At 38.1% G+C, this 102,271-nt stretch overlaps 22 non-coding genes and 1 pseudogene across 22 annotated transcripts; 13 read left to right on the top strand and 10 right to left on the bottom strand.

Annotated features, from left to right (window-relative positions):
* The first annotated feature begins 29,010 nt into the window (after nucleotides 1-29,010).
* Nucleotides 29,011-29,151, top strand: LOC146311376 (U4 spliceosomal RNA). The gene has a single exon (XR_014772356.1). It is a non-coding gene; the product is annotated as a U4 spliceosomal RNA (small nuclear RNA).
* Nucleotides 29,152-29,769: 618 nt separating this feature from the next.
* LOC146311375 (U4 spliceosomal RNA) lies at nucleotides 29,770-29,910 on the top strand. The gene has a single exon (XR_014772353.1). It is a non-coding gene; the product is annotated as a U4 spliceosomal RNA (small nuclear RNA).
* A 623-nt stretch (nucleotides 29,911-30,533) lies between these two features.
* LOC146311374 (U4 spliceosomal RNA) lies at nucleotides 30,534-30,674 on the top strand. The gene has a single exon (XR_014772352.1). It is a non-coding gene; the product is annotated as a U4 spliceosomal RNA (small nuclear RNA).
* A 707-nt stretch (nucleotides 30,675-31,381) lies between these two features.
* LOC146311373 (U4 spliceosomal RNA) lies at nucleotides 31,382-31,522 on the top strand. The gene has a single exon (XR_014772362.1). It is a non-coding gene; the product is annotated as a U4 spliceosomal RNA (small nuclear RNA).
* Nucleotides 31,523-32,140: 618 nt separating this feature from the next.
* Nucleotides 32,141-32,281, top strand: LOC146311372 (U4 spliceosomal RNA). Its single transcript, XR_014772357.1, has one exon. It is a non-coding gene; the product is annotated as a U4 spliceosomal RNA (small nuclear RNA).
* Nucleotides 32,282-32,904: 623 nt separating this feature from the next.
* On the top strand, nucleotides 32,905-33,045 carry LOC146311371 (U4 spliceosomal RNA). Its single transcript, XR_014772366.1, has one exon. It is a non-coding gene; the product is annotated as a U4 spliceosomal RNA (small nuclear RNA).
* Nucleotides 33,046-33,996: 951 nt separating this feature from the next.
* LOC146311370 (U4 spliceosomal RNA) lies at nucleotides 33,997-34,104 on the top strand (annotated as a pseudogene).
* A 709-nt stretch (nucleotides 34,105-34,813) lies between these two features.
* On the top strand, nucleotides 34,814-34,949 carry LOC146311369 (U4 spliceosomal RNA). Its single transcript, XR_014772367.1, has one exon. It is a non-coding gene; the product is annotated as a U4 spliceosomal RNA (small nuclear RNA).
* Nucleotides 34,950-38,362: 3,413 nt separating this feature from the next.
* Nucleotides 38,363-38,503, top strand: LOC146311368 (U4 spliceosomal RNA). Its single transcript, XR_014772363.1, has one exon. It is a non-coding gene; the product is annotated as a U4 spliceosomal RNA (small nuclear RNA).
* A 622-nt stretch (nucleotides 38,504-39,125) lies between these two features.
* On the top strand, nucleotides 39,126-39,266 carry LOC146311367 (U4 spliceosomal RNA). Its single transcript, XR_014772346.1, has one exon. It is a non-coding gene; the product is annotated as a U4 spliceosomal RNA (small nuclear RNA).
* A 612-nt stretch (nucleotides 39,267-39,878) lies between these two features.
* LOC146311366 (U4 spliceosomal RNA) lies at nucleotides 39,879-40,019 on the top strand. Its single transcript, XR_014772351.1, has one exon. It is a non-coding gene; the product is annotated as a U4 spliceosomal RNA (small nuclear RNA).
* A 320-nt stretch (nucleotides 40,020-40,339) lies between these two features.
* LOC146311365 (U4 spliceosomal RNA) lies at nucleotides 40,340-40,480 on the top strand. Its single transcript, XR_014772354.1, has one exon. It is a non-coding gene; the product is annotated as a U4 spliceosomal RNA (small nuclear RNA).
* Nucleotides 40,481-41,368: 888 nt separating this feature from the next.
* On the top strand, nucleotides 41,369-41,509 carry LOC146311364 (U4 spliceosomal RNA). Its single transcript, XR_014772365.1, has one exon. It is a non-coding gene; the product is annotated as a U4 spliceosomal RNA (small nuclear RNA).
* Nucleotides 41,510-45,257: 3,748 nt separating this feature from the next.
* Nucleotides 45,258-45,398, bottom strand: LOC146311363 (U4 spliceosomal RNA). The gene has a single exon (XR_014772349.1). It is a non-coding gene; the product is annotated as a U4 spliceosomal RNA (small nuclear RNA).
* Nucleotides 45,399-46,014: 616 nt separating this feature from the next.
* LOC146311362 (U4 spliceosomal RNA) lies at nucleotides 46,015-46,155 on the bottom strand. The gene has a single exon (XR_014772359.1). It is a non-coding gene; the product is annotated as a U4 spliceosomal RNA (small nuclear RNA).
* A 635-nt stretch (nucleotides 46,156-46,790) lies between these two features.
* Nucleotides 46,791-46,931, bottom strand: LOC146311361 (U4 spliceosomal RNA). Its single transcript, XR_014772348.1, has one exon. It is a non-coding gene; the product is annotated as a U4 spliceosomal RNA (small nuclear RNA).
* Nucleotides 46,932-47,639: 708 nt separating this feature from the next.
* On the bottom strand, nucleotides 47,640-47,780 carry LOC146311360 (U4 spliceosomal RNA). The gene has a single exon (XR_014772347.1). It is a non-coding gene; the product is annotated as a U4 spliceosomal RNA (small nuclear RNA).
* An 849-nt stretch (nucleotides 47,781-48,629) lies between these two features.
* Nucleotides 48,630-48,770, bottom strand: LOC146311359 (U4 spliceosomal RNA). Its single transcript, XR_014772361.1, has one exon. It is a non-coding gene; the product is annotated as a U4 spliceosomal RNA (small nuclear RNA).
* A 2,767-nt stretch (nucleotides 48,771-51,537) lies between these two features.
* Nucleotides 51,538-51,678, bottom strand: LOC146311358 (U4 spliceosomal RNA). The gene has a single exon (XR_014772355.1). It is a non-coding gene; the product is annotated as a U4 spliceosomal RNA (small nuclear RNA).
* Nucleotides 51,679-53,234: 1,556 nt separating this feature from the next.
* Nucleotides 53,235-53,375, bottom strand: LOC146311357 (U4 spliceosomal RNA). The gene has a single exon (XR_014772358.1). It is a non-coding gene; the product is annotated as a U4 spliceosomal RNA (small nuclear RNA).
* A 621-nt stretch (nucleotides 53,376-53,996) lies between these two features.
* Nucleotides 53,997-54,137, bottom strand: LOC146311356 (U4 spliceosomal RNA). Its single transcript, XR_014772364.1, has one exon. It is a non-coding gene; the product is annotated as a U4 spliceosomal RNA (small nuclear RNA).
* Nucleotides 54,138-55,026: 889 nt separating this feature from the next.
* On the bottom strand, nucleotides 55,027-55,167 carry LOC146311355 (U4 spliceosomal RNA). Its single transcript, XR_014772345.1, has one exon. It is a non-coding gene; the product is annotated as a U4 spliceosomal RNA (small nuclear RNA).
* Nucleotides 55,168-55,877: 710 nt separating this feature from the next.
* On the bottom strand, nucleotides 55,878-56,018 carry LOC146311354 (U4 spliceosomal RNA). Its single transcript, XR_014772360.1, has one exon. It is a non-coding gene; the product is annotated as a U4 spliceosomal RNA (small nuclear RNA).
* Nucleotides 56,019-102,271: the final 46,253 nt, after the last annotated feature.

Genomic DNA, 102,271 nt, shown 5'->3' with positions numbered 1-102,271 from the left:
ATAAAGAGGCATTAAAATGGCACTTGTCATTTCTCATAACAGCTCTACTGTTAGATATTGATCCCACGTAGCAAAAGGAAGCGTATAGACTAGTTATCTTAAATAACAGGTCTACATTGTATGTTGTCTGTATCTACTGTAGGTAATGCTTTTATGGAAGAGTATCAGACATGAGGGGGATTTCTTTTATTTTTTTTATTTTGCATTTTGAGAAAAAGATCTAAATGCAAAACCATGCAATTTTATTCTCAATATTTTGGCTTTTTTGTCAACATCTAGACTTTTTTCTCAAAAAAGCAAAATAAACTAATAAAAAAAAAACTTGCTGCTCTGATTTATTTTCCATTTATGCTTTCCTGTGTTAGGTACAAATACTAGAAGTTTGACTATATTCTCAACATTTCAACTTTATTCTCAAAATGCAAAAAGGAGAAAAGTTTTGAGTTTTGTTTTCTTATACCAAGTTTGACTTAAATCCTAACATTTTGACTTGATTCTCAATATTTCTACTTAATTCTTTCTGAAAAACGAAAAAAACAACAACTTCTGTCTCTATTTCTTTTTTCCTTATACCTGGCCCCAGTGTACAAAGAGGTAACATATAACTTTATTAATCCTAAAGGAAATTCTTGTGCCTGATTTCTCTAAAATTACAGTAACATGAATCACAACAATAGAGCATCAAATATAAGTGAAATCTAAAATATAGTATATAGGGAGTAAATCCATACAAACAGTGTCCAATAGAATGACAATAAAAGCAAGAGAAGTTAAACTAAGTACAAAAAAGAGCTAAAATAGAAAAAGATGGTCAGTGGGTGCAGTTTCAGTCTGACAGCAGCAGAGACTGAAGACTTCCAGGTGGAGCAGCCTGACAGTGAAAGAGCTGCACACAGAGACCCATGGAAGGACGGAGGTGTTGATCAGGACGAGGTTGGACGTCATCCTTTTAAGCAGTTGTGGAGCAAAATTTACAGCAAATTTTCTTCACAAGATATGATTACCAAAATTTTCTAGACACTGAAGTAACATGTTTTATTATTTATATTCAGTCAAACATTGTTGAGATTTGGGACAAATCATCATCTACCACATAAAACTAAAAAATGTCAATACCAACACACCAGTTCCACTCTTTTGGTGAAAATGTATTCTTTTATGATTTTTATATATGAAATATATGTAATTTATAAAAATGCTTTGGTTTGCATTAATTTATAAACTTGTTGTCTGATGAAAACTTTCTTTTTCCCAGATAAGAATTCATAACTTCAAACAATTTAAAAATGTGTTAAAAGTCTTCAGACTCTAAAACCAAAATACCTATTGATAATATAGGTGTAAAAATGTGCTGTTATAATCATCTTTGCTTAAAAATGTTATTTTTTCAAGTTGTGTCCCAGATTTCCGTCAACTCATCAGATTTTCACAAAAGCACAAATGAATCAGACATAAAAAGGGTCAGCTAGACCTTAAGGACGTCTGTCTCACTTCCTGGTTCAAAAAAGGCAGGAATATTCCTCAAGCACTGGTAAACTTTCTATTTTTAGACAAATTCATGAAATAATATTGCTATCGGATGTGTCTCAATCATAATATGTCGACTCTGTAGTCCTTCTAAATCAAAGCTAAATAAGAATTATGGTTTAAAAATGTGTATTTTGATTCACATTAAGAGAACTCTGAGACACTTTAAAAAATAAAATGGCTGCTCATTATGACTATGTTGTGAAATGAAAAAATGGAACATATTGTCAACTCAGTGAGACGTCAATGCTGTCAGAGTTTCTATCTGAAGGAGTTTACGTCTACGTTTAATAAAAATCTAATCACTAGGAGGTTTTGACCCGTTACAAGGTTTAAGAGGTTTAATAGTCAAGATCATTTAAGAATATATATATAGAGAGTGTAAAAATCAAAACACCCTCAAAGTACACGTGTCCCAGTTCTCAAGAACGAGTGCAGTAATATACTGTGTATAGCTGACTTTATCTGTGACCAATTAATGTACTATTGGTTGATTCACATCACTGAAATAAGAGTCTTTACATCTCTGGATCATTAGCACCGAGGGCATCACGCATGCCGCTGATGATTCACCTTTCATGGCGCAATCTGCTCAACATCAGTAGTATTATGAGGTTTTATTTACTGATACCTTTGAGCCTGCACACAGCATGAAACAGCTCCACTGCAGCTCCTCCAGAGGCATCACATGGGTACACAGGTTCTATTTAAAGGCTGTGTAATCCAGCAGCATACAGCAGGTACATGCAAGACACAGTGTGCACCACATGACGACCTCGCCTCGCCTCTCACACACACACACACACACACACACCGCCCTGCTGCTCTAAAGAAGAAGGTCATCCAAATTGTTGAACTGGTCCTTAAACCTTTAGAAGTCTTGGCTTATTTTGCCTTTATAGATCATATTAGAAAATGTTTACCCTGCCTAAAGATACCACTGTTTGGTATCTTTTTTTTCAGCACATCACCTTTATGATCTTGGAAAACTGTGTTTTTATTTATTTATTTTTTTTTTGTATGCTTTTTTAACTCTAAAATACACAATCATGCTCAATCAAGCATTTTAAGTGTTGAAAATGAAAACATATTAAAGTAAAATCAAGATAAAATTTAGTTCTATGGAACTATTTACAACAAAAAGCAGGTATTTTAATCTTTTTAGCTGTGCCACTCCACAAAACAATGTCAACAACCATACAGGGGGCGACATTTCCATGTGTGAGCTTCCTTGGTGCCACTTGGTGGCAGCATTGGCAGGGCCTGCAGCCTTGTGTGGCTTTCTCTCTTGCATCTGTCGCCACTGTCGTTGATGGGAACTCCTGTCCTGTCCGCTCCACACAGCTGGGACACCAGTTCGTGTGCTGCAACTGTTGTGTGTTGCTGATCTCTCAGTGTGGGATGTGGCCATTTGTTGTTGCAGTTTCCTACAAAGTGCAGGAAAAGGGTGTGATATCAGCAGAGACTTCTGCGATGGGTGGAGTAATACTGGATGACCCCGGTGTAGCTGCTAAGTCCAACTTTGTTTTCTTTGTTTTTGATGGATTTTTTTTTCTCACCGTTACCAGTCTTGTGTTCCTTAATTGATCAGTGTCCAAAAAACTATTTGTGCTCCTCCCTCCAGCAACACCTCTTCCCTTATTGAAAGTTCCTGCCTAAGTAGTGAGTGACCCAAAGCATGGACGTGACACCCACTGGATAATTTGATGTCATATTTGATGTGACATACATTTAATTCCAGAAATTACCCCCACTCATGTTCTTATCATAGGCAACGATGGGGGTGGAGGAGGCGGGGAATATTTTTCACTGCCCATGTCCACTTTCGCTGTCCTCTGGACCTCCTCACCAGCAATCGCTGGATCGATTGCGTGTCCATCCATTTCAAAAGACTAGGGGGTCCTCTATGATCCATCTCATGGTTTCTGCTCCACTGGGACACCCTGATGTCCCTCTAGATATCACAGGCTCCAAACTTCATTCTTGCCAAGTCTAGGAACAATTTGGGACAGCTGTAGAGACTGTCTGGCCTGGGACCAGACGATTCTCATGTTTTCATTTGCTCTGGCAGATACATCTGGGACTCCTTCCATTAAGACAGTATTCCACCAGCATTGGATCTGGTTGGGCCAGTCGCAACTGGTCATTTAATATGATGATTACCTGAGGTTTGTCACTTGTCCAGATTTGAAAAGTCACACATTTCACTGCTCTAGGACCATCCAACTGTGTCCAGTCAGCAGGTCAGTCCAGCACAGCACCTCAGGGTCACAAAACCAAGATCAAACCGTCAAACTCAAATCGAATCAGATCAAATATGAATCAAGATCCGGTCACTGCATCACCTATTTCTCACCTCAAATGTTTCAGAAGCACATTTTAGTGTACGGTTTAGCTGTCATACAAGAAAGGTCGTGACCAGGCAGCCACCATTTCATGCTCTGCTTCAAAATGAATGAAGCACCACTACGTCACACTTTTCATCACTCTGATTGGTTGTAGGTCTGTCTGATTGCATCCAGAGGCATTTTGACCTGTGCATATTGATAATGCTTGGAAATCATAAATCTACTCAGAGGTTCCAAACCATGCCAGGTGAGAAATTGCCCACACTGATTGAGTCTTGGGACACGATGGCTGAATGAGTTCCATGACAGCATCAAAGGACAGTCTATGCTATTACCATGCACATGATGAAGCTGATGGTGTAGCCATTACTTGACTCAGCCAACATGAAAAGCTTCATCAGTCATTTCGTTGGTTTGTCTTTCATGGATTGAGTCACACCAGTTTTCACATTAGTTGTTACCATTCTCTCAGCAACTTCAATTTCCTTTCTTGGGTAGGAAAAAGCTTGATTCTAAACATCTTATATTTTTCGTGTTTGCTCTCTCTCATTTTTGACATCCTCCTCTGGATCTCTGGGGTGGATGAGCCATAAACAGAACAGAGTTTCCTGTAATCTCAGAGATTTGGCAGCAACACTAACGCTGTGAATATCAAGAGACCAGGGAATTTGTAGAGCTCCTCATCTTCAGCGTCAGTCCATTTGTACTTCTTGAACATTTCCTGATTTTTTTGCTGCACGTGTGTTGAGGTTTGTGCAGAAGCATGTATGTAGAGGTATGAATCCCTGGAGAAATACAGCTGGAACAAACCCACCGGTGAGTGCGCTGAATGTGTGTCCACCAAGGCTCCAAGTGTTCTATTGGGCATGAACCGGCAGGTTTGTGGGGCAGTGTCAGGTTTGTTCTCTGTTTTCCAGGCCTCAGAGCTGTGCTCTGGAGATCATGACCTGCTCTGATTCTCTCTCCCACACCCACTCTGCACAGGCCGCCATGTGCTCATTGTTGGGGCTGTAGATGTTCCAGGCTGCTCATCATCTCTGCACATCACACAAGTAAAATGAGAAAAGCAACTACAGAACTATAGAAATAAAACGTAATATATATAAGACATAATAAAAGAAAATAGTCTGTAAATTCACCTGAAAGTTCCTGGAAAGAACCATGTAATATGGTACCAGTTCTAAGGAAAATGGAAACATTAGGCCTCATGTAAGACTATTTTTTGGTACATAGGGGTCACGTCAGATTAAACAAATGCCTGTAACTTCAGATAACTGTGTAAATTATCCACCTGTGCATATTTGACTTACGAGTTTGGAGACCTACGTCCTGCTTTCAGAGATCCATAAAGGAAAAATTAAGTGGATTTAAAAGACCTGCTAAAGCAAAGACAAGGGAAAAGCGAGTGCTGTTAATGCCATGTTACCTGACGGTTGGACTGTCACTGAAATAAAGAGGAAATGTCTCGATATGAAAATGACTTAAGAGAGGAAAAAAAAAAAACGACTCGCCACAGGAAGGGCTGACTGTGAAGAAGAGAGGGTCAGGGAAAAGTTTTCATCACAGAGACAGAGGACAGAATAAGTGAGGACGTTTGCCCGGACAGAGGCTTCATGAACCTGCATGTGAAGATAAATGACCAATACACCTGACAGCAGGTCATAATAGATCATTAATGATTTATTTGTAATTGTATTACAGATTTTTCATTTAAAATAGCACCGTAGATGCTCTACTTCTTACAACTGTTTTAATACAGTATGTGTTGGGGTAAATCTGCACACACACATCACAGGGAGGTTTCATTTACTGTTCTGTTTACCTCACACATCTGTTGCAAAATACCCAGCAGATGGTATCAATACAATATCACACCACAGTGTATTTTAATTGTATGTGACTATATTAGGTTATAGATGTAATGGAAACGAATTATCACGAGTTCCATGTCAAAGCTGTTTTAGATCAAATGAAATGGTATGATGACTTATTGTGGACTAAATATTATAATGATGTTATCAGTGTGTGGAGTTATAAACACTTCACTTGAGCTCTGAGTGTGTTTTCAGTGGACACACTGCTTCCTGCACTCAAACAGCACTTTGTTGTGCTGCCTGGATGAATCAGGTTCATGAGTTCAGTGTGGCTCACAGTAGCCGTCTGACACAGTAAACAGTGCTGCATTTGCATTTCAGCACCTCTAAAATTCATCCCGCTGATTAAATATGACATATATAAATACTGAGTAATTACTTTATTATGATGCAGTGAGGCCTGATTAAACAGGCAGCGGGATGAGAGCAGCCCTCCCTCCTCTCTGTTTTATTTTCTCCCCTGATGGAACAATCAGATCTGTCGCTTTGTCGTTCTCTCATTTGAATGTGTGACAAAGCAAATAGAATACAGGTCGTTCTGCTGGTGATCTGCGTGGAAATACAAGTTCTGCTGTAAAACAATGGCCTCATTAATTGTCTCATTATTGTCTTTCTTTTCATGATATACTGTAGAAGGAGCTGAACTGAGGAGGTGAAAGGCAGTGTCAAAACATGAAATATCCCCCCACAAAAACTTCATAACACAGGATTAAAATCTGTGACCCTCACAGACTGACAAACAAATGAAAACTTAATTACTGTCTCAAAAGTTCATGCCATTAATTTGATGTTGCACTCTTTTAGCTAGGAGAGAAAATCTAGTAAAATATAAGACATCTCAATAAATGTGTTTATTAGAACCTTTATGCCTGGTATATGGCCATGTCTTCTCAAAAAAATTGTATGTCATCATCTCCAGGACACTGGTGTAGCTTTTTGTCTCAGACTTGGCAAAGCTCTTCTTCAGAAAAACATTATACAACCATGGCTGGTTCAAGGCATAGGTCATAAAGGTGGTCGCCTGCCAAGGATGACAACGTCTTCCTCTTCATGTATACACTGGGTATGCACGTGTCAGTGTAAACAGGAAGTAGTTAGATACCAGGATAAAATGATGACATCACAAAAAAAAAAAAAAAAAAATGTTTTTGTGTTTTTGTGTCTAAAGATGGTGGCTGAACACACTGACACTAGGCTAGCCAAAGCTAGTGGCTACCATGTAGTGGCCACACTAACAGCAGGCTAACCAAAGCTAGCAGGTAGCATGTAGTAGTCACCCTAAGAGCTGGCTAACCAACGCTATGGCTAACATGTAGTAGCTACGCTAACAGCAGGCTAACCAAAGCTAGCAGCTAACATACAATGGCCACACAAACAGCTGGCTAACCAAAGCTAGCAGCTAACATACAGTGGCCACACTAACAATGGGTTAACCAAAGCTAGCAGCCAGCATGTAGTGGTCACATTAACAGAAGGTTAACCAAAGCTAGCAGCTAATATACAGTAGCCACACTAAGAGCAGGCAAACCAAAGCTAGCAGCTAACATGTAGTAGCCACAGTAACCACAAGCTAACAAAAGCTAGCAGCTAACATGTTGAAGCCACACTAACAGCAGGCTAACCAAATTAGTAGCTAACATATAGTAGCCACACTAAAAGTATATGTGTGATTAAAAAGGGAATGACACGTCATGACTGATAATACCCATTCAGGAAGGCATGTTGGTGTCTGCGTCATTGTTTCCAAAAGTCTGTGTCTTCCCGTCCACACGCAACTCTAGAGTTGAAAAACGAACTAAAATGGGTAAAAGGGTAGTGTAGATACTGGGTGGAAACGTAGTGAACTTCTGCCTTTTGAAATGATAACTTAGCAGTATGAATAAAGCCAAAGGTTCTGTTGGTGGAAGCAGGTTCTGCTTGTTTGATCATGGACAGAAGACGTGCTGTAGCGACTATCCAGCCCTCAATTTTGGCCATCAACATCTCAGTCAGTTGTTTTCGGGTTGGGCAGTAAAATAAATGTATAAGCCGATCTGAGTCAATAAAAATAAGTATGTGTACCACAGAACATTGTACTTCTAATAACATAATTTGTTCCCCATCAGGGGCTACACTTAGTGATAGTGTGAGGCTGCACATTGTCCTCCACAGCATGACACAGCTCTCCTGCAGCTCCCTGCTGTTCTCCAGAGACATCACATGGATGTACTGTATGTTCTATTTAAAGGCTGTGTAATCCAGCAGTATACAGTAGGTCTGACACAAAGTGGGCAACACATTCTCACCTGTATCCACCCACAGCTGAAGACTGTCTCACTGAATTGATTATGAATACCCTGATAATAATGATAATAACAGCATTTTTTTTTTTGGGATAAAGATCTTTTTGTGATTAGAAGAATGAAGTAATGCTGTTCTAATTCACTAGCAAAATGGTGGTTATAAAGAAGTTATAGGACAGGATTTTAATTGACTGATACAGTAAATGCTTCATTAGATAAAATCCTTTGTCTGAAACACAATTGTGTTTCAGTGGCTTTCATGGATAATAGGTTTTGACAAGCTTCAAATACTAGGCTGGGGGATCTAGAATAAAGATTAGATCGTGAAATAAAACTGAAGATTAGTAATAATGAATTAACGGACTTTGTAATGTATAAAATCTTGCGCCTTAATTGTCAGTGTTCTTAAAAATTAAATTATGAAATCTCCACACAAACTAAGAGTGCCTTCATCTCTCATTAAGTACCCCCCTCATAAAGTTAGTCACCTCTTGGCTCGGCTCTCAAAGTTTGAAGATGCTGTCGTTTGTCCTTTTCATTTATGCTATGTGCTTGGCTCATTACTATTGAAAAGAAAACTGCATTCTGAAAACGGTTAAAAGATGTTGCCTGGGTGCCCGTAAAAGCCATGTAGTCTCATCTTAAGTTAGCTAATGTTAGCAAAACACTAGCTAAGTAGTTCTCTAATCTACAACAATAGTTAGGACAATTAGGGCCTCTAACTGAGCTAACAGCAGCCAGAAGGCCACAGCCAAAGACAGAGAGTACAGTGAGCAGCAGTCAGAGGTTACTCTGACACATTGCCCCCTGTTTGTTTGGAGCTAACTTTGATAGGTGGCCATATTTTACATGTTGCTCTTTCAACCTTGGGGGTTTATATAGCAACCTTATCATGCAGAAAGCTACAACATGTCACATGGAAATTTTTTTTTTGGAATGGCTCAGAAAGATAGCATTTTGACCCCAAAACCTACGTATTTCGACCAAAAATTTTAATGTTCAAATTTGTATACATGAGGAACATTTCTGGGAAGCTACAGAATGACATAAAAAAACCCAAACCCCCAAAATGAATAGAGTTGCCCTTTAAGATGTAAGCAGGTTTCCATTACATCTCAAGCACAAAAAGGGCCTTGCTCAGCTCAACCTTTTGTCAGGTTGAACTGGTATTTTTGGGAAAGGAGTTAGCATTTAGCCCGTTCTCATTCCCAGGTCGTCAAATATAGACTCTTTGTCACACCCCTTGGTGTCTCATATGGATACAAGGCCTCCCCTTTAGCATCTGTATGACACACTGGGCTTACAGTGACTTTAACATAAACACATCTGCATTGATGGTGAAATAATGAAATTGATGGTGATGTCCAGCTCATAGGAGAAGCCGGATGTAGCTAGTTATCATGATTTGCGAGTGAAACAGAGATGCCTGGTGCAGCTAGTTAGTGGTAGGGGTGGAGGTTGGAGGGGTGTGTGCAGAGGGCGGAGACTATTTGTATATTCATGAATTCTTGAATTCTAAATGAAGGCAAGGTGTAGAGCTCTATGTAAACCATGTTAACAAAGTATTTGAACTTATTTTGTTAAACAAACATCAGATACTATATTAGTTCTTGCAGAGCATTTTATATTGTTTAAAACATGACTGGAAGTGCACTTTAATATAATTTTTAATGGGCGAGTTATATAAAAATTCACTCCTGGTACAGTTGTCATCAGGGTTTGAATTACACAGTGATTTTTCAGTGCGCACCGCTTCTAAAATACACCACGTGCACACGCTTACATGGACGTGTGCATCTGTGAAAAGCATTTTACTGTTACTACTACAGATATTTAATGCTGTCAATTATATTTCATAGAGGCTTAATAACAAGAATGTAGGGGTTCTGTGTCAAAATCAAAGAATGCATGCAATTAATCAGAGCAAAAACCAAGAAACAAAGTCACAAAATCAGCAGCATACACATACCTTCATGTACCTTATCAACATCATCTGATCTTTGTGACTGTAAACTAATGTGAAAAGTTCTTCAATCAAAATTAACTCACATTTGTTTTAACATGAGAGGACTTCATAAAGTATCAAAGGCACATAGAAACAGCTGTTGTGCTGCGTGAGTCTGTCTCTCACACTCTCTCTTCTGATTGACTGTCCCTGCAGTTCCCTGTTGTTTCCCTTCTGTCTGTGGATTTTTATGAAGAGAACGTGGAATTAGAGCCAAAAGTTCAAAATGCAGCAACGAAAAAGCAAACAGGAAACGATGTACGTGACACGTTCTGTCTGTCTGTCTATCAATCACCGTCGCTCCGTGTCAGAACCACGGACAACACAGCGGTCAGGGTGGCACACACAAGTACATGTTCATAAATTATAATATAATATGTGAAACACACAACTCTGACACATTTCCACTGTGATTATTTATTTAGCTCCCCATAATCTGAACCATGGTAGTTATGATGGGGAAATTAGCTATTTTAATACCACGCTGTTAACATGTTTATTTCTGCAACTGTTTCACAGTGTTAACCACATGTTAAAGCTTTCTGTTGGCCTCTTATACTGATGCTAAAGGGTACCTTGTGCACCTTGTCCATATTTTTTCTTTAATTAGTGGCCAAGAAACTGGCTAATGATCTGACTAGCAAGAAGAAGGTTGATTTTTTTTCAAGGGTTTGTAAAGTTTCTGTTAATTTTACCTCTGGATGTCAGAAAAAGTCAGATTTTCAGCTGCTGTTTTGTGAGTCTTTCATCCTTGCCTGAGGTTACACCTGCAACTTAGTGACAAGTATGAACAATAAGAGAAAGAGTAAGAATGGTGGAGTGTAACAGCTGCTGCAGCCTGTAGAGGCCTCTCGGGGGCCTTCCTGAGTTTCCTTGTATTGACATGAAACAGTCATAGATGAGGACTCGGAGACCGAGCCTCAGTTCATTTCCAGCAGACTGCTCACTCGACTGAACCTGGAAAAGTGAATATTTACTCAGCGTGTGGCCGGGGACTCTCAGAGCTCTGTCTTGCTGCAGAAATTGATCCGCGGCAGCAGCGGGGAGGCTGCAGGTGAAGAGCGGCGGTCAGATGAGTTTTATTGGCGTGTCAGATACTGTCAGCGTCCTCTCTGATCACTGGTGCAAGAGGAGACCGCTCCATCCCATTCCGCTTTTATTCACGCTGCAGAAAACATGTGTTCGTTTAACGTGTGCGCACAAATGGCTTCTAGCAAACACACAAGAGGATATAAATCAGATTCCATAGAGAGGAATACTGCAGCAACATACCAGAAAACCTCATGCAGGAGGAAAACCAGGCTCTTAAAGAACAAGGACAATAAATAATGAGTGTATCCAGGAAGATATGGCCTGTTGGATGATAAATGAAACAACTTGTTGGGGTAGTCCAAATGGATTAGAGGTTTTCCAGAGTCTTGCTTTGTCACTCAGGCACCTTTAACACAAGGTGCATCCATGACTGCAATCATTTGTCAGTTTTGTTGTTGCTCCTTCCACCACTGCACAACAGCTGCTACCATAGAGCAGTGTTTCCCAAACTGTTTTTATCCTGGAGACCTACTTTTTAAAAATGAACAAAAGCAGCCTAATTCACAATAGACCTTATTAATGAATCTGCGTAAGACTTAATTTGTGCATAAATTGATGTTCCTGACCACTTTTCTGCCATTACCACATCACCTTATATTATCTCGACAAGAGCCACAACAAACGATCAGTTATTAAATTAATCACCAACTATTTTGGTAATCAGTTTTAGTAGTTTGCAGCTTCTTAAATGTGAATATTTCCTGGTTTCTTTACTCATCTCTGACAGTAAACTGAATATCTTAAGTTGCGGGCGAATCAAGACGTTTGAGGACGTCAACTTGAACTTTGATCAATATCCTCCAGCATTTTCTGACATTTCATGGAACAACTAATTGATTAACTGAGAAAATAATCAACAGATTAATGGCTAATAAAAATACTCCACTGATTAATCGGTGATGAAAATAATCATTAGTTGCAGCCCTAAAAACACTGTATTTGGCTAAACAGTTTCACCATATTTTATACTGAAGTAATCAAAAAGTAACATAAAATAATCAAGATATTTGACTTTAATATTGTGATGTGTGGATTATGTTACTGACTACATTTTTTAACATGTATTAGTAACTGTATTAGTTAAGTTAGTTAGAGTAATCCTCCCAACCCTGTTGATTATCCTTGTTGAATTAACCGATGGTAGTAAAGGCATGAGTCCAGGCTGATGCTATGAGGGGCTGTACAGCCAGAATTCACACTGGCCCTCTCACATTCAAACGTTCTCCTTTCACATACGTTCATTTTAACTCACATTAATTTATTTTTGTTCATTTCTATCATTTATTTTTTCTTCTTACACCCACATATTTTTGTACTCATACATTTCATTCTTATATTCATATATTTTAACTTAATATTCATACATCATATACTCATTTTAGACATTTTCATTCACACATTTTACTCTCATATTAGTGTGACTCATGGGAAACACACTGCTGGTAGAAGCCCTGCCATTGGCTGAGGTATTGCAGTGTTCACTATCTGCAGTCCCTGCGAAACAAGAACAACCTCTGAGCCTGGGATGCTAATGGTACGAACGTAAACAAGCTAACATCTGTTAGCTTTTCTTTTGCAGTGATGTAGTCATTTTAATGTCAGACTTGCCATTCTGCTCTCTACAGCAGAATGTTTATGTCCGCATCCGTGTATGTATAGCATTGCAGAGAGAGGTCTGACTATGTGAGACAACTCTCATATTTATTTATTATCTCCTTTTTTTTTCTTTTTTTTTTTAAAGATTATTCTTTTGGCTTTTCCCTTTATTTTGATAGTGACAGCTGAAGATAAGACAGGGAAGGGGGGAGAGAGAGAGAGAGAAAGAGGATGACACACAGCAAATGGGCAGCAGGCAGGAGTCAAATCAGCGGCCTCTGCAGAAGACTAAGACCCTCAGTACACGGGGCGCACACTAAACTAACTGAACTATTGGGGTACCCAATATTTATATATTTTCACTCACACATTTATTCATTTTATTCTCATAATCTTATATTTTACTCACATTCATTTACTTTGCTATTATACACATGAACTGAATGGACACATTGAATTATAAATATGTGTAACTGAGAAGGACATGTATCTCTGAAAAAGATATGTATATATAAGAAAAGAATGTATGCATGTGTGAGAAAGTGTAGTAGAAACGGAGGGCATGTCATTTATCATGCTGTGATTGGCTGAGGAACTTGAGCAGGATCACGTTCAGGTCACAATCGGCATGGAAGGGAGAGATGAGTTGCAAGTTCTGCAGCAAGCTACTAGGGGTATGAGAAATACTTCATCCTCTTAAACCATCGCATCTTTGTCCTCGTCCCTTGAGTGGCCGAGAATAGGCTCATCAGCACCTATTGTTGCTTGCAGCACGGCGGAAACTCCCACGCTGCTTCAGCAGGCCAAGCAGCTCCACAGGGCCAAAATGGAGGACATTGGCAGTCTTTGAGATTTCAAACCCAGCAGCACTTTGGCAATTGGGGTTCTCAGTCAAGAAAAAGATGAGAATAATGTGCATGGCAAATGAACTGGCAGCTCGCAATTTATTGTGCTGTGGTGTGGGGTTTGTTTATCTGGGGTTAGTGTTTTGCTCCGTAGGGAGGGGCAGTTAGGTATAATTGAATAAGAGTGTTGTCTGGGACCTGGAGAAACTGACAACAGAGAGAGAGACAAGGACCTGTTCAGTCTGTCTGTGGAGCAGGACTTGGTGGACACCACAGGACACGCTGCCCAGCCAAGACGATCGGCTGTACACTCACTTTCTGGGGGGTGGGGGCCATTTGCGACTTTTAGTGTCAGTGAAAAGTAAGGTAGGGGAGCTGTCCAGTGTGAGGAGGGGAGGCTTGTTGTTTGTTTAGGTGGGGAGTTAGTCGGAAGTGAGCCAGCTGCTAACTCTTTTCCAGCCACGGACAGCGTTCAGCTGCTAGAAGGCTCTGTCCCTCAGCTGCTTCCCAGGGGCACTGGATGGTGCCTCCAGCTTAGACCCTGGGGGGGGGGGTGTCATTGGCTCCTCCAGTTGAGTCTCATTTTTCATTTTCTTGCTAAGTGTTAATCTTTATATTGTGTTGGGTTGGGTTTTAATAGTCCAATAGGAGGTGACAGAGCTGCAGGGTGGAAAGAGCTGTGGTGGAACTCCACCTGTTTGTACTGAGGGTGAATTGTAGTGGACAGCTTTTGTTGTGATATCATGCTTTACAAGTGAGTCTGCAGCTAGCCATGCTTCCCATAGATTCATTTTTTTCCCCCATAAGATCATCGGCTGCCAAGAATTGATTTTGTATTTTTGAATCTGCGTGCGCCTCTCTCTCAGTCATGTCAAGGAGGGAACCCTTGATTTTCAAAACAGGGATGTGTTCCTGTTGGTTCTGTTAAATATCCCCTCTCATGCGATCTTGCACAGGTCTGGGGTTCCCCTCTGGACACATCTCTCTTTCAGCTTCATAAACATGACAGCGGACCTGTCTGTGATCGTACTCTGTCACCAGTTTTAGTGCAATCTTAAAGGGCATGCATGTTAAAATGAACGACTGCTTCTTTTTGAAAAGAACTGCTCCATCCATCCATCCATCCATCCATCCAACCATCCATCCATTCATTCATCCATCCATCCATCCATCCATCCATCCATTGTTTGTAACCACTTTTCTATACGGGTCGCAGGGGGGCTGGAACCAGGGGTCTGTCATCTTTATGATCAACAGAGCCATTTTGGCCCCCCCCCCAAAAAAAAGAAAAAAAATGTCTGAAGCCAAAACAATTACATTCTCTACTTTCCCTGAAGACTTTAGTATCCATAGCTAGCCTATGGAGACTCAAGAAGACTGGCCACTGTCAAAATTTAGAGGAAAAGGTACCGAGCCACAGACGCACAAAATATTAAAACTTTTTAAAAATGTTTGATAAAACTCAAAAATTCTAAGCTGTATTTGATTTTGTGACACCTCGGCTGTTGGTATGGATGGAGATCGATGGCGTGAGAGTGGCAGCAGCTCTGACCAATGCAATCCTTTTTTACAAAGCAATATCATTTATATCTATTCTACACACCATGTATATTATCTAGTATAACATTTGTGCAGTTATCGTACAATTACACACATACATCCATTTTTTTCTATAAGTGAAAGGTGTATGAAATAAGACCAGTGACTCCCGAAGTGTGGGCCGGGACCTACTGAAGGGCCTTGAGAGTTAATGAAAAATAAATAAAATTTAATAATAAGTTTTACAAGTACACTGTATCTGATGACCCGTCACATTAACACTAAAATGTATCCTGTATCTCATCACTGGTCCAGTTAGTGTCATGTGCTGATCAGAACTGTGATTAAAGTTTTGATGGGCTGCAGAAAACTTTTAGATTTTAAATTGGACCGTGGCATTAAGTCTGGGTACGGCTGGTGTATACAGTTTGCATGTATTGTCTTTTAATTCATATTTTATATTTTTATTGTCCTTTTTATATTTTATGATATTTGTATTCTAATTACAACTACAAATCCCTTTTCACCCTGTGCTTTTGACCTTTGAGCTGCTGTAACATGAATTTCCACAGTTTCCTTGGCCCTACCACTTGGCCTTAACCCTCAGTTTTGCATGTGGTCGTGACGATTTGGCCAAGATTCTGTCTCTGAGTTGTGTGATCAAGTCCACTTACCAGTTAGTTCACCCGCTGTTACAAAGTCAAGCAAAAGTCCAGCAGAAGTACATTTTTATGATACATGTTTTGTGAGGATGAGCTGTTCATACAGGGAGCTGCTGTTAATTCATTCTGCAGGAGAACTTTGCAATCACAAAGAACCACAGGAGTTTATAAAAATTATAGCTACGAGCAGCAATAAGACGACTGGGCTTCACTCCAGAAATTAACTGATGGGCTAAAAAAAGGAACAATATTTCTGCTTCTGCTGAGAAAGATTTTAAACTTATTAACAAACTGTATCATAATGTATGTTGGTTAAAATTACATGACTTTGGCTCAACTAGTCTTGAAAATGATTACTTTAGACTCAACTTACTTGACATCACCTCACCTCAGTCCTGGCTTAAAAATGGTCAATAAAAATGAGTTTTAAGAAATGATTCACAAGATGTTGGTGATTCTGCGGCTGGGTGGGCTCCTTCTGACGGTTCTAAAGTTGAGGCTTTAATCTTTTTTTCATTTATTCATTTTATTTGTGTTTATACTGACATTAAGTGATGTTTTATTATTTGTTCTATCTTTATTTATATTGACTAGATGATGATAGACATTTTTATTTTTATTTATTCAGTATGACTGATGTGCAGTGCACAAAGGCACACTCTATATAATCCTCCATATTTATTTTTCTTATTATTTTTCTTCTGCTGGATCTTCGGCATGTAACTAGTCCCACACTGTTGGGTGGATGTACACAAAAAGCACATCAAAATGTCTGGAAAATTCATGTGCTATGACTTTTGTTAATGATTCACTAAACCGTTTCTGCAAAAATCTCAAAAAAATGCGAAAAATTTCCCATTCAAAGTGAATTAAAGGTGACTGCACTGAGAACATGCAGATGAAGGTTATGAACTGTAACAGTCCAGCGAAGAGCAGGAGGAAAAAACGCAGCTCTCCGACAGAAAGGAGGGAGAGCGGAGCCCACAACCAATTCACCTGATGTCACAAAACACTTAGAACAGACTGAGTCATAGAAAAATGGAGACATCCCGCAGATAAAAGCTAATGAAAGAGCAAGAAGGCGTCGTCATTCCTCTGGGCAAAAATTCTTCTACGGTCACGGCAAAGCAGCGCTCTCTGCGCACATATGCATATTTGTCAACTTTGCAAAATATCAAGCTAATGTGATACAGCTGATTGATTGGTGATAAGCTGGTGTGTCGTCAAGTGTCTGATAAAGTATTACGAGGTTGATCAGCGTCTGTTATCCCCGCAGACGTTACATTCGGTGATTCTTTTGTTTCGGCCTTGTGTGATGTTATTACAGCTAAAAGTTGTGACATATAACACGACAGCTGCAGCAGTCATCTGTGGCCACCTCAGCCAGATCCATATGGTTCTGCATGATAATAAAGGTCTGATGATAATAAACCTTAATCCTCTGAAAGCCTTTTACACCTTGGTAACTGTAATGGTGTTTCTATAAAAAGTAGTGGCAATACATTGACGTGTTACTTAGAAACGTGTTATTCCCACCACTGTTTGTGAGTGGTAAGCTTTGGTTGGTTGAAGCTTTACAGCTTTGTGGAGTGATGGTCAGTTTGATCTGCTGTTGGTTGTTTTAGGAGCAATTGTTATATATACGTTTGCAGTTACCACTTTCTGTGACTCAAATGAGTTTGGGAAACCAGAAATGGAAGTTGGAGGTGGAATGAGCAGGGAGGCAGAGGGCAGAGGGCGGTGAGCACAGGTGGGAGAGGCTGGATCAGGGTACACGAGCGAGGGGAAATGGTGTGGCTCGCTGGATTTGGCTGGTGGAAAGCTGGTTGAGGGCTGGTTGTTATGCAGGCTGATGAAATCTGGTCCCGGAGTGCAAAAGTGCACAATTAGGCAAGAAAACACAGAAAGAACTGGGGCAGATACACTGCAGCATGATGAGCCTGATGGAAGACAGGTGTGGATGATGAGTTTGAAATAGCAGGTGTGCAGGATCACCACACACACACACACACACACACACACACACACACACACACACACATACAGGAGACGGGAAAAACACAAGGAAACATAAAGGGAAAACTACATTCACAGCTGTGACATCATGTACAAGGCAGCACTGCCCAGTCCTGGTCCTCAGAACCCACTGCCCTGCATGCTTCAGATGTCTCCCTGCTCCAACACGCCTGTTTAAAATGATCAGCTCGTCGTCAAGACTCTGCAGAAGCCTGATAACAACCTGATCATTTGAATCAGGCAGGAAAACATCTAAAACATGCAGGCCAGTGGGCCCTGAGGACCAGGGTTGGGAAATGCTGCATACGAGGTGTTTCGTTGGCAGGGATTGGTGTTTTTGCCCTTCGATGCTTTCATTCTTCTTTGTTTGAAGAGATTTTGGTTGTAACTTCAATCTTTGGTCTGTGAGAGAACATCATTGACACAATACAGCCACTTTTTTTTGTGTAAATATAAATGTTCCTATTTTGTTTCGCAGTAGTTTCCTGCATTAGTCAAATGAAACTAGTATATTCAAGGTTACCAGGATGCCAATAAAGAATATGGAATGAAGATCATAAAATATGGCTTGAAAGTCTGACAATATGCAATGAGTCTGAAAAGATACAATGAATATCTGATAGTATAAAATAAAATTCTGAGAAAATTGCATTAAAATCTTAGAATACGACATTAAAGTTTGAGAGTATGGAAAATAACTGTGTTTGCAATAACACAGCTGTTTCTGGTTGAACGAGACGTCTTTCAGCGTTGTGATCCTTTCCATAATGTTGTCAGACATGTAGAATAACAATCTGAGCCTGTCGGGTGCGAAAAAACAAGCATAAACAACAAGCAACCGTCACCTGCTTTGTACGTTCCACCGGTGCGCGGTGGTGAAGTGGCAGCTGCAGCGTGTCTCTCTGCGCTCCATTTCCATCACCCCTCTGCTTCCATCACAGTCAGTTCTGTGGTTTGTGGTGATTTAGAGCCACAGTTTGTTGCTCTGTGTACAATGATGCAGATAATAACCAGAACTAAAACTAAAAGCCTTGCTCACCATTTAACCACCAAAACATGTTGCACAAGGTTTTTTTTAAAAAGTGCATCAACTAATGTAAAAATATATTTACGAATCCCTTCAATTCCTCACTGAAATGTTCTCCCTGTGGATTTTTGTTATCTTCTATCTGTTTTATCTTATAACTGTGATGCACGCTGACTGACAAAGAAAAAAAATGAATGCTTGACTGGAAGAAACTCAGTCGACCACAGGAGCTCCGACTGATGTTTCGAATCATCGACTCTCAGGGGTCAGCCCTATCAAAGTGTGTTTTTTCTGCTCATAGTTCATGTACAAAATCCTTGTGCAGTGCTGAGCCTCTGGTTTCTATCACTCCTCTCTGTTTCCATCACAGTTAGAAATGTTCTGTCTGTTTTATCTTGTTGTTGTAATGCACACTGACGTTCAGGGAGCAGCCCGAGACATTTCAACTGGCATTTTTTTTTTTTTTGCCTGGAAGTCCAGGAAGTTGATGAGTGGAACTGAGACTTCACAGATGCAACACACCTGAAGGGTGTAAGAAGTGAGATTAATGGGTTAGTGAGGTATGTTGAGCCTGAAGCCAGGACTTTCAGTCTCACAGAGATGGCTTTTTTTTAACCCCGCAACTTACACTGCACAAGTAACTTGCTTTGGACGAGGTTGTGTTCCGAATTTCGGATGTACAGAAATTCTTTCACTGATGATACTCTGTACGAGTGATATATGTTCTCCTCGTCTCGTAGACAAAGCTGTGCTGTTATAGTTGCACAAACTGTGTGCATCGCATCCACAGAAACCTACATGCATTCGGCGAGTCCATTTTCTACTGCTGCACCGTAAACCTGGATAAGTTGTCAGTCCTCAAAAATTCGGGGCAATCAGTTGCTACAATTTCCTTGAGTTCATAAACTCAAAAGTTATCAGAACTTAAATAGTTCAAGTTACATGCACTCTTTGATTACAGTTAAATTAAAATGATTCATCAAGCCAACTCAAATATTGTAAGTAAATGCTCAAAATTTTTACTCTCCCCTCAGTAAACTCAATATAGTAAAATATGAAATATATCTTTTTAAATCTCTTAAAATATTTGTTTCCCCCATCAATCAAAAATTTTATAAAGACAAAAGAGAAAAATCAACAGGCACTCAACATTTTTAAGTTAGTAGAACCTCTAAACAAATTAAAGTTTTCACTGCTTACTACAAATCTTTAATCTCAGCATTTGGTTTACAGTGTGGTATTACAGCTAATATACACATTAGGTTAGATTAGAATTTTGATTATTCTATTCGTATTTATCACAGAGAATATTCAGTTAATAAATTATTTTCGCTTTGATTTTGGTCGAAAGTGATTTCCACATAATCTTTTATTATTTAGTTGTTTCTACATTATATTCTCTTTAGCTTCTGATTGGACTTGAATGTACTAATTTGCTTTTGAAGAGTCCTGTCCCCAAATTCCTCAGCGCTTTGAATAATTGCATGTCAGTGTCATCTCAAGTTTTGAGGAAAGTCTTGAGGGCACCGTCTCTTCGATCAGTCGCTTCATTAACTGACTGTCACCAGTTGCACCAGAGGCTTCACCCTCCTTGTAATGGGAACCAGACCGAGCAGGTCGCGGGTCTAACAGAACATCAAAACGTGATCAGACACATGTGCGATGCAAACCAGACCAGAGAACGGAGTCTTCTCACCTCCCCCTGCCTCGTGACGGAGTCTGTCGCTCCGATCCTCCTCCCTCACTCCTCTCTCTGCATCTCACTCGGTGATTGTGGATGATTAGGATTCCCTTTGGATGGGGGTTTGGACATCCCCTTGGCAGAGTGTGGGCGCTGTCGCCATGGCAACTGCCAGGCTTAGTGATTGGGTAAGCCTCTGCCAGCCGGTGCAGTGGTTTCACACACCCTGGGGTCTGCGGAACCCCCTCTGTGCTGCAGCACAACATCTCATATCAGCTGGAGAATTACCAACACACATCCGTGAGTGAATATAAACAACAAAGCATCATGTTAGTGTGTGCACTGTATGAAAATAGTGGTTTTGGACATGTGCAAAGATATCTACTATATCTCTAGACCTGACAATGAAAAGTCTTTTGCCTTTCTTAATGATTTACCAAGGTGATTTCTCTTAACATCGTCCAAACATGTAGACTTATAGGTCTGCATGCTGAATTCAGTTTGCTTGGCCAGAGTATCCACCTGCTCATTTCCCTGCACTCCAACATGAGCAGGAACCCTGATGACCGGACCACGCTGGCTGCTTCAGCAGTGTGTGGTGGAATCTGCACTCTGTTGACCAGCAAACCAAATCCAGCCCAGTGCTCAGTTTTATGTGGCTCACGAGAGCTTGCAAAAAACATAATTTATGCAATACAAATCTAAACTGTAACAAGGAAAAATTGTGTTTCTCACGATCGTCCTTTCTTTGTCTTATGAGAAATAAATGAAATTCTTATTTTGAGCTTCCTGAAGTCTCATCTGTTTCTCTTAACCCCCTCTTCAGAGGAAAAAGGAGCAAAACAAAAGAAAAGCAGGAGATCTTTTGCTGAGCTCATGGGTGTCTCAGAGGTTTCTCCCTGATCACCGTCTGGAGACAAATTTAAGATCCTATTTAAGACAGCTGAGTTTTCTTTTAGACCTCAAGAGTGGAGTCAAATTTAAGATCAGCGCAGTGAGACAAAAGAACATTTACAATCTTCAAGACGAAGGCTGTTTCCTCTGAGCCGAATTTAAGAAGTGTGAGAAACTAGTCAAAGTCTCATATTGGTCTCAAATTGAACTTGTTTATGTCAGGCCAGACAAAGATGAGATCTTATTTTGAACTTTTTCTTTACTTTTGGGTGTTACGGAAGTACAGTGATCATACATTAAGTTACTGGCAGAGAATCTGACCCAATTTTGTTATCAGGGCACCAAAGGTGTCTCGTGTCAGTATATGCTAGATCAGTCATTCCCAAAGACTGGGTCGGGACCCACAGGTGCGTCACAGGAGATTTTTTTCCCCGAATAAATAAAAGACTACGGAGGAAATTCTGCAAATTCAAGATTCATATAAGATGAAATAAGATAAACCCTAGCAGTAGGCTAAAATGTCATGTGTTGTTTTGATATATAATGAGACGGCCTGTTAACTCGGCTTAAATGAATTTATTTCTAATTTCTAACGTTTTAACATGTGAATATGTTTTCAATAAAGCATCAAGATAATAAAAGGTGCAAAAATGGCAGTAAAAATGGATGAATGTTCATTTATGTATGTATGAATGAACTCTTCCCAAAACGTATTATTCTGGGAAGCCTTCATTTTGCGATGGTTTGTCATTTTTAAAAATTGGGTCCCCAGGAAAATAGGTCAGGAATCACTGTGTTCAATATCATCTCAATATCAGATAGTCATTTCCAGAGTAGTAGTTAGTTTCTGCCTTCCTGCCGTTCATTTATTTAGACCTAGTTTTACATTTTCACTTGGCCCTTTGAGGGAAACCATAATGCTGATGTGGTCCTGGATAAACTGAGTTTGACGTGATGCATCAAAAATACACAGTGAAAATGATCTGTTGATAATCATTAAACATAATCAAACCAGCAACACGACACCTCTCACTACAGTTCATGTCACTGGTTCGGGGGGTTCGTAAAGTAGTTTCAGACGGTCACCAGATGGTTGCATGCAACATTAGCTTTTTTTTTTTTCTTTAAATAAAATAGCAAACTTAACAAACAACTCAGTCCAACAAGCATGATGGGAAACAAGGGCTCTATTTTAGACTGGGGAACCTTTTTTTAAATGAGGCTTGTTTACAAGGGATTATTGTCATTATCAATGAATCTGTTCATTATTTTCTCAATTAATCTTTTTTTTTTTTTTTTTTTGTGTGTGTGTGTGTGTGTGTGTGTGTGTGATAGTGAAACACGTCAATCAGTTTTTTCCAAAGGCCAAGATGACGTGTTAAAATGTCTTGTTTTGTCCACAACCCAAAGATATTCAGTTTACTGTCAGAGAGGAAAAGAGAAACTTTAAAATATTCACAGATGAAAAGCTGAAATCAGAGAATTTGGATATCTCTTATCAAAAATGATAACTGGTCAATCAATTAATTTTTAAAATGGTTTCTGATTAATGTGATATTCAATTAATAAAACAATTAATTGATAAGTTGTTGCAGCTCCAGTGTTTATATTACATCGTCTGTCTCAGTGATATAATGTGCCTTAGAATAGATTTGTGACAGTCTCAGTGATGGTCTTCCTGTGTGAACTTGGGTGTGTTGTGAGTTGAAAAGGTTGAAAACTAATAGATGATATCTGTAGATATCACAGACATGAAGAAATCAGGTGAAGGGCAGTATTTTTCCAGTGAGCTCTCTCTTTTTGTTTTTCTCTCCCTCTCTCTCTCTCTGTGTCTCTGACCAAGAGGAACAAATCACATTACTTTCTGCAGCTCCTTTCTTTTCTTCAAACCTCTTCTGCACTTATTTCAGAAAGTTAGGGCTGGTAGCAGCAACCCTGCAACAGAAACAATATTTGTGTGGACGCACAAGTCTGTGAATTCCCAAAATGCTGCTTGCAAGCACATACAAAGGGGGAGGCTTGTGTCAGGACGGGTGAAAAACCTATGCCAAATCAAGTATGTCTATAAGGTCAACAGCAAGACAAATACTATTTATACTGGTGCTTTTTTCAGTGATCCAGGTGGGCAGATTCCAGTGGATAATTTCATATATTGTGTTTTGTGTTCCATTAATTTTTACTGGCATTCACTTTGTTTTATCTCCTTGTTTAAATGTATGGAGTGGATTGTTTCTATAAGGACGTGGTCACTGCTGGAGGGTTCAGATGCACAGCCGAGGTGCAGTGGAGGCGCAGGGCTCACAGCTGCAGGACCTCTGACCCGCTGGAACAAACAATGAATAAAAGAAACAGAAATTGTTTTGTGAAAAAAAAAGCCCTGATTATTTTTGTACATAAATGTGTTTGTGCGTTTTACTCTCATCTCAAACAAGGGGATACGTGTCACGCAGGCCACCGAATCATCAGGTGCGTCTGGCTCACTCTGTGTCCCCCTCTGTCACCAACACTCCACCGCTCAGGTGGGACTCCCTGATAATCAGTTTGTCATCAACCTGTGGATCTGCGCTTTCTGGTTTATACTTTTCTGACTCCTCCTTTTTTAATTAGTCTCGGCGATTGTCAAATTTGTGAGGCAGCAGTATTCTCTGCATCCGCCGCACGCTGCCACTCTGATGTTTTTTTGGCATCAGTAATGTCCACAGTTTGTCCACCAAATAACATTTCTCTTGTCTCAACCTGTGCAACAAATGCGTTGATTTCATTGTATGTGACATTGCTTTTTTAGCCTTTCTCTCAGTGTTCGCCACGGTCGTCCTCATGCAGTCAGTGTGAATGAATATTAATTTGGGGCGTTTCATTGACCATTTTTAGGCAATTATGGGTGTTACATGACCTAAAGGTGGGCCACATTTCAAGATGATTATGATTTATAAAGGAAAACTGGACGTGCCTACACCTTGTTTTATAAATATGAATGTTTTTGTGCATACGCACTTTCTGTGTTTCATCCGTACACCATCTTTTAAGGTGAATCCTACGCACAGTTTTATAAATGAGGCCCCTGGTCTGCTATCGAGCAGATGATCCACTGTAGCAATGCCTAATGGGAGCAGCTAAAACACAAAAAAAGATCATTATAAGGAATATTTGATTGATCGTATCTATTCTAAATGATAATCTGCCAGATGTTATGCTTGTTAGCACTGAAAGGCTGTCACATCCAATAATGGTGTTATTTATTTCCTTCAGGCCAATAATATTGCCAATATCTCTGTGGTTTGAACTGACAAATGGTCTGACACTGTTTTCTTAATATGTGAGTCACTCAGTGGGATGTACTGCTGTCTGCACACCATGTATCAGGATCTACAGATCAATCTGTGAATATGAACACTGAGTCTGGAAAACACTGTTCACAGCGGTTCTGGATAGGGCGCCGTACTGTAAGTTGTTCTGATTTATCCTTTAATTCCCGCTGTATATTGAGGTCTATACTTGGCAAGAGGGAATAACCAGGCAGGAATGGAGGAAATTGAAACCATGGGGTTATACTGCTTTGCATCACCGATCATCCCAAAAACTCCTGAAACTGGTCTCATTTTATTCTCAGCCATTTGTTAAAGCACTCCTGGCTGGATGAATATCATGTTGCCCCTGAAGATTACCTCAGTATGCCAGCAATAACTTCACTCTTCTGATCCTTAAAGCCATTTCTCTTATTTCCAGCTGCGTCACTGATACTGGAGATGTTTTGAATGATCCGCTACAGATTCTCAGGGCCTGAACTCGTAATACATCCAACTTTTTGAGATTTGATTTTTGCCACACACACTCACAGTCAAAAACCAATCTCATGAGCAGCCAGTGTATATTTTGTAGAGATGCTCCACTTGCTCCCCACTCCTGTACTGACGAACAACAAAGTATGTTGATGCCCTTTTCAAATGAACTTTCCATTTCAGTTTTTTGTCAAACCAAACCCCAAGAACCCTAACAGCTTTTACTTGCTCAAGAGGTTTTTCATTCAATTCTAAGGGACTGAGTGTGATTTTATGCCATCTTGAGAAACTAATACGTTGTGTTTTTATTACAGATAGTTTGAATCTCTATTTACTGGACATTTTCTCACTTCTTCTCACTTTGCAACTTTCATTTTCTTGCTGTAAGATGCATTGCAGCCTTTTATCTACAGAGCAGTCTCATCTGCATACAAACATGCATTCAGCCTGAAAGAAGATGTCACTGATCATTGTTGAAGAACAACGGACTACATCCACCACCTTGTGGAGCTCCATTCTTTTTCATTTATACACTCTGGAGTGCCCTGAACCTACTCTTGTACTTTCCTGTCAGATAAAAAGCCCATAACCCAATTATATGCTCTACTGCCGAGTCCCAGTGACTTCAACTTAATAAGTAACCTTTCTGTCTATAGTATGCCATATGCATTTTCAACATCAAAGAGGACAGATATCACTACTTTCTTGTTGATCTGTGCAACAACACAGAATCCATTGTATTCTGACTCCTATGGAACCCACTTTAAGAGGAGGACAAAAGAGCTTTACTTTGTAGAAAATATATCAATCTCTCTGTGAACATTTGTTCCATTATTTTACACAAATGGGACATTAATGCAACAGATCTGTAGCTAGAAGGATGTGAGGGTTGTTTTCCTGGTTTCAGAAGAGGCACTGTTACTCTTTGTTTCCACAGTGAAGGAAGCTGACTAACATTTTTAACATACAACATCTTTTCCAGGAATGGTCTAAGTAGTAATTAACTCTTTTCAACTCATACATATTGATTTGTCAAGTCAATGAAGTCATATATAAAGTCATGTAAGATAGGGCTCTATCTTACATGACAGAGCAACACAACTGTCACTGCCAGTTTCCGACCATCGCACCTGTGATTTTCACATACACAAAATGAAGTGTGGTCAGGCGCATTGCTGTGTAGAGGCAACACAAAGCGATTGCGCCGTTGACCAACAAAAACCTGGTGTAAAATCAATGGTGCAGTTTTTTCTGCTATTTTAATGGTTGGTGCATTTGTTTCTATGCAGTCAAATGGAGCTGTTGATGGGACAGAGGACTGGGAGATGCCGTGGCACACCGGCCAAGGGTCACACACCTGTCCCTCAGCGAAGACGAATGCCGCTGTAAACTTCATTTATCCCACCAGGCTGTAACACAAATCTGTGATCTCCTGTCAGATCTCCTGGAGACTGATGCCAGCTGTTGCTGTCAAACTTGCTGCTCCGCTGCATTTCTTAAATGTGGGTCATTCCAGCATCCCCTGAGTTTGTGCACAAGCTGATCCATTTGCTCAGCAGAAAACCGTTCTGTTTTCCAATCTGCCAAATGCACCAGTTATATAGCAATGCACCAGGTGCTCCTGACTTTTTTGGTTTAATTTATGATATACCCAAAAAAAACACTTATGATTAATTAATAGACTGAATACAGCCCCGTTGCACCTTACTTTGCGCCCAGATTGTGCACCGTTTAACTTGCAGCATTCACTTTAAACCCTGCTCTATAGATTGTTTGAACGGGGCCCTTTGTTTCGACACTGTCTGAACTATGAAGTTTTCTAAATGTTTGTACCAGAAGTTCTGTCTTTTCTAAGTTGTTGATAGGCAGTTTTTCCTCCGTGTTCATCGCCCCCCACTGCCCCAGACATCTGACAGCTGTACGTCTCTTCCAATACTGCCACAGTATTGCCCTCAGAATTCATGTTTTGTGTTCTTTTTGTTGTCCTTATTATTCCTTGGCCCTTTCATAACGGATCAAAGCATCCTGAGAATGATTTTTTGAGTTTCCTAGACGCTTTATTTGTTTCTTTTATGGCTTTGATAAAGTTGCTATTCCACCAGGGTACATTCTTGGTATGTCTGACTCCTGTACTCCGAGGGATTGTTTCGTCAGCTAACTAAATTATTTCATTAACACATTCACCATTAAATAGGTTTCCATCTCAGTTCAGAGCTCGTCTTTGACAGAGCTGATGAGCAGTTTGCGCTGGTAGAAACACTCATTAAAAATGGATCAATGATCAATAATTATTTATTACCCACATCAGAATCACAACATTACATCCTTTGTTGGAGCTCAGTTCTTACGCTGCTCACTCTCTTGTGCGTCGGCCTGACGCCAAAGCCAAACTGTTTTTTTTTGTTTTTTTTCATGTTGAATTTTTCCATTACTCAAATGTAAGTCTTAGATTTCACTGCACGTTTGCAGCTGCAGACACATTCCAGTGCCTCAGGTGGATTGCTCCACTGGCCAAACCTATTTTGCGGTGAGTGCGATGCATTAATCCCAGCAAATATTCCCTCACCTCGTGTCACCCTGGTCATGATTCATCACTACCACCGCTATGAGTCATTAGAGCTCCTCTCATAGTGCATGTGTGCAGGCTCTGACCCGATGCTTGGCACACTAGTATGCTATTCATGGTCATTGTGGCTGTCTCGTCTGCTTCCATGGAAACTGGGCTGCTGTGATGTGGAATGGAGAATGAAGGTGACAAGAAGTAATCCAGCACATCTGACAGGACGGCAGCTTTACTGGAGGACACACAAGCATGGCTCCACACCCGGCTGTTCAACACACTGAGGGGTTCGCTGAGAGCTATATTAGATTATTTCACACTCATTAGCATAATCCTTGAATGTATCACTACCCATCAACAACAAGCTAACATGGTGCCAGAGTCTATTGCATTTCATCACAGATCTGTGATGACACGCTGTGCCTCCTTTCAATCAGCTTCCAGTATTGTTGTTACAGCTGAAATAAGGATTATAGAAAGGTTCCTCCTGAAGGGCTTAAGTTTTACCCAGAACAATTTCTTTCTAAAGAACCCTTTAGTTCCCATGAGGAGCCCTTTTCATCCAAAAAACACAAAGAGTTCTTCAATGACTGTTGAAATCATTCAACTTTTTTGTCAAGGGTTGGTCATGGGTTCTCTGTCTCATAATATAAAAAAGTCTTGGTAGAACCCCCTGGGTAGGTTCTAGATAACACCTTTGGAGTATAAAAATGTTTTCCGTAGTAGCCAATGAACATAAAAAATTTAATCCTGGCTAACCATAAAAGTCTCCCAAGAGAGGTTAAGTAAAATTTGCCCATCCAGCCTTAGGGAATGGAATCATGTATGGAATTAATAACGGTTAACAGGAACATAAATGAACAATGGAAACTTCATTAATTAACTCAAAGCAAACACATATACATATTAAAATACAATTTCAGGTCTGTAATAATTACCTGTATATGTAGATATGCTGTGCACCCTGATATTGCCATGCCACGGATCTGCCACGCCAGGCTGCAGCCCCCTCCATGAGGAGAACTCAAAACAGAAGTGAAGAGAATGAGGCAAGGCTGCCCACCTGTATATAGATGCGCCAGGTACTGCCCTGCAGCCATATGCCAAATATTCTACAATATCTCTACCTAAGCAGGCGGGGATTTTCATTCATTGGCCAATCACATGCCTCATCTACATTTCATTGCCATGAAAGTCATGTACATCATGTGAGGTTGAGAAATGCACCACATGTAATGTGAGCGTTGGTTGAGGTCCAGATTCAATTTGTAGATAACATCAGTATCCTTTTGCAGAGGCAATTTCATAGTCTATGAAGTTCTGCTGAGACGTGATTATTGCTGGTTGAAAACTTCACCCAATACCCCGCCTGGATGACTTGAAATACAGTCAGCTGTGGCAATTTTTGTTAGTCTCTCAAGAGACTTTACATGTTGTATTAATGGTAAATCCTGAGTTTAACCACTTATGTTTCTTTAGTTCCAGTTTGTGACATAAAAATCAAGATCTCTTAAAATGAGTTTAAGTTTTACTTAACTGCATTTTTAGAGCTCTAGCAACCTAGCAAGTTTAATTGATCTTAACAAAATATAATCGGGCTCTCAGGAAACTTTACATGCTGTAATAATAGCAAATCCTGAGACAATCAATACAGTGTAGTTGGTTCTTGATTTTCTGACATTAACTTTCCTGCTTTAATTTTGTTAAACTAAACAACTTAAACTGGATTTAAGATGCTAAGTTCAGCCCAATCTTACTTATAGAATCAGGAAGTCTAGTTTAAATGATTTTAACAAAACATAATCTAGGCTTAAAATAAAAGTCTCACCAAAAGAGGTTATGCAAATGTCCTGGAATTTCCCCACCTAGTTATGAATAGCAGTACGTGTAGAAGGCGGGGTTGTCAATCTCTCAACCAATCACATGCCTCATCATCATTTCACTGTCCTGACAGTAGTTTACATCATGTGAGGTTGAGAAATGCACCACATGTAATGTGAGCGTTGGTTGAGGTCCAGATTCAATTTGTAGATAACATCAGTATCCTTTTGCAGAGGCAATTTCATAGTCTATGAAGTTCTACTGAGACGTGATTATTGCTGGTTGAAAACTTCACCCAATACCCCGCCTGGATGACTTGAAATACAGTCAGCTGTGGCAATTTTTGTTAGTCTCTCAGGAGACTTTACATGCTGTGTTAATGGTAAATGTAATTTTAACAAATAGTGTGAAGCTAGTTGTGGTTAATCTGACAAGTAAAAAACAGTTTAATTTACACTGAGTTTGAAATCTTGGGTTTAACTAAATTATTTTTCTAGAGCCTTCTAGTCTAGTTTAAATGATTTTAACAGAATATAATTCTGGCTAACACAAGTAACATCTATGTCACTGTTATGACAGTGGTGTACATGTAGTATTAATGGTAAATCCTGAGGTAGGCACTTGTTTTTCATCAGTTCTTGGTCTTCTAACACATAAGAATCAAGGTTTGTCAAGATGTTTAAGCTTTTTAGCTCAAGTGACTCATTTTTTTTAGAGCTTGGCAGCCCAGTTTAAATGAGTATAACAAAATACCATTTATCATTAGTCTCATAAAAGGGGTTATGTAAATGTCCTAACATTTCCCCATCCAGCATTGAATGAAAGTAAGGGTAGAGGGTGGGGTTTGTAGTCATTCAGCCAATCACATGCCTCATCTACATTTCACTGTCCTGACAGTAGTGTACATCATGTGAGGTTGAGAAATGCACCATGTGTAATGTGAGCGTTGGTTGAGGTCCAGATTCAATTTGTAGATAACATCAGTATCCTTTTGCAGAGGCAATTTCATAGTCTATGAAGTTCTACTGAGACGTGATTATTGCTGGTTGAAAACTTCACCCAATACCCCGCCTGGATGACTTGAAATACAGTCAGCTGTGGCAATTTTTGTTAGTCTCTCAGGAGACTTTACATGTTGTATTAATGGAAAATTCATATTTAACTAGCAGTAAAAGATCTTAACAAAATGTAATCCTGGCTGACACAAGTAACAGCCATGTCACTGTTAGGACAGTAGTGTATATATAGTAATAATAGCAAATCCTGAGTTAACCAGCAGCAAATATCTAGTTTTCATGTTCCTCACATCTAAAATTCAGGCTTTACAAAATTAAATTTAAAGTGTTTGCCTGAATTAAATAGTTTTTAGAGCCTGTCAGCCTGGTTTAAATTAGATGATATTTTTGGTTTCTGAGGAGACTGTACAGTATGTGCTCTACTAAATGTTAATCCTGAGTTAAACACTAGAGTCTGACTAGTTCTCACTCTGACACATAAGAAACAGAGATTCTTAAACTGAGTTCAAGTTTATCAGTTCAAGTGAACCATGTTTTTAGAGCCTCTAAGCCAAGTTTGAATGAACTCAACAAAACATGATTCTTGATTTACTGTAACAGTCTCACAAAATAAGTTGCAAATGTCCTATAGTTTTCTCATCAACCAATGAATACAAGTAAATGCAAAAGGCGGGGTTTGTAGTCAATCAGCCAATCACATGCCTCATCTACATTTCACTGTCCTGACAGTAGTGTACATCATGTGAAGTTGAGAAATGCACCATGTGTAATGTGAGCGTTGGTTGAGGTCCAGATTCAATTTGTAGATAACATCAGTATCCTTTTGCAGAGGCAACTTCATAGTCTATGAAGTTCTACTGAGACGTGATTATTGCTGGTTGAAAACTTCACCCAATACCCCGCCTGGATGACTTGAAATACAGTCAGCTGTGGCAATTTTTGTTCGTCTCTCAAGAGACTTTACATGTTGTGTTAATGGTAAATCCTGAGTTTAACCACTTATGTTTGTGTAGTTCTAGTTTGTGACATAAAAATCAAGGTCTCTTAAAATGAGTTGAAGTTTTACTTAACTGCATTTTTAGAGCTCTAGCAACCTAGCAAGTTTAATTGATCTTAACAAAATATAATCAGGCTCTCAGGAAACTTTACATGCTGTAATAATAGCAAATCCTGAGACAATCAATACAGTGTAGTTGGTTCTTGATTTTCTGACATCAACTTTCCTGCTTTAATTTTGTTAAACTAAACAACTTAAACTGGATTTAAGATGCTAAGTTCAGCCCAATCTTACTTATAGAATCAGGAAGTCTAGTTTAAATGATCTTAACAAAACATAATCTAGGCTTAAAATAAAAGTCTCACCAAAAGAGGTTATGCAAATGTCCTGGAATTTCCCCACCTAGTTATGAATAGCAGTACGTGTAGAAGGCGGGGTTGTCAATCTCTCAACCAATCACATGACTCATTAACATTTCACTGTCCTGACAGTAGTGCACATCATGTGAGGTTGAGAAATGCACCACATGTAATGTGAGCGTTGGTTGAGGTCCAGATTCAATTTGTAGATAACATCAGTATCCTTTTGCAGAGGCAATTTCATAGTCTATGAAGTTCTACTGAGACGTGATTATTGCTGGTTGAAAACTTCACCCAATACCCCGCCTGGATGACTTGAAATACAGTCAGCTGTGGCAATTTTTGTTTGTCTCTCAGGAGACTTTACATGCTGTGTTAATGGTAAATGTAATTTTAACAAATAGTGTGAAGCTAGTTGTGGTTATTCTGACAAGTAAGAACCAGTTTAATTTACACTGAGTTTGAAATCTTGGGTTTAACTAAATTATTTTTCTAGAGCCTTCTAGTCTAGTTTAAATGATTTTAACAGAATATAATTCTGGCTAACACAAGTAACATCTATGTCACTGTTATGACAGTGGTGTACATGTAGTATTAATGGTAAATCCTGAGGTAGGCACTTGTGTTTCATCAGTTCTTGGTCTTCTAACACATAAGAATCAAGGTTTGTCAAGATGTTTAAGCTTTTTAGCTCAAGTGACTCATTTTTTTTAGAGCTTGGCAGCCCAGTTTAAATGAGTATAACAAAATACCATTTATCATTAGTCTCATAAAAGGGGTTATGTAAATGTACTAACATTTCCCCATCCAGCATTGAATGAAAGTAAGGGTAGAGGGTGGGGTTTGTAGTCATTCAGCCAATCACATGCCTCATCTACATTTCACTGTCCTGACAGTAGTGTACATCATGTGAGGTTGAGAAATGCACCATGTGTAATGTGAGCGTTGGTTGAGGTCCAGATTCAATTTGTAGATAACATCAGTATTCTTTTGCAGAGGCAATTTCATAGTCTATGAAGTTCTACTGAGACGTGATTATTGCTGGTTGAAAACTTCACCCAATACTCCGCCTGGATGACTTGAAATACAGTCAGCTGTGGCAATTTTTCTTAGTCTCTCAAGAGACTTTATATGTTGTATTAATGGTAAATCACCTGGCAACCACTTGTACTTGCTAAGTACTTGTGAATTTCAAATTTAAGTCTTGTGTTTTTCTAAGCTGTTTGATTCTACTGGACCATATTTTTTTAGAGCCTGGAAGCTTAGTTTAAATGATCTCAACAAAATGTCATCTTGGCTTAAATTAACAGTTTCATAAATGAGTTTATGCAAATGTCATATAATTTTCCCATCTAACCATGAATACAAGTAAATGCATAAGGTAGGTTTGTAGTCAATTAGTAAATCAGATGTTTGTGAAGATGCTCAGTCATCCACATCCATGAATTTGTAGAAAGGTTATCACAGGAAAGTGGACTTGCTTGAATTCTTGAAGATGTTTTGCCTGTCATACAAGAGGCTTCTTCAGTTCTAACTGACTAGTGTGGAGTTCCAGGTATTCAGCCTCTGTGGGGTCATTTACACCCTGAGAGGCATGTGACACATGTACCCACCCCCACAACAAGTGAACCACTAGAGTCACCTGAGTAAAGGTGTGAATGAGAGTCATTAAGATCACTTTTGAGTCGTTGGCTCACCCTGCCACTAGGGGTGAGTCACTAGGGTCAGATGTGTGTAGATGAGTGTCTGTCTGGAGAGTGATCCTAGAACTGCATTGTATGTGGCTGACAGGTTGTGTCATAGACCTCCTCCTCTGGCTTCTCTGACTCCTCTCTCAAACCGTCCGTCTTCTCCGGCCAAAATATGTGTGTTCTGTCCTTATGTTTGCTTCTTTCTTTATATGCATTTCTGTAATGTTTTAAACTATTTATTGTCCTGCTTTTAGCTTTTGTTTTTAATTATCTCAAATGCAATTTTAATGTTCTGTTATTGTTTCTAATTCAATGCATTTTCAAGTTCTGTAAAGCACCTTGAATTTCCTTGTGTATGAATGGTGCTATATAAATAAAATTGCCTTGCCTTGCAGAAAGGTAATTATTGCTGGTTGAAAACTTCACCCAATACCCCGCCTGGATGACTTGACATGCAGTCAGCTGTGGCAATTTTTGGTAGCCTTTCAGGAGACTTAACATACTGTATCAATGGTAAATCCTGAGTTAACTCCCATTCTGAAACTAGCATCTGTAAGAACCAAGTGTAAGTTGTTAGTTTCAACTGAAACAGATTTCTAGAACCTGGTAGCAGTACATACCAAAGGTGGAGTTTTTAATCTGTCAGCCACTTAATAAAATCTTTATTTGCATTTTCAAGTTTTACAATCACAATATTATCCGGTACATGATGCATTGATAATAAATACCATCACAGAATAAGCCAAAGGACAATGAAGAAGGTGCTAAAAAACAAACTGTAGAGTTCACTAATGACTCAAGTCAGCTGGTCCATAAGAAAAAGATCATACAAGTCAAAAATCTAAAACCTGCCAAAGCAGACTCTGATTTTTTTTTTTTTCTGTTTTACTGTTGCAATACTGTTGATTAATTGAAAGAGTTGTTTTTGTTTCAGTGGCATGTTTTCCTCTAAGACCATACATGATTGAACAATAATTAAGATCAAAAACCAGTGTGAGACCTTCCAGAATAGACCGAAACTCCTTCTAGTCATGAATAGCAGTCCATGCAAAAGGCGGGGTTTTCAGTCAATCGACCAATCACATGCCTCATCTACATTTCACTGTCCTGACAGTAGTGTACATCATGTGAGGTTGAGAAATGCACCACATGTAATGTGAGCGTTGGTTGAGGTCCAGATTCAATTTGTAGATAACATCAGTATCCTTTTGCAGAGGCAATTTCATAGTCTATGAAGTTCTACTGAGACGTGATTATTGCTGGTTGAAAACTTCACCCAATACCCCGCCTGGATGACTTGAAATACAGTCAGCTGTGGCAATTTTTGTTCTCAGGAGACTTTACATGTTGTACTAATGGAAAATCCAAATTTAACCAGTGGTAAATGATCTTAACAAAATACAATCCTGGCTAACACAAGTAACATCCATGTCACTGTTAGGACAATAGTGTATATGTACTATTAATGGCAAATCCTGAGTTAACCCGCAGTGAACAGCTAGGTTTTGTGTTCCTCACATCTAAATTTCAGGCTTTGCAAAATTAAATTTAAAGTGTTTGCCTGAATTAAATAGTTTTTAGAGCCTGTCAGCCTGGTTTAAATTAGATGATATTTTTGTCTCTGAGGAGACTGTACAGTATGTGCTCAACTAAATGTTAATCCTGAGTTAACCACTAGAGTCTAACTAGTTCTCACTCTGACACATAAGAAACAGAGATTCTTAAACTGAGTTCAAGTTTATCAGTTCAAGTGAACCATGTTTTTAGAGCCTCTAAGCCAAGTTTGAAAGAACTCAACAAAATATGATTCTTGATTTACTGTAACAGTCTCACAAAATAAGTTATGCAAATGTCCTATAGTTTTCCCGTCAACCAATGAATAGAAGTCCCTGCAAAAGGCACCCAATACCCCGCCTGGATGACTTGAAATACAGTCAGCTGTGGCAATTTTTGTCAGTCTCTCAGGAGACATATCATGATGCATTAATGACAAACCCTCTGTTTACCACTAGTGTGTAGTTAGTCTTTGTCTTGACTGACAACAGCTGGGCTTTATTAAAGAGAGTTTAAACTTTTGTCTGAAGTAAACCTGAATTTAGAGCCATTAATCTAGGAATGCAGTGATAACGAAAGCAGCATCAGGTATTGGTCCGATACTATCCTCATGTACTCATACTCACAAAACTACTCCGATACCCAACACCTGATACCATATCACGAAAAGTAGCCATTCAACAAGCAAACTGATAAAACCCCCTGAAGAATCAACACAATGCAGAGTTCAAGGAGTTTCCTGATTCCTACCCTCTTTTCTTGGTCATGCTGTCATTATCAGCAAGAGACTCATTGTCCTCAACATCATCCACTAATGACTACACCACCAATATTCCATGTTAGTCCATGTAAAACTGAAACAATATCACAGAGTCCACCTGTAGACTGCAGCCAGCTGCTGTCCAGTAAATCAAGTAAAGTTGCTGTAAACTAGTTGAATGCCTCGACTAATTAATCTGAAGACAAAGAAAAAAAACACCAAAGCCACCAATCTGTAACCCTCTTTTCTTGGTAATAAGCTGCTACAATTTCTCTTTGTGTACTTATTCTTCACCAAAATGTCCTGACAGCACAGGACACACAACTTCACTCTTTGAGGTTCACAGCAGGTAAACAAAACTGTTGCACACATGGAATCACACTCATACCTGTCCCCCTTAAACAATGACAGGAAGGAACTAATTAGCTCTTGGACAAGAGAGACATGAAGAAGAACTTAAATATACATGTAATGTTAAATTAAAATACTTGTAAAAGTGCTGTCAATGATGAAATGATTATCATATATAACACCATTTGTAACAGTAAACTTAATTCTGCAAGCCCATAATAATGCTGTATAATTATTGTACTGAAATATATCATGTACACAGTAAACTGTACAGCTTAATAAGAAACACAAACTACAAGTAGTGTGACTATGGTGACACTGGCAGCAGGAAACAGTAACATTACATTACATTACATATTTGTAAATATGGCTCGGTGTAACATTTTCTCATAGTTCGGTACTGGTTATGGGCTATTGTTGGTGTGTCTGAACTGTAAGTGAAGTTAATATCAACCTCACGTAGGTGTGTCTGAGTTTAGTGCAGCGTCTCTGGAAAACACAACAGACTCCAGTTGTTTCTGTCATGTCCCCCCAGTCACCCCCCCGCCTCTCCTGTAGAGTTGGCCGGAGTTCAGCAGCTATCTGCGGTCAAGCCGGGGCTGTCAGACTGCACCGCAAAATAATACGCACAAACTTTTTGTGGTTCATATTTTCAAGTCATGCTTTCTGCTGGTGCTTCATACAGTGTTGCCTGTGACACTGTATGAAGCATGGGTTATTTGGAGGTCTTATTGTGGTGCTTTTTAACACGTTTAATAGCTAAAGAGCATAGGGCTAATACTATTAGCTACAGGTCTCTTATCAACTATGGTGGCTCTGTAAGGTCAGACAGCGGCCGGGAAAAAAGGCACAGCTACGTTTTCCTTCCTTGGTGTGTTTATTTGTGAAGTATGGGTATAATATTGTATAGTATAAGTTAATTGAACAACATGGGCTCATGTGTTTTGTCTTTTTCTCCCCTTTGCAGGCTCATAAGTCTGCCAGCAGTCCAGACCGTGCTGTCCGTGTGCGTCTCCCGACCGGCCACCTTTATGTTTTTATCTGTTCTGTCTTGGTTATCTTTTCTGTGCTGGAGTTGTTTTGACTATGCAGTCCGAAATAAATGTATGATCATTAACTTGAATCGTTCATGTCTCTTTATTTTATTCACACACAAAATTGGGAAGCTATTTTGATGGTCAAGCATATTGTTTTTTTATTGTCATATTTCCATATTCCTATCACATTATAAGTAAGATAGTGAGATATTTGCAAATTGAGTGATTCGACCTGAATAAATAAAGGTCATAGAAGCTGTAGAGAAGCTATGCTGTGGAGCTTTGATACATCGGCCAAACATTGTCTGGAGAGCAGTTTCGAACAAATGCCGACGTCTCAGCGACGTCTTCCCAATGAGCAAACGCTCTCCATACAACGTCGCAGCGATGCAACTTTATTCATTGTGCTGACGTCGGCAAGATGTATGCGTGCTGTCTGGGGAGTTAACCTAGTGGCTAGCCACTTTTTCTTCTCTCAAGTGGTAAGAACCAGGCTTTACTGAACTGTTTGCCTACAACAGACATACAACAGCGCCTAAGACTAGTTGAAATGAGTTTAACAAAATATAATACTGGTTTATCATTTAAGTCACCCAAAAGAGGTAATGCAAACGTTATACAATTTCGTTCAGATTTAGAGTAAATTAACCAATCACAAGTAACATCATTATGTCACTGCCATGACAGTGGTCTACATGTAGTATTCATGGTAAATCCTGAGTTTACCACTGGTGTTGAGTCAGTTGTAAGCCAAGCCAAGCTAACATTAAGCTTTTGGGCTCATGTGAACCACTTTTAGAGCCTGGAAACATAGTTGAAGTGAGTATAACAAAATGTAATGCTGACTAACCTTAAAAGTTTCACAAAAGACCATATGTAAATTTTTATCTCATTGCTCCATCAGCCATGAATAACAATATATGTAAAAGGCGGGGTTTTTAATTCGTCATTGCCATGAAACTCATGTACATCATGTGAGGTTGAGAAATGCACCACGTGTAATGTGAGTGTTAGTTGAGGTCCAGATTCAATTTGTAGATAACATCAGTATCCTTTTGCAGAGGCAATTTCATAGTCTATGAAGTTCTACTGAGACGTGATTATTGCTGGTTGAAAACTTCACCCAATACCCCGCCTGGATGACTTGAAATACAGTCAGCTGTGGCAATTTTTGTTAGTCTCTCAGCAGACTTTACATGCTGTGTTAATGGTAAATCCAAATTGAACTAGCAGTGTGAAGCTAGTTTTGGTTGTGGTGACAAGTAAGAAGCAATTTAATTTAAACTGAGTTTAAAGTGTTAAGCTTAAGTGAACTATATTTTTAGAGCCTTCTAGTCTAGTTTAAATGATTTTAACGGAATGTAATCCTGGCTAACACAAGTAACATCTACGTCACTGTTATGACAGTGGTGTACATGTAGTATTAATGGTAAATCCTGAGTTAGGCACTTGTGTTTCATCAGTTCTTGGTCTTCTGACACGTAAGAATCAAGGTTTGTCAAGAAGTTTAAGCTTTTTAGCTCAAGTGACTCATTTTTTTAGAGCTTGGCAGCCCAGTTTAAATGAGTATAACAAAATACCATTTATCATTAGTCTCACAAAAGGAATTATGTAAATGTCCTAAAATTTTCCCATCCATCATTGAATGAAAATAAGGGTATAGGGTGGGGTTTGTAGTCAATCAGCCAATCACATGCCTCATCAACATTTCACTGTCCTGACAGTAGTGTACATCATGTGAGGTTGAGAAATGCACCACATGTAATGTGAGCGTTGGTTGAGGTCCAGATTCAATTTCTAGATAACATCAGTATCCTTTTGCAGAGGCAATTTCATAGTCTATGAAGTTCTACTGAGACGTGATTATTGCTGGTTGAAAACTTCACCCAATACCCCGCCTGGATGACTTGAAATACAGTCAGCTGTGGCAATTTTTGTTAGTCTCTCAAGAGACTTTACATGTTGTGTTAATGGTAAATCCTGAGTTTAACTACTTATGTTTGTTTAGTTCTAGTTTGTGACATAACAATCAAGATCTCTTAAAATGAGTTTAAGTTTTACTTAACTGCATTTTTAGAGCTCTAGCAATTTCATAATTGATCTTAACAAAATATAATCAGGCTCTCAGGAAACTTTACATGCTGTAATAATAGCAAATCTTGAGACAATCAATACAGTGTAGTTGGTTCTTGATTTTTTGACATTAACTTTCCTGCTTTAATTTTGTTAAACTCAACAACTTAAACTGGATTTAAGCTGCTAAATTCAGCCCAATCTTACTTACAGAATCAGGAAGTCTAGTTTAAATGATCTTAACAAAACATAATCTAGGCTTAAAATAAAAGTCTCACCAAAACAGGTTATGCAAATATCCTGGAATTTCCCCACCTAGTTATGAATAGCAGTACGTGTAGAAGGCGGGGTTGTCAATCTCTCAACCAATCACATGCCTCATCTACATTTCACTGTCCTGACAGTAGTGTACATCATGTGAGGTTGAGAAAGGCACCACATGTAATGTGAGCGTTGGTTGAGGTCCAGATTCAATTTGTAGATAACATCAGTATCCTTTTGCAGAGGCAATTTCATAGTCTATGAAGTTCTACTGAGACGTGATTATTGCTGGTTGAAAACTTCACCCAATACCCCGCCTGGATGACTTGAAATACAGTCAGCTGTGGCAATTTTTGTTAGTCTCTCAGGAGACTTTATATGCTGTGTTAATGGTAAATATAATTTTAACAAGTAGTGTCAAGCTAGCTCTACTTGTTCTGACAGCTAGGAACCGGTTTAATTTAAACAGAGTTTAAAGTCTTAGGCTTAAATAAACTATATTTTTGGAACCTTGAAGTCTAGTTTAAATGATTTTAACAGAATATAATTCTGTAGGCACTTGTGTTTCATCAGTTCGCGGTCGGCGATCGACCAGCCGGCTTAGAACTGTCGCGGACCAGGGGAATCCGACTGTGTTTTCTGACACATAAGAATCAAGGTTTGTCAAGATTCAATTTGTAGATAACATCAGTATCCTTTTGCAGAGGCAATTTCATAGTCTATGAAGTTCTACTGAGACGTGATTATTGCTGGTTGAAAACTTCACCCAATACCCCGCCTGGATGACTTAAAATACAGTCAGCTGTGGCAATTTCTGTTAGTCTCTCAAGAGACTTTGTACTGTGTTAATGGTAAGTCTAGATTTGATTACTGATGTGAAGCTAGTATTTGTAACTGAGAGATAAAAACCAGATTATCTTAAACCAATCATAAACTGTTAGTTTTAAGTGCATCAGATTTCTAGAGCCTGGTAGCCTGCTTTATCTTTTTTCTTAAATTAAACACAAGTTTAGAGCCATTGAGTCTAGTTTAAATGATCTGAACAAAATGTAATCCTGGCTAACCACAAAGCTGTCACAAAAGAGGGTGTGCAATTTTACTATAATTTCTATCTTTTTTAAAATCATTATTTGCATTTTCAAGTTTTACAATCACAATATTATACAGTACATGATGCGTGGTTAATAAATACAAGGACAGAGCAATAAGAAGGACAATGAAGAAGGTGCTAAAAAACAGACAAACTGTAGAGTTCACTAATGACTCAAGTCAGCTGGTCCATAAGAAAAAGTTCCAAGGGAGGCTCTGATTTTTTTTTTTTTATTGTATTTTATTTTTTTAACATCCTCCTTCATGATCATGTCACTGTTGATAACAGTCTGATGGATGATTATGGCACATCCAGTTTTACCAAAGTTTTACTGTCACAATACTGTTGTTGTTTTTGTTTCAGTGGCATGTTTTCCTCTGAGACCATACATGATTGAACAATAATTAATATGAAAAACCAGTGTGAGACTTTCCAGAATGAGCTGAACCTCATTCTAGTCATGAACAGCAGTCCATGCAAAAGGCAGGGTTTTTAGTCAATCAACCAATCACATGCCTCGTCTACATTTCACTGTCCTGACAGTAGTGTACATCATGTGAGGTTGAGAAATGCACCATGTGTAATGTGAGCGTTGGTTGAGGTCCAGATTCAATTTGTAGATAACATCAGTATCCTTTTGCAGAGGCAATTTCATAGTCTATGAAGTTCTACTGAGATGTGATTATTGCTGGTTGAAAACTTCACCCAATACCCCGCCTGGATGACTTGAAATACAGTCAGCTGTGGCAGTTTTTGTTAGTCTCTCAGGAGACTTTACATGTTGTCTTAATGGTAAATCATGTGTTAACCTACTGTCTAGCTAGTCCTTTCTCATCTTGCATGTTGTTCAAGCTTCCTTAAAATGAGTTTAAGCTGTTCAGACAAAGTGAAGTAGTTCTTGGAGTTGCAAAAGTTAAAAACATTGAAAGTCTGTCCACTCGGATGTTATGATAAACTAATTATATTGCTTGTACAGAACCTATATCTTTTCACTTATACTTGAATAAAGAAGTTGAATCAGTTCTACTATTTTTTACCAGTCTTTTCTGTGTTAAACATCCACTAATGATAATGTGTTGTATTAATGGAAAAACCTGAGTTAACCAGCAGTGAAAAGCTAGTTTTTTGCTCCTGACAGCTAAAATACAGGCTTTAAAAAAATTGAGATGGTTGCCTGGATTAACTGTTTTTAGAGCCTGTCAGCCTGGTTTAAATTAGGTGCTTTCTGTTGGTATCTGAGACTATAATGTATGTGGTCTACTAAATGTTAATCCTGAGTTAACCACCAGAATCTAGCTAGTTCTCACTCTGACACATAAGAAATAAGGATTCTTAAACTGAGTTTAAGCTTTTCAGTTCAAGTGAACCATGTTTTCAGCACTTCTAAGTCAAGTTTGAATGAACTCAACAAAACATCATCCCGGTTAACCCTAACAGTCCCTCAAAATCTCTCAGGAGACTTTACATGCTGTATTATGTTTATCCAACAGGCAAGAACTAGGGTCTGTTGAACTGAGTTTAAGATGTTCAGTTTAACTGAATCATATTTCTAAAGCCTGGTATACTAGTCTCTTAGGAGACTTTATGTGCTGCATTAATGGTAATGGAATTAATCACTAATATGTCCACCAATGTATATTTAGTTTTTGTTCTTCTGATATGTCAGAATCAAGACACTATAAACAATATTTTTGGATGTTCACATTTTGGATGGTAAAACCAGTATGAAATAGATCACATCTGACCAAAAGATCACATCTGACCATGGTAAAAGTGGTGGGACAGGCAGGGAAGAAAGACACAAACTAAGATCATCATACTGCATGCTAGGATATATTTTAATTTTTGATTGAATGTTTTCAGATTTGCTTGATTACTTGCTTAATCAGGTGAAAGCTTTAGCAACATCTCCACTCACCAAACTGTGAACATAATGACACAAGCAAATAAGCACAAATGTTATCTTTATGTTAAGTAAACAGTAACTACTTACTCAGAAATCCTGGAGTTGTCATCTGAAACTTTGATGAAGAATGAGGCACTGGGTGATGCAGGACGAGGAGGGGGATGATGAGTGGATTACTGGCAGGCTGGAGGCAGCAGTTCCAGATGAAGAGAGACCTCTTTGCCTAACACAGGACAGTTTTCTCTGACACTTTACTCATCTCAAAGCTCCTTTACTTCTCATGCCGAGTTCATTTGTGTTTTAAACTAGCTGATAACATTAACACACATCAATACTAACAGCACATTCTGGGAAACGGGGCCCTGTCCTGTTAAATTGCCTGCAGCTTTTGTCAGATCACCTTTAGGTCAAGCCCTCTTTCCTATTGGATGACAAGGTTGAAACAAGCAATGAAATTGACAATGTCAAGATGGACATCTGATGCTCTCTGGGGTTAGGCTGTGAGCCAGGGGTCGCGTTAACCAAATGTTTTCCGCCGTTGACCGGTTTTTTAAAACGGTGACGGAAAAATCTGAAGGTCATCTGTCATTTTGACAGGTTGCAATTCACACCCCTGACCACTTGGTGGCGAGTGAGCATATTAATTAGCTATTAGGTTCGTTCGAGATGAACTGCGCCTCGCCTGGAGAGTAGACGAGATCAGGCAGCCGCAGCAGGAGGTGGAGACAAAAAGCTGCAGTCAAGTCGGACAGTTTTCAGTAGACTTACAAGAGACTAGAGGAAGAGACATGAACATCCTGTTAGATCACCTGTAGGTTACCTGTAGTCTGCAGATCATGATCATAGCTGAAGAAATAAAGTGCGTTCTTGATTGTTGATTGAAGTTAAAATAGAAGAGATCCTCCTTTTGACGCTTGTAACATCTGTTCTTTTATCTGCCTTGTAAAGCACTAAACTGTTCTTTTGATAAATCATATATATATAACCTTTATTATTATCAGACACAAAATATCTGCTTGCTGACAGAATAAAACTTCATTGCACAACAGAAGACTGATATGTCCAGCATTAAATATTACAATTACACAGAAAATTAGTATTTTATACAACACGTGGTGTTTGTTGTCAAAATTAGGAGCCAATCAGAGCCTGTCAGCTTGTCAATCAGGTGACAGCCAGGCGTTTGCAGTCAGTGGAGAGCAGCTGCAGCATCTGGCTCTACAAACTGCGGCCGCCTCGATCTCGTGAGGTTAACGTTGCCCACATGTGCAAGTCAGGATCAAGTCGGGACACAAATCTAACCAGCATGCACTATGCGGCGATCACCGCTGATCAATTCTGCGCAGGCCTGGATCATCTCAAACGCACCTAGTGTCACGGCAGCTGAGTGTCAGCAGCTGAAGTTTCTTCAAAAAGCCCAATAACGATGATGGTGTTGATAAAAGAGGTACGGTGTGGATTCTCTGTTCAGCTTGTTTGGACTGAATATTAATTAAAAATGAATCAAAATTAAAAGCTATTGAATATGTAATAATTATTACATATTACATATTAATTATTATCATTTTAAAAATTAAAGTGACAGGTAAAAATAGATTATGACAGGATTTTTATGATCCTGTCAGTCAAAATGACAGACAATGAAAAAGTCTGCTGTGAGCTGACCAGCTGACCAAGCTGTCTGGTTTTTGTTTTTTGTTTTCAACTTTATTGATAACAACAGTAACATACAAACATTTTTAAGAAGCACAAATAGCAAACAGAGTATCAGAGAATAATTTGGACATAAGAAAAGTACGTTTTAATGAATACAATTCTGTAGAGGGATTGACATTCAGAAAAATAATAGGAGGAGGGGAAAAGAATACAATAAATATTGTTTGGGTCTTTTCTGTTTTTTTAAGAATATGAAATAACATTCATTAGAGGGAAGGTAAATTCTAGTTTTGAATTGGTCCATTTACATTTTTGTTTATGGAATTTGCTTTTTATTAAAACCACAGAAATCACAATAATGATTAGTATTCATCCTTTCCAGAACACGTTTTACACAATATATTGTATTTAAAAAATGAAAAAAATATTCATTTTATTCAGCTTTGTACTCTTAAAAAAAAGGGGAAAAAAGAAAAGAAAATTAATTTTGCATGAATAAAACTGTATCAGAATTACAGAGTTTGAATGTACACACTTAAATGTTAAATTAATAAGATTTACCTCAAAGAAAAACATTAAATTGTCAGTATGGACATAAATCTTTTAAGTAATGAGCCACATATTAAAATACAGATAATTGCTGATATCTTCCATTCTTTGCTCTTAGATATTTGGCTGAGCTTTACACAGATAGTAATGTTATACTGCAGTGGGGAAAGTGCAAATATTTTTTACTCAAATAAAAGTACAGATACTTGTTTTAAAAAGGATATATATAATTAGTTTACCATAACATCTGAGTGGACAGACTTTAAATGTTTTTAACTAATCTTCGCAGCTTCAAGAACTGCTTCACTTTGTCTGAACAGCTCAAACTCATTTTAAAGAAGCTTGAACAATATGCAAAATGAGCTAGACAGTAGATTAACACGGTTGACCATTAACACAGCATGTAAAGTCTCCTGAGAGACTAACAAAAATTGCCACAGCTGACTGTATTTCAAGTCATCCAGGCGGGGTATTGGGTGAAGTTTTCAACCAGCAATAATCACGTCTCAGTAGAACTTCATAGACTATGAAATTGCCTCTGCAAAAGGATACTGATGTTATCTACAAATTGAATCTGGACCTCAACCAACGCTCACATTACACATGGTGCATTTCTCAACCTCACATGATGTACAGTACTGTCAGGACAGTGAAATGATGATGAGGCATGTGATTGGTTGAGAGATTGACAACCCCGCCTTCTACACGTACTGCTATTCATAACTAGGTGGGGAAATTCCAGGACATTTGCATAACCTCTTTTGGTGAGACTTTTATTTTAAGCCTAGATTATGTTTTGTTAAGATCATTTAAACTAGACTTCCTGATTCTTTAAGTAAGATTGGGCTGAATTTAGCAGCTTAAATCCAGTTTAAGTTGTTTAGTTTAACAAAATTAAAGCAGGAAAGTTGATGTCAGAAAATCAAGAACCAACTACACTGTATTGATTGTCTCGGGATTTGCTATTATTTCAGCATGTAAAGTTTCCTGAGAGTCTGATTATAATTTGTTAAGATCAATTAAACTTGGTTTTTAGAGTTCCTAAAATGCAGTTAAGTAAAGCTTAAACTCATTTTAAGAGATCTTGATTCTTATGTCAGAGAAACTAGAACTAAACAAACATAAGTGGTTAAACTCAGGATTTACCATTAACACAGCATGTTAAGTCTCCTGAGAGACGAACAAAAATTGCCACAGCTGACTGTATTTCAAGTCATCCAGGCGGGGTATTGGGTGAAGTTTTCAACCAGCAATAATCACGTCTCAGTAGAACTTCATAGACTATGAAATTGCCTCTGCAAAAGGATACTGATGTTATCTACAAATTGAATCTGGACCTCAACCAACGCTCACATTACACGTGGTGCCTTTCTCAACCTCACATGATGTACACTACTGTCAGGACAGTGAAATGTAGATGAGGCATGTGATTGGCTGAATGACTACAAACCCCACCCTCTACCCTTACTTTCATTCAATGCTGGATGGGGAAATGTTAGGACATTTACATAACCCCTTTTGTGAGACTAATGATAAATGGTATTTTGTTATACTCATTTAAACTGGGCTGCCAAGCTCTAAAAAATGAGTCACTTGAGCTAAAAAGCTTAAACATCTTGACAAACCTTGATTCTTATGTGTTAGAAGACCAAGAACTGATGAAACACAAGTGCCTACCTCAGGATTTACCATTAATACTACATGTACACCACTGTCATAACAGTGACGTAGATGTTACTTGTGTTAGCCAGAATTACATTCTGTTAAAATCATTTAAACTAGACTACAAGGCTCTAGAAAAATAATTTAGTTTAAGAACAAATAATTTAGTTGAGAGTTTAAACTCAGTTTGACATAAACTGGTTCTTCCTCGTCAAAACAACCAGCACTAGCTTCAAACTGCTAGTTAAATCCAGATTTACCATTAACACAGCATGTAAAGTCTCCTGAGAGACTAACAAAAATTGCCACAGCTGACTGTATTTCAAGTCATCCAGGCGGGGTATTGGGTGAAGTTTTCAACCAGCAATAATCACGTCTCAGTAGAACTTCATAGACTATGAAATTGCCTCTGCAAAAGGATACTGATGTTATCTACAAATTGAATCTGGACCTCAACCAACGCTCACATTACATGTGGTGCATTTCTCAACCTCACATGATGTACACTACTGTCAGGACAGTGAAATGTAGATGAGGCATGTGATTGGCTGATTTACTACAAACCCCGCCTTTTGCATTTACTTGTATTCACTGGTTGATGAGAAAACTATAGGACATTTGCATAACTTATTTTGTGAGACTGTTACAGTAAATCAAGAATCATGTTTTGTTGAGTTCATTCAAACTTGGCTTAGAGGCTCTAAAAACATGGTTCACTTGAACTGATAAACTTGAACTCAGTTTAAGAATCTCTGTTTCTTATGTGTCAGAGTGAGAACTAGTTAGACTCTAGTGGTTAACTCAGGATTAACATTTAGTAGAGCACATACTGTACAGTCTCCTCAGAGACAAAAATATCATCTAATTTAAACCAGGCTGACAGGCTCTAAAATCTATTTAATTCAGGCAAACACTTTAAATTTAATTTTGTAAAGCCTGAAATTTAGATGTGAGGAACACAAAAACTAGCTATTTGCTGCTGGTTAACTTAGGATTTGCCATTAATACTACATGTACACTACTGTCCTAACAGTGACATGGATGTTACTTGTGTTAGCCAGGATTACATTTTGGTAAGATCTTTTACTGCTAATTAAATGTGGATTTTTTATTAGTACATCATTTTAAGTCTCCTGAGAGACTAACAAAAATTGCCACAGCTGACTGTATTTCAAGTCATCCAGGCGGGGTATTGGGTGAAGTTTTCAACCAGCAATAATCACGTCTCAGTAGAACTTCATAGACTATGAAATTGCCTCTGCAAAAGGATACTGATGTTATCTACAAATTGAATCTGGACCTCAACCAACGCTCACATTACACATGGTGCATTTCTCAACCTCACATGATGTACACTACTGTCAGGACAGTGAAATGTAGATGAGGCATGTGATTGGCTGATTGACTGAAAACCCCGCCTTTTGCATGGACTGCTGTTCATGACTAGAATGAGGTTCGGCTCATTCTGGAAAGTCTCACACTGGTTTTTCATATTAATTATTGTTCAATCATGTATGGTCTCAGAGGAAAACATGCCACTGAAACAAAAACAACAACAATATTGTGACAGTAAAACTTTGGTAAAACTGGATGTGCCATAATCATCCATCAGACTGTTATCAACAGTGACATGATCATGAAGGAGGATGTTAAAAAAAATAAAATACAATAAAAAAAATAATAAAATCAGAGCTTCCCTTGGAACTTTTTCTTATGGACCAGCTGACTTGAGTCATTAGTGAACTCTACAGTTTGTCTGTTTTTTAGCACCTTCTTCATTGTCCTTCTTATTGCTCTGTCCTTGTATTTATTATCAATGCATCATTTACTGTATAACATTGTGATTGTAAAACTTGAAAATGCAAATTATTATTTTAAAAAAGATAGAAATTATAGTCCATTTGCACATGTCCATTTTAAACTAGACTCAATGGCTCTAAACTTGTGTTTAATTTAAGAAAAAAGATAAAGCAGGCTACCAGGCTCTAGAAATCTGATGCACTTAAAACTAACAGCTTATGATTTGGTTTAAAATAACCTGGTTTTTATCTCTCAGTTACAAATACTAGCTTCATATCAGTAGTCAAATCTAGACTTACCATTAACACAGTATGTTAAGTCTCCTGAGAGACTAACAAAAATTGCCACAGCTGACTGTATTTCAAGTCATCCAGGCAGGGTATTGGGTGAAGTTTTCAACCAGCAATAATCACGTCTCAGTAGAACTTCATAGACTATGAAATTGCCTCTGCAAAAGGATACTGATGTTATCTACAAATTGAATCTGGACCTCAACCAACGCTCACATTACATGTGGTGCATTTCTCAATCTCACATGATGTACACTACTGTCAGGACAGTGAAATGTTAATGAGTCATGTGATTGGTTGAGAGATTGACAGCCCCGCCTTTCACATGTATTGCTATTCATGACTGGGGACATTCCAGGACATTTGCATAACCTCTTTCTGTGAGATTTTTGTGATTATCTGGGATTATATTTGTTTATGCTCATTTAAAGTAGACTCCTAAGCACCAAAATTGTGGCTCACATAAACAGTTTAATCTACTTTTAAGAAAGATTGATCTTTACAAAAGATTCACCTGCACTCAGCTAAAGCCTGCTAAAATGTGATTGTTCAATAAGTCTGGGATTTCAAATGGAAATACCATAGTCTTGTCCCTGTTTTACAGATTCAGCATATTTTTATGCAGGTGTCTGTTAATAGAGTTTAGTATGAACATTCCTCATCTGGTAGGGGAAAGTGTGGGAAAATCTGTGATGGCCAAAATTCTGTTAATTTGTTCAGATGTCCCACTTTATAACACATTAATTCATAGAAGAGTTCTTACATGAGGCTCAGTGTTTCTATTTTTAAGCTTTGTTTCCCCACATACCATTAATAAACAGAGTACACTGTCTAAGTAAGACAGCGGCCAAGACACGCCCTGTGTCTGCGCTGACCACAAACCAAATTGATATTGATTTTCTGATCTGTGATGGCAAACGAGCCATCTCACAAAACAAGTATTCTGTACGATGCCAGTTCCCTCCAGACAGTTCCTTTGAGGTAAAGCGACTACCAGAAGACAAACATGCAGTCATGCTGAGTCACCGTGACGACAAAAAGACGGGAACCCATGATATTCATACAACTTTGAAGAGAATCAATAGAATCTGCAGTTATATTTATGAGTTTTCTAACAGTGATAGTTCCAGTGGTGGGTTTGTAGAAGGAGTTCCACGCATATTTAAAGTGACATCTGTCCTCGCATGATCTTTACTGGCACTGACACTTTGAGTGGAGCGCATGCAGAGACATCAGTGAGAGGAGTCTGACACATCAGGGGTGAGAGCGCCACTAAGGAGACAAACCATCAGGGACTACATAATCACGCGTTCAAAGGAGTGAGGCAGGAAAGCACAGCTGAGGTCCTTCTGCAACGCACAAACCAGAACACAATGTGCCTGACCCACTGAGACCTGTTTACCTCCCCTGACATCTGGACAGCACACTGAGACCAACACTGGGTGATTTAACACAGGCCAACGCAGGTGAAGAGGAACAGCACTCGATCAGAAGGACACTTGTATAATGAACATGGACTTTGTTTTCTTCACTTTTATATATTTGAATGAGCTTTACACAAACACTAATGTCATACTGAAGCGGGGAAAGTAGTACAGATGTAAGAAACACTCTGGTGAAAGTAACAGTACTGATTCAACTTCTTTACTCAAGTGAAAGTGAAAACTGATTGTTTCTGTGCAAAATTAACTGAACCTCACCTTTTCTCCAGTCCAGACTCCTTTCCTGTCTTTCATTTTGTTACATCTTTTTCATCTTGGTACATGGTTTTCATCTTGTTACATCTTTTACATCACAGCAAGATGTCACTGCAGCTGGCGGGTCGGGCTCACTTTTGCCCCACTCAGGAGTAGGTCCATCTCTTTCGCGTCTCTTGCAGCTTGACACAATAAAAGGGGTAATGGAAATGCAAATCAGTGCGGCACAGTTTGACCAAAAGTGCCAGTGTTTGGTGGGGGGGGGGGGGCACCAAAGATGGCCAATAGGGCAGTAACAACCACACCATAAGCCCAGTTTATTTCCAGAATGTTTGACAAAAAAAGACCATGAAAAACATACATGCTGGGTCAATTCTCCTGATCAAGGTTCTGGTTTAGAACTGGAATTGGTCCCAGGGTGCTGTAGAGTAGCTGCTCACTGCTCCTAGAATCTGGGTTGCAGAGATTAAACCTGAGTGTATAATTGTACTCTGTATGACTGTATGATCACAATAAAGTTTCAAACTCAAGTTAAAGTTCAAGTTGTTTATATGGAGTATATGGGAAGGAAATGGCATTTGTCACAGCCTGAGGTGCTAACAAGACATAAAAGAATATAAAAAACATTAAAAAAAAAGAACACATATAAAAGATAACTAGACAATTATTAACAGAACTGATAAAAGATAAAATAATAACAAACAGAAAGTTTGCCGTTGTCTTGCCTTTACCTTTAATATTCTTGATTATACAGATATTTTTATTGTGCTGTAATGTTATTTTCAGATTCAGATTTCAGTTTCAGATTTAACTGTAGTACATGTCACACTTTCATCATCTGTTTAATCCAAACGAACCATTACGTGCATATGCAGGTGTGTATCCATGCCAGCCTGCCCGACTGAAAGTACGATCCTGCACGCATGTTCATCACAGGAAGTTTGGTTTGCGATGATTTAGAGACTTGATTTGTAAAGTTTAGAGCCAGCCATGCTGGTGTGTTGCTCAGTGTACAATGACACAGAAAAAAACCTGAGATGTTGATAAACAAGAATGAAGTTGAAGGCTACTCTCTACAAAGAAATATGTGCGTATTAATGAAGATACATTTTTCTAAACTTCAAGCTTTCAAAAAAATTCAAATTCAGTTAAAGAACTACATCTTTAAGCATCACAAGGACAGGAACCAGCTATTCACTATTGGTTAACTCAGGCTTTTTCTTTAATACAGCACATAAAGTCTCCTGAGAGACCAACAAAAATTGCCACAGCTGACTGTATTTCAAGTCATCCAGGCGGGGTATTGGGTGAAGTTTTCAACCAGCAATAATCACGTCTCAGTAGAACTTCATAGACTATGAAATTGCCTCTGCAAAAGGATACTGATGTTATCTACAAATTTGATGTGGACCTCAACCAACGCTCACATTACACATGGTGCATTTCTCAACCTCACATGATGTACACTACTGTCAGGACAATGAAATGTAGATGAGGCATGTGATTGGCTGATTGACTAAAAACACTCCCTATCACATGTACTGCTGTTCATGGCTCCAGGACATTTGCATAACCTCTTTTGTGAGACTGTTATATCTAGCCAGGATTATATTTTATATCATTTTTCATGTTGCTATGCCTTTTTTTTCTTATTACATAATGTTTGTCTTGTTACATAATGTTTCTTATCTTATTGTGTCTTTTACATTGTTTTTAATCTTGTTACATCTTTGTCATCTTGTTGCATCTGTCCAGCATGACATTCGCTGGCAGACACACAAAGGAACTTTTTTTCCCTATGTTTTTATTGTCCTATCCATTAAGCCAGAAGTTGGTCTTAATGTTGGGAAGGTGGCGCTTAGTGATACTAAATGGAAATAATCATAATAATTCCCTCAAATACATTAAAAGTAAAGTAATATGCCTGATTTGAGAATGTAAGGAGTAGAAAGTACAGATATTTGTGTTCAAATGTAGGGAGTAAAGTACAATGAAATGTTGATGAGGCATGTGATTGGATAATTGACCTAAACCCCGCCTTTTGCAGGGACTTCTATTCATGGGTTGAAACTGTAGTACATTTGCATAACCTATTTTGTGAGACTGTTGCAGTAAACCTGGATTAGTTCATTCAAACTTGGTTTAGAGGCTCTGAAAACATGGTTCACTTGAACTGAACTTGAACTCAACCTCACTTGATGTACATGACTTTCAGGTCAATGAAATGTTGACATTGCAGGTTAGTCAGCATTACATTTTGTTATATTCATGTTTCCAGGCTCTAAACTAAACATGGTTCACATGAGCCCGAAAGCTTGAACTTTGCTTGATAAAGTTTGATTCTTACATGTCAGAAGAACCAGAACTGACTAACACCAGCAGCAAACTCAGGATTTACCATGAATACTACATGTAGATCACTGTCATGGCAGTGACATATTGATGTTACTTGTGATTGGTTAATTTACTCTAAATCTGAACTTTTACATGTACTGCCATTCATTACTGGAAGGGGAAATTATACAACATTTGCATAACCTGTTTTGTGAATTGTTTGTGGTTAACCGAGATTATATTTCATTAAACTCATTTAAACTAGACTACCAGAATTTAGAAATATATATAATATTTTAGTTTACCTTAACAGCTTAGACTAACTATAAGGGAACCTGACCTGTTATGTCTGAGATAAACAAGTGTCAGCTGCATGCTGCTGCTCAGCTCAGAATTTGCTATTATTACAGCATGTAAAGTTTCCTGAGAGCCAGAATTAGATTTTGTTAAGATCAATTAAAGTTGGTTTCTAGAGCTCTAAAAATGCAGTTAAGTAAAGCTTGAACTTATTTTAACAGATCTTGATTCTTATGTTAGAGAAACTCGAACTAGACAAACATTAGTGGCTAAACTCAAGACTTATCTTTAATACAGCACATGAAGTCTCCTGAGAGACCAACAAAAATTGCCACAGCTGACTGTATTTCAAGTCATCCAGGCGGGGTATTGGGTTAAGTTTTCAACCAGCAATAATCACGTCTCAGTAGAACTTCATAGACTATGAAATTGCCTCTGCAAAAGGATACTGATGTTATCTACAAATTTGATGTGGACCTCAACCAACGCTCACATTACACATGGTGTGTTTCTCAACCTCACATGATGTACATGACTTTCATGGCAATGAAATGTAGATGAGGCATGTGATTGGCTAATTGACTATAAACCCCGCCCTTTGCTCTTACATGCATTCAATGCTGGATGGGGAAATGTTAGGACATTTACATAACCCCTTTTGTGAGACTAATGATAAATGGTATTTTGTTATACTCATTTCAACTGGGCTGCCAAGCTCTAAAAAATGAGTCACTTGAGCTAAAAAGCTTAAACTTCTTGACAAACCTTGATTCTTACGTGTCAGAAGACCAAGAACTGATGAAACACAAGTGCCTAACTCAGGATTTACCATTAATACTACATGTACACCACTGTCATAACAGTGACGTAGATGTTACTTGTGTTAGCCAGGATTATATTCTATTAAAATCATTTAAACTAGACTTCAAGGTTCCAAAAATATAGTTTATTTAAGCCTAAGACTTTAAACTCTGTTTAAATTAAACCGGTTCCTAGCTGTCAGAACAAGTAGAGCTAACTTGACACTACTTGTGAAAATTATATTTACCATTAACACAGCATGTAAAGTCTCCTGAGAGACTAACAAAAATTGCCACAGCTGACTGTATTTCAAGTCATCCAGGCGGGGTATTGGGTGAAGTTTTCAACCAGCAACAATCACGTCTCAGTAGAACTTCATAGACTATGAAATTGCCTCTGCAAAAGAATACTGATATAATCTACAAATTGAATCTGGACCTCAACCAACGCTCACATTACATGTGGTGCATTTCTCAACCTCACATGATGTACAGTACTGTCAGGACAATGAAATGTAGATGAGGCATGTGATTGGCTGATTGACTACAAACCCCGCCTTTTGCATGGACTGCTGTTCATGACTAGAATGAGGTTCGGCTCATTCTGGAAAGTCTCACACTGGTTTTTCATATTAATTATTGTTCAATCATGTATGGTCTCAGAGGAAAACATGCCACTGAAACAAAAACAACAACAGTATTGTGACAATAAAACTTTTGTAAAACTGGATGTGCCATAATCATCCACTAGACTGTTATCAACAGTGACATGATCATGAAGGAGGATGTTAAAAAAATAAAATAAAAATAAGATAATAAAATCAGAGCCTCCCTTGGAACTTTTTCTTATGGACCAGCTGACTTGAGTCATTAGTGAACTCTACAGTTTGTCTGTTTTTTAGCACCTTCTTCATTGTCCTTCTTATTGCTCTGTCCTTGTATGTATTATCAATGCATCATGTACCGTATAATATTGTGATTGTAAAACTTGAAAATGCAAATAATTATTTTAAAAAAGATAGAAATTATAGTAAAATTGCACACCCTCTTTTGTGACAGCTTTGTGGTTAGCCAGGATTACATTTTGTTCAGATCATTTAAACTAGACTCAATGAGTCTAAACTTGTGTTTAATTTAAGAAAAAAGATAAAGCAGGCTACCAGGCTCTAGAAATCTGATGCACTTAAAACTAACAGCTTATGATTTGGTTTAAGATAATCTGGTTTTTATCTCTCAGTTACAAATACTAGCTTCACATCAGTAACCAATTCTAGAGTTACCATTAACACAGTACAAAGTCTCTTGAGAGACTAACAAAAATTGCCACAGCTGACTGTATTTCAAGTCATCCAGGCGGGGTATTGGGTGAAGTTTTCAACCAGCAATAATCACGTCTCAGTAGAACTTCATAGACTATGAAATTGCCTCTGCAAAAGGATACTGATGTTATCTACAAATTGAATCTGGACCTCAACCAACGCTCACATTACACGTGGTGCATTTCTCAACCTCACATGATGTACACTACTGTCAGGACAGTGAAATGTAGATGAGGCATGTGATTGGCTGATTGACTACAAACCCCGCCTTTTGCATTTACTTGTATTCACTGGTTGATGGGAAAACTATAGGACATTTGCATAACTTATTTTGTGAGACTGTTACAGTAAATCAAGAATCATGTTTTGTTGAGTTCATTCAAACTTGGCTTAGAGGCTCTAAAAACATGGTTCACTTGAACTGATAAACTTGAACTCAGTTTAAGAATCTCTGTTTCTTATGTGTCAGAGTGAGAACTAGTTAGACTCTAGTGGTTAACTCAGGATTAACATTTAGTAGAGCACATACTGTAAAGTCTCCTCAGAGACCAAAAATATAATCTTAATTTAAACCAGGCTGACAGGCTCTAAAATCTATTTAATTCAGGCAAACACTTTAAATTTAATTTTGTAAAGCCTGAATTTTAGATGTGAGAAACACGAAAACTAGCTATTTGCTGCTGGTTAACTCAGGATTTGCCATTAATACTACATATACACTACTGTCCTAACAGTGACATGGATGTTACTTGTGTTAGCCAGGATTACATTTTGTTAAGATCTTTTACCACTAGTTAAATCCAGATTTTCCATTAGTACAACATGTAAAGTCTCCTGAGAGACTAACAAAAATTGCCACAGCTGACTGTATTTCAAGTCATCCAGGCGGGGTATTGGGTGAAGTTTTCAACCAGCAATAATCACGTCTCAGCAGAACTTCATAGACTATGAAATTGCCTCTGCAAAAGGATACTGATGTTATCTACAAATTGAATCTGGACCTCAACCAACGCTCACATTACACATGGTGCATTTCTCAACCTCACATGATGTACACTACTGTCAGGACAGTGAAATGTAGATGAGGCATGTGATTGGCTGATTGACTAAAAACACCCCCTATCACATGTACTGCTGTTCATGGCTACATAGGGAAATTCCAGGACATTTGCATAACCTCTTTTGTGAGACTGTTATATCTAGCCAGAATTATAATTTATATAATTTTTCACCTTGCTATCCCTTTTTCGTCTTGTTACATAATGTTTGTCTTGTTATGTCATGTTTGTCTTGTTATGTCATGTTTATCTTGTTACGTCTTTTACATTGTTTTTAATCTTGTTACATCTTTGTCGTCTTGTTGCATCTGTCCAGCATGATATTTACGGGCAGAAACACAAAGGAACTTTTTTTTCTATGTTTTATTGTCCCATCCAATAAGCCAGAAGTTGGTCTTAATGTTGGGAAGGTGGCGCTTAGTGATTCTAAATGGAAATAGTCAATAATTCCCCTCAAATACATTAAAACTAAAGTAATACACCTAATTTGAAAATGTAAGGAGTAGAAAGTACAGATATTTGTGTTCAAATGTAGGGATGAAAAGTAAAAAGTTCAGAAAAATAAATATTCAAGTAAAATACAAATTCCTGAAAATTCTACCTGATCTACATGAAGTATTTGTACTTAGTTACATCCAGCAATTTAATAGATCTACTAGTAAGACATTATACCATACTTATGGTATACAGATAGTTCCTCTCCCCCTTACAGTCTGGGGTCTTCAGTCCCTCCAGCACAGTAAAAAACATAAATTTCATCAGGGTTTAAAAAATCTTAGACTTCTCTACGGAAACCTGCAATGGTCTACTTTAAAATGTATGTATTGAATTTATTTTGTAGATCTATGTGAGTGGAATAAAAAGACCAGCATGCACACAACATGCAGTCTCTGAGTCAGAAAGCAGCTCTTGATGGCCAACCCATTTACACATACCAGAATGGTAATTCAGCAGTCGTTATTGGTCTTAAGGCAAGAAAACGTGTGAAAACACCCAATTTGATCCCTGTAAACAAGGGATAGTGGGGGACTGACAGTGGGGAGGGGCACTGTTAACAGTGTACTGATGCCTACTTCATCAATATTTGTTGTGTAGACCACTGGCTTTGAAAAAATCACACCAATCTGAGGCTTTGCAAGGTTCAGTGCTTAAAAGTCTTGGCTAGAAATGTTTATAATGTGTTACATTTCTTTTACAATATCTCACCTCCTTAGAAAATATTTTTTTAAACCACACATCCTCATACCTGAATGACAGAATAAGTTGTTGTTACTCCCAAAACGACAAGTATTACAGTATTTGCAGTGACATGCTTAGATGACCTTAACTACATAACATAAGTCATGTGACATAACCCATGTGACATTATACACATGGTTAATGGTCCCAGTTTGTTTAGGTTTAGGTCAGGGTTCTGCAACCTGAGGCTCCAGAGTCACATGTGGCTCTTCAGCTCCTCTCCAGTGGCTCCCTGTGACTTTGGCAAAAAATGATATGGAAATGAATAATATTATATTTTTAGAATAAGTTTCATGTTTCATTGTTGTAGGTCTATGAAAAAGTTGAGAAAGCTCAAAATTTCAAGCCAACATACTACATAGATAGTATATCAGTTCTGAGCCCAAGACAAATTCTTCAGTTTTGAAAAAGTTTTATCAACTACTGATCTTTTGTTGAGATAATTTACTTTTCTTCTTTAGATAAATTTAAATATTTGAATTTTAGAAAACCCAAAATGTTGTATTTAAAAATTATAGCGTAAACCATTTAATTTTAAGGCAACAAAACAGTAACAAATCAGGTTCACAGTTAACTGTGACCAAACTTTAACTTTTACTATAAATTTATGTAAAGAACAATAGTAAATGATCTCAGCAGCAGAAAGTTTGTAAAAGTTTGAGTTGGGCACAAAACTCAAATCTATTGCAGTATGTTGTACACCAAATTTCAAAAAAATGTGTTAATATTTCATCAACTAAAATATGCATCAAAGACTGTCTGTGGCTCAGTGTCTTTTCTTTGTGATGGTGGCTCGTCTTCTTGAGTCTCCATAAGTTATGGCTGCCAAAAAAAAGTCTTCAGGGAAAAGAGAGCATTTAATAGTTGTGGCTCCAGACAGATTTTTTCCCCCTTTTTTGGCCAAAAATGACTCTTTTGATTGTAAAGGTTGCAGACCCCTGGTTTAGGCAATAAAACTACTAGGGTAGGCTTAGAAAAAGATCTTGATTGGCGTTATAATGAGTATGTTAGGTATCTCACATGACAGAAGTGACCTCACTTGTGTGATAGAAGTCACAAAATTAAACTTAAGTAACCTAAAACTTTAAATAACTCCACACTGACATTTTGTGTCATAAAGGACTTGCGCCCCACTTGTTTGAGCCATCAATCCACCCACCATCTCCAAATGTGGATGTTCTTGTTTACTTTGTGCTTCTCTTGTCATATCTAATTAATGGAAAAGTAAGTTAATAGTTAATAATTATAAGTTGTTGGTATATTCGACATAAACACACTTGTTTTTCTGATGTCTTTCTGTTTTTCAGGTTACCTGTGATACAAGTTCTAGGTGTGGAGTTGGAGAAAGATGTAGGTATTGACTAGGCAGGGAAGGTCTAATGTAACATGCTATGGAGTTGCATTATGGGAAATGTAGAATGTGTTTGTGGTTTATAACATTAAGCACTCAGCAACAATCAACACATTTATGCCTGGTCATATAGTACATTTATCAAATCACTTTTAAATATTGAGTGTTTTTAAGTAAATAGGCAATGTTTTAAATTGTCCCATTTTATTATCTGTTATACTAATATCTTAGGTACCATATTATTTTTATTATTCTTTTTTTTTTATTATAGGTCGCTCCATCCTTTGGTTGGTCCACAAAATTTCCCCATCCTACGGCGGCCACAGTTTTCACCACAAGGAGGCTGACACTCAAGTTGTTTGGAGGTATGTGATTGTGTTCATGCCAGTTGGTTAAAGGGGGTGTGGCAGTGGGCGTGGCCTAGAACAAAAAAAGCGCATAACTTCCAAGAACTCAAGTAACATGACCAACATGACAGGAACCATTTACCACTGACTTTTGTAGGAGGCATCAATGCAGCTCAGCAGAGTTCTGTCGTAATTAGTAGTTTATGCTCCGCCCCCTACACTTTAGCCACAGTGGTCTTATGCTGCGTTCCGTTAACCTCAGAAGTCAGAGGGCTGAGCTGGTAATGACTTCTCACCTGAGTTGGCGGCTTTCCAGTAAATAAATTGGAATGTCAATAAAGAAAAAAGCAAACAAATTGGAAAACCAATATATGTATATATAATATGGACGCCACCAGGAAAGCTGTTGTTGCACTAGCCAGGTTAGCCATTTTTAGCAATACCTGTTGAAAACATTTTGTACATACAAACACTGCTGCAACATGTCCACAGATGGAACTTTGACTGTACTGTGTGTATTACTGATTTAATGAGACAAATAAATACAGAAGTGCTAATAAACAGTATATACTACAGCCTTCATTTACTGTTGCTGCACGGGTCGGCCATCTTGGATTTTGAAGTCAGGGTTGGTGAGGTTCGTTCGACTTACCGAGTCATAAATCTGACTTCAGGGGGTGTGTCAGTTGAAATTTCCGACTGGGAACTTGTAAATTCAGACTTTCTAGTACAAATGGAACACGCCATGAGCAGAGAATACCTATTTCAGTTGTGTGGGTTAACCCCCTATATGTTAATCACTCTCCTTTAATCACTCATGACCTGTTTGTTTAAGGAGCCTGTGAGTCACCATTGGAGTAAACAGAGTTCCTTTTTCATCGGTGATGGTTTGCCTCATCCCTTTACTTTAGCCACACCCTGTTCATAACTCATCAGACTTGTAGGAGGTGTGCTCAGCAGAGTTCCTTTGTCATAAGTGAAGATTAGCCTGTACTGTGGCCTAACCCCCTGTCATAACTCATGAACTGTGTGTCATAAAGCCTTGTGGCAGGCATCACTAGACTTGGCACAATTCCCTTTTCTATTGGTGTGACTTAGTCCCACTCCTTATACTTTATCCACGCAGGTCAAGTGGTTGTGTGTGTATTCATGCATGCACACGTGGACGCATAGTAGCTGGTTGCAGCTATTGGGAATGTCTGCCAGGACTGTGTAATACATGTGTAACTGTTACAATTTACAGCATATTTACTGCCATTGCTATTCCCATCCCATAATGCCATTTATGTGTAGCAGAGTACAACATATTTATTCCTCTTGTTATATACTTCTTATTCTTAACTCATATTGTACTTTACTATTCTTATTTGTATAGTCATTTTGTATAGTGTTCTTATTTTTGCATAATTCTTGTATTTAACTTAAACTTTTAACCTTTTCAGTCAGTTTCTTTCAACTTTTAATCTTTTCTTGTCCCACTGCCGAGTCAAACCCCTGTGTGTGTACTCTGTACTTTTGGCGAATAAAGCGATTCTGATGTTGATGAAATACTACTACTACTACCACTCCTGTACAGATCAGTTTTGACCTAGATCCTCTTACCTGTCTTCTGTCCTGCAATGCAAATGGAACTTTCCCTCTTAAGGAATTCAGAAAGTCTTATCATGTCGTGTTCACAGCAAAAGGCAGCACTGAGTGAGGATAGTCACTGGATGCCAGTTAAACTGTCAGCCTTTCAGAATGTCTAATGGAACTGGACAAAATGGGAGGCACTGACTGCAGGTTCAGGACTCATTACAAATTTTCACTGTCATGAATCGATACTTACTGGGGAGAAATCCTGCCAATATCTGTGTCTGTCTCCCTGAAGACACATCAGTCCCACATCTCTCCCATGATTCACTGCGACATCATTCCTAAAGGTTATTTATGATGCCAAACCCCAAGTGCCTCAGCTTCCATTATATCAGGAGTGAGGAGGCGGTGCTACACATTGTGTTCTTTAAATAATGAACCCATATGCCTTGTTGCATTAATAAGTCATGCACCAGCTGCCTGTGAAAGTGGGGGAGTGGGGATTGATACGCCATTTGTGCAGCTGCAGGACAATGTATTAATTGATCAATGTAACCATATATCAGCTGTTCTTTCAGCTAAAAACGAGATCTAAGAGGCTCTCTGGAGCCACCGTATTCTTATGAGAGTAATTCGGGACAGTGAAGCCATGTCCTCATTAACCCGTACATGCACAAGCACTCATGCAGACCATAAACTACAATCTTTAGGATAGGCATACAAATAATCAATTAACATTTGCTCCAGCAGACTGAAACGTTTGCATTGATTACAGGCATCACAGCCTGAGGGGTCAAAAGGAAGCAGAGCTTGCAGGCTTCAATCTCAGCCCTCTGTGCAGCGCAAACACTTTGGACAGCTGGTGAGGAGTCTGCAGTCTCAGCTTATGCTCACGTTTCTTGGTAATAAATTCAGGTTACCAACAGCCACTGTTCAACCTTCATTATTCCTAAAAATCAACATTATGATTAATGTTCAGCTGCAGGTGGGTGAAATAGGATGGAGTGTCTCCCCCTGTCCTAACTGTGTGTGTGTGCTGTTACCCATGATCACTGCTGTGACATTACAGTCTGTTAATCACTGAAAGCAGCCTCTCTGATCATTAAAATAAATCATTAAAAAAAAACCACTCGTGTCAACACAACACACATAACCATTAAACTTGATTTGACAGATGGTTAAATGATCAGAGAGGCTACTTTCACTCTCATTTCCATGTGTACAGTAATGTCACTTGGTGCAGTGATAATAATATTTGTAATGTTTAAGCAGAAAAAATAAAAACTGCAATTGAAACAGAGGAAATCATTTTTAGACGGCTCTGATAGAAGTCAGGATTTGTGCGGCTGTTTACTCCAAACATTTTCACTGAATGAACTTCAACTGTGAGACCTTTTGGATGTGTAGAAGACTACAGGACATTAATTTACCTCAGAACCTGACTGATCCTGTCAGATTTAAAAAATCTGTGAAATTACAGCTGAGACCTTCAAAGATATGACAGTTACCCATGATACCATGGGCACTAACACACCCCCATACCATCACAGATGGTGTCTTTTGAAGTTAGCGCTGGTAACAATCTGGATGGTCCTTTTCCTCTTTAGCCTGCATGATTAGTGAAAACAGTCTGAAATGTGGACTCATCAGACCACAGTACACTTTTCCACTTTGCATCAGTCCATCTCAGATGAGCTCTGGTCCAGAGAAGTCTGCAGTGTTTCTGGATGTTGTTGATATATGTCTTTCTCTTTGCATGGTAGAGTCTTAACTTACATTTGTAGATGCAGAGACAAACTGTGTTTACTGACAACGGTTTTCCAAAGTGTTCCTGAGCTCATGTAGTATTATACAGTTTATACAATGATGTGGGTTTTTAATGCAGTTTTTAATGTCTGTCATTGTTACAGTTGTTTTTTATAATGTCTTATTGTATTGGTAACTAACTACTGTATATCTACCTAAAAATAGTCTATGGTCTTTATCACATATGAGACTGACCTGTGTGCAATCCAGACCTGCCTCCCTTTGAAAATGTGTGGCGCATTATGAAGCGCAACATATGTCAGTGGAGACCCTGAACTAGAGTTGGCCGATATGCTGAAATTTTCCAAACGATCCTCGTCAGCCCATCCATTGGCGATTGGCAATACCATCGTCCCCCCTCCCATCTTCTCCCGTCCTCTTGGGTCTCAGCTGGGAGCAAGCTGCGAATTCACTATGTCACACATGCTGCGTATATTCACTACAAGCAGTAGACAAAATAAACAAACAAAGTGTCTAGAAATTACATGTTCTCACACTTATTTTCCATTTTAAACAGAGAAATACAACCATTCACCTTCTGAATTCAAGTTTCTCTCTTTTACCGAACTAAGACGAGCTTAATTGACTCGTTAATGCCTTGGAAAACACATTTCATCTAAACTCGACAAAAAACATGTAAAACTCATCAAAACCGTCTTTGTTAGTCTGTCCACTCTTCCAACAATCACCAACTCTGGTTTGGTCAAAATACATCCTCACTTTACCGTGTGGAAAGAGTTTAAAGAGTCTGACTCTGCAGGCTGTTTTCCTCTCACTCGTCACCCAGCTCAGCTCACTCATGGTCAGCTGAGTGGGCGTGTCCTGTGCTGCTGGATGAGAGCGTGGTGCAGAGCAGAGGCTGTCACTCTGCTGACTATTACATTAGCAAAATAAAATGACAAATATTGCCCTAAAATTCAGCCCAAAAAAGCAATCGGCGATGGATTCAGCCCATCATCGATAGACGATATAGACGTCCAATCACCCAACCCTACCCTGAACTGTTTAGCACTTGAACCAAGAATGAAAAAGACTTTAACTTTCAGAACTTCAGCAGTCAGTGTCCTCATGCTAGGCCACACAAGTACTCTGTAAAACAGCACTAGCAGCTTGATTTGAATGAGGACTGGCTCTGTATGGGTGATTGTGTAATGAAAATCGGATTTAGTCAAAAATCATTTTTTAAAATTCAGTCTGTCCTTGATCTGTATGTGCCAGCAGCTGCTTAGACATGTGTTTGTGATATTGCTCAACCATTGTACGCACCCCTCCCTCCCCACCCACCCACACACCCATTTCTATATAATCTATTCCATCTAAAGTGCTGGGTCTGACTGCCGCAGAGCTTTTGGTAGAAGATGGGATGGATAGGACATTTCTCCTTCATGCTTTAAAAAAGGAAAGGGCATCTGAGAGAGCACTTCCACTGACATATATGTGTCATACATTGTTTATGAGGCATTTCACTAAAAGAAAGGCTTGCTATACTTTTCCTCTGGGCGGCACATGGAGTCAGACTGGAAGAGTGAGATTTCTGTTGAAATCTTCAGATGGCTAGATAGGCTGCTAAGATTAGCTTTATTATTTATTAAAGCTGATAGATTCTAAATGTCTTCATAAAAATGCTCAGAATCTATCTTTATCTATGTGTGCGTGTGTGGGTTCTGATACTGCTGGCCCTGTGAGAAGAAGCACACTGAGGTTTAGACCCTCACATTTTAGATCCTTATTCTACAGAGGTTCAAAGCTGACAAATAAAGAGATATTTAACAAACTGTAATTAACTGTAGAAAGAATGGATGAACTGGCCTCCTACCATTTTTTCATTTTTTTTCACTCTTGAAACAGAGGCAAGGCTGCTGCTTTCAAATTTATGGATGAATATTTCATCTTAAAAGTACAGTAAATTTCTGCCACCAGGTGTCTCCCACATTAAACAGTAACAAAAGATGTAGGTGGTTGATATTGTGAAGAAGCGTGGAATCATGGGAGGTGTTATCGTCACTGTTAAACATCCAGCATTGCAGATTTAAATCTATCTTGTGTGATTTAAGCAGAAATTATGTGTATGGAAGAGGTTTTTATGTTACCTTTAGTCACATTTGTCAACTTCATTCCTCCATCTCTGACGTATCCTGTGTTTTCCTGGAACTAGCAACTAATGGCTAGTAGGAAAGTACACAACTCAGCATTTTTAGACATTTTAATACAGAAATGTTACATATTATCAGAGGTGGGAAGTAACTAAGTATAAATACTATACTATATTTCTGAGTATTTATTTTTCTGACACGTTTTTCCTTCATATGTTTGAACATAATCTGTACTTTCTACCTCTAACATGTTCAAAACAGTCTCAATACATTAATGTTAATGCATGTTAGGGGAATTATTGATTGTTTGTGTTTTGCATCATTGCATGTTGCCTTAACTTAAGCCTTAAAAAGACAAAAAAAAAAGACATGCCAAGATGAAACAGATGTAACAAGAAGAAAAATGGTAAAACAAAATGAAAAACCTGTGGCAAAGTGAAAAATGACTTAAAAGATGAAGAGGACAACAAATAAACTTAACAAAAGGAACAAAAATTAAGAAAACAAAAACTGATAAGGAGAAAAAAAATGCTGTAACAAGACAAAAAAAAAAAAACTAAAACAGGTAACAAAACCAAAAAATGACATAACAAGACAAAAACAATGTCATAAGACAAAAAACTATGGATAAGACATAAGACAAAAAAGATGAAAAACAAAACCAAAAAAACAGGCAAAAAATAACAGAGAGGGAGAAAAGGTGAGGTTCAGTTAGTTTTGCACAGAAACGTAGAAATGTCAACTTTTTACTCTTTGAGTATGTTTCAGAGCCTGTACTTCTTAATTTTTACTCCAGTAAAGAAGTTGAATCAGTACTTCTACTTTTACCAGACTCTTTTTTTTTACACTTCTACTTGAGTAAAGAATGTGTATAATTTACCACCTCTACATATTATAGCTTTAATAGTATTTTATCATTTCTTCAGCACAAATTTCAGAGTTGTTCCAAAAGTTCATTGTTCGGAAACCCCATTGGTCTGAAAGCCTTTTATCCTCAAAACAAATATCCATTGCTCCAAAAGTACACACTCTCCCTGCAGTAGTTCCACGGTGCTGAATTGGCGAGAGTTTGCCCCTAACAGGTGATCTTTCTGACCTTACACCAAAAGACATTTCATATGATTTTATAGATGAATTTCCAGTGTTAGAATAGTGTCATGACAGATTTAACTGCTCACTGCAGAGAGAGTGTGCATCAGTGTTACTGACCTTCGGAGCAATGGGCGTTTGTTTTTGGGATAATGGGCTGTCAGACAAATGGGCTTTTTCTCCAAAGGTACATTTTTTGGACAGCTGGGATTTTAGATTATTGGGTGTTTGGAACAACAGGCAGTCCTCGATTTAAGTGTTGTGCTCTAACCTTGCCCCCATCACTGTGGCAGCAGAATCAAACTGATTGAGAACAAGAGGAGGATTATTTCACTAAGATACCCGGTCTGGATAACCTGTTGTAATGAGCTGTTGTAGAACAGCTGATGTGAGGTTGGCTGGTTAAAGGAGCAGTTGGACAGTTTGGGTAATCATCTTGTTTGCTCACGGTCACACTGACAGTCAGTCCTTCAGACAGGCTCTTCCTTACTCTCCATTGTGATTTCACACACGGTTGGTCATGGTGGTGTTAAATATGTAACACCTCATTAATATGATAATTTTCATTGGCTTTTACCAAGGACACAGCTGATAATAACACTGTCTGGACTGAGACACACTCCCCACTGTAGTGTTACTGCTCAGTTTATGATTATGTGCCAACATGGCTTTTTGGCTGCAGAATAATTTGCTCTATGGAGGCTACCATTTGGAGTAAATTTATTACCTGCCTGTTGTAGGATAGATTTGTTCTTATGTGATTCTGACACTGTAACATCAAAAACCGGACAATTTCTGTAAACAGAACAATTTCTGCTGTCAAACAGGACACTAACTGTCCTGCATGTATCTTGATGTTGTGTGCAAGGGTACAGAAATACGCCCCTAAATTACACTAGAATTACAACCTTGCAATTGTATGTCAACCAGTCAAATTGCGGTTTACATCCGCGTCTGTCCAGAATCATATAATATACGTATGTAGTGAAGACATGGATGGAATTTAATAAAATGTATTAAGTGTGTTTTTGGCAAAATGGAAGTTCTCGTTCTATAACTATGTACTATATGATAGTTGACGTGTGATTGCAGTGAATAATTTCCTGTGAAAAACATGCTGTCTTCACTTAGAGACTGAGCTGAACATTCTGATGTCACAGTGAAGTTGACTTTCGACCTTTTGAGTTTGGGCTGAAAACATGTTTTGTGATGTCACTGTGACCTTCGACCGCTAAAAGCTAATCAGTCCATTGTTGAGTCCAAGAGGACATTCGTGCCAAACGTAATGAAATTCCCCCAAGGTGTTCCAAAGATATTGCATTCATGAGAATGGGAACGGAATACACAAAAGCATAGGCATAAAAAATGGACTCAGATATGCTGTGCACTGAAAACAAAAGCTTTTTAAATGCACTTTCACATTTAACCTGTTTGGTTGGATTTAAGAGAAAGCCTGGTGCAGTTGCTAGGTTAGTTCAGTTCATTTGAGCTTGTGTGAAAGCTGTCAATCGAACCCAGGTGCAAGAGTGCAGTCGCCCCATCCTGGTGGCCCCTTGTTTGAAAAAAAATGATGCAATGTGGTGGATAAAACATGATAAAATGCCCCTCTCTTTGACAAAACATGATAAAGTGCCCTCTAGGGTGCTGTTCTTGTGGCCAAAATGTGTTAATATTTCCTGTAAACTTGCTTTCTAATATACAAAACCTTGTAAAGCGTCCTCAACGGTGTCCCTCTAGTGCTCAAAATGTGGTAAGGTGCCCTTTAAAGCTACCTTCCAGTGGTCACAATGTGATAAAGCGCCCTCAACCGCGTCCCTGTAGTGGACAAAATGTGGCTTGGTGCCTTCTTATGGTTTTCCAGTGGACAAAATGTGGTGAAGTGTCCTCTACAGTGTTCCTCAACTGGACAAAATGTGTGCCCTCTAATAAAGTGGAGAAAACACAATGTAGTGTGCCATATAGAAAGCCCTACACAAAATAAATAGTTCAGTAGTCCCCTTTGTTATGCCCAGGTCGTTGGAGAGCATAAGAAGGGAGGTCCACAGAATAACAGCTTTTAAACAAATAATTAATTTATTGAAAATAAAGCAACATAAAGAACCAAATGACTAAGTATGAGAATCAGTGGTGTAATGAAGGTGTTGTGTTGGGTGCTGTGAATGTGTGTGCTAACATAAACTATGTGTAAAAGGAAACCAAGGCTAAACTAAACCAAGTCCAAACCAAACAAGACCAGTGGGTGCCTGAAAGGCACCAGCCTTCCAGGAGGGAGAGAGAGCCATCCTGGATTCTCCCAAGTTTTTGAAGGCCCTGCTCAGGTGAAAACAATCCCCAACAAGGAGGGAGGGGCAAGCAACCAGGGAGGGAACCTGCAAGGGAAAGCAGAGGCAGGAACAGGAACTGACCTAAGGCCTGTGGCCGTCACAGTTTGATTACAAGTTATACAATAAAATTTAAATCTAAACCAGGAACTGGAACTGTTTTATCCTTAATGCTTAATGATTTTCGCTTTGCTGATGCCACCACTGTATGTGATTGTAGCACGGTATCAAAAGCTAAACTACTAATCATCTGCTGATCATAGGCTGTTCAGGAAGCAATTCGATTATCCATGTGTATCAGTAAAGTCTATCAACATGTGAGTGCAGGGTAAGGGTTAGGGTTAAATCAATCAACACTCAAAAGCAGTTAAACATTGGTCTGGTGTGGTGTGGTATATCACAAGGATATATTGCAGTACAAGACATGTTTTTCAGTCAGGGGGAGTGTGAGGCTGTGCAGACCAGTGCAGACCTTGTATGTACGAAACGCTTGTGTGTGTCCTCAAAGCATCCACATGCACATCAGTAAAACAGATCTGAATGATGAACTGTTAGGAGAATATGAGAGTATCCAACCACAGGTTGAACAGTTATCTGCAGACCTCTGTGTGTAAGTCACCCCTGTGTAAAGCGTGAGGAAGCACCACTGGATGACAAAGTTCTTTTTTTAACCTACATGTTGTATAAAAACACGCAAATCCTGTCAGCCCAGTGGTGTTGACTCAGTGTGGCAGACGGTGGACACATTCTGTTGGCTCTGCAAAAGCACACAGTTATTTTGCTGTGTTGCAGGCTCTCTTTGCCCTCAGGCTGATGACCATAATTCTCTGGGTTGCTGATGGCACAAGATACAATAAAGCCTTCTATCGAATGACATACTTCCTCCAACTGGACGGTTCACGTAATAACAGAGTGATGGATTAGCTGAGCGAACATATTCCTGTTTGTGACGCACATTTGGTCCTGCTTTTTGGATTAGGAATAAAAGCATTTGATCAACTTTCCTAACTTCTGAAATTACTCATTTCTCAGCCAATATTCAGCAGCCAAGCTTATACAGAGATCATTTTGATAAAAACATAATATTCTTATATTTGACATGGACATTGTGCATGATGCAGAGTGTAGCACATGAATTCTTCACAAACCGATGCTCTCAGGATGTTTGGAGCAAATAAAATATGAAAAGTGTAGTTTCAACACAAGTTGGCGATATAGGCTATGTGAATAAACAAAGTAGAGTCAAAAAAACAGATGGTTGCCAAGCAACATTAAACTTAATTATGGCATTAAATACAGACAGATAATATCCATAATATCATGAAAAGATTCAGAGAATCCAGAGAAATCTCTGCATGTAAGGAGCAAGACTGAAAACCAACATGAATGTCTGTGACCTTTGACCCCTCAGGCTGCACTGCATTAAAAACAGCATTAAAAACCCACATCATTATATAAAGGATACTACATGGGCTCAGGAACACTTTGGAAAACCATTGTCAGTAAACACAGTTTGTCTCTGCAGCTACAAATGTAAGTTAAGACTCTACCATGCAAAGAGAAAGACATATATCAACAACATCCAGAAACACTGCAGACTTCTCTGGAGCTCATCTGAGATGGACTGACGCAAAGTGGAAAAGTGTTCTGTGGTCTGATGAGTCCATGTTTCAGATTGTTTTCACTAATCATGGATGCTATGACCTGCAGGTTGAAGAGGAAAAGGACCATCCAGATTATCAGTGCAAAGTTCTAAAGCAAACATCTCTGATTGCATGGGGATGTGTTAGTTCCCATGGCATCATGGGTAACTGTCTGACATCTGTGTAGGCCCCATTAATGCTGAGAGGTACATTTTTTACAGATTTTGGAGTGACATGTGCTGCCGTCCAGATGATGTCTTTTTCAGAGACATCTGTTACGCCTGCCAATGTAGTAACAGCCCACAAACATAATAAAAAGTCTGCAGCTTTTAATATAACAATCCCACAAATGTAATAGAAGTTGCCTACTTCAAAGGTAATACGTAATTTCCTACAAATGTAAAAGTGATTACATTTGCAGGAGAAATGAAAAGTTCATTTTAGACTGGCCAGTGGGTTCAAATCAGCTCATTAGAAATATCACAAGTTTGGGCAGAGTGGGTCAAAACATTTTAAAGCAGCACTCTGAGTAACTTATAACTAGCTTACAGAAACATTATTTGCAATACAGGCTGTGCATTAACAAGTCTCTGTCTCAAACATGCATGAAGCGTTATCATTCCTTGTCAGTTCACAGAATTGTTTTGAGGCACATAAGTATGTTTTTTTTTGTTTTGTTTTTTTTTTGCAGAAGCAAAACACCTCTTGTAATGAGGATTTCTCTGCAGGTTCATCTGTGTTCAGTAGCCTAAATGTTCAGCACCACAGACAGCAAACAGACAGGTTGATGGCCAGGACCCTGACAGGCTGAAAAGTCTCTTTTCTCACTCTCTTAAGAACAGAACTGAGAACAGAACAGTTCAGGTTCAGGTAGGATGGGTACATGTCTTAAAAACCCCTGACCTGTGCATCACTATTTTTGACATAGCCTATTCTTGTATAGGTTCTTGACTGTTTAGACTGATCAAGTGTTGATGTTATTAAACCCCGTCATATCACCTCTATGTACTAAGTGAAATAAATTGGCCATCACGGCCATCAACCTGTTCGTGGTGCTGAACATTTAGGCTACTGAGACACAGATGAACCTGATGCAGAGAAATCTTCATTATAAGAGTCGTTTGGCTTCTGCATTAAAAAAAATCAATTTAAACAAGATATTTATGTGCTTCAAAATGATTCTGTGAACTTACAAGGAATGAAGAAGCTGCGTGCGTGCTTGAGAGAGAGAGAGTGACAGAGACAGGTGAAGAGAAGGTAGAAGGTGGATTTGTTCATGCACAGCCTGTATTGCACGCAACGTTTCTGTAAGTTATTTATAAGTTGCTCAGAGCGCTGCTTTGACATGTTTTGTCCCACTCTGCCCAAACCCGTGATATTTAAACCCCTGATATTTAAACCTGTGATATTTTCTAATGAGCTGACTCGAACCCATTGGCAGGTGTAGAAGTAAATAAACAAACAACAATGACCACAAAGATATGTTTTCATTTTCTTATTACATTTGTGGGAAGTACTGTAATTTTGAAAGCTGAAGATTTTCACCTTCCCACAAACGTAATAAATCCCTGCAAGTGAAAATTACGTTTGTAATAGGCAACTGCTATTACATTTGCGGGATTATTACCTTAAAAGCTGCAGCTTTGTATTACATTTGTGGACTGTTATTACATTGGCGGTTGTTACAGATGACCTTGCTCAGTTCAGCAAGACAATGCCAAGACACATTGTGCATGCGTTCCACCAGCGTGGCTTCATAGTAAAAGAGCTAAGAACTACACTGACCTGCCTGCAGTCCAGACCTGTCTTCCATTGAAAATATGCAACAACAAATACAACAACAGAGACCCCAGGCTGTTGTATATCAAGCAAGAATGAGAAAGAATTTCTCTTTCAAAACTTCCCAAACGCCTGCTGACTGCAGTCAAAAGAAAAGGTGATGTATCACAGCGGTAGACATGCTCAAGTTTTGGAACATGTTGCAGGCAGTTCAGAAGGAATTTATAGAATTCGTTCTATTTTAATAATACCGTCTTATTCACCAAGTTGTTATAAAACTAAGCAACATTTCAGGTCAAGAAACAAGCTGTCAGATGATCGACCAGACGTCACTGACAAAAACAGTAATTTTACCTCTGTAGTTGACTGGCAAACATTAAGAACAACAATCTGAGCCTCTCGGTGGCAAAAACAAGCACTTTTAGTGGACGCACATTGACGGCACAGTCACTTAGACACAAAAAGATGGAAAAATGAGCTTCAGGTTGAAAAATGCCAAAGTTCTCCTTCACGTCAATTGCACAGTTCAAAATGTAAATAAAAAAAAATACATTCTGGGTTATAGGTGTTGTCAAGGGTGAAATAAGTCCAAGGGCCTGTCTATTGGCAGTCCATTGACTCAGAGTGTCTCACACTCATTCAATACTGAATTGATTTTTTTCTGTGGTGGTGTAGGAGGAGAAAAGGGAAAACCTACAGAAAAGCGTTGATGAGAGGGGGTGTAATAAGCCTGACGCCAGAGTGTTTTGTAGAGAACATTTGTTGAGGCAGTCTGAATGCAAATCCAATTCAATCAGGAGAGACTAGTTCATAAACTCAGAGCTCCGCAGACCCATTTCAGGCTAATGAGCCCTTTGTCACATAGCAACAGCTCCCCGGCAGCCATCATCATCTGCTTTCGCTTGTTGAAAAGGTAGTGCACTGTGTGCGGGAGAGGGAAATCGGCGGTGATTGGATGATTCACTCTGAGAGGGAGTTGGCTGCAGAATTTCAATCGAAAGTAGGAAAAAGGTGAGGTGTGGCTGAGCATACGAGTAGAGGATTAAATGTGAGCGAAGTAGACTTCTGTTAAGCTCCATTTATTTTGTAATCATACGAGTCATTACCTAATGCCATCATCCTAATAGGTTCAATTAGTGCCTCATTTTTTTCCCACTTACATGAGAAAACAGGGCCATTGTCTCTAACAGCAGCAGACAGGCTGTATATTAGATTACACTGACAATTATTTTGACAAGAAATACTGCAGTCAATGCACAAACATCTACTGCAGTAACAACATGTATAATCACTTTGAATTCATCGCCTGGAACACAAAGAGATTACACAGGTGTGGCCACCAGTGAGAGTGACCCTGAAAAAACCTATTCATATTTTCCTGACAGTCATTTGCACATAATGACAGGAGCTTCTAAATAGGTGGAAGTAGCATACTGCTGCTAAAGCTCGACAACAATAGTCATGTTAATAATAATAATAATAATAACAATAATAATAACAGCAACAACAATAATAATAATGATAATGATAATGATAATGATAATGATAATAATAATAACAATAATAATAATAGTAATAGTAATAGTAATAATAATGCATTTTATTTAAAAGTGTCTTTCAAACAAGCAAGACAAAATCAATATCAAAGCATCATAATATATCATGTATGGGTCAGTGTCGTATACGAATTTTCAACATGCCAAACAAGTACAAAAATGAAAAATATCTATTGCAGTTTTTCAACCATGAAGAATGTTGTGTGTGCAAAAATTCATGTTTCCATTTTAAATTAAGTGATTTTAGTGTTTTTTCATCAAAATGAATTAGCTGTGACCTTAAATATTGTCATGTGGTGTGACCGTGATTTATCCTAAAATGAATTCCTTTCCTCAACATATTTAACATTTTTTACAAGTTCTCGTTTAGAAAATATTTGCATTTCTTTTGCATTTTTGTAAATCATGATCTCATACTTTCGTTCTATAGTTTGGAGGCACACTATATATAATCCTCCATACTTTTTCTTCTAATTATTTGTCTTCCACCGGATTTTCAGTGCATAACTAGTCCCACCCCGTTGGGAGCAAGTACATGTGCTATGACTTTTGTTAATGATTTGCTAAATCGTTTCTGCATAAATTGCAAAAAAAAAAAAAAAAAAAAAATCCCATTCAAAGTGAATGAATTATATATATATATATATATATATATATATATATATATATATATGTATATATATATATATACACACACACACACACACACACAAAAGCTGTTGTTTCTGTCTGTAAGGGGACTTTTGCTGACATGCACAGACACACTTACTCATGTACATACACACATGACTTTGAGGTAGACACAACCTGTTGCTCTGCACTGAATAATTTGCCACATCTGTTACACTTCATTTTTACTAAACGTAGCTGCTTTTCCTTCTCAAACATCGTCATGTGCTGCTTTTTGCATGATAGCATTTAATGGGTAACGTGTATTTTCCAAAGTTTTTGTGTCGAAGTGAGAAACAAAGACAAGTATTGAGTGAGACAGCTGACAAACAGCCTGCAGTGTCAGTGCTGACTTTCCTGCTCCCAGTTAGAGTTCTGGTTAAACTGGTCTCAGTCCAAATCAACACCGAGCATCATGACCACACCTGTTCACTGGTCACATTAGAAAGTTCTCTTCCTTCATCACTCTCATCTTGTCACACATGAATTTAAAAACCTGTTGTTTCCATCAGTCACTTAGAGACAGAAACATTTGAAGACAGGGTCCAGATTGAAACCAGTGATGGAAAGAGGACTGAAACTTTATACTCAAGTACAAGAATGTTACGTTACAAAACTATTACTCAATTACAGGTGAAAGTACTGGTGTTAGAAATGCACCTCTGCTCAGGGGTCACCCTCCTCCAACTAGGGCTGCAAATTTTGTGAGTTTTCCCTAACCGATAGATTAATAGTTGAAAATGCCAACAATCGATTAATCATTAATAATTGATAAGATGCTTTTTTTGGTCATTTCTTTGTCATTTTAAGTTTAAGTTTCTTTATTTAACAAATGGCTCCACCAGACAAAACAATGTCAAATGAGGTGCAGTGACATTTCTGACTGATTGATGAATACATTTGTAATTGTTTAAATTCTCAGTGGCGATTAATTGATTAATCTATTAATTGTGCTGCTGCAGTGTTTTGTTTTTCATCAGAAACATCATTTTAGCTCAAGAACAGAGGAGTTTCTGCTCTACTGCTGCCTTGATCACTTATTTCAATTATACAGAGGTGGAAAGAGAACTGAAAGTCTGTACTCAAGTACAAGTACTGTTACACTGCTAAAATATCACTCAGTTACAAGTTACAGTACTGGTGTTACATATATATTTAAGTACAGTAAAAGTACAAAGTATTTGTCACAAAAACTACTCAGAGTGTTAGTTATTTCTAAATGTTGATGTCAGTCACCTCTCGAAAAAGTTACAAATTCTGTGCATTTTCCTTAAATCATAGTTGAAAATGATTATAAATCATTAATAATTTATATTTATTCAACAAACGGCTCCACCAGACAAAACATCAAATGAGGTGAAGTTACTGCCATGACTGTTCAACTCATCAAGACATTTTGAATTGGTTAAATTCTGTTTTGTTCTGTTTTGTTTTGTTTTTCACTTGTATGTCATGTTTTTGGCTTGTTTGTGATCAAATCACCTGACTGGCGACTAAAATTCAGATGAAAGGTTTGGATATGAACTCAAATCATACTCAGTACTCACTTAGATTTTAAAAGTAACTAAGTCTTCAATGCATCTTTCTTTCAATGCATACTTAAGTGTGAGTAAAAGTACAGACTTGAAAATATACTCATAAAAGTACAAGTACGCCAAAAACTACTTAATAACAGTAATTTGAGTATTTGTGATTAGTTACTTCCACCCCTGCATTTATATCAGGGTCAGTGACACAGCAGACAGACTTTTGTGTCCAAGTGCAAAATTTCTTTTTAAAATAATTGAATCAATTCATGGCAGATGTCACTGTAAACATGTGAACATTCAAATAATATATTTTATGCTTTAACATCTCAACCCCCCCCCAAATGATATTTTAATGATAGTTAAAATAAAATACTGTGACATGATTTTATGTTTGAAACCTTTCAAAACAAAACAAAAAAAAAAAAAAAAATACAAGACTCATAGTGGTAAAGCTGTGGAGATGATTGAAAAAAATGTATCCAGTAATTTGTATGTTGTCAAATGTCGGGGTGTCATAACTGTAACAGTCGTACTTTAATAGTGAGGAAAAGAGGTTGAACAGGAAACAGGAGACTGCTGCTCCAAATACTTACTTTCAACTGGTAGGTAGTAGAGCTGCACAATTAATCACAATCACAATAAAATCACAATAAAATCACAATATGGTCAAGTGCAAAATCCAAATTGCAGAACCAGAACCAAATCACAGTTTTTTGAAAAAGTAAAAATGTGTGAGAAAACAGTCTTATAATGAGGTAGTGTAGAGCTGCAGAGATGATCTGAGCTAAAAATCTTCTCCAGGTCAAAGAAAACATGTTTGTTTGGTTCACACCTCAATAAATATCACGTCATCACTTTTTTTTCAGTGAACATGAAAACTCATCATTTCCACTAATTCAGTCAAAATAATTGTATTGTGACTTTTGTGCCACATCATGCAGCTCTTGTAGGCGACTGAAACTCTTGTGATGTCAGGTGGTACAGCTGATGTAAAAACACTCAAATGTTATTTGATCATAAATGTATGAACTTCCTAGTAAACTTACTTCATTAGAGATTGTTGACTTAAAAACAACAACGCTTTTATGTGTTTGAAATAAAAATGCAATAATTCATCATATTTCCTGTCATTACTGTCAGGTGGTACAACTGATCACAGTCAGGTTGTGAGACCAGGTCAAATATTTCATATAGAACTTAAACCAATACATAACAGGTTGAAGTGAATTAATTATTGATAACTATGATGTTAATAGTTATTGTAATGACACATTTATTTACATGTTTGTATAAGTATTTGGGGTATTTAAATGTAAAATTGGATGTTAAAAATTCTGAATACTTGTCCAATAGAACGGACAAATACTTGATGCCTGCAATATATTTTAAAACAGGACAGGAAGTTAGAGATCTCACCATGTCAAATCTATAATATCATTAAGAGATTTAGAGAATTCAGAGAAATCACTGCATGTAAGAGGTGACATTCAATGTCTGTGACCTTTGACCCCTCAGTCAGCACTGCTTTAAAATCTGCATTTGACTGAAAAAAAGAAGAAAACAACTATTTCAATATAAATACAGCAGATTTAAACATGACGCTGTCAGTCTGACACTGTCTCCTATGACAGAGACGTGGAGATCACATACGTTTCTGGTCAAACCAACGTAAAATGAGTGTAACTGATTTAAGATTTTCTGTGATAAATGATGATGAATTTTCTAATCAGTGTTCTGAGTTGTAGTTGCTTCATCTTTATTTTAGTGAGTGGATTATATACCATGTAAATTTAAAGTGGACCTGCAGCAAACAGGAAAAATGAATCTTCTTCCCCAAACAGCAGTTAACATGACAGTGTGACGCACAGTTTGTGCTGCTGTGACACTATGTTAGATTTATGCATTATACGGATTCATCTGGTGATTTTACGAACATGCAGCTCAGTTACTTTTCATTTTTAACGTCTTCCCTCAGTTTATAAGCTATATCGCTCATAAACAACCTTGCTAGGGCAATAATTAACTTAAGAGCAGTGTTGTCAACTCCTCAGTAAGGAAAGTAGCCATTAGATGTCCTAAAAGTCGCTAAATGATGTTATGGCCTAATTTGCATAATTGACATTTTGCATGTAATTGTAATTGACGCTGTAGGAGAAGGAATAATGTTGTGGGAGAGACAAAAAGTGAGTAAAAACACCTTATATATGTTTAGAACTACAAATGAACTTTCTTCTGTTGATTCTTGGTTTGTTTTTTAACTTTGCTACTGAAATAGGCCATCACTCCTCAAAATAACTGAAATATATAACTAATAAATGAATTAAATGCTTTGTCTAGACCCACATTACATAAATCAAAGATTATTTTTTGTCTTTATTGTGATAGGACAGCTGAAGATATGACAGGAAAGGGATTAGAGAGAGGATGACACACAGCCAATGGGCTGCAGGCAGGAGTCGAACCAGCAGCCGCTGCAGAGGACTGACAGCCTCAGTAGTGCACACGCTCTACCAACTGAGCTACAGGGAGACCCATGTAAGTCTCTTTTGTCCTGTAATGTTAAATATTAGAATATCAAGTTTAATAAAAAAGACTGTTATGTGGGGTGGAATTGCTCGCTCTAACCAGCCCTCCTCCTTTATCCGGGCTTGGGACCGGCAAAGTGACCCAAAAGAGACACTTTGGCAGAGTTACTTGGTTTTTTTTTTATTTTATTTATTTTTTCGACATTTTCAGCAAACCAAAATACACAAGACAAAAGAAAAAAACTGTCAATGAAAAGAACGAATAAACTGTCAATGGCAATATGAGAAAATGATGGTGATGGACTGTGGGAGGAAGCCGGAGCACCCGGAGAGAACCCACACAGACACGAGGAGAACATGCAAACCCCCAGCCTTCTACTGCAGAGGGCTGGTGGTCTGCAAACTCTCCTACCTGGTGCCTGCATACCTTTTGAATTAAATTTGTTGTTTTGGGGGGGGGGGGGGGGTCATATTATGGGGATGTTTATTTGGGACATAATTTGGATGTGGACTTATTCCTATCCTTGTTTCTTTTTCTTAATCCGAGGAAGTGGCGAGTTCTTTTCCAGAAGGATGGACTTTTCTTCTTCTCTGCAGCCTGCTCCTGACTGACTTCAGTCTCTTCCACAAGTCCTGGTTCTTGTGAAATACAGGACGACTCCCCTTGAATGACTTCTGGATCCTGTGACACAGCAGAGGACTTGTCCTTCTCATGCTGACAAACCTGCTCGTTCAGCTCTTCAGTGAGCTGCTCAGATTCTGTGTGGAAGGTTTGACTGTCTTTTTCTGTAGCCTGGAGCTGGCATATCTGTAGCTTAAGGTCTTTGATGAGCTGATCCGATTCTGTGCGGAGGGTCTGATTGTCTTCTTGCGTAGCCTGGAGTTGGCATATCTGTTGCTTCAGGTCCTCGAGCTCTTCTTGATTTTCTTGCTGCTTGTGCACCATGTACTCCTCACGGCTCTTCTGTTCAGACAACTGTGTCTGCATTTCTTCCAGTTGTTGTTGAAGATGAACCTTTAGAGTACACAGCTCTTGACTTTTGACATATTCTTTCTGCAACAGAGCTTCCTGCTTCTCTCTACAATCCCTTTCCATGTGGAGGTCTTTAGTCAAACACTCCATCTGGTACTGCAGTTGTCCATAGTCATAGTTCTGTTTTTCCAGGTTGGTGGAGAGCTCAGCATTCCTCTCCTCTGCTTTTTGGTGCTGAGTGTTCATCTCTTCCAGTTTTTTAACAAGGGCCTCATTGGCAAGAGAGAGATTCTCAAGCTCTGTCTGATTTTCTTGGTCCTTACACACCAAATCCTCCTCCCTGCGCTGCTGTTCAGACAACTGTATCTGCAGTTCTTCCAGTTGTTGTTGAAGATGAACCTTTTCACCATACAGCTCTTGACTTTTGTCTAATTCTTTCTGCATCCGAGCTTTATGCTTCTGTCTACATTTCCTTTCAACATTGAGCTGTCCAATCAGATAGTCAGTCTGGTCACACTGATCTTTATACTTATCCTCTGCTTTTTGGTGCTGAGTGTTCATCTCGTCCAGTTTTTTAACAAGGGCCTCATTGACAAGAGAGAGATTCTCAAGCTCTGTCTGATTTTCTTGGTCCTTACACACCAAATCCTCCTCCCTGTGCTGCTGTTCAGACAACTGTATCTGCAGTTCTTCCAGTTGTTGGTGAAGATGAACTTTTTCACCATACAGCTTTATAATTTTGACCAATGCTCTCTGCACCTGAGATTTGTGCTTCTTTCTCAATTTCCTTTCATTTTCGACCTGTCCGGTCAGATAGTCAGTCTGGTCACACTGATCTTTATAATTATCCTCTGCTTTTTGGAGCTGAGCGTCCATCTTGTCCAGTTTGTCAACAAGGTCCTTATTGACTAAATAGACTTTCTCAAGCTCTGTCTGACGTTCTTGGTACCTAATCATCAAATGCTTCTCCCTGCGCTCCTGTTCTTCCAGTTGTTGTTGAAGATGGACCTTTTGAGTGTACAGCTCTTGACTTTTGACCAATTCTTTCTGCAGCTGAGATTTGTGCTTCTCTCTCCATCTCCTTCCTTTTTCGACCTGTCCGGTCAGATACTCAATCTGGTTCCTTTCTGCTTTGAGCTGAGCTTGCAGCATGTTCACCTGTTTGATAAGGGCCTCCATGGAACTCATCTTTTAGCTTTAGTTTCAAATACTTAGTGTACTGAAGTTGTTGTTTATCTCACAGTGATATATGTCCTGTTCAAAGGTATCTCCTGTTGCTTCAAATACTACACACACTACACACTACACACTACAGAAGGGATGTGGCTGTGTTTACCCTGGTAATGATGTCACTATGACATCACAGAATGGAATTCCTTTGATGTTTTTTTTTTTAAATCTTTTGATGACAATCTTTATTTAAAATTCCATTGATGACACTTTTTTTAAAAATTCTATTCAATTCAAAAAGCTTTATTGGCATGAATGTACAAGACATTATTGTCAAAGTATCTTGTAATGATTACAAACAAAAACAAAAAGGTACACTTCATAAAATAAATAGCAGAAAATAGTGAACATTACACTTTTGTGTGTTGAAGTTGAGTGTGTGTGTGTGTGTGTGTGTGTGTGTGTGTGTGTGTGTGTGTGTGTGTGTGTGTGTGTGTGTGAATGAATGAATGAATCTTTATTATTGTGTCATGCACCAGCAAGTGCCCAGCCCAAACAGGCTTACAAGACACCATTATTTAGACAAACATACCAGAAACCAGAAAAAACAAACAAAAAACAAAACAAAACAAAAACACAACATAGCTCACAATTAATGTTAATTAAATAACCTTTCCTGACACTTTTTCCAAGCTTTAGAAACAAAACTGGCCAACTTATACGCAGTAAAATTAAACAACCATTCCATTGTGACATCATCAGAGCACCAGAACATTTCTGGATTTTGAAGAGACATTTCATTGAATATAGGTTTTCTTAACTCATCATAAAAAGGACAATACAAAAGAAAATGCAATTCGTTCTCAACTTCTCCTAAATCACACATCTCACATAACCCGTCATCCTCCTGGATGTTTTTAAATCCACCAACTTCAAGGTTCAGAGGAAGGATTCCTCTTCTCAACTGTGCAACTAAACACCTCTGACTCCTCGTATTATACCGTTGGGAGCACGTACACAAAAAGCACATCAAAACGTGTGGAAAATTCAGGACAAGTGTGCTATGACTTTTGTAAACAATTCGCTAAACTGTTTCCAAGAAAATCTTAAAAAAATTACAAAAAAATTTTGACGCCATGTGGCTTCACCATACTTTAACGTAGAAAAGTCACCAGACTGTGACCTTTATTCACAGTAAACAACATTTTCATAACTACAACAGTTTTAATGAAATCACAGTTTTCATTGTGGGAGATTTTCAGTCTGTTTCAGACTTTATAATGGGTGTGTATTGCGTGCAGTCGTTAGAGCTAGAGTGGAGAGGAGCTGTAAAATCATCTAGAAATTTTCTCTTAAACCCACGCCCACGGCCACAGTGTTCACTCTACATACACAAATTGTACATCAGATTGTAGGAAAAGTCGTGCCGGTCGCAGAGTAGTAGAGCTGCACAATTAATCACAATCACAATAAAATCACAATATGGTCAAGTGCAAAATCCAAATTGCAGAACCAGAACCAAATCACAGTTTTTTGAAAAAGTAAAAATGTGTGATAAATCAGTGTTATAATGAGGTAGTGTAGAGCTGCAGAGATGATCTGAGCTAAAAATCTTCTCCAGGTCAAAGAAAACATGTTTGTTTGGTTCACACCTCAATAAATATCACACCATCACTTTTTTTTCAGTGAACATGAAAACTGTGATGCAAAACTCATCATTTCCACTAATCATATCACATATTGCAAATTCAGGCAAATTGGATGTTAAAAATTCTGAATACTTGGCCAATAGAACAGACAAATACTTTTTGCCTGCAATATATTTTAAAACAGGACAGGAAGTTAGAGATCTCACCATGTCAAATCTATAATATCATTAAGAGATTTAGAGAATTCAGAGAAATCACTGCATGTAAGAGGTGACATTCAATGTCTGTGACCTTTGACCCCTCAGTCAGCACTGCTTTAAAACTATAACAGTCATAATGATGTGGTATTTGTTGGGGTCTGTACCGAGCAAACTTTCTTTTCATCTGGAGAAGAAGATTTGAAAATACATTTCATTACTGACTCTGTTCACAGCAGTACCTTGTTTATCTTTCAGGCTGGTGACCTCTTCTTCTCAGAACTGGGGGACGTTGTACCGCTGTATTTACACTAATATGTAGAATCAGAATGAACAGTAGAAAGTGGACTAACCTGAAGACTCCTCCATAGTTTCCCACAGACAGTATGAAGACCAGAGCAGTCCACCTGGAACCATCTACAATCAAACACAAAATAAATTCTGAGTTGTACACATTCAAACCAACCTCAGTATATACAATAAAAACTGCATATTTGTACTCATCAGTTATCTTTCATTCCAGTGTGTTCCAGTTTTTCAAATCTTTCAGAAGAGACTTAGCCAAGTTTGTTTTTAAAATGTTTTTTATAATAATATTTTTTCATAGGAAAAACATAAAACTAATATTTTTAATCTGAAGTAATCTAAGTAAATCTGCTTAAAAATAAGAAGTAAAGTAAAAAAAATACTATATATATATGTATGTATATATACTATAAAGTCACATGCAAGACTATAAGAAATATACTACTACTTCTACTACTAACAATAATCATAATAATAATAATGATAAGAAGAAGAAGGATAATAATTTTCTGATGGATTATGAATGGCCAGAATTCAATAACTTTTTATGACTCTTTAAAGCTTGACTTTCTTTTTAAAATTATTTGTATCTAGAGAATCATGATAAATTTTGCAGCCCATGATGAGAAATTTCTAATATTGTTTATTATTCTGACACCGAAATTACAGCTGATAAACTAAATATTCAAACAAATATTCAACAAATATTCTGTGTTTCTTTGAGGTCATACGACATGACATCCAAATGTAGCAACAACATACCATCTGCTGATAAGGTTATTTTACTCCAGATTTGAAAGTTACAACCCTGGTTGCTGCTTCTCTGGATAGTTGGCAAACTGGTGTATAATCAGACTTCCTGTCTTTGAATTGATCTCATCATAAAAGTCTCAACGTAGTTGTTTCTTGGTGGTTGCACCATGGTATTTCATAAAACGGACTTTGTCAAAGTTTGTTTGTATATTTTGATGGAGCTCTGAATACAGATGCTTCGATATTTTGTACAGAACTACAAAACACTTTGGAAATGAAAAAAAGGTTAGATTCATAGTATTTGTGGTTTTCTAAATGGCATTCATGGCCGGACCGTTGCACCACATGATACTTTGCAACTTTTCAACAACAGAAAATTGACAAAAACTCACAGTGTTGGGAAGGAGAAGTGAGTATATATACATGAGAGGTACTACATATATGATATCTTTCCATGCGTCTAAACTGTTTTAGTCAGACAGAAAATTTAGGTATCATGTTATTTACCCATATATCATATAAACAACAGGCAGAAATATACAATATACAGTAACCAAAGGTGGAAAAAGTACACACATTTTATTTTGAAGACAGTATAAATACAGCTTCTTGTGTAAAACATACTCTGGTAAAAGTAGAAGTATTGATTCAACTTGTTTACTGCAGTAAAAGTGTCCGGGTTCAGGCTCTGAAATATCCTCAAAGTATAAAAGTAAAAAGTCGTCTTCTGAAGGACATTCCTACCTTGTGTTGTTTTGTCTTGTTGTCTTTTTCATCTCGTTACATACTTTTCTTCATTTACGTCTTCTTATGTATTTTACGTAATTTTCATCTCGTTACATGTTTTATATAATTTTTGTCTTGTTACATTGTTTTTTTTCTTGTCACAGCTTTTATCATTTTCATCTTGTTTCATTTTTTACATAATTTTTGTCTTGTTACATCTCTTTTTGCTTTCATTTTATTACGTCTTTTACGTCATTTTCATCTTGTTCTATCTTTGATGTCATTCTTGTCTTTTCAGATCTTTTATCATTCTTGTCTTATTACGCCTTTTCCGTTGTTTTTGTCTTGGCACAAATTTTGGCATTTTCATCTTGTCACGTCTTTTATGTAATTTCTGTCTTATCACATTTTTTTGTTTAGTTCATCTTGATACATCTTTTGTTGTTTTTGTCTGTTCACATTGTTTGTCATTTTTGTCTTGTCAAATCATCTTCTTACGTTCTACGTAATTTTTGTCCTGTCACATCTCTTGTGTTTCTTGTCTTGTCATGTTTTTTTTATGCAATTTTCATCTTGTTGCATTTTTTTGATTGTTTTTGTTTTGTCACACCTTTTGTCATTTTCTTCCTACATCTTTTACTTTGTTTCGTCTTGTTACATCTTTTGTTGTTTTTGTCACAAGTGTTAACTGTGTTTTAGAGATCACTACAAAAATGTACGTTCATGTGTATATTCTATATTGTGTATATATATTATTATTATATATATTAGCAGATAGATAAATACTTAAGTAGAACTTAATTTTATTTACTCCTTAATTTCAGGATCAGCATCTGCCCCAAAAATCCAGTATTCAGAAATCACTTTGGGCCCTGTGTATTATTGTAACTGCAAAACTTGTTGACGTTTGAACAATATCTGATTCCGGCAAATTTACTTGAAATAATAAATTTAATTATGATAAAAGTGAACAGCTGAACCTAAAGAAACTTTTAACACATTTTTAATCAGCTTGTTCAGGGGCCCTTGGCTGCGGGGCCAAAGGAGGCTGAGTCATTTGTTGATGCCTGGGGTCTGCTCTGATGAAGACTACAGACCTGTACAGATGATTTCCTTTTAACATTTAAATTAATTTGAAGTGCTTATCTGCTGTCCAGAGTTTTCTATGAAGACATAAACCCTCAGGAAATAAAGCACCTTCCACTTCTCTGAATAACAAATGAACAGGTGGAATATAATTTGTATGATAATTAAGTTTACAGTTAATTAGTGATAACACAATAGTAAGTGAAGTGGCTAAGCAGCAGTGCAGGGAGTTAAAGTGGCCGCTAAAGCTCAGATGACAGTTTTGGGGTAATAAGAGGACAAAAACAAAGTGTCAGTGACAGGCAGACACTTTCCTTTCACATCCATGCTGGAGACGTGGATGAGCTGCTGGATTACATAAGAGGGAAATGGCCTTTTATCTATTATTCACACGGATTGTGGCTTTTCCACTGATTTCACTCGGTAAATGAAGACAGCCTTTGAATTTCTTATTCCGCGTTCATTTAAGCGTGAACTGTCAGCACACTCAATTACTCACACTCAAACAAATCTGGAGCCATACACTGCGTGTTGGTAAACTTTGGAAAATGTTCTCACTGATAATAATCCATGTGTGTGAGAGTTAGCTTGTGTGTGTGACAGAAAAGTTGAACCATCTAAATCTACTTCTTTCTAAATCAGTGTTTCAGGTACTTTTAGGGATTATGCCCAGGCCACACTGCCTACCTCCACCTGTGCGTGACGTCTGCCTCGCTGAACTGCTGCAGCTTGGATGCATGTGTTGTCCTCACAGGTAGTGTTTTTTTTCTTCTTCTTTATTTGTAGTTTGTAGAAGAGTTACGATAAATGTTAAGAGCTGTAACCAGAAAGCAGTGTGACCTTTCCTCTCGTTCAGGGAGGGAGAGACATAGAGAGCTGCTGTCTGTGACACATCCTCATATCTAAATGAGATGAAATGATTGATGCCAGTTGTCATAGCATTTTTATCTGCAACTGATACAGCAGTAGAGAAAGTGCACAGGAGTCCAGAATCCGCTGAAACAGGCTAATCAGACTTGATCAAGGAGAATGAAAGAATAATCAGTACACGCTTTGTCCCGATGCTCCCTTTAATTCTGGTGTTTCAGTCCTCTGGGGTGTTTAAGCCGTCACAGATAAAGCCATAAATAATCTCTATCCAAATAAGGTCAGAACCAACACATCTACAGCATTGAGAATTAGTCTGCAAATCCAAAACAAGGGAAGTATGAATGTACAAGGTGTGAAACCACAGCTCAGCACCCTGTCCTCCCGTTCCTCAGGGTTAGCGAAACCCAATCCTTGATTGCAGTTACGGTTCAGAGAGACAGAGACACATCTCTGTCCTTGGCCACCATAACAACACTACAGGGATTGTCTTTTGTTTTCCCTGAAAGCAGCAGATGGCTTCATCTACTGTCTCAAGGAGAGACAGTGTGTCTTACTGTTAAGATTTAGTGCAGGTTTCCTAATGATCTCAAGGCCTTAGTTTGATCCAGTATATGCCAATATATGATATCTAAATTTGGAAAATTCCCTAAGACCAATAACTCCCAAAATGGCATATATGACCAGTGGAGAGTACTGACAGTGACAGGCTTACGTGATGTTTAGTTTGATTTAGGTTGGTTAGATTTAAGCAACAAAGCTACTTGGTTAGGTTTAGGAAAAGATTGCGGTTGAAGTAAGTATGTTATGTATGTCACATAGAAGTGCAGAAGTCGTAACTTTAACCCCTGGATCTCCTGGGTGATAGTCCTGCGTTTGTTTGAGCCAGTGGTGCCAGAACGACTTCGGAAGTGAGGGGACATCCAGCTTTGGATGACGTACTGTTAATGCGTCACTTTATGTTCACACATATTTACTAATCAAATTGACAATGGGTGCTATCTGATAAATACGAGCTAAGATAAATAGCAAAGCAGGGTGATTTGATTTTAAAATTATTTTTAAAATATTCACCCCTAGGAGCAGTTCTAGTGTGACATTATCAGTGACATATATTTTTTTTTATGAGCATTTCATTTTTGGGGGTTCACAATTTGTTCTGTGCAAGCAGAAAGTCAATTTAACATATAATTATATTTTATATGAAGGAGTGCTTTGAGTTTTCCCGCTATTTGGTGTGAAAATTGGGAGATTGAGAGATGACAATGTTCTTGCACCCTTTATGTGGCCCAAAATATAGATTTTGCAAAATCATGAGTGATCATTCAATCATTCACAGCAACAGGTTTCAGAGACAGAGCGTCCCTGTAACCATAGTAACTCACTGTCACTCCGTGCGCACGGTGGGAGTGCAGATGGAGAGATGTCGTGTTGTGGAGGCGCTGACTCTGAGCGTTATACAGGGAAAAAATGACAATATAACAGATTTGTGGAAAGGCTATTCCTCACTTTCCCTCTAATGGTCTGAATAACTCACTGTGCTGCTCTGTCTGTCTTTCTGTCTGTCTGTCTGTCTGTCTTTTTGTGCACACTCAGTGTCCTCTTTGCACCGCAACTATTGTCAGTTATAAATGTCCTTTTTTTCTGCATGAGAAAATGCAAATGGGAACTTAATGGCAGATCTGCTGCTTCACACTGTATGTTGCTGTTGTGATGTGTAGGCATTATGTATGACTGTAATACCTGGACATTACCAATTTATCACAATAACACCTGAAAGTGGGGGAACAAAAAGTGGTTTCAGCCATCCATTCCCACCAGCTCTATTAGTGGACGGGCTGGAATGAGATATAGACACTCAAACTGTAGTGAGAGATGTCCTGTTGTTGCTATCATGTTGATATTAAAGTCAGCAGATCACAAATTTTTGCCAAAAAACGCAGGCATCACATGAAAAAAATAGGCAACATGCTGAATCTTGAGCTGAAGCGTGGCTGCAGGCGTGTGTGAGATGCACAAGCTGTGTCGCACCTCTAACCTGCACCAAAAATGAAAAAAAAAAAGAAGTTCAACTTGCCTTGGTAGCTGCGGATCCAGTTCTAAACTGTGCTGTCCATCCATCACTGTCTGGTTTGGATAGACTACAGCAGGAAAAAAAAAAGTCTCTGATGCCAACCTGCCCTCCATCCAGGAAATGGGCAGAAACCATCACAACCCACAGAGCAGCGCGCTCCAAAACAAGCAGACATGAGAACAGTTTCTTCCCACAGGCTGCCAGTCTCATGAACAATTACTTCAGTCATACAGTGTCAATAACATCCACTTACCTTCAAATGAGAAATTCTACATTTACAGTGGAATACACACTGTTGTATCATCCATCACTGTCAAATAGAAATCCTGCATGCATATATTGTACATAACCACCTACTCAGTACTGTATTTATTTCTTTACACTACGTGTATTGTTTTGCAGAAAACTTGAATTTTCTGTAAATTTATTTTGTAGCTTTCTCATATTTATTTTTTACGTACTTGTACATTTAAATAGTGTTTATTTTATCTTTGTTGATCTCCATGTTTACCTGTGTGTCTAATATCTTACAGCTGTGTGTAACATAACAACTTAAAACCAGAGTCAGATTCCTTGTATGTGTTCACATTCTTTATCTGGACATGCTGTCTGTCTATAATTAATAGATAATATATAGACAATTTCAGCGTCTTAAATGTGAATTTTCTGGTTTCTTTACTCCTTTCTGACAGTAAACTGAATATCTTTAGGTTGTGGGCAAAACAAGGCGTTTGAGGATGTTATCTTGGGCTTTGGGAAACACTGATCAATCATTTTATAGACCAAACAACTATTTGATTAATCAAGAAAATAACTGACTGATTAAATTATAATAATAATACAAAACCATAGCAATCCATCCCATAGTTGTTGAGATATTTCAGTCAGTATACAGAGCAGCTTTGCCATCCATCGAGCTATTCTGCTAGCATGGCATGTTGCTTTCTGATACAGGTCTTTCTTGATTACGCAGTTTTCCTCTAAATTAAACCAGATAAAATTCAACAGCAGGCTGTCTTCGCCCTGGTTAGTGAGAGCGTGTACACGCAGCTCTGGCCCGAGGCTGCTCGTTACAGCTGGAACACATCATAGAGCTTGTAATTTGGTGGAACTGGAGGAATAAAAAGAGAGAAAAAAAACAGCATGTATGAGAAAGCCATTTTCATCTATTATGTCTAAACCTCGTACAAGGAAGAGTCCCTGTCACATTTTATCATCAGAAAATGTTTTAAAACTAAGATTAACCACGCTTTGACCTTTTCTTTTTTACTATTTTACTTTTATTTGTATTTTTATAACCTCTGTCTTTAAGCAGAGGTGGCAAATGTCAACACAGTCTGTACTCAAACAAAACTTCAGATACTTGTTAACAAAAGACTTGTAAAAATAGAAGTACTGATTCAACTGCTTTACTGCAGTAAGAGTGAAAAAGTACAGGCTCTGACATGAAGTCTTCAGGTAAAAAGTCGTCCTCTGAAGGACAGTTTCTGTGCAAAGCTAACTGAACCTCATCTTTTCTCCACGCTCCAGCCTCTTCCAGCTTGTTTTGTCTTTTACATCTTATGTCTTTCCTGTTGCTTTTCATCTTGTTACAATTTGTCGTATTGTTATGTGTTTTTTGTCTTCTTACGTCTTGTTGTACCTTTACATCTTTTTTTTATTATTACACTGTTTTTCTGTCTTCATCTTATGTCTTTTATGTCTTTTTTTGTCTTGTTACATTTTTTACGTTACATCTTTTTTTTTTTTTTTGTTACGCCTTTTACATCTTTTCATGTTATATGTTTTTTGCCTTATTACATAATTTTTGTCTTGTTACATCTTTTTCTCTTGTTACATCTTTTTTAAAAATCTTGTCATCTTCATCTTGTGCCTTTTATGTCTTTTTTTGTCATTATGTCTTTTTGCCTTGTTACATCATTTTCGTCTTACATTATTTTTGTCTCATGTTTTTTATGTCTTTTTTTCTTATTATATCTTTTTCATCTTGTTACTTCATTTTTGTCTTTTTTGTTGTTAAATTTTTTTCATCTTGTTATATCTTTTACATCGTTAGATGTTTTTGTTTTGTTTTGTCTTTTATTTCTTTTTTTTATCTTGTTTTGTCTTTTTTGTCATTTCATCTTTTTTGTCTTATGTATTTTAAGTCTTTTTTATCTTGTGACACCTTTCTTGTCTTGTTACATCTTTTAGATCATTAACATCTTTTTTGTTTAGTTATGTTCTATCCGTGATGTTCATCTATGTACATACACCAAGGTATAGTCTTTTCCGTGTGTTGTTGTTCTGTTATTTTGGCATATTGTCATTTAGGTTGAAATCAGTCTTGATGTTGGGGAGGAGGTGTGCAACAGTGTAGAATAAAAATAATCAATAATTCCCCTCAAATCCATTAAAACTAAAGTAACAGGTCTGTTTTTAAAATATAAGGAGCAGAAAGTGTCTGTGCTTTGTGTTTAAATAGGAGTAAGAGTAAAAAGTTGTCAGAAAAATAAATACCCAAGTACAGATGCCTGAAAAATCTAGAACAAAGCGAGTAACAAAGCACAAATACTTTGACACTTCCCACTTCTGCTCTAAAGCAAACCCCATCATGCATTGGATGGAAGGCTAGTAGACATCGTGGACAGGTCACCAGTTCATCAAGGCTCATATTCATATTCTCCCGGCCTGTATGCCAGGCGAAAAGAAAGCCACATAAACGTGCATAATCCCCGATGAAAGCACCTGGGCCAGTCAGGAGCGAGCGACGCATCGAGGCAGGAGAGCAATGAGTCAGTCATGCTGTGCAGCCTGCAGGCTTCACTGCATTCCTTCAGCACACATCAGGGAAGGAAGAGAAATGAAGGCATTACGCGATCCTCCATCGAGTCATGTACTGCTCAGCTAATCAGATATGTGCTGCAGCTCATCAGTGGGGAGAAGATAAACCTCATCAAGTGCTCCTCCACAAGCTCACGGTGGAAAAGTTCACGTTTTAGCTACGCTTGTTTGAAAAATGCCAGAAAAACACTAAAGCAAGTCAGAGTTGAGGAGTGTGTGCCAGGTAAAACACACCACAGAAAAACAATCCCGTTGTTAGTGGCTCCATCGTCTCTTTTTCACGCTCGCACGACATGTCACCCCCCACTGATTTTTGGAGAATTGAAATGAACACTGGGAGTAACAACCCACAATTCTTCACACACACACACACACACCCCGACCTCATCTCATCCAGGCAGGTGTGAAGAGAGGAGCCTCCAGAGGCCGGCAGAGCGGCGGTCACCTCTGACTCTCTGTAGATTACTCAGTCATGTGTGTGAGTGACAGGGAGGGAGCCGCATGGAAACACTCCAACTGTTAGTGTTAATTATTTTGGAGAGGGATGGCAGAGATGACTTAAACCAGGTCTGACTGCTGAGGCTGCTTCAGGGATGAACCAATTAAAAAAAAGCACAGAGATCGCCAAGTCCCCAATATCTGTGCAAATTTTTTATTTTCCAGCTCCAGCGATGAGCAACAGGAGTTTCCCCAGAATCTTCAGAACTGAATTTGGATAAATAAACCACACTTTAAAGGGATAGTTTATTCAAAAATGAAAATTCAGTCATTATCTACTCAGCCTCACTCTGATTGATGGTCAGGTTTAGTTTTTTATCCCATAAAACACTGCTGGAGCTTTCAACTGAGAAAAAAAAAAAACAAAAACATAAAATGCCTCCATGCTGCTTGTCTGGTGTAATTCAAGTCTCCTACAGCCCTGACATGCTGTTCACCTGCTTGTACACACCGTCACGTCACACACACCCAGTTCAGGTGTGCACGCACATGTGAACATTGCTCCAAACTACAGTGAAGATTCAGGCTAAAAACACGGTGTAAATAACGTCTTTAAAGTCAGCTGGGCATGTTGGGGCTTTAGGAGGCTTGGATTACACCAGATAAGCAGTATGGAGAATATATATATTTTTCAGTTGTTTTTCCCGTTTGAAAACTGGTTGCATCCACTTAAATTAAACCGGAATCGAACCCGTGTTGCTGCTGAGACCTCAATGCATGGAGCGGAAACTCTAACAAGTGAGCTGTTAGGACGGAGCGATGTGCATCAGGATCACATCATTTTTGACATTTAGCTACTTTGTCTGTGGGGTTTTTTGCTTATCGCCTGCTTTGTTTTGTTAATTGCAACAGTGTTGGCTTTTTTTTTGGTGTTTGTTCCACTGCTTGGAAGAAAATCAGTCTCATGTTCCCATTTTCTGTTCTCTGTACACGCTCACAGTGCAGCTGGTTTTAGCCTGGTTTGAGTCAGTGTTGATTACACCAGACTAAATAGTCTTGGTGGAACAGCTTCAGCCTTGAATGGAAGTTGAAGTTAATTCAAACCAGGCTTTTACCTTAAGTGCAGACTTATTTACAAGCTGTGATGGAACACCCCACCTGGATACACACATTCAGGGCCTGATTACCAAAAAAAAAGAAATCTAATTCATTATTTCTCATCAAGAACAGATAAGATCATTCTTAAAATAATATTTTCTAAAACAAAATTGCCCCAAAATATGAAAAAATAACAACAGTTACATCACAGCCAGTGTCTTTGTCTATGTACACCACCATTTTGGATTTTTGATGCAAATAATGAGCATATTTTTGAATGTTGTCATGAAGTCACATGACCTGAGTCCTCGACACAGAGAGCATTTAAGGGTTAAGGTAGCTGAGCAGTCTGCAGTACATGACATGATGAAATAGAAGCTGTTCAATTAAATCTCCCCACACTGTAATCATTTGATTGATTAAATGAATATGTGCATATTTACAATCTGGGATCAAGTAAAACTCCACTCAATGACTGATTCAAGTCACTGTAAAATTCCAAAAAATCAGGGCATGTTTAAGAAGCATTTCCTGCTGTACTCAGTTGAGGTGGAACTAAATACTACTTTGTATAGGATGATTGTTTTCATTATGGATTAAGGTGCTCATTATTTTGATTGAGAAATTTCCATCAAATTACATGAAATTACAAATCTTCACAATGCTTGTTTGGTCCAAAACTCAGGAATTAAATGGAAGGAAAGGCAGCAAATCTTCACATTGAAAAAAAAACAACCTAAATGACTGGCAAATAACTGCCAATTAATATTATGTAAATCACCAAAGTCAGTAGTCCAGTAATTGTTTCAGCTTTACTTGTTCAGTACTTTAATTTACAACAAAAGAAGATATTTTATAAGCACACTGTGTGCTTTGTATGTAAAATCTGTATAATAATGCTTTATAAATAATAAAGCATGCAATGAAATGTCTCCAAATTGTAGTGGGGTACAAACTAGCATGAAATGGTAATACTCAAGTATTACAATACTAAACAATACCTAAAAATTGTACTTAAAACCAGTACCACTGATCAAAAGCAACCCAACTGACAACTGAACGTAACTGATTTTGGCCCAAAATATCACTGTTATAAATACTGATGTGAGTTATGAAGTGAGTATACAGTATGTTGTTCAGCTGACCAACATTTACGTCTATGAGAGCAATGTGACTTAAACGGCTGCAAACCAAGATTAGGTCAAACTAGAGGCTTCTAAATGATAGTATAGAAATCAGTTATTTCATGGTAGGTTTAGATCTGGCAATAACAGATTAAAATAAAGAAGACAAGAACATAAGAACAGCTAAGGTGGTCATTTTGACTGATTTTAAATGTATATGTGCAATTAAAAAATACGATGCTGCTGGTACCCAAAGTTTCCTAAAAGTCTTTTTTTTAATATAAATTACAGAAAAGGTAAAGAAAATGTGATCATTTTTACTTACTTACACATGGAACTTGCCACTGTTATATTGTTACTTTTTACACAGTTGGAGACGCATAGCACACATATCAACAAGTGGTCTTGATTTCCAATTTCCAGACATTAAAATACAAATAATGACTTAATTAGACTCAATGAAAAATAAAGTAGGGGAGACCAGGGACAGTTTTAACATTTTTTGTCTCAGCACATATAACTCAGTGAATAGCAATGTTTCCAACTTTTATTTTTGTTTTAGTTTTGTACTTGTTTCCAGTCTTTTCACATAGGCTATTATCCTACAGAATAACACTGCTGTGTATATATGCAGTCATTACAGTTTATTACACATGATGCCATACATATTGATAAATATCTAAATACATTTTATAAAAATCATAGTTTGGTTTTATTTGATTTTTAAAAATGTTTCATTAACAGAATAAATGCATTAATCTCTTGGTCTGGTATTTATCATGAGAGATAATAGAGTTGATCACTTATGGTCAGTCTAGCAGTTATGCAATTTTGGCACTTCTAGTGTTAATAAAAGTTCACAAAAAAACAGAATATCTAACGTACCAACCCGATTTTAAGTTAATGGTGGATACAGAAATGATAATTGTACTCAGCCCTACATCATATGCAGTAGCACATGCCATTATAAATTGAGAATGTGTGTATGTTTAATTGATGTTAATGGTAAATCATAGTGCAGTACAGTGATGTATCACTTTAAATTATCGATTACCTGCAGAAAACAGCCACGTTCCATTAGCGGTCAAAGTGAAAACATGAGTACGGAGCGTGTTCAGTGTTTTCACTGGAACCTAGTGTATCAGCACAGTGTTTCTGTTCATCTATCTAATCCAAAGGTTTCACTCCGCACGCTCATTTGCCAGCCTGGAGGTGGGAGCTTTTCAACTTCACACATCTTCATACCCCATAATCACGTCTCACCAGGAGACGACAGTTGGCTTTATTTTCATCCCCTCGTCAGCACCCTCATTCAGGCACCACTGCCTTCCCCCATTCAGCCTACATGGTAATTGGTACCTTCCAGGGAGAAGAGAAAGAGAGGAAGAGGCACGACTCGAGGGATGTGGGGCCCAAACAACAAAAGAAACCTCAAAGTGTCTTTGGATAACTCACAGCTTCCAAATAGCTTTTTGTAATATTGTACCCAGCAGCAGCGTGTAGAAACTGTTTCATTTCCCCGGAACACAATGTTTCATCATTAAATTTCAATTAAAAAAGAATCAAGGCAGGACTGAGCAGTTATGAAATTCTTAATAGTTTGGCAAATCAATGTTTGTGCGGGCTCAGGCAGTATGAACAAGCTGCCAGGATAATATTCAGAGTAGAATCAGTGTCTTTATTTTTCCCTCCAGAGGTGTGCAGGAGATCTTATTTATGAGCGCTCTTTAATCAAATACTAAAACCATGTTCTTCAAAAGTAAGCAGTTAAAACCTTTTAGCCAAACAAAGCAGAAAAATTAAAGAGATAATAACATTTAGATTTGTACCTTTATTAGTACATCTAATGATGGAGGAGGACACTCAGCAAAGGCGTTAATGAAAATGTGTCCTTCATTTTAAGACTTCTATTAGCACCATGTATTCCAACACAGTTTCTAAGTACCTGTTAAAAAGGTAGTCAGTGACATAATCCAAGTACCTTGAATACTCTCTGTTACTTCTGGATTTCCTCAGTACCAAATATGGTGAAATTGTCTATTGATTCAATTCATTGATGATGTTAATCGGTGCATAAAATGTCAGAAAATGTCAATAAGAGTCCATGATGAAGTCCTCAAATGTCTCATTTTGTCTGCAACTCAAAGATAAGAAACCACGTAAAGAAGCCAGAAAATATTTATCTTCAAGAAGCCGAAATCTGAGAATTTTAACCTTTTCTTAATTAAAAAATGACTTAAAACATTTCATTGATTAATTGATCTCACAAACCTGTCACTTGAAAAATAGCTGTAAACATGTGGAGCACACAGACATCTTTCTTGGAATGATTAATATCATTATTGATTAATCTGTCGACCTGATATCAGCAGAGCATCTCCAAAGCAGGTTTCACGTGTAAATAGCTAATTTTACATTGACGCCTGTAAAAATTAATACAATACATGAACAGTAAATGTCATACAGATATGTAACTGGTTATGTTTTACACTGAAGCACCTTGACATGACATTGTTTATAATTCATTTTTTATCATCATTATACTCCAAACACTCCAGCTGTCATGTGACTGATCTGATAAAGACGATCTGACAGCTGTGATCCTGTCCTGTGTGCAGGTCTGTTGAGATTTGTTAGGCTTTATAATAAAAGAAAAAAACTATTCTTATTTGTTATTAATGAGAATTACTTTAGAGACACATACAGGGCAAGGTTGTTTAACACAATTTTATGATGCTTTGTCATTGTGGAGACGTGTGTGTGCGCCTCAGCCAAGCACGAGATGCATGCACACTGTTTACACTTTACTGCTGATGGAAAGTATGTTCAAAGGACACTTTACTGATTGGATGTGCTTCGGGTGCGCCACAGACTTCGACCAGGTTTTAGCCGCGCTAAGGCGTAAGTGGTTGCACAAGATAGCAAATGCGCCTGGCCACGCCTTCATTTTGCCTTCACTTTTAGACCTCCCGTCCATGGCCGCACAGATCAGGCACAAGTTCATTTCCTATCTTGCAGACGTGGCAAAAATGACAACTGCTATTGTAACATAGCAAAGACACCTGTGCCACCAGTGTATCCGCTCAGTGTGTGAGTGTGACTATGGCCAGTTTGAGAAATATAATGTGTTATTAAACATAAAAACATGGAAACCTATTCTGGTAGAAACCTCATTAATAAGTCCACCATAATTTTTAGCTAATGTTACTGTAACAGCTAAGACACTTCATCAGTGAGGCTGGGAACTCACTGTTACATTCTGACTTGTTTAGGACTTCAAACTGAAAGGACTTGGAAGTCCTGATTCGAGTCTTGATTTATTGTGGCTTGGCTGCGTTGACTTGGGACTTGAGTGCAAAGGCTTGAGACTTATTTGTCATTTGCCAAAGAGTGTTTTGGTCCCCTGTCTGATATTCCATTCTGTCATTTTGCCATTTCCATTTAATTTTGTGTTGTGTTGTCATTCTGTTTCTCTACTTTGTATTTCAGCTAATTTCGGTACTTATGTTCACATGTAACCCCCTCGTGGATGGATCCCCCATCTGTTGCTCTGTCTGAAATTTCTGATAAAAGCATTTTATTTCACCAGGATATGGTACATCAGAGTGAAACACATCTCTCATGAACCAGATGTAGAAGGTAAATTCTTTAATCACACAGCAAGGTCCCCAGTCACTGTGAGCCCATTAGAACAAATTAGCAACTGAGACTGTTGTTCTGGGAAACATTTTTTTGATTTTATGCTTATAGAAGAGATGAGATTAGTTACTAAAGTCAGTTGTACTTTAAGGCCTTTTAGCAGAATCAGTGGCAATTGTGATTTGAGTTGTTCTAAGGTGAACCAGTGGTAGATTGTGGTTCTTTTTTCCCATGAAGAGAAAAACTGCCACAGGTGAATTGTGTTTCCAGTCTGGTCCTGCTGTAATCCAAAACATAACTCTAGGTGTTTAACAGCAGCTGACAGGATGTGTTCACGGTGTGATGCATAACACTGAAATATCAACTCAGCAAAAATGACTCCCTCCTCTCTCCAAGTATGAGTAATAATGAACTTTATACTGTATACAGCAGCACTTTTTAAAACTACGTAATAAAGTGCCTGACAAAGTGAAAACCAGCTGAGTTAAAAGTCGAAGCAAATCAAATAATAATACATCAAATGGAAAGAGAATATATTTATATAAGATAAAGCATAAGGAACATTATAACAGAGCTGTGCTCGACACTATAGATCATTAAATGGCTATTGTATTAAAATGAGGAGTAAGAAGTAATATCAAAGATGATACTGATCTTGTGAGCCTCACACTGAGAAGTAGGAAACTCTTCAACAGTTCAGTTCAGCAGAGCAAAGCCCTCACCTTTGGCTGAAGCATGTTTTAAGAAGAACAGTGTTCCACATCTGACGATATGAAATTGAGCATGTAAAATGTATCTTAACCCAGTGAGGCTTTGGACATTAGGAGTCAACAACACGCAGCAACAATGACACATAGTTTGTCATCATGCTATTGGCTCTGTGAGGCTGGACTGTGGTGCTTTCAGCTTAATGCTAATATCAGCATGCAGCATCAGCATCATCTTACAATTCCAAAAGTGTTGTGATGCTACATGAATAAAAACAGAATGCAGTGATTTGCAAATCCTTTTTGACTTGTGTTCAATTATGTACAGTGCAAAGACAAAATATAAGTTCAAACTGATGAACTTTATTGTTTTTTGTAAATATACACTTATTCTGAATTTGATGCCTGCAACATATTTGCTGAGTTGGTAACAGGTGACAGTATCATGGTTGGGTATCAAAGGGGCGTCCTCAAAAGGCTCATTTATTCACAATATTGGATGGGGTGAAGTTCACCACTTTGTCAAAATCTGCAAATAGTCCAACAGTTTAAGAACAATGTATCTCAACACAAAACTGCAGGAATTTATAGATTTTACCATCTACAATCCATAATATCATTAAAAGATTCAGAGAAATCTCTGCATGTAAGGGGCAAAGCTGAAAACCAACACTGAATGTCTGTGACCTTTGACCCCTCAGGCTGCACTGCATTAAAAACCCACATCATTGTATAAAGGATACTACATGAGCTCAGGAACACTTTGGAAAACTGTTGTCAGTAAACACAGTTTGTCTCTGCATCTTCAAATGCAAGTTAAGACTCTAGCATGCAAAGAGAAAGACATATATCAACAACATCCAGAAACACTGCAGACTTCTCTGGAGCTCATCTGAGATGGACTGACGCAAAGTGGAAAAGTGTTCTGTGGTCTGACGAGTCCACATTTCAGATTGTTTTCACTAATCATGGACGTCGTGTCCTCCGGGCTAAAGAGAAAAAGGACCATCCAGATTGTTTCCAGGACTAACTTCAGACAGACGGCAGCTGTGATGGTATGGGGGTGTGTTAGTGCCCATGGCATCATGGGTAACTGTCAAGTCTGTGAAGGCCCCTTTAATGCTTAAAAGGTACATACAGGATTTGGAGCGACATATGTTGCCATCCAGATGACGTCTTTTTCAGAAACACTCGTTTATCTCAGCAAGCCAATGTCAACATGTATTCCAACAGTGGGGCTTCGTAGTTAAAGAGTTTGGGACTGTTGTCCACCTGAAGTCACATATCAAGCAAGAATGGGAGGGAGATTCACAATCAAAACTTCCACAAATTCTCAGTTCTTGAAACATGTTACAGTCATCAAATTCTGAATGAGTGTACAATTGAGACTGATGGGAATATCTTTAGTCTTGCTGGTGTTTGGTCATAAACCAAAGTATTAGATGAAAAGTTACGGCATCACCAGAGTGATGCCAGTTCTTCCTCTAGAGACCTTGAATATTTGTACCAAAGTGATGGACCCACTGATCAGCTGACGTTTTCAGATAGACGAGGCTAATGTGGCTAAAAATGCTCAGGGGTTCTAGTCAGTGCTTTGAATTAGGACCCTGGAATTTAATGGTAGGCAGACAGTAAATGTTTCAGAATTTCATTGGATAATGTGAAAATGTAGAATGTAGAACTGCACTGCATACCTGGACATTTTTACAGTGTGAATCTAGTTTCTATAAACTTAGCAAATTTACTCAAATATTGATTGAGGCCTTTATTTAGCTTAACTACAGAAGAAAACAGGCCTTTATTTGAAGCAGGCTTGTAATACAGGAAGACTTTTATTTCCAGTTTCCTCTGTTTGATAAGTATAACTGGTCATATTTTAGCACGAAGCCTTGTTTTGATCTGCTTCCTTTTGCCTTGTTAAACTAACTGCATATTGCTGTCATTACAAACTCATTACTCTCTGTATCAGTTTCAAATTAAATGTCCTCTAGCATTTCAGTGGACAAACCCTTCTTAACAAAGTTTTTTGTTGTGAAATATTTGTTACATGTGTTATAGAAAACTCACTGACTTGCAAGGTTCCCATACAGCACTTGAGTGTAGCTAGTGCCATCCTGTAGCAACTGTACGTCACTGCAAAATACAGTTTGATTTAGACATTCACATACATACATCGACAGTGACTGAAATCAGACAATAACAGTTTGGATTAGTAGTCTAAAATAACAAAGTGTTGAACATAACATGATGTATGGAAATGTACATTACCTGGCTGATCGTGTTGACCACGCTCCAGGCCATTATTTGAGACCCGGCTTTTATTTGACTGCCTTTGTTTATTTGAGAAAATATGGTATGTTAAGTCTTCATGATGATGTATGGTTTCTTACTGTAACATCAAATCTCATAACACCACTTTGACTTTTTCCAGGCACTGCTTTATTTTCTCACAGTGTATTGAGTTAGTAGTCACGATACAATATGAGCAACATTTACAGAGAATGACATTGCACACAAATGATAGATGTGTTTATATGGCTTGAGTTGAATGCAATACATAGTATTATGCCAATCCTTAATAATTAGTACAGCAAACAACCTTCTTTTCATGTTCACATGATCAGTGAACATGTTTTTGAGGTTGTTGGGCTGAAAAATACAGCATTCGATTTTGAAGTCTTTAGCTACTTACAAGGAGGGGAATGCAATGTAATGTTTGACATGTACTGGAGTTACAGAGCAACTTGTGAATACACTTAAATGAATAATTTGAGTTACAGATTGAAAAGCCATACAAACTTACACTTCTTTTTTTTAACATAGATCATGAAAACAATCATTTTTCTAAGCCAAGACAGAAGAGTGTTTAAGCTGGGGGAAATGAAGGCCCGAAAAAGACTACTGGACTATCCTACCATGTGTAGGCAGAAGCCATCGGTGCTAACCCTAAGACACAGCTTTGTCAAAACGTGCAAAATTCTTGGAATTATACTCTGCAATTAATATAGTCAGCAATGTAGCTACGATATTTGGGCAAAGCAGCTCTGAAAAACAAATGGTGCTTGCATTTATTATGCTGTAAATAACGTGTGGTGTTATAAATGTTAAGCATATTCAGTTTGTAATTTGGATTTATTTCCCCGAATATTAACAAATGCATTTAGTAAACAAAAGTATCATTAGAAGAGCGATATATTTGACCATCACTATATTAAAATGCAATCTGCTATATTTAAAAGCATTGTCATGATGAGAATCAGGCTAACATTTTGCAACCCATGTATCTACAGAATTTCCTTTTGGTACAGTATCAACAGGTCTACCAAGCCTGCTATAAATGCTACATTATAAGAATATTTGTCATTTGCACATGTTCCGTGATCTGAATCTGATTTTGCTAGCTGTTCAGAGAATAATGTGACTTGAATCAGGAGAACCTAAAGAAGGTTTCATTTCTGCTGAGGTGGGGGCAAGTAAGAGAAACTTTTATGTGTGTTTTGCCTGTAGAGACTTAAAGCTCAACCATACTCTGTTGAATATTCTCTGCAGTGACTGGGCAAGTTTTCAAGAGTTTAAATACTATGGATATTTAAACAGCCTACTATAAAATCTCAATTTGAAAAGCTGGTATAATAAATAAATCCATCCCTATTAATAGCTGGGTTAAAAGAAAACACACTGAAGGGCAGTTGAATTACCTGTACAACAATAGGCCACATAAAATCAGTTTTCCTTTAAAAATACAGGTTATATTTCTACAGCACTAATTTCACCATTTCAAATACAGTCCTGTCAAACTCACAGCTCTGCTGGCTGTTTTGTTGTACTGTATTCAGCTGAATATAGGTTGAAAAGTTTTACAGTGTCCCAACTTTTTCAGAATTTGGGTTATCGTTTACTATGTAAGTGTGCTAACATTTTTTTTTAGCCTGAACACATTGTACAGCTGAGGTTGATAGTTTTGCAAGTATTTGGTCATAAAGTATTCGATGAAAAATTACAGAATCACCACAGCGTCTGTACCAAAATGATGGAAGTTTTACATTTAGTGTTTTGAATTCTGTCATGTTTTAATTGTATGCATAACTCATTGTGTTAAATTTCCTTTCCCGTTATATTTTTGTCAATGTGTGTCCATGCTGGATTACTTGTTTTTCTGCCTCTACCAGCCACAAGCCTGGAAGGGATCATGCTTTTGGTTGTGTGTTGCATCTGTCCATCTTTCATAGGCTGAGTTTTAGAGCTGGAGTGCCAATTCCAGTGATATGCTAGCTTGCTGGAAAGTAAAATGAATAACTCTCCAAAGTTGGGTTAAATTTTGGCAAAGGAACAACTGGTACGGCCAACTTCAAAGAGGTCCCTTGACCTGTCAGTCTAAGATATCTGTGGTGTTTCTAAACAGGACTGGAATTGTATTAATTGGGTTTGAGTGGAAAGCTCTGACTCTTGTGGATTCTAATCCCTATACTAGCCATTTTATTGTAATAAGAACATGATACTGCTTACTTTGCAAACTGTAACTACCTTAATTTAATCGGAGGGCAGTGTTTGCATTAAGAGGAGACACTTATGACAGCCGAGTCATGAGTACTGGTGGAATTAGTGCTGTGGAAATGTGCTTTATGCTAAATTTATCAAGACAATACATAAACAGGTTTTACTAAAATGTGATAAAGTCTACTTTTTATATTTGTGTTCTTGAGAATTTACTCATTCAGTTTAACCAATGGTGCAAGATGCATCACTATTACAGAAAGTCAAGTGAAAAAATAGTCTCCAACTTATTGTAAGACAGGTCTGGTGTGGTATGTCATTTTTTTTAAAAACTGGTTTAATTGTATTTGGGAAGTGACCTAAATACACGAAGTATAAAAATGCTAAAACTCAGTTTGGACAGAAAAAGGATGTACAGACATTTTGGTGATGCCAAGTATTCCTCATACATGAGTCACTTTTTTATTAATGCACAGTGTAAATTTTCCAACAGATTATCTACTACTTCTTTAATACCATT

This window comes from Lutjanus erythropterus, chromosome 18, assembly GCF_056507025.1.
Source record: "Lutjanus erythropterus isolate fLutEry1 chromosome 18, fLutEry1.hap2, whole genome shotgun sequence".
NCBI lineage: Eukaryota > Metazoa > Chordata > Actinopteri > Lutjaniformes > Lutjanidae > Lutjanus > Lutjanus erythropterus.
This window is presented reverse-complemented; position numbering and strand designations above follow the sequence as displayed.